The sequence below is a fragment of the Brienomyrus brachyistius genome, chromosome 2, assembly GCF_023856365.1.
Source record: "Brienomyrus brachyistius isolate T26 chromosome 2, BBRACH_0.4, whole genome shotgun sequence".
NCBI classification, from domain to species: Eukaryota; Metazoa; Chordata; class Actinopteri; order Osteoglossiformes; family Mormyridae; genus Brienomyrus; species Brienomyrus brachyistius.
Window position 1 is genome coordinate 8,775,533 of NC_064534.1, and position 123,248 is coordinate 8,898,780.

At 43.2% G+C, this 123,248-nt stretch overlaps 2 protein-coding genes across 3 annotated transcripts; one reads left to right on the plus strand and one right to left on the minus strand.

Annotated features, from left to right (window-relative positions):
* Positions 1-38,020: 38,020 nt before the first annotated feature.
* Positions 38,021-67,811, plus strand: LOC125718530 (uncharacterized). Its single transcript, XM_048992443.1, has 3 exons — positions 38,021-38,038; positions 64,396-66,009; positions 66,382-67,811. Exons 1-3 carry the CDS (start codon positions 38,021-38,023, stop codon positions 66,973-66,975), a joined length of 2,226 nt encoding a protein of 741 aa, XP_048848400.1. The 3' UTR covers positions 66,976-67,811.
* A 7,252-nt stretch (positions 67,812-75,063) lies between these two features.
* Positions 75,064-108,302, minus strand: LOC125726650 (matrix metalloproteinase-17-like). 2 transcript variants are annotated; one of them, XM_049002994.1, is made up of 10 exons: positions 107,779-108,302; positions 89,220-89,352; positions 88,562-88,697; positions 84,877-85,163; positions 81,620-81,796; positions 79,929-80,028; positions 79,392-79,476; positions 78,630-78,789; positions 77,900-78,157; positions 75,064-76,681 (listed from the first exon to the last, which is right to left on the minus strand). In XM_049002994.1, the coding sequence occupies exons 1-10, from the start codon at positions 107,860-107,862 to the stop codon at positions 76,359-76,361; spliced, it is 1,743 nt and encodes a 580-aa protein (XP_048858951.1). In that variant the 5' UTR covers positions 107,863-108,302; the 3' UTR covers positions 75,064-76,358. The 2 variants fall into 2 exon arrangements, with proteins under 2 accessions (XP_048858951.1, XP_048858959.1); XM_049003002.1 differs by having other exon boundaries at positions 75,065-76,681; positions 78,630-78,782; positions 79,394-79,476.
* Positions 108,303-123,248: the final 14,946 nt, after the last annotated feature.

Genomic DNA, 123,248 nt, shown 5'->3' on the forward strand with positions numbered 1-123,248 from the left:
AAGTCAATTCACAGCCTTCCTGTACAGCAAATGAAACTTGGAAAAGAGAGCAGAAATCATAAAGCAGAGTAAATACAAACTATCACCTCCTCTTCTGATCAGTAGGATGGAGGCTAAAGAAAAAGACAAATAGAGAGAGTGAGTCTGCAGATTTGCTATGGTACTTTAAATTATTTCTTCATTTTTATGCCTTTTACTTATTATGCATTTTATGAATTAATCTTATAATCCCTCATTAGGCTGTAGCAGATCAGCCTTTAAAACAAACTGTATGTAAACATTTTACACATTGCGTTAATCTGCTTAATGAACAAACGGCCAGTCCAATTTGTGCTCTTGGTTTAACCATGCAATTAAGAAATTAAAAGAGAAGCAGACAGTGCAAACAGAATCACAGAGAGGCCAGCTAGCATAATTAAGAGATGTATCTGGGGTCAAAGGGCTGGGTTGATAAGCTATTAAGATGTTCACATGTGATGTCAGCAGTCATGTGCATGTAACCCATCAACTACATGGTCTCATGGCTTCTTCAGTAAATCACTGGCTCTATAAAATGATTGAGCTGAAATGAGAGAAAATATGCGTAGATTAAAGTTCAAGATTAATGCTAAAAAAAATCCTCATTTATGCACCTGGGTATTCTGTTATTCCCATTTCAGGGCTTTGGCTAAGACTAAGAATTTCCCACACAACCTTCAATGCATATCTCATGTCTCTGCTTTGTGCTGTAGTCTGAGCATTAGTGCCTGTGTTTGATTCACATGTGAGTGATTCATTTCCCATGTATTCAAGCTACAACTCTGGTTCATCCTTCTGCACTCGGTGCCCGACCGACGCTTGCAATACTTTCGTATTTGGTCTTTTTGATATTAAACTCCACATCTGGATTCTTGTCTTTTGTCATCCTTCCTGTGTTATGGCTTTGCATGGCTGTTATTCAAATCCCATCCCCAGGCTGGCGGGAGTTTTGCTCGCAACGCCATCAGTAACTGCACTTGATTTTTTCATCTACGTCTTAATTAGAGATACACTAGCAGCACTCATCATGTTTATGATTGACAGAACCCGCCGCTTGTCAATATCTTAAAAGCTGTTGCCAGGGAAACCTGGCATGATGCTGAGTTGAATGCACATTAAATGCATGTCTCCCCGTTAGAGACAAAGGTACCAAAACATATGATGCATAACACTTTATATCAACTGCTTTCAGTATAATCTTAATTCAAGGACAGTAGATTCACAGAGAAATAACCAATCAAATTCTCGTGCTTTCGGGGGCTTGGAGTGGGGAAGCAGGAGCTGAAGAATCGGGGAACGAGGGATTTATTAGGGAGAACACAATCGGAAACATAGAACAATGCGCAGAATTGATGTTAATGACAGGACTGGGGAACCTTATTCAATGCAGACTTACAATAAATACACCAGACTAATTAGACATAACTAGAAACGGCTGGTAACACAGGGATTCCACACGTGGTTAATGTGGGGGGGCGTGGCTAATGCGGGGGCATGGCACAGAGGAGGAGCGGACGATTGGGGCAGGACACAAATCATGCAAGTAACATTGTGCTGATTTTACGAACCTGAACAGTAGCTTTGGATTAGAGTAAATATGCACACAATTCATCAGCTCATAATTCTATAATTATTGTCATAACATTAATGTTACATTGACAACATACAAAAAATTTTATAAGTAAAATTTAATAATCTCTGTGCCCTATGATGGGTTTGCACCCTGTCCTGGGTTATTCCCTGCTTTGCACTCGCAGCTTCTGAGAGGACAAGACTCCTGCATAGGACAAGAAGTTATTGAAAATGGATGGATGAATGGATGGAATCATTGGACAAAATTAAAACCATACTTTAAAATTAAGTTTAAACTATTTTATATATGTTTATTTCCCAGTTTTATCTTGGGAATGACAGATACAAGTCCTGCACAGTGGCAGGATGGATTCTAAGTCATTCACTATGTGTTGCTGGTGAAGGAACACATTTCCCAACTCACTCCTCCATGCCAAAATGCTCAGTAATATTCTGACCTGGTGACTATGTAAGCCATAGGAGATGTTCAGTTTCACTTTCATGTTCATCAAATCACTCTGTCACCTGTCTTGCTGTGCATATTGGTGCAATATCATTCTGATAAACGGCGCCACCTTAAGGGTACCAGTGTTTGAACATGGTACTCCAGAATGGTTTGGTAGTATTTAGCAGTGACACACCCATATGAAATAAGTAGTGGGCCTAGGGAATACCATGATATTGCAGCCCAAACCGTCACTGATCCACCCCCAAGCTGCAATCTGTGTTACAGCACAGCATGGCGGAGGTGGAAAAGAGGTGATAATCCATGGAGCTTCTCTGGGAAAACAGGGTTTATTAATAACATTGAATGAAACACCGACGAAAAAGCACAAAATAAAGGGACCATGAGGAGTCAAAAATAAACAGGAAAAATCACGAATAAACTAAAGATACCAAGTAAACAAAACTATGGAACAGAGTACAACAGGGAGCAGGACTAGAAACAGGCAGAGCGACAAAAACACAGTAACAGAAACACAACAAATACCTGACAACAGAAGAAAGGCAGGAACTGATACACACTCAGATAATGAAGGCTAACAAAGATCAGGGCCATCACAAAAATCAACCAATCAACAAAGGAGCAAGACAACAAGCAACAGGTTGAAAAAATCACAACTAACAAACACAGGAACCAATAATCATTAGCAACATTGAGGGCTAACACTAGGGAAGTTTAAGAACAAGCAGAAGCAAAACAAAACAGGACATACACAGAGTAAACCAAAACAGGAACACAAAGATAAACTCTAACAAACATAGAAAACCATACCAAACACTAAAGAAAAATAAAATCACACATACTGTAAAACCTAACCAAAGGGTGAGATGGGACTATGGCCAGCCTCAAACTCATGATCAAAGCTGAGAGCTTCAGAGACACTCAATGAAGCCATTGATCTATGCAAGGAGCAGGGAAAGATAATAGGAGCTAGGGTTACAAGACGAGGGGGGGGGGGGGAGTAGAGTGACCAGCAACAGCAACTAACAACTTGTCTGCTGGCCAAAAAGGAACAAGACACATAGGGCAGGGATATAGGCACACTGACCTTGACATTCTGGGTACGCTACAGTCTGGGTGGTAAACCTCTTTGGGGCTTCTCCACACCGTACCTCTCCCAGATGTAGGAAAGACAGTGAAGGTAGACTCATAAGAGAAGAACACATGTTTCACATTTTCCATAGCCCAGTTTGCGGTGTTGGCACCATTGAAACCAATGTTTGGCATTGGCACGAGTGACCCAACATTTAGCTACAGGAGGCCAAGCATGAATATTGACCCTGTGGAGATCCCGATGTTTAGTGGAAACAGGACTGTTGAGGTATGCATTTAATTCTTAACTGATTGGCTAGTACCCAGACATTCCATTCAGACAGCTTCCTCTCACATCCACAGTTACTCCAGTATGGATGTGGTGGCATGCCAACATTACCCTGGATACCGTGGCCTTCGATACTCTGCGAAGACTTGCTGGTCGAGGTCTCATATGAGCCAGCGAGATGTGCACTAACAATTTGTCCTCTGTTGAACTCTAATATGTCTCCCATAATGTTGTCTGGATTGAAGTAGTCTGCGAAGATTCACCACCAGGCCGCGCATATATAGGCATGAAACCTCAAACACGGTTTTGGCCTGTGTTTCAGTTTCATTTTCGAAGCTCTGTATGTACAGTAACATGTATTTATAGTGTAAGTCTGTAACCCACCTCTAAAGGCTAATTTATATTTCTGTGTATAATCTATGCCGGCAGTGTAGGCATTAGTACAGTGTAGCTATGACATGCTATACATTGTAGCCTGACGCATCTCATGAAAAATATAACTACAGGCGTCAGGCCACGGAGTAGTGTAAACCTCAGTGAGGCTTAACAGCTACTGACAGCAAAGATACTACACAGTAAATCAGCTGTAAAACTATAAATTACTTAATACCAAGGTATCTGAATTTAAAGGTTAGATCACTTGTATTTTTCCCCATGAGTCTAAAAAGCATTATATCTATTACAATATGTTTTGTCATCAACAAAACACATTTTGCTATTCTTGTAGAAGTGACTTTATCATTGCATCTCTGGGAGATTTTATAAGAATGACAATGAAATAGTACATCGACCAAGCAGAGGAGCTTTGAGTTCATTCTTATGCTATGCAGTGCTGGGTTTTCAAGGTTATTCTCCTGAACAGAAGGTATAGGAGGAATATCAGGAGTATTTATTTCTGTTTGTCATGAATGAAACCTTAATAAGAGAAATAGTAATTATTTACTATCACTGATACTAGCAAACCAATCCTTAATCAACATTCCATGCTGTGGTTTCAAGAGTATTAGCATATAATTTTCATGTCCACTAATTGCATGTTTGAAACACTGCATATGAATCCTGCCAGAACTATAAAAACCAATATTTCAGTCTTAAATTTCTATCCCCTTATGGCTCAGTACTAATTGTCAACACCGCCCAGAAATTCCCTAAATTTTGTGAACGGATCACAGTGCATAAGTACAGTTCAGTTTTCAAAACTTCGTCTTCCTAAATACTGTATATATTACGAAAAAAAACATGATTAAGTAAAAAGAAAAAAGAACACAAAAAAATAACAAATAGTCTCCGTGAAAGACTGTTGCTCTCCACCAATCATTTTTCATTTCTGAGAAAATAACAATACTGGAATAAGCCAAAATCAGATTTCATGAAGGTGACTTCCATTGGTGAATACCTTTACATTGCTGAAATAACTATATGAATATAGAACAAATGTCATGAACAAATTTACATTTACATTAAATAAATCAACAGATTATTCTATAATTTTCCTGATTATAACTCTGAAACCGTGGAAAGCTGTAATTGTGGGAAGCTACAGGAGAACATCTGAGACAACATTGACTTTACTTCAGTATGTGTAGCTGCAAATGAATTTTGGTTACCTTAGCAATACACATGTATTATTGAAATAACATGACACAAGTACGCATTCACCTTTAAAAACGATACGTGCGACAATCGATTGTGGTACCAATCTAAATGCGTACTTATTTAATGTGCATTTGCGCTGATATGAAAATGAATTATAATGCATTTTATAATGCATCTTTATATGCTAACTACTTCATTTGCGGTATACCGGTTAAAATGCAAGGTATTTTCTTGTCATAGCAGCACAAATGCACATAAAATACAAATGCACATTTGTGCTTTTACTAACAATCGATTGTCGCACGTATCGCTTTTAAAGGTGAATGCGTACTTGCGTATCGGTTATGTCCATCCCTGTTTATGAAGCTCTCATCTATAATGCACTATAGATACATGTTTCAGAAGCTACAAATCCAGCCCAAAATTGTGCTTCTGCCAATCAGTTGAGTACTCTATGTCTGTGACTCTTTATGTTCATCTGGTTGGTAGAAACAAGATCTTGGTCTGGATTTGTAGCTTCTGAACATAGTCAGAATCAGTTCCTGCCTGGTAAGCAGGTGTCGCTGGTCACCCCTTTCCTATTGTTTGAGTCCTTCGTGATTATGACCCTCACCTGTGTCTTGGGGTTCGTAGCACTAGTTTTGTTATTCTAACTGACCCACACCTGTCCCTTGTCTTACCCTCATTATCTGTGTTTACATGTGCCTGCCCTTGCCCCTGTTCCTCAGTTGGTCATTATGTGTTTTGAGTTGTTGTTGGTCTACTATAGTTGTTCCTGTGTTGCTCCCTGCCTTTTTGTCTCACCTACTTTGTTTTTGACCCCTTGTGGTCCTTTCTTTGAGTTCATTAAAGTACTCTCCTTGTGAGCCACAACATGGGTCATTCATCCTTCATTATGCCTGTCCGTAACTCATTCTGATGATCCCAAGGCTCACGACTTGTGCTGGAATTTACATGTCTCGCACCTTCAGCTGACCCAGCAACACATGGATCAGAAGGCCCCGGGCTCGGTTTTGGTCTAAGACCTGGAGTTCTGCAGACCCAGAACTGGTGGGAATTCTCAGAACTTTGGTATAGTTCCTGCTGTGAGTTTAAATGTGGCACAGATTCAGAAGTTGCCTTTTCCCAGGTCTGCAAACTCCCAAAGAAAGAATGGAAATGTCCGGTTTCCAGCCCAGTAGAGAAGCCAGCGGGTGCGTTCAACTTCATGCAGCCGCTTACAGCGCTGACTTAAAGCAATGCATTCTGGTCCTGACGCAATGCATCACGGTTAAAATTTTTTTGTCCAACATCAGCTGACGCTGCAAAACGTCACCACACATCACCATGTCACATGGTACGAAAACCTCGCGAGAGCAAGACAACTTAATACAGATCGTGCAGCACCTCTCAGCCGGCTGCACAAACCAGAGCTTCTAGTCTCTACATGATAATAAACACTTTGAATCCTTGGAATAAATGTATTTGATGTTTTTCCTGGCAGCTATCTTTTTACACAGGGCCACTATACACAATAGTTTTTTTTTTTTCCACTGCTAACAGTTTGGATCAGGAGTTGGTTATTGTAAAAGAAGTAATGTGCATGCAGGTAATATTTGTATAGGTTATCTACACCTTTCTGGCAGTGCTGCTATTGCAGTCAGGTCTCACACTACGAGAAGCAGAAGTTGTCTGACTTGGCCCCAGTCAGTTTATACTCCACCCCTGCAGCCGCCGGTAGATCTCGCTCCACGTCACGTCAGCTGCAGACAGACCTATGCCCAAGTCAAACGCACCCAGGGACTACAGTCTCCAGCCCAGCAGAGGAGCTCTCGGCCCAATAGGAACCCTCACAATTCAAGTCAACTCAACATATGTCCTTCCTCCATGGACTGTTCCTACTGAGAAACCTGGTCAATCCTTAGTTTCCATTCATAAATCCACCTCAAGGTGGCAGGGGACTGTCCCTGTTCTCCCCCACATCAGATCCCTTGGAGGAGGATGGTATATGGAGATGTCTCTTGCATCTTCAGGATCTGGTGAGTTTTCTACAGCTGGCTTGGGGGGGGGGGCACATTTATGGAGTCCTGCCCAGGGGAGGCCAGCTGCAGCAGCCTCCCTCTCCTCCGTTGGGTGCCACACTGGTTACCTGGGCCAGGAAAAAGCAGTTCACAGCCACTTCACTGACGTCTCCAGCTCCCAGCCTAGAGGGGGCAGCCAGAGCCAATCTTAACCTCCATGCCTGTACCACCAGAGCCCATCCAGCAGGGCTACCAGACCTTGGCCCTGCTTACTGTGTCCTGAAGGGGTTGGCGGGGGTATGGATGCTGTTGGTGCACCCCCAGACCCACTGCCAGTAACTGTCCCAGCACCCAAAGGCCCTTTTCAGGCTTCCCATGGACCTGTGGTTCCTACCCTGGACATTCCTGCCTTATTCTCACCAGTTTCTGTCATGCTGCCACATAGCCCAACCTATCATCCTTCCAGGCTTGTGGTGGTGCACTTTCCCAGGCCTTCTGCGTTTCACCCCCAGTGTCCCATCAATAGTCTTGCTCTATGCTTCCCAAGTTCATTCCCCCTCTGTTTGCTCCTTTGCCTCCTGGTCCTGTTCCCTTTAGGCCCACTCCCGAGAAGTCACCCCCCCCACCCCAACTAGGTAGATAATGTGAGCTAGAGAAGTTTGCTAACTGTGTTGAAAATGTGACATAGAAAAGGCTGTGTTGTGTGGCTAGCTAGCAAATATTTTAGGACAGTGTAATTTGGACCTAAGCAAAACTACAGACTAATTTAGTCCGTTATCTACTTGGCTAGCACAGGTTCACCGTACGTCTGTACACATTTATTATATAGCTACCTAAGCAGACATGTGTGTGATACATTTTGACAGTTTTAGACTAGTACAGCATATGTCTGTGCGACAACACAGGAACAAATCTGACGCCTTCTTATACTTGCAGTTCCATATTTACTTGGCCGGGAGTTGTAAACAGCTAAAGATAGCTAACCTTGTTTGTTTCCAATGAGATGTAAGTCGTGAATGTCACAACGTGACATCTTGTTGATGTGTAGAGTTATCTGTAGAAAACAGGAATGATGAAGGATGGGGAGGGGATTAAGAGAGACGATCTGACAGAGGAAGCACACTCATCGGCCAGATTACCCAGACAGCAATTTTGCTGCAAGTTTAACAACATGTTATTCAAAGTGAATTCAGGTACATTTTTAGAAAAAATTGGGTAAACCCGTCTCTACTAAATCTACTGGGACCATGCCACTGTTCACCAAGGCCATTCTTCACCTGGTCTCTCATCACCTCTGCTCATGAAGAAAGGTCTGTTTTCCTCCAACAGATTGACAGCTACTCCTTCAGTGTTTAGCTGATTGTCTGTCAAAGGCATGGGGATAATGAGAATCAGCTAAATGCTAGGTCTGGTCAAGACCACCCTCAGTTCTGACTAATCTGCAGGAACCAGGGGTAAAATACCTGGAGATGTCTTGTGTCACTTCTGCTCAACATTTGTGACCTCTCCTCCAATGCCTTGCAGTAGACCACAAGGAACAATTACTTGACCATTGTTTTAAGGAACCCTTTAGGAAAAGATTTAAGGGTGTTTTGTTCAACCGACTTTATTCTAAGGAAACCTTAAGTCGGACTTAGGGAGCTTTGTGCAACCAGCCCCAATCCTACAGGGCCCATTTGACAAAGGTTCCATCATAAGCTCTGGAGTCGATGGCATCGTCGGAGATGCCGCATATCTTTATTCTGTATTTCAGTTCATAACTCACTGAAATCTTATTGTAGAAAAATCCATAATCTGTCTTCTTTTTAAAACGTCAGTTATCGGAAGTATTAAAGTTTATAAAATAAAAATGATAAAAATTAGGTTAAATCGGCAACAAAGTAAACCATGTCAGCTTACTTTGTTTTATGTACCTGCATCGGGGGCGTGTAGCGCCACCCCCACCTGAAGATTGCTATTCGCATTCTAAATAGCCGCATTTCCGCATATGGAATGGATGTGGCCAGGTGTGAATGGCTCATGCATACACATGAAAGTTGCTACATATTCAATGAAGCAGAAATAGTGACATGAGTTCGGTTTTTCTTATTTATTTATCCAACTGAATGTTGCAATTGCATCATTTAGTCATCTTCATGCAGCCAAGTCTTTGGTGATCAGATATCTGGGATAAAAACAAACTGCCTTACTATGGACTTTTATAATGTTTCTGCAAGTGCATTTTGCAATGTCTATACTTTGATGTCAAATTACAAACTTCACATAAATCTGACATATTTACAAAGTACACTAAGATTAAGCTGAGTTTAAGGCCAAAACAAATATATAAGAAATAATTTAATTGCCATCAATTAAGTTTTTGAAATGTGTGACCATGCCCCAGTCAGTGAAAGTGTGTTCCCTACTCCCAGACCCCAAAGGGTTAATGGGGGGACAGTCAGATCACTTGTGATCATGTTTTCTGTCAGGGTCAGCACCTGTTTGTCCCAGTCTTTTGTGTCTTCTCCCCATTTGGCCAGCAGGTGTCACTGGCCATCCTGTCCTCCCTGTAGTCAAAGTCTTTAGTGTGTTTCCCCTGCTCCCCAGACTGCCCAGACTCAATGAACTGAGTGTGTAGCTACTTGTTAACCTCTCTCTCGTGTGTTCAAATCCTGTCTCCTCTTTTTTTGTATTTTGTTCCCTAGTGTTTCATTTATCAGTTTTTCTAGTTCCTGTGATTTTGTGGTTTGTTTTCAGTTTTGGTTTTTTGCTTTGCCTTAGTTCTGTTTTACCTGCCTTCATTATTTTCCCTGTGTAGCTAGTTTCCCTTTGAAGATGATGTTGTTCTGCTAGTTACTTTGTACCTCTTTTAGTTTTGACCCCTTGTGGTCCATTTGTTTTGTAGTTTCTTAGTGTTTTAAGTTTTGTTAATAAACCCCCTTTTCCCACGAGCCGCCAGTGAATCGCACCCCTCCTTCCTGCCTGCACGATACCCCTTCTCCATGCCAGAACCTTCCAAGATCATGACAGCTTCAGCAGAATAAGGCAATGACATGTTTATTTGGCTTGGGATTTTACACTTTTATAAATTGAGAAAAGCATTTATGATGCTCATCTGTATTGAAAAAGACTGTTGACTGAGGTTTTAGATGCAGTGTAAAGCACATGCAATGTAAGGGGCAGTTAACATCCGATCAGTATAAAATTGTGCATGTGGAAGAGAAAAATATATTGGTAATACCCAGTCATCCCCTTGATCCTTAGTGTTTTAGTTGGGAGACGCGGGGTATATTCCATCCATACATTTTCCAAACGGCTTATCCTACTGGGCCGCGTGGGGTCCGGAGCCCATCCTGGAAGCAATGGGCACGAGGCAGGGAACAACCCAGGATGGGGGGCCAGCCCATCACAGGGCACACTCACACACCATTCACTCACACATGCACACCTATGGGCAATTTAGCAAGTCCAATTAGCCTCAGCATGTTTTTGGACTGTGGGGGGAAACCAGAGTACCTGAAGGAAACCCCACGACGACAGGGGGAGAACATGCAAACTCCGCACACATGTAACCCAGGCGGAGAGTCGAACCCGGGTCCCAGAGGTGTGAGGCAGCAGTGCTAACCACTGCACCACCATGCCGCCCCTGAGCGGTATATTAAGCAGTCAAATCCTGCGAGGACCTCAAAGGCTTGTTTCTTACCAGTGGAGAAATCTCACAGGAAAGCGGGACAGGCACAAGAGATATCAAAGTGTATTTGTTAGGGAGATGCTAAGGGCAAAGAAAGCCAGTCAGGGATATGCAAGCTACAGCACAATGTACAAGGTCGCTTCAACAATCACTCAGTCTGGTTTTATTTACTTCTTTATTTATTTTATACATTTTCACAAGGATACATTCACAAAGCACTTTGGAGTTGACTTTTCAAAGGGATACATTGCTTAGCTCTTGCAGATTTCTTGTTTGAATTTTGGAAATACCTTTCTTCTGCAGTTATTTTAAAAGGAACAATGAAAGGTTTCTGCAAGAGGACACCACAGTAAAACCCTGAATTTAATCCATAACAGCTAACTCTTTTTTTTGCCGTCAGTGAATTTGAAATGGTTTTCTCTTTATACGTTGCTTCTCAGTTTCTCAGTTCCACACATTTCATGCATGTGTGGAAAGATGCTAACAGGCAGTAAACATCAAAATGCATCTTCCCTCCATCAACTGACTCGCCAGCCTTCTGACAGCTGGCTGTCATAACACTTTCTGCTTCATGATACCTTAGCTTCAGTAAATTATTATGTAATAACTGTTTAATTACAGCAAAACATCCATGTTTTGCTATAACTTTGTTTTATGCATTTGCTTGCCAGACAGCTGTGGATACGCAGCTCGTTTGCAAGATCAGTACAAGCACCTGTATGGAGATTTTAGTCTATAAGAATCTATGAACACATTCATAACACATTATAATGCACTCATAAAGCATTATAAACATGGTTAGAAATAGTTCTAAAAAGGCATAGCACGTTATGGCCAAATTTATTATGCATTATGAATGCTTTATTAAACTCTCATCTATAATGCACTATAGATACCTTTATAACGCAGTACAATGCATCCTTAATTATAATTAAAGGTATCGTTAATTCATTATTGATGACAGCTTTTAGGTAAACTGTTACAAACTGTTTTATGCGTTGGCTTGTCAGACAGTTGTGGATAAGCAGCTCATTTACAGTCTTTGTGCAAGCAGCCATATGGAGATTTAATATTAAACTAAGCCTGCTGCATATTAATAAATGTCTTGCTACCATTTGTTGGAGTGCATATTGGCAAAGATCTTGGAAAGCAAATATACCAATGCATCATACTATATGTATTATAGAAGCAGAACAGAATGTATGTCTTGAGCTTGTTCAATGGTGAGTACTGCTCCTTGTGACTACTTAGCCAGATGCTGCTTTTCATCGTTGTGTGATGACCTACCTAGTCTCAGATTCAAAAGGGTCCAAGTGGTTCGAAACTTCCATCTCCCCCACTGAGCCCTCAGGCAGGGAGTAGCAAATAGCTAGCCGACCACGGTCACACATCCGATTGTTTGATCCCGTTGTACCTTTGATCAGCGTTGCATTTAGAGTCCTCACTGGGTAGTCTTCCTCGAATCCACTGTAACAGGGCACCTGGGCATGTCCATGAATAAAGGACCCCCGATTCAAGCATCTCCTCGCCAGAAGTGACTTCTCTCTCACAGTATGAACATCAGTGCTCTTAATTGTGTTTTTTTGTAACAGACTGAGCAAACAATAGCATAGAATCTAACATGTGATGGCTGGATACAGAGCTGTATTATATGAGATATATAGGAAGTGTGAAACAAAACACAAAATGCAAACTTAGTATACATAAAGAAAAAAAGATGTTTCACATCACCTTCTACCAATGAGAAGTCCATTCAAAGTATCATTTGTCGCTATAGCTGAAATGTATTGTGGGTCGAATCGCCATTTTGGTTGTATACGACACAAGAGCGAGCATTTGCGTGCGGCATTATGTTTGGTAAGATGGGACACTCGTGCTGTGTGAAAGGCTGTCATAATAAGTCACATGGTATAGCAATAGCAGAAAGGTGGACCACAACATAAGATTTTTTCTGGTTCCTACTTGGAAAAGAGGATATGGACAGCAGGTAGAGGAGGTACTGTAACGAAGAGGCGGCGGATGGCCTGGGTCGCAGCGGTGAGACGGACGGAGATCAATTTCAACACGATATCTCATACCATTCAGGAGTTTGTCACGGTTTCTTCTTTTTGCGTTTGCAGTGGCGAAGTGTATTTTCTGTCCTGCTTCTGCTCCCATCTTACTGATACTGCTTGGTATCATCCAGTATGCAGGTTGTCCTTTTACTGTTACTGCCTCTCTGCCTCCAGCTTAAACAGCATAGCTGCAACATGTGTGCCTGTCTCTGCTAACCCAGCCATACAAGTACAGTGAGCAGAGGATACAGCTCCCGAGGGCTCGATGATGGCCCATGGCTTGAGAGGCCTGTCAGTCAGGCGCTGGGAGTGCAAGACCTGTAGACAACACGTAGACAGACAACAACGGTTTACCACAGTGTTAAATTATCCCATTTATTATGCTTCATTTTTAAGACTGTCTACATGATTACAGTTAACTTAATCTTATAGTTACTAATAACTTAACTTGATTGCAATTTAGCTACCTTTGCAGTGACGACTGTTGTTGTCGCAGTCCTGCATTCGAAATGTGAACAGACCCTGCACCCAGCCATTGATGACATGTCCTTGGGCTTTAAGAGATTTATAGTTTTTGAACTGTTCATATGTTTAAACGCTGATACCATAAATAAGGTAGTTTCTTGTATCCGGAGATGTAACAAGGCAGCAATGTCACGTTGGAATTCCATTGTTGTGCTGTGAGGCTATACGGATCTATATTATTGACTGTTGACAATTTAGTCAAATACCGATCCCTGGCATCCTTCGTAAGTTTCTCGCTGTACGGTATCTTCTCATGCTTCTTTTTCTTCTCCACTCTTCCTAGTGTTTACATCCACGATACACTCAAAATGGTGAATGGGGGCGTGTCAGACAGTGCAGACACCTGACTGACAAAGACCGATTGCCATCTTCAGCAATGTAATGCATGGGGCATACAATGCAATTTTAATGCCATTGGTCAAAAATACATGAATTATTTATACGATTTAAACATAACATATTGGGGCAAGGACATAATACAGAAAAATACAGTTAAAATGCAGTTTAAAAAGCAATCATGCAACATATTTAGGTGACACGAGTCAATAAGTAGGATAACAAAGGCAAATGCTTCTTCTTGAATGATGAAGGCCACTCAGCCCCAAACATTATAGAACAATTTTCATGATCTAATTTACATTAAAAAACCAACAAAATTTTTGGTAAGTTTATGACCCTAAAAAAATGGTTACAGGAGAACATGCTGGGAAACATACTTTTTATTACTAGTTATTCTTTCATCCATTTTTTGAAAAACTGTAGTATGACTAGCTGCAAATAAATTTGGTTATCCTGGCTATGTACATGCGTTAGTCAAATGACAGGACATGCTTTGAAAATGTATATTGTATTTCATGTAAAGTCTGCAAAGGTTTTGATTTTTTCATTAATGCCTAAATAAAGTCACAATGTTAAATATTTCAGCTTTAAATTTCAGTAAAAGGGCAAACAGGCTGATAAGTTCTTTCTGAAATGAATTGAATTATGCTGCTGAACACCATAAACTATAACCTTTAATATTTTGTTCCCCTGTTACTTCTGCTGCCTCTTATTCCGCTCAGCCTCCTTGATTGACCCGTCTGCGATATGGCTGCTTGTTTTCATACTTCAACTAGAATAATTCAATAATGTGACGTAAAAAAATGGCTCAAAAATCGATTTCCATCATAGACCTTTAGTCTACAAAACAAGCTAAGCATCAGTTTTATCCCCAGCATGCACACTGCTTATACACATACATGTATGATTCGTGGCATTTAGTTCGTAGCTGAACTACTGGACAAAATGAGCCCCAACCTGTTCGGTTTTTGCTGAATGGCAAGGGTCTCCAAACAGCCACCTTGTAACACAGTGACTACCTACCAGTAACACAGTGACTACCTACTCTCCTTTTTGGTAGACCTCTCGGCCAGCCGATAACAAGCTCCTTGAAAAAGGAGGAATTGTACAGCCCGGAAAAAGATGAGTCCAATGATGTTTCACAAGCCTCCACCTTATTTTAAAGTTATGCTGCATGGAGACTTCATGGCGACTTCATGGCGACCTCATGGCGACCTCATGGCGACTTCATGGCGACCTCATGGCGACCTCATGGCGACCTCATGGCGACTTCATGGCGACCTCATAGCGACCTCATGGCGACCTCATGGCAACTTCATGGCGACCTCATGGCAACTTCATGGCGACCTCATGGCGACCTCATAGCGACCTCATGGCGACCTCATGGCGACTTCATGTCGACCTCATGGCGACCTCATGGCGACCTCATGGCGACTTCATGGCGACCTCATGGCGACCTCATGGCGACCTCATGGCGACTTCATGGCGACCTCATGGCGACCTCATGGCGACCTCATGGCGACTTCATGGCGACCTCATGGCGATCTCATGGCGACCTCATGGCGACTTCATGGCGACCTCATGGCGACCTCATAGCGACCTCATGGCGACTTCATGTCGACCTCATGGCCACTTCATGGCGACCTCATGGCAACTTCATGGCGACTTCATGGCGACTTCATGGCTCTGATCACTCTGGGAGCAGAGATAGTGGCCAGCAGCTTGGATACCAAACCATGAATGGAATTAGGCAGAAAGATTAGGCAGATAAATTGGAGGCGCCATAGGAAAAGGTGACCAAACGGAGCCATCTCTATACCGACCCAGACAAGATCTATATCAATTCTTCCTAAGGGTCAGAACTTTAAAAATAATGTGTTTGACTGGGGACAGAAGTCTCCAAAATGCTTGTAATGCCAAGGGACACCCACATGAGCATATCTGTGTATTTACAATTCTAGTTTCTTTTTCCATGTAAGTGGAAATGTTCCTGTTATGTTGCTACACCTGAAGACTACCAAGACTCTGATAAAACACCATAAAAATAATGGCCTTTGGGTCTTCTTTAAAATAGGACATGGAGTTCCTAAGTTATACATTTTAAGGGAAGATAAATAGTTATTCTTAGTTATGCTGCTGTATGGCTGCTTACACGCACTTGCTTTGTTGCAAATAAGGTTGAACACTGTGGGCTTAGGCTTCGGTATGAACCTTTCCTGATGAATTAATTGTGTATGTGGGAGGGCAGCAGCAGTAAACTGCCCCCTTCAATCTCCAGCTTTTTATTACAGCCTGAATGATAACGCATAACCTGGACTGACCGTAGATCAGGTGTAGATATAACCAGGACAGACACTGTTTTTGTACATCTTAGATTTTTATACGTAAAAAAAACCCACACAAACTTGTTCTTATGCAAAAATGCAAAATAAAAGCACTATTGGTATATTTACTACACTGAACCACATATTAACCATGTTAAAAAGAAAGTAAGATGTGTAATATGCGAATGACTAAAAGAAGCATTCCATTTCCTGGGGGCTGGGGGGTGGGTAGATAAATTTACACAATTGTTTGGAGTTCAGGTCCCTCTTCCGTTAGATAATGTTATGGGTACAGAGGCCTGTTACTCAGGTAGTATTGTATCTGAGTCTAGGAAGCATTTAATAAGTAACTTCTGAGCCATATCTAAGCCCTGGAAAATAAGGTTGGTTTTAGTGAAACAATAGGTTGGATGTGAAAGACTGTTTATGCGAATTACATTTTCCTCTTCTTCCGGATGAAAAATGATTCACCGCCGTATGGGCCAGTGGGCCGCTATGCTTGGGTTTATCCTGAGCTGAAAAATCGAAGGGGCTAATCGTTCAACCTTGTATGATTCTGGAAGTTCTTTAGGCTTTGTTGGCCTCGATAGGAGGTCTGTCTGTAAAAATGACAAACTAAAGACCTTTGAGCAAACAAGGAATGCACAAAACACCAGACAGGTCTTGTTCTCTTTTTAATTTTGCCCTTTGTGTGTTAACATGCCTCTGTATACTTACTCTTCATTATCTTTTGAATATTTGAACTCACACACGCAATACTATAGCCCAGTTGGTGTTCCGACTAAACTAGACAAGGTGCTCTGTTGAAGTGACATGAAGCATCGTTTTGGAAATAAGCACTTATTATAAATCTTGAGCTTAGCCAATACCAGACCATCCAGGGTATCCTCTTGTTTCAGCCCCAGACCACCTGTGACCAGGATAAGTAGTTGGATGAATGGATGCATAGATGGATTGGGTGAGAGGCCTCAATATGCAGCACTCCCTCATATATGATGCTCATTCACCTTCAGAAATGTTAACAAGTACAACAAAAAAACAGAAAGTCTCAACTTTTGTGCTAAATAAAACTCTTGTAAATTACCCCCCACATTGGTATTTAGTGACTGTGAAGCTTTTTTTAACATCAGATTTTTTGTTTCTTGCTGAAGTGATTCCGGTACTGTGCTCTTTGAGCATTGTTCAGTGATGCTCTCCACAGCATACAATCCCTTAACCTTTCGGTCAAGTCCGCTTTCTTTCCTCATGTTAGTGTGAAACACAGCGTCCGTCTGCAGAGAGCTCTGTTGTAGATGGGCTCTCCGTATGCTGTGTGTCTTTCTGCTAGCTTTCCTTTTAGCTGTGTCACATCCTCATGATCGTGTGCTTCGGTGTTTGCATATGCTGGGCTGATTTAGGCTTGAAGCAGCAGGAGGGACAGGGCCTGCTGGGTGGCTGCAGCCATTGCTGGGAAAGATTTGATGCATAGCTGGATAGCATGGAGCCTCCAGGGGAATCACTCTTCCCTCGTACCACCTAGGTGGGGGTTTGAATTAGTCTAAATGGTGTACTTACTGTATGTATGCCCTGTGATAGACTGACACCCCGTTCAGGATGTACCTCTGCCTTCCGTTCTCTGCTGCCAGGGAAACGCTCCAGCTTCCCTGACCAAGATAAGCAACTGGAATGTGGATGGATGGTACATAGTTGGCAAGTTTCTACATTCTGTATTTATTTTTGTGTTTCACAAAGACTGACTGGCAGAAATGCAGAAATTTCTCTATGTATTTTTCTCCACTCTGGTGCTTTAAATCTACTCATTCGGTTAGGTTCATCAGTCCAATGCCTGTCCCCTCTGCAGTGCACAGGCCTCTCCACATGCCTTCTGAAATGTGAGTGAAAAGGCAGAGAATAAAGGAAGAAATTCCAAGACGAATCTCGATTAATAGGAAACAAAGATATCAAGTTCTTTTCAGATATATTTTAATGACTGTAAAGCAGAATGAGAAAATCACTTCAAACTATAATGCATAATAAGTACATGGCAATCAGTTATTGTAATAGGTTTTTTCAATTAGTCAAATTAAGTTAAATTGAATTCATTTTGACAGCTTGGCTTATTATTCCTGATATAAATCATTGAGACTAAAGCTAGTCACAACATAACTCAGGTTAGTAACCTTCAAAGTCAAAAAGGACGGTAAAAGCATTTGCTCATTTGACAATAAATCATTTAACTGTGTAAAAGTACGTTGCACATTTAGTTTCCATCCAGGGGGACATATGAAGAACCAGTTACAGCATATACTTCCATCCATCATCCATCCATCCATCCATCCATCCTCTATACCCGCTTATCCTATTCAGGGTTGAAGCCTATCCTGGAAGCTACTGGCACAAGGCAAGGAACAAGCCAGGATGACATGGGGAGAACATGCAAGCTCCACACACGGAGGCAGGGTGGACGCTCAAACCCTAGCTAAAAACAGTCACTGAGCTACCTCCCAACAGATCCTAAACAAAACTTTTGGCATTAATATACAATATGCTGCCTGTATATTTAATAAAGTCCTATTAGATAAACATTAAATTTGGTTAGGGTCAGTGCAGTAAAGAAACATCCCCCCCCCCCCCCCCCACACACACACACACACGCAAAACATAATTCTCATTCTCATTACAAGACTTTCCTGCTGCGCTAATTTATATTTGTGTATCCCTTCGATTCAGCTCCGGTTTCAGATAGATTGTTCTCTGTGACAAGGCAAATATATTCATTACTTCACAGTGAGCTCCCTTGCTGTGATGTAAACTGTGCCTTTTATATGTGACAGTGCCAGTGCTGATTACAGGATTACGGCTAGAAAAACCTCACAGGAGACATGGCTCAAGTCATGACTACGCTTCTTTGATAACTTTCTCCCGTTTGCCAACATTTTCCATACAGTAGATAGTTGTTTTAATTATATTGATTGTGCTGTGATTTCAGAAGCATTCTACTACAGCTACAGTAAATATCTAGAACATTTTAAATGATCCATCACTCACCTGTACGGTAGGCATCCTGCAATCTCCATAGCAGACAAATAGTAGACATTTACATTTGTCAATTTGTTAACCTTTATCCAAAGTTACTTAGTATAGAAGCAAGGGATACAATTTCTGTGCCCTCTCATGGACAAATAAGATGGTAATGTATGGCAGATTGGTTACAGTGGGTATAATTCAAAACTAAAGTGAAATCCTATTAAATTTCATATAGACTATAAGCATATCACAGATAAACGGATTCATTACCTGTAAGCTCCATTTTCAGTTCTCATGCATTCTTATAAAAAACACAGTTTTACATTTATTTAGCAAATGCTTCAGTCATTAGTGACATACAGCTGAGAATCAGTAGCCAGTCCCTGTACAGTAGCAGTGGTTGGGGGCCTCACTTAAGGGCCCAATGGTGAAGAAACTCATGTAAACATGGGAGAGCCACACCCCACCCCCCAGGACGCATGAGCATTCTGTGACTAGAGGTATCGGGCTATGCTGGTATTTCTCTTCCCTTGTAACTCTGATGTGGGATGAATGGCCTAAGGGCAGGAGGTAAGGCAGTCTGTTTTTACTGACGTGACACTTCTGACTTGGGCTTAGGGTTTGTCTTATTGGATTAAATGTCTGATTTTCTTCAGCTGGGCTCCCAGGGTGTCAGGTGACACATGCTTGACAGATGGTACTTGTGTTTCACTAGGCGACTCGGTGGCCCCTCTCTGCCTGTCATTCCGACATTCTCATGAACAATGGCTGACTTTCTCTTGACCTCCAATGACCTTAACTTGTTTCTTCGCATTTAGGGGCATGAATTTACTGATAGACCAATACATCCACTGAGTGGATTTGATTTCTGTTGGAAATACAGTTCAAGACATTTTCGGTTATGTGAGGCACGGTAAAATACAGAAGCAACACTCTTTTCTCCCCTACTTTCTGTTGATACACACACACTAGTGTAATAGAATACCACTAAATATTTCAATACCAGGTGATTAGGCTGAACAAGGATTTGAACCCTTGCGACTGTCAGTTCAAAGCTCTGGTGCAGTCCATCTGTTGTACTTAACTTCTGCAATTTGCATAAATTTAATATACATCTCAGGTATCAGTCAAGAAAATTGCTGACTTAATTTGTCAGCTCTGCAAGTGAATGTAGATCTGATTTCACTGTAGCGACAGTTCATGACCAGTATTAGACTGGTATGAGTTAATAGTAGTCTAGTTAAATATGATTAATTTTTTTTTATAGTTCTGGTAACAAAACACGTTATTCACACAAAACAAATTAGTCACACCTCAAAGGATACTGTACAGAAAAGCTTATAGTGTGCAATTTGCTGGTTTTCATTCCAGCTCACAGTCCTGGCTTAAAGTTTTTAAAGTGTAAGCTTCTCTCAGTCATGGATACAGCAAAGCTACCTGATTTCAAAGTAATGAATTTGTACTTCTCCGTCTCAAAGCTTCGCAACAAACCCTTCCGTTGAGCACCTGTACTCCATTAGCTCATGTGAGCTCAGCGACCATCAGCAGCTCAACACACTCACAGCATTCGCCCCAACAGTGGTACTGTACCGACCAACTAAGACACCACGCGTCAAAGCTGGTCCCCTCCTTCTGTTTTAATGCCTGATGAAATGGTCTGCACCTGAACGCGGTTAAGCTAATTAGTGCATACACAGGTGCAGCTTGCTTCAAGGTAGCAGAGAGCCATAAAGTCCCCAACAGGTGTTGCTTTATGGGGAAATTTCAACAGGTAAACAGTAAAAGAGTTCTTTTGGAAAATGGTCTGCCTCTTTCAGCCTGGTAACTGCATTCCTAATACATGCATTACAGCTATTTATCATTCCTGATTGTTTTGCAGTCTATTTTAAATATTGGGGCACTCAGACCTAACATTACGTGGCATAAATGGAATCCAGAAAAGACTGCTGTCATGCCCCGCTCGTCCGATCCTCCCGTGTGCCACGCCCCCCTCATCTACCTCGTGTGCAATCCCCGTGCTACCAGCTGCTTCTTGTTGTGTCTAATTAGCGTGGTAGTTTGTTTCCCCTTGTCCGGTCATTGATGTCCATCCTTTTTATGGTGTGTTGCATTCCTTGTTGTTTTATACAGTAAATAAAATCTCTTGTTCATCCAATTTCCCTGGCTCGTGTGCCGCTTCCCTGCTCCGTGCCCAAGCAAGTGCAGGACAACTGTCTTCAAGCTCTGCCTCACATAGAATATTAACCAATAATATTCTGCCTTGAATGACCATGAGCCAATGGCTTGAGTAAAACTGCTTTGCCTCTTGGAATCTCACACATTAACTTACTAATACAATCATCTACCCCCAATTTTCCAACTTGACTTACGTATTTTATTTCTTTTTACTTGCTGATACTTTTTAATTGATCCCTGTGGGAAAATTCTCTTTATTCCTCCCCCAACTTGCTATCTGTAGGTAAGAGTAAGCTGGCTGTGAAGGGCAGTCACCCATAGTAGCATCCAGACAGCTGGGGGTTCAGGGCCTTGCTTAAGGCACTGCAGATGTTCCAAGGCCTGGGCTTGAACCAGAAGCCTTCTGATTACAGACACAGAGGCTTAGCCCACCTGAGCCACATGCAGTCCCCCAATTTGCCTTCACATAAGCACCTTTTCTCTTTTATATGTGTATTATTATTTTTATTATGTTCGTTAGACTTCCTTTTATAATTATAAGTGAAGTCCTTGTCAAGAATAAAATGGTGATAGAAAAAAAAATGAGTAGACAAAAGCCAGAGGAAATTGTTTGTATATCTCAGCTTTTATAATGGAGTCAATGAAGTGCTGTGCTTTGTTGAATGAAAGATGCTAAGATCATCCTGAATGATGCTAGGAGACGATGAGTAGAATGATGACAGCAAAAGAGCAACATCCCACTTACTGTAAATGTATAATTTAAGGCAATACCTTTCCATGGTAAGCTAGAATTTAGACCACGTAGGCAGGAGCAGAATATTCTGCAAAGAGTCAGAAATGAGTTCGCATTGACAGGTTTGCAGCTTTAAAATGGTACCTGGCATCTGAAATTTCATTGCTAGGAAACAGTGTAATGGAGTGGTATCATTGCAAACATTTATCTTCAAAATGCTTTGTTTCTATGAACAACTTGTCCTCATTAGGATGGTGGTCAGCTGGCGTCTGGGTACAGGGACCCCTGTTCTTGCTGGGACCTTTCTTCAGACCGTAGGAGGAGAGCTCAAAGACCACCCAAAGGAAAACCCACACAGACCCCTCTGGTGGAACAGACATTTGGAGCATTCGGACTCGGAGGCGTGACGTGACTGTGTTAGCCGTTGCACCTGCTCATTTGTCCTGTTATGACAGCTTAAGGGGCAGCATGTAGCTCAGTGGACTAAGCCTCTGTTCCTGTGATCAGAAGGTCTCTGGTTCGAGCTTGGCATCACTATGTCTGTGGGTCTTTGAGCAAGGCCCTTAATCTCACTGGATGCCACAGCAGGTGGCTGCCCTTTGCAGCCACTTTGCTCTTACCTACAGAGAGCATGTTGGGGGAGGTGTGAAGGGAATTCAATAAAATATCAATAATAATAAAAGATCAATAAAATATCCATTGTTGTTGCTATTATTGTCTTAGCCATGATGCGTTGTGCTCTTGTTTTTCAACATGTTTAATCTGTCTAACATCTGCATGTGATGCTTTCTTTGAAACTGCATAGTTCCTTCTAGTATGTCCATTCATCCATCTTCCAGAACTGCTTATTTAGTAAAGGGACATGCATGGAGTGTATTATTTTGTAAATGTGGGTGCTTGTGTGTATACCCTGCAATGAACTGGCATCCTGTGCAGAATGTTCCTCCGCCTTGTGTCAAAAGTTCCTGGAACCAGTACTGGATAAGTGGTTATAAGGTTACTAACCTATATAATATTCTATAGTGAAAATACATGACTAAATACCTGGATATTTTCAAAAGAAACATCATAGAATTACATAAAACGTCTTTTTTGGTGATGGTTGTAGTGGCAACATACCAAGCATTTCAGTCCAAACCTCATTTTCACTGGCCACAGACTCTAGTTCTTTCTGGGGGATTCTGACTGTATGAATGTCACTACCGAAAATGTTACACCTACCGAAAACGTAACTTTCGCTACTGCGCATGCGCACGCTTACAACTTATGCGAGTAAGGGATGAACTATACGTAATAAAGAAGTGCCTGAAATGCCGGAAATTGTGGTTTCGTGGACGCATGCGTGATGAATGTGACATATGAAAGTCCTAAAGACGCTATCGGTAGCTGACCGGACGGTCACGGCAAACTGGGTACCTGCTGGAGTAATGCAGGGCGTGTAATTCCGTGAACGTTTGTTACACTGTTTATCTGTTGCTGTGCGTGATTGACTTAATGGGTAAGTAACTAATTTGATAAATCCTGGTTAAATTGGGGTAACTTGTGGGATTTAAGGTACCACAGTTTAAGTGGACTTCTTATTCCTTCACTTACATTTTGCCCAGACTACTTTAAATCCGACAAGTTACCCCGATAAGCCAGTAACCCCGCTTCGTAGTAGAGGCCACAGAATGGAAACTTAGTTTACCAGCTATCAATCTGCTTTCCTGTATTAAAGTGTTCATAGGTCCGCTGTGCTCTCAGTGTTCTCTAACCGGAACCACCTTCCACCATTTCTTCACCTACTCAACCAGCATATCCCTGAGAAGCTCCCATAGCTCTCGTCCTCTGAGACGTGCCCAAGCCAGCTGGGAGATGCAATCCCTCTGCATTCCCTGCGTCTTCTCTGGGGCCTCCATCCTTTGCAACTTGCATTTCCATGACAATCCACTGTTGTATAAAAGGCAAAGGTATTTTCTACTGGGAAAAACCTCCAACTTCACAACCATCAGCCTGGAACTTGAGTGATGTCTTTCTCCATGGGGAACCTTCGGAGTAGGGAAGATCGAGAGGTCTGCTTCCAGAGCCCACTCTGTGCATATCATTAGGCCTACTTTAGTCAATGCCTTCAACTCCATTACCACCAAAGAAGTAACATTCCACATTCCGAATGTTATGCACCTTCCCAAAGCTAGTGCCCAATGCCTCCTTCTTGCTCATGCCTTTTTCTCAAATGCCAGTATACCTGAGCCCCCCTTTTCATCTTGCAGGTGCTTAGATCACAAGATGGCTCTGTGTAGCCTCCGATTGGTTTGTTGGATCACAGTCTTTCTGGATTCACCCCACATACCTATTTGCCGAGGAAAGATCAAGCTTCAATCAGCATAACTTGGTGCAGTTTTATATGCCGACTCCTCCATCACACCAAGGTCAAAGTCCTCAAAGAGGATCCCCAGCACCCTGACACAGGGGAATCCAAGCATCGCTTTCCAACAAAAAAAAAAATATATATATGATTCTGTTGCAAAGCACAATTTTTGCTTCAATCTTCCAGCCATTACTACATCTTTGTAAGCAATCTCCCAACCACTAATGTTAATTTACTCTTTGGACCTTAGATTACATGTTATTCATTATTGTATTCATTTTAAAAAGAATATACTTTTTTCTTTTAAAAACCATCAGATTTATGCAAAATTCCTTGTGTTCAGAAATTAGCCCGAATACAACTGATGGTAAAATGTTATAATTAGAGGAAGTGGCTAAAACTTACCCTTTGGATCTATAAATCAGACAATTAATAACTGTAAGTACTGTTATAAATACCTGCAAAAGGTTAGAGAACTGGGTTGGAATTGTCGACCTGTGTGAGAAAGGGGTGTGGCCATTTTGGGAGGGGAGAGTCTCGTTGTGGCAGTTACATCTACATTGACTTCTTCGGCAAGCATATTTGTCAAGGGAGGCAAAATAATACACAGCAGTAGATCCTCTGTTTGGGATTTGTACTCCCAAGGCACTGTGACACACTAGATTTAACAGAAAAAAACCCTTTCCGCAGGCATGCTTTTGGAGAATAAATGTTTTGTGACTGAATAACACAATGTATGTGAGTTTTGTGTTTGTAATCTTCTTTTGGTTGTCATGGTTACATGAAGGAGTAATGTGAAAAGTTGACAGTGTTTGGAACCTCAGCTTGTAAACCTCACAGCTTAGCATCAAAGTTTCTGGATAGTAGATGGAAATATTGTGACCATACCTGCCCAGGCACAGACTTTGAGCTGCCACCCCCTGTCCCACCCTGGGGCACATCAAAGAATGTGATAACGTATCATTGCAATAACAGAAATGTTATCATAAGAACTTCAGTGTAGAAGAGTACATCAGTAGGATTCTCACCTCCCTTTTTGGTAATATTGCCAGATACGTTCTACAAGCCTGAAGGCTTATATTCATCTTACAAAATCTATAGCAGGCTGGGTGCTGGATGTCCTGGCTGTCCCAGTCAAGCAAGCAGCTTTATACATTTTTTGGAAAGTTACTATATTGTGCCGTAATCTAAAATAGCTTGCACCTGTAGCTATGATAAAAATCAAACATCCTATGATGATATTAAAACTAAATACATTTGAAGGCTTCAGCACTGGCAATTATGTGCAATAGTAACCTCTGCAAGAAACATGTATTTTATTAGGCAAAAAGAGGTTTAAAGGAATTCACTCTGAATGTGGAAATCGATTCACCTTGAATCCAGTAAATATACATTTCAATGCATTTCTGAATTTAAAGGTAATATTTCGGTGTTCAACAGAGTATGGCGAATACCTGAGTGCAAGGCTTTCTGTGTTTATTCAAAACAGCATGATTCTCAAAAGTTTTGTGTTTTGTGGGGTTTTCAAAGGCCCGGCTGTAAGGGAGGTAGGAGCTCGTGCGATAATGACATAAGCAGTTCATCACATAGATGCTCTAAGCCAAGCAGAAGCCGAGAGAGCGACGAGGTATGAAAGGCATGCTGGGAAAACGATCCGCCCACACCGAGCCACTGCCTCTGGCGAAATTCCCAATAATGTCCCCACATACCAACTGGCCAATCTACCGTCTTTCGATCTGCGATTTTTCAACGCTTTCATTTTTTTCCTTATAGCGAAGTGACACACTTTGCTCTTTTCACAGAGCACATAATCTATTACATCGAACACAGGCTATAACTACACCTTTATGGGTTCCCATGTCCTAGCTGTGGTTGTTACACCTGCTGAGTGTCATAGCACTGGTGCATATGCTTCCTCTATTGCATTCATAGCTCATTTTCAAGGAGAGTGCTTTCCTGCATGACTGCTGACCTCGGTATACTGCATGAGGTGCGATAAATTCTCCCTGGGATGAGAGTCAAGCATTTATTGCAGTTTATGAGAACAGATGACAGCACAGAGCAGTGCTAATGCTGGGTGATAATGTAACCCAGTGCTAACAACAGCTATAACCCTTGAGTCACTCAAGTGGAGTATTGATTTAGACTCGTACTCTGTCAATACCTGCCCCCTTTCAATATTTTCCTAGTGTTTCTTTCAAAACGGACTCTGAAGTTTCAGATTTAAGGCCTTTATAACGGATACCGGGATACTGCATTATAAATATACTGTAACTGCATTATAAATATTACTACAAGTCAGGTACGCAGAACCTGACTGATGAGACGGACTAAGAAATCCAAGTATTACCGACCGTAAGGTATGAAAAGCAGCGAATGAAAGGAAAGTAACAGGTCAGCAAATACAGAGAAAATTGGATTTTCTGGAAGATCGGAGGCTATTCAGTGGTGACAGGCAGGGGTGTCCCAGCTGACAGACGCAGGTGGAGAGTGAAGAAAACAACAGAAGGATAGTAAGCAAATGGGAACAAAGGAAGTAGAGGGTTGGAGTAATTTAGAAATCCAGCCAATCAAACAAACCAGACATACTAAACAAGTGACTGACATATAATCACATGATTGAGACCCGATCCTGAGAACCAGACAAGACAGATCAGCAACTCTCAATGGGTGGCTGTTCGTTTAGCCACTAAATCTGGTCAGCTGGTCGTGCTCCAGCTGCTGCTGATCTGAGTTCCCTTCTGGATCACCCAAACCTAGAAGTGAGTTCCCCTTGGTTTAAAGACTGTAGTGCAACTGTCACTAGACCAGGGGTCTCCAACTCCGGTCCTGGAGAGCCACTATCCAGTAGGTTTTCTGTCCCACTTGGCTTCTGATGAACCACACCTGTTACTGGTATTTACCTGAGAGCAGGTGTGGCTCATCAGAAGCCAGGTAGGATAGAAAACCTACTGGACGGTAGCTCTCCAGGACCGGAGTTGGAGACCCCTGCACTACACTTTAGTGCCATTGAAGCTTATCCTAGGCTTCCACCTTCATCAATGAAAAACACAACTAGTTTAAATAAAAAACAAACTTGGAATACACCCTAACCCCAAGCTTCGCTCTGTGTGTATGTCTAAACGAAGAGCCAGATGGAGTATGCAAAAACTGTACAAATGGCAAATAAAGCATGATTTCATTTAGTTTCCTATTCATTTCATTTCACAATGACTGGTGCAGTTGCTCACTGTACCTCTGTAGCTTCACACCTCCCGTGTTACCAATTCACTTCCTGTACCCCTGGCTCTTTCCCTTTGTACTGTTGCATGTGTTTCCTGCAGATACTCGGGTTTCCTTCCATGAATTGGTTTTTCTAGGATGCTAGTAGTGTACAGTATGAGTGTCTGTGCCTTTAGTATGGACTGCCCATCCAGGGTCTCCCCTGCCATATTCCCAGAACTTCCTGAGATACTTCAACCAGTGGGGGACGAGCTTGGGACTCACTGCTGGATGTCGCATATATCGAATTGCTGTGGCAATGGCCATCTTTACTTTAAATTTCCTTTTACGATTGCATGTGCTGTTTACCTGTCTGCTGCATTTCCATGCACAGAATAACCAGACAAATCTAGTAATTCCTTTGAATTTGTTTACATTCGCTTGAATTAATCGATTAAGAAAAGTATTTTAGTGAGTTGTGTTACCCTTTCCACAAGCCTGTGACTGTAGGTCCAATTGAAGAAAACGTTGCAGCAGAACTTTTCTTGAGGGGGGTGCAGGTACCTTAATTTAGTTACTACTCAAGTACAGATCATGAGCAAATATAGTACCTGCTTGAAATATTTGAAACGTTGTGATTGATTAATGATGAACGAACATGGGCTCAGTGCGTAACTAACACTTAGTTTCTGGTTAATTAATACATTATGTAAGAGTGTAGTGCTACATTATCTGTGCCCCCTCAAGTGGTGTTACCAACATTTCTTTACATACTGGCTTTAGAATCTGCAATCAAGCACCCTGATAAACTTATGACATATTTAAGTCTGTGGAAGATAGACAGTTCAAATACAATTTTGCAGTATTCTTTAAACAACACCCCCCCCCCCCCCCCCAAAGAGGAGCCCAACAAGGCAACCAGAAGTGAACGATCCACAGTTCTCAGCAAATGTGTTCATGAATAAAACATTTTATTTTCCATAATAAAATCAAAAATCAATATTTTAAGAAGAAAATCATTTAGTTCTTTGTTGTTTGGAAGAATCGTCATATACATAATGTAAACACAATTAATGAATTAACAGTTTTATGGAAAAGTGTTTTTTTTCTATTTTCCTAGGCCAGTAAAACTGATGTAAAACCAGGGGACCAGTGGGGGAATAATGCTACGTTGGACACTGCTTCAGTGTTTCCATGTACAAGCCATGATCGTTTTAAAGAAGGATGACTATATCCTCGATCCTCTACGTCTGTTACCAGTCAGTCTGTAATTACTGCTGGATGATGCATCTGCTCTTTATAATACCACGTTAATGACTGTTTTTGTACAGTTCTTGTCATTGGAGGTCAGCTGCTCGTGTCAGAAGAGAGAAGGCCATTAAATTTATCACCAAGCACCCAACAAAGTTATTTCTGACCCCTTAATAAATATCACAGAACAGCAGATTGGCAGCACCTTCTGCTCCTTGGATAGAGTGTAATTAGACACCCTTCGGTTGACAGACCAAAAGTCACAGCTTAATTTTAATCACTTCATATCTTTAAGTAGGATAAGAAAAACATAACTGAAGTGCCCATGATTAACTTGTGATAAGTGTAACTGTGCCAGTTGCCATAATCGGGATCAAAACTGTCCACTTCTTGTGCCAGAAAAACTGTTAATCATCATGAGGCCTCTTATCCTGATAGGGTCAGAAAGGTAATAGTTGGCTGATTGTTCTCGTGCTCGTGATGGTGAACCGATCTGGATGACTTTAGTGAGTGATGTCCGTGTGATGTCCGTGTGTGCATTTTGAATTTTAACGCCTCAAAGCCATTATCATCTCTGAAGTGTAGGGATGTTGTTTTGCCACAACATCATCAATGATTATGAATAATGTAGCCAGTGTGCTACTTATGCAATATTTAGGATAAATTTTGTTTTATGTGTTTATGACTACTATATTAAGAATGTAATTCTACCGAAAAAAAAAAATGTAAAATATAAGTCATGGAAGTATGTAACTCAAAGTGTATTACTGGGATATAATATAACCAAATTGGAATGAATGTTTACAAGTTCACAAATTCTAGAGGAAATTTGTGTTTAAGAAGTTTACTATTTCAAGGAGTAATATGTGGAGTACAAACTAGTCAAGGTACAGACTTGTGAATGTAGATCCACTTATATCCAATCCATTTGCATACTCCAAACCACAAGTGTTTTTATTTATTATCTCATAATTGGACGAAGCACTTCGCTATGCTGAAGTGTAAACAAATGTAATGATTTCTGGAACACCACATCAAATGCTCAGTTTGGAGTAGAACTTACTGTCACGATCGCCGTGGAAAGCGGGCGATCGAGCGGGCAGGAAGCAGGCAAACAGCCGATAGTCGGGGAAAACGGGGATTTATTAAATGAAACGGAACGGGTAGGGCAGGACGGAACACGGGCATTGACAAACATCAATGACGGACAAGGGACACGGGCAAGACTTGGACTTAAGTACACAGGACTGAGCGAAAATAATCGGACACAGCTGGGCAAGATCGGGGAAGCACACGTGGATAATCAGGGGGCGTGGCACACACGAGGATCGTACGAGCCGGGCGTGGCACTTACATGGAATAGAACTTTTTCAGGCATAAGAAGAAGTCATTGAACCAAATTCCAAGCTCAGGCTGAATTATGTACAAAAAGAAAAGAAGCACTTCGCTAAAAGACCGGACAGCTGCTGCCTTAAAAGGCATGTTCCGTCAGACTTACCCATTCGAGTCTCAGCTCTGGAACAGAAGCTTCCCTGTCATCATGGATGGGTCTTGGTGTAGAATCAAGATTTTTGCAGAGCAAGGAGTGTCAGAATTATGACCCAAAGATCTTTGGCTCAAGACCCTTAACAGGGTCTTATTTTTGGAATGACATTTCACTTAAATTGCTTAAGCACATATAGCATATTCAGCTACAGAAACACGATACACTGTAGTAAGTTGTCTTTGTGTGATGTCCATGCGCAGGGCGAGCGAGCTGGAATCGGGGAATCAGAGTCAGGCAGACAGAAGTCCCAAAACGGGGTTTAATGTAAACAAAGCACATAAACACTAAGATCACTTCACAACACTTCAGTACACTTCAGTGACCAGACTTGGGTAAACTGACGTGAACGCTGACTAAATACACATGACTCAGGGACAGAAATGCAGAACAGCTGAGAACAATCAGGAATTCACATGAGGTAAGGAGGGGGGGGGGGGGCGTGGCACGAGGCAACGAGGGGGGCGTGGCACACAGGAGGACAGGACGAGCAGGTCATGACACTTTGGACATTGTTTATTAAGGACGTCTGCTAATTTGCCACTGTTGAAAACACATTAAGAATTTTACTCAGCATATGGCGATGACACTGACATTTTAACCTCCCACACCTGGAGATCCATGGGGTCCTTGGGGAAATGTAGCACAAAAAAGCCAGTGACAGCAGAGGTGGGAACAATCGTGGCTCAACCTTTGTTACACATCCGATTAGAGGTACTGATTAACAAGGAGCATGTCACAAAGTTAGGGTGCTCAGGGAGAACTGCAGCTCCCATGCATAATGCATGAGACAGGACTGTGAATCCCCAACGTGTCTCTTTGCATTAACAGGATGAGGGCATACAATTAACCACATTCAGCTACAGCTAATGTCCGCGGCATGTTATTTAACTTTCCATGGCTTTGTCCATTATGACCAGCATGGTGACAAATTTCCATCCCCTCTGTGCCTGAGTGGTGGTGTTAATTTTCTGGGAGGTTTAAGGAGGAATATTTACACCAGATGTCAAAAGGGATAAGGATAGCAATGTGATTCTCTGATATCATTAAAACGGACCGAAAGCAAGCTTCTAACAGGCTATTCTGGAGTAAAACATACTTTTCCAAATCTTTTGGAATAAGCACAAATGAAAAATGACTAAACGGAAATGAAAAGCAATCATCTGGAATGTTCCCATGAGGAAAGATACAATATATAAGCTATGCTGAGCTGGAAATTAAGCTCGCCCACTTGCCGGAGGTGGATAATTTAGATGAAGGGCGAATACAAAAAACTGAACACTGGCCCGCTGGCTAGTAAAAAAAAAGAATGCATGTCAGGCTGCATTTTTACTGAACTAGCCCATCTGGCAGGTAGCAGAAACTCCACCCCTACCTATGCATTACTCATTCATGGTGTACAGCTTCCGGCTATCCAGCTGAGCTCCCTTTGCCTCTAATAGCTTTGAGCAGATGGTAAGACTTTGTATAAGACCCTTCACTGTCACCAGCAGAACCAGAGAAGCAGACCAGTCAGTTACGGGAATGTGCTTCTAGCACCAAACGTAACCTGCCAGCGCACGTGGAACACCCCTGCCCACCACTTCAATTATATCAGCCTTTATTTCAGATTTATTGCTATATTACACACTGTTTTATATATGTGCGTGTATATACACACACACACATTGTGGGTTTAAATAAAATTAAATTAAATTAAATCCCATTTTCCTAAATGTCCCTGTCTTTTACAGTGAACAGTGTTATACAGTAGTTCTCTAAATCGGTTTCTTTTCAAATAATATATATTTACAGTATGTTAGGAGACCAAAAGGGCAAAATTTAATGTGCACCCAATTAAGATAATGCTCTTAAACATGACAAGTGCTCTGAGACATTTTAGGTGGTTCTTTTGCAATAAAAGAAAAGAGAAAATAATGGTTATTTTTTGAAAATCGGTTTCATACATTTGGTGTCATGCCCGGCTCGTCCGCTCCTCCTGTGTGCCACGCCCCCTAATTACCCACGTGTGATTTCCTGATCCTGCCCAGTCGTGTCTTGTTTCCTGCTGCCTTGTTCCGTGTATTTAAGTCCTGGTCTCCCCAGTTTGCTTTGTCTGTCATTGATGTTGTCAATGTCTGTTTCCCGACCTGCTCCCGTTTCCCCGATTAAACCCCCGGTTTCCCGTATCCCGCTTGTCAGCCTGCTCCTTCCGCACGATCGCCGCTCGGCTCGCGATCGCTGCCCTCGACCCGTGACAGAATGACAGACCAAAGAAAAGCAGCTTCCGTGACTGTGGAAGACTACCGCGGTTACGTCGATCAGCTGCTATTTTGGATCGCCCAGCCCGGCATCCGGGAAGATCTCCCGGCCTGGGATCTCATCAGCCGGAGCTGGGACATCCTGGACCGGCTGTCCCTGGAAAAGGACGCGCACCTCGCGGAGGAGGTGCGCGATAACTTCCAGCGGGTGGCCGAGTTCCGTAAAGAGCGGTGGGTTGCGCTACGAGAACCGGGGACCATCCTCCCGCGGTCCGCTTTCTCAGACAGTGCGCAGCCTATCCCCCCGACGGTGACGCGGAGAAGGAGGAAGAAGCGGACGGTCGCCCGGACGATCGTCCTAGGGGCGTGCGCTCTCGTCCCCGCCTCCTTCCCAGCTGGTGAGCTGGAGGACGACACGGAGGCCCTCAGCGCTGCTAAGCCGCCTCCGCGACTAGAGGCCATAGCCGAGCCTGAGGAGCTCCCTTTGCTCTTGCCGCCGCTGCCTGCGGATCCCTATCCCGTGCGGCCGCCGCTGCCTGCGGATCCCTATCCCGTGCGGCCGCCGCTGCCTGCGGATCCCTATCCCGTGCGGCCGCCGCTGCCTGCGGATCCCTATCCCGTGCGGCCGCCGCTGCCTGCGGACCCCGCTCCCGTGCGGCCGCCGCTGCCTGCGGACCCCGCTCCCGTGCGGCCGCCGCTGCCTGCGGACCCCGCTCCCGTGCGGCCGCCGCTGCCGGCGGACCCCGCTCCCGTGCGGCCGCCGCTGCCGGCGGACCCCGCTCCCGTGCGGCCGCCGCTGCCGGCGGACCCCGCTCCCGTGCGGCCGCCGCTGCCGGCGGACCCCGCTCCCGTGCAGCCGCCGCTGCCGCCTTCGCCGCTGCCGCCGCCTGCGCAGCCGCCGCCTGCGCAGCCGCCTTCGCTGCCTGCTGCAGCTCCCGGGCAGGCGCCCCCACTGCAGCAACCTGCAGCTCCCGGGCAGGCGCCCCCACTGCAGCAACCTGCAGCTCCCGGGCCGGCGCCCCCACTGCAGCCACCTCCTGTTCCTGACCGCGCTCCAGTTCCTGCAGAGGCGCCCCCTCTGCAGCCGCTTGCTGCAGCTCCCGGGCAGGCGCCCCCTCTGCAGCCGCTTGCTGCAGCTCCCGGGCAGGCGCCCCCTCTGCAGCCAGCTCCTGTTCCTGACCGCGCTCCAGTTCCTGCAGAGGCACCCCCTCTGCAGCCGCCTGCTGCAGCTCCCGGGCAGGCGCCCCCACTGCAGCCGCCTGCTGCAGCTCCCGGGCAGGCGCCCCCACTGCAGCCAGCTCCTGTTCCTGACCGCGCTCCTGTTCCTGACCGCGCTCCTGTTCCTGACCGCGCTCCTGTTCCTGACCGCGTTCCAGTTCCTGACCGCGCTCCAGTTCCGGCAGAGGCACCCCCTCTGCAGCCGCCTGCTGCAGCTCCCGGGCAGGCGCCCCCACTGCAGCCACCTGCAGCTCCCGGGCCGGCGCCCCCACTGCAGCCACCTGCAGCTCCTCACCGCGCTCCTGTCCCTTCTCCCCCTGTGACAGTTTCTCCCTCGCCCCGGCGAACTCGACCCCGACCTGGGGTCATGTCTGTGTCCCGTAAAGGGAGGGGACACAGACGCAGGGCTGGGGTCCCGCCCGCCCTGCCCCCTGGCTCGCCCTGCCTCGCCTGCGCTGGGGCTCGGTTGCCGCCTGCGGGTCCTGGCCCTCCGGGTCGGCTGTCGCCTGCGGGTCCCTCTCCGGTGCCTCGTCGCCCTGCCTCGCTCCCCTCTCCGGGTTCTGGTCGGTCGCCTGGGGGTTCCCCGACGGCGGCTCCTCGGTCGCCTGCGGGGCCCCTACCTCCGGCCCTCCCCCGGACATCGCCGCCTGCTGCGGCTCCCCCCTCCTCCGTGCCTTCGCCCTGGCCCCTTCCAGCTCCCTCGTCCCCTTCCCTGGTGCTCCCTCCTGCTCCCTCCCTGGCCCCTCCGCGGGTCCCTCGCCCTGTCTCCTCAGCCCCTTCTCGGTCCCCTTCGGCTCCGGCCTCCCGGCCGCCTGCGGCCCCTCCGGCTGCCGCCCGTCGCCCGCTGGGGCTCCCACGGGCTCCCCTTTGTTCCCCCGCCTTCTCTCCCTTCTCTCCTGCCCTGGTCCCTCCTCTGTTTGCTCCTCCTCCTGTCTTTCCTCCTTTTTCCATTCCTCGTTCCTTTGTTCCTCCCGTCTCTGCTCCTCGTGTTCCTCCTTCTCCCTCTGGCTTCCCTCTGTTCACTCCCGGTCCTTTTGTCCCGCCTGTTCCCTCTGTGTCTCCCTTTCTGGTCTGTCTCTCCGCTTTCCCGGCCCTTTGTCAGCTCCTGTCCTATGTTCTGTCTCTTGCCTTGTTTTGTTCTTCGGTTCTGTTCCCCGTCGTGCGTTAATTCTGTTCTTGTTTTCAGGTCCTGTCCTGCCTCGTCCCGTCCGTCGCCCCCTTCCTTGGCGCGCCTGGTGTAGCGCGCCTTTGGGGGGGGGTTCTGTCATGCCCGGCTCGTCCGCTCCTCCTGTGTGCCACGCCCCCTAATTACCCACGTGTGATTTCCTGATCCTGCCCAGTCGTGTCTTGTTTCCTGCTGCCTTGTTCCGTGTATTTAAGTCCTGGTCTCCCCAGTTTGCTTTGTCTGTCATTGATGTTGTCAATGTCTGTTTCCCGACCTGCTCCCGTTTCCCCGATTAAACCCCCGTTTTCCCGTATCCCGCTTGTCAGCCTGCTCCTTCCGCACGATCGCCGCTCGGCTCGCGATCGCTGCCCTCGACCCGTGACATTTGGGGTCATGAAATATTGAGACACTGCAGTATGAAGAACCACGATGGAGGATATTTTTGCACCCATAAGTGATTCATCTGGTTATTTTATTAGACTTCATATGCCAATGTAATGTATAATGACATGTATATACTATATAATGCAAAAAACAATAAACATTAATAATAATGTCACTACATTTAACAGCATGTGGTTACATTATTGTTTTTTAGAAGGGAAATATTCTTCAAAGTGGAAACACTGCCATTTGCAGTTCATTTTCAGATGTGTGTTCAGTGTGCTGCAGCTCAGCCTTCTGCGGCTCGGCCTGTTGCGGCTCGGCCTGCTGCGGCTCGGCCTGCTGCGGCTCGGCCTCCTGCGGCTCGGCCTCCTGCGGCTCGGCCTCCTGCGGCTCGGCCTGCTGCGGCTCGGCCTGCTGCGGCTCGGCCTGCTGCGGCTCGGTCTGCTGCGGCTCGGCCTGCTGCATCTCGGCCTGCTGCAGCTCGGCCTGTTGCAGCTCAGCCTGCTGCAGCTCAGGCTGTTTCCTGTGTTATTACTCAGAGTCCTCCGCATGAAAAACGTGTGCTGAAGTACGCGGGCAGAGCAGGGCATAAGGGAGCCCCCTGGGGCCTTTACATGGAATAATCAAAACGGGCCTTTCCTTTGAGGGTGATTTTGGATGCCGGAAGCAGACAGACAGACAGGCCCCAGCAGGCTCCTAGCGCCCTGGACATGCACCGCTGGTAAGAAAGGTAAGGGATGAATCACGCACACTCATTGGGGCCTGCAGAATGAGCCGCTTTGATTTCCAGTGGTGTCATTATTCACTGATGAAAGGCAACACACCACATTTCATTCACTCAACAAAATTGGATTTCCGTGTTCCATGTGCCGTCTGAGATTAATTGGGCCGATCAGACCAAAAACATACAGGGGAGCCTCAGGACGTTAAGGGATTTTTCATCCACAGAACTGACATAACCGACTGTCGTCCTCTCCCCCTCACTCCCTGTCTTTCTCATTTCTTTTGTGCGTCTTTCTATTGTATTTGCAAACTTTCTGAACACTGCTGAAAGTGGCGCAGGGAGCAGTTAATCGCATTCTGGCTAATTAAATTTATGGATGATCTGTAATGTGCAACTATGTGTCTTGCAATGTCATATGATGCAGTGGTGTATTTTCAGGTCAAGCGAATCTTAGAATCAAAAACCTGAAAGGAAGGATACAGTTCATATATATGTATGTGTGTGTGTGTGTGTGTGTGTGTGTGTGTGTGTGTGTGTGTGTATGTGTGTGTGTGTGTCCGTGTGTGCATTTCGTTTATATTACATTATGGGGACCGTTATTCAGGTTCCCACAAAGATCTGTGAATGCAGTAAAAACAGTAAAAATGCCAAAAGTCTCGTATTTTGTTTAGTCGCTTATGATTAGCGTTAGGGCTGGGGGTGGGGGGGGGGATTAGAGTTTTCCATATAGAAATGAATGGAGAGTCTCCAGAAAGATATAATTACAAACATGTGTGTGTGTGGATTTGCATAGATCACATTTGGGGACCAAAATGTCCCCTAAGTGCAGTAAAACCTGAAACTTCCTTACTTTTGGGGACACTTCTTCAGGTCCCCATTTGGATGAACTCAGTTTTATAAAAATCTGTGAATGCAATCAAAAAAGTAAAAGTGCCAAAAGTCTTGTATTTTGGTTGGTTATTTATGGTTAAGGTTAGGGCTGGGTTGGGGTTAAGGTTCTCGCAGTTGGGATTATGGTTATGCCTATAGACATGAATGGAACATCCCCAGATATGAATTGTGTGTGTATATATAGTTGTTCTTACACTTATAAAACATTTGATTTATAGACCATTATAACCAAATGTTGACCCCCCCCCCCCCACCCCAACATCTTTCTGTTCTTGCTTCAGAGATTTAGTTTTGTTTCATTTCTTTCCTCACCACTGGTTTCTTTTATTTCATAAGCACACTGGATTTTACTTATTTTTTTATACAAGCTATTGTACAATATTATATCAGCTTTTATAAACTTTACTGACCTGCTCTATCCCCAATTTAGTTTATTTTCCCTTAAAATAATCATTCTGGCGGTGGCAGGCTGGATCAGTGGGTAGCACTGTTGCCACGCACCTCCAGGATTGACGGTTTGAATTCCTGTCCTATTAGTGTGGAGCTGCCATGTTCTCGCTGTGACACCTTGATTTCCTCCCTCCATATAAAGACACGCAGTTAGGCTAATTGGTCTCTAAATTACCAAGAGTGTATGATTGTGTGTGTGAGTGCCAGTGTGTATTACCCCTAAAGTGGACAGGCATTCTGTGTAGGGTGTACACCCGCCTATGTACGCTATACTGCCTGGGATAGGCTCCAGACACCTTGATAAATAGTTAGAAGACGGATGGATGAGAATCATTACCTCTTTAGGTTATATGAAACACTTGACCCTACAAGATGTACAAGTGGGTCCAATTTGACCAAACGAATGAGACGTTGCATTTATGATGTGCCAAGTGACTTGATGAGGTGGAGCTTCTACAAGAAGTTATGAGAATTTCATTTCTGATCTGAGGAAAGTATGACAGTGACTGAGACAAACTGTAAAACCCACAACCTAAGTGGCTTTAAGAAGGCTGATCCCTTTGACATTCCTACCAAATGTTCCTGCTAAGATAACTATGTTCCTTCATTCCAAAATAAATACGGAACTGTGTACCTGCTACAAGACTTTACAGTCTCAGTCTAGTGTTAAAATACGGTGACTGATCTCCAGTTGCTATCTTACCAAAGGCAGGCCGCAGGATATGCCTACTGCTCTTATTTTGCAAGCACCTCTGCAACTGCCACATGCCCATAGAAACAACGGTAAGTCTGCCAGCAGTAAGATCCAAGCAGGCAGAAGCGGGAAAGTCTATGCCCTCAAGTGCCTTGTAGTGTGGTTGTTTTTCTGCTTCGGCTCGGGCGTGAACCACAAGCCGCAGTATGTCTGAAACATAGAGGGCTGTGGATCTGAAATAGTCCTAATCCATACCAGCAATACACTGGTCAAAACAAACAGAGAAATGAATTCAAGTCACGGTCTTAACTTAAAGTGTATTAAGCCGACAAGAAGTGTGTAGGTACTACGTGCTTATGACTCGCGAGAGATCATTTTCAAAGGCTGCGTCTCTTGAGTGAACAATCTGAGGCTACCTTGAATCGCATGAAGAGAAAATCTGACATTTCAATGTGTAAAAACTACTAGCCAACTTTGCCAAACGTTTCTGTCCTGAATATTCAGGGAAGTGCTACTTAAAGTCACTTTGGTTCATTTTTATTTTCCACCAAAGGCTGGTTGTTTAAACATGCTGAGATTGTTGGAATTTTTCCTTTGCCAGAGATATTTGTCATTGCAACCCCTGGCAGATGGTAAAAATTAGCAATGCATGGCATTACTGCATTTTGGCTACAAAGCTGCACTTGACCTTAACCAGACTGGCAGAAAAACAGAAATATTCTCTTGTCGTTCTGAATATTTAACAGTGTGAGTTCTGATAAGTGATAAAAAGTTGCAGGATTCCAGTAAAAAAAATTAAATTAATAAAATAAACTATACGCCACAAGAACCTAATTTTTGCTTCTGTTTTGCATTTCTATGTCAGTTTCCATTGGATGATTTAAAGAATAAATTGCTGGGGATTTATGGTAAATGAAACAATGTTTCAAATTACTTATGACAGACTTGATTGTTTTGGTAGCATTTCACTTGATGGCTCACACATGAATTCTATTACTTATGTATTAATTACCCACAAACTAAATCTTAGTTACATACTGATCTCATGTTAATTCATCATTGATGAATTGTGATGCATGTTTTATCTCATGCAGTTGCTATATTTGTTGCTATATGTGTTAATTCTGTAAACCTTTGTGAACTACTGAAGGAACTACTGAAGGAACTACTGAAGGAACAAGTAATGAATAACACAAGTGAAATACTGATCTCATCTTTGTTCATCATTTATGAGTCATGACACCTTCATCTCAAGTACCGGTCAGATTTGTTCATGATTTGTACTTCAGTGGTAACTGATTTATTACTAATTAATTCTGCCCCATCAAGTAAAGCGTTACTGTTATTTTTAATGACCCAAAACTAAAGATCTGATTGTCTGCCAGAAACTGCCAGCCGATATACTCATGCATGACAGTTTGGTTTACTGAAGGTTTTAATTACAGGTCAATCCATTTTCATAGCTTGCAGATATTATTATTGTGAATTTGAAGAAAGAACACCGTATGGGGGCGGCATGGTGGTGCAGTGGTTAGCGCTGTTGCCTCACACCTCTGGAACCTGGGTTCGAGTCTCCGCCTGGGTCACATGTGTGTGGAGTTTGCATGTTCTCCCCATGTCGTCGTGGGGTTTCCTCTGGGTACTCCGGTTTCCCCCCACAGTCCAAAAACATGCTGAAGCTAATTGGAGTTACTAAATTGCTCGTAGTAGTGCGAGTGACTGGTGTGTGAGTGTGCCCTGCGATGGGCTGGTCCCCCATCCTGGGTTGTTCCCTGCCTCATGCCCATTGCTTCCAGGATAGGCTCCGGACCCCTAGCAACCCAATAGGATAAGCGGTTTGGAAAATGGATGGATGGGTGGATGGAATACCATATGGTTAGTTGATGGCCCTTCATAAAAAGCTTTTTTAATGTGTACTGGCTACAATTCAGCAGAATCACACAATGGTTTAAAACCATCCGGGTCAGAAGTACAATAGAAATGAACTGAGAATTAGCAAGTGTTGTTCAGTCAGGTTAACTCATGAACTGGCTCAGTTCTTATTTTCACCCAAAGCAACATATCTGCCCTCTACTTTTCCTGCACAGTAAATTCGGGAATCAATTAAAATGTAAAACGCTGTCAGGGTCCTGATGTAATTACAGCTTTATTGTCCTAATAAACTGCCGTCATTTTCAAACCTCCCTGTGCTTTATTGATAACTTTGTCTGCTTGGATTGCTATTAGTATTCAACATAAACCCTCACAAAACTGGCTAAAGAAAAGTACGAGCATAGGTACGCCAAGCAAACTTTACAATTTAAACAGAAAATCCAAAGCTATAATTAATTCTTGTTGTTCGCTTATTAAAACTTTGGGTTTCATAATACATTCAGTACATCTCTGAAGAATTTCAGTCCTGGAGGTATAAGGCATTACTTTGATACCACACAAAAGAGCGAGTTATGCTCTATGGTTTATCTGTTGTCTCCCCACCAATGAAATTTCAACCAGCGTGAATTATTTGAATTAATGGTCCCTGGAAATTGTTACAAATGCAAGTGCCCTTTGCAAGAGCAGATAAGTCATCCAGTTTCTCTCCAGTGCTTGTTAATATACATGCAGTCCTTCCCATTCATTTTATACTGTGTATAAGCAGGGCAGCTCAGTGTGTAGTGCTGGTTGCCTCACGTCTCCAGGGTTAAGGTTTGAATATTCTCTCTACTCTGTCTGAATTGACAGATTGTGGCAATTTGCATGTTCTTCCCTCTGTCATGTGGGTCCCCTCTTGCAATACAAAAGCAAGTGGTTTGGCTAATTGGTGTCTCTAAGTTGCCTGCATGTGCACCGCAATGAAGCGCCATGCTGTGTGCTGTCTGGAATAGGTTCTAGTCCCACTCAGCCTGGATGGGCAGGCGGAAGATGAATAGATGATGCCAGTTAGATCACAGCTGGATACAGTAACACGATGGCAGCCAGCTGTACATTTTTCTTACATGATGCAGTTGCACTGGATTTGCAGTGTTTAATGGAGAGATGCAGCATCATTCACGGCTAACTTTTTAATTTAATTTGCATCAATATACCTTTGTATTTATGGAAAAGTCAGTGTGAATAAGTGAGAATGTTTGCTTCATGGATACATATGTATATAAACAACTCCATCCATCCATCCATCCATCCATTTTCCAAAATGCTTATCCTACTGGATCGCGGGGGGTCCGGAGCCTATCCCGGAAGCAATGGGCACGAGGCAGGGAACAACCCAGGATGGGGGGCCAGCCCATCGCAGGGCACACTCACACACCATTCACTCACACACCATTCACTCACACATGCACACCTATGGGCAATTCAGTGATTCCAATTAGCCTCAGCATGTTTCTGGACTGTGGGGGGAAACCGGAGTACCCGGAGGAAACCCCACGACGACATGGGGAGAACATGCAAACTCCACACACATGTGACCGAGGCGGAGACTCGAACCCGGGTCCCAGAGGTGTGAGGCAACAGTGCTAACCACTGCACCACCATGCCACCCCTATATAAACAACTCCTGGCTATGTAATTAATGAACTAATTAATGAACAGTAGGAGAGGTGACGGTAAGCGTAATGAGCTTTTTATGTGTGAGAAGATTAAGGGCCGAATCATTTAGAAATGCTTCTAGATCTTCTTAAAGTAACATGTGTCATAAAAGGATCCGCGCCATGTGTGGTACAGTACTTTCTGTTTTTATGTACATTATATGTGTAGCCATCATACTTCATTATAATACGTAAAAGTACAATAACGTATAAAAGTAAACAAAATGAAAAAAATAATAATACTTTCATCTTAATTTATCCCTTACAATGACCAACATAGCACAGTATAAAAAATACGGAATATGTTAATGAGAGCGTGCGACAATCCAGCAGAAAGTCAAAGCAAGCTACGATATAAACTGCAAATTAAATAATTAAATAAAACTGCAAAAATGCAGCCATGGCTAATTAATTCAAGTATTTCTGTATTCATATTTTCGGATTATTAAGTGATTTTCTTGTGAAATACGATAAGTGTTCTATGTTATGGTCCGGGATATGGCGGCTGGTTGGTGTTGGGCTCTTGTCTCCCCTCTACTTTCGTGATCCTGGTAGCAGGGAGGAACTGGTGCTTGGAACAATCAATAAAGGGCAACGTGGACGGAGCTTTCCGTAGATCACTGACTCTGCGACACTTTCAGAGGCCACTGCCTGTCCCATGCTGTCGTCCTTCTACACTCTGCTTTTCTTTTTGTACTTTCAGTTTCAACTGCAACTGAATTGATGTTGGATCATGTTATAATGCAGCTGCTCACCGACACGGACTTTATAGCACAGACTGCAGCACGATATAACACCCTGCAAATCCCTAAGGTTTTCCAATGATGATCATGCAAACACGCATTTAACGAGCCAGTAAGGTGGTTGAAGCAGTTGACAGTTTCACCCACCTCACTCATATAACATGTTTGCCCCTGACCTAGACTTTATGTATTACTTTATATTTGGAAAAAGGAAACCAAAATAAAAATGAACTCTAATGCATTGTGAGAGCACACACACTAAACTTACAAATGCAAATACTTGTACGCATTTCAATAAATGCCTGCTTTCATGCTGCCAAGTCAATTGTACTTTTGAAATACAAATGAAGCCCTTTCTATGTACACATCCATGGAAATAACTCACCTGCACAAAGTATAAAAAACTTGCAGCACATTTCTGAGTAAAACATAGCTTGTAACAGTGCATTATGTAATAACGTCGCTTTATGTTATGAAAATGTTACATTTTGTGTAGTTTCTACGTAACGTGCTGCTGTTACACAACGTGACTGTTTGTTTCAATGCCATTTACTTGCTTTAGAAGATTTTCTCCCAACAAGTATCTATAAACAGTCGTTCTAATTTGTACATGAAATTAACTACAACGCAGCTCCTCAGTTGAACTTCTCTGTGAGTCTCGTTTAATAGTGCAACACAACACATTCTTTTGTGATTGATAATCCAGCACATAGTATGATGTCCTCCTTCCCAGCAGGGGGCAGTACCAGGAAAACTAACCAGCAGTGCTGAACAGGGATGCAGGTAATGTAAACAAAACAATCTATAAAATGCATTTCTATGACAATTTTTTTCATGTCCTGTATTGTCCTTTGGGTCAAATATCCACTGGCCCATCCCATAAAGCAACTAAGAGATTGGCCGTTTTGGCAATGACAAAATGCTGTTTTATTTTTTAATTTATGCTTTATTTAGTAAGTCTCATATATAATATTTAAAGTCTCTGGCCTTTGAAAGAGATTTGGTATGTTACGCTTGTCATGCTGCCAACAGCTTCAGCAGGACAAGCAGTATGAAGATGAAATGCTGATGAAGAAATTCATTCCAGCATCCTTGTTAGCATATACTTGGAAGAATGTTTTGTTATGAGTCCATTTCAGCAGTGTTTATCAATGAAGCACTTGCAGAGGGAACAGGTAAAACTCATACCATCTACGTTCAATTTCCATGTACCTGGTTAACAAATGTGATATATGGGGCTCTATGCTTTAGAAATTGCCCCACATGAAACTACCAGACGCCTCCCCTACATAAACAAACTGACAAACCAATACTCTGCATATCCTTTGACCATGTGCTCCACTCTACTCTGATCTTACACTCTTCCAGATTGGTTTGGATGCATAACAAGACCTCTCAAAATTTTATGGGGCTATATTTTGCCTGGATGAAAGCACTGAGGGATGAATTTTGTTGACGGTGGTCAATATCGATTACAGGAATGTTGTGGAACTGGATTGCTGAGGATAATGGAAGCAAAAACCGTCGCAATACAATTTTAGTCTGGCTAGACACAACTCAAAAATGGAAATAGCACATCTTGACTACTGTCATTCTTTTTGGCCCAGAAAAAAAATAGATATCTTTTTTTTTTTTAACTTAATCAGAGAGATAGTATATCGAGGACAATTCTACAACGGACTGGTGATGGGTATCGGCTGTTCTCCTCAAGATTCAGTTCAAGATTTCAAGATGAATAAAGTTAACCTCGCACAGCATAGTAAAAATCATATTAGGTAAAGTTCAACAATTTTGAAAACAGTAAGGTGGTGCAACATTGAAGCTGTCGCAGGAAAATTCTTTAAGTCACTTCACACACACACACACACACACACACACTCAAGGGTTTTGAACTATATCTTTGTGGGGACTTCCTGAAAGGGGAGATTTGAGTTAAAGGAGAGGTTCTGTCTTCATGATGTCCAAGAAATGAGATTCTGTTTGTGTGTGATTGACCTTCCACAAGATGGACAAATGTAACTCTTTTGACATCCACCCAATGCCAAAAAGGGACAGTGAGTGGTTCAGCGGACTAAGTCTCTGCCCATGTGCTCAGAAGTTTGCCGATTGGAGCCCCAGCTTTGCCAGAATGGTCAAAGGTCCATGGGCCCTTAAGCCCAAGCTACAGGGCTGCACAGTATCTGACTCTGCGCTGTGACCCCCCTGCCCCCAACTCAGGAAAAGAGAAGCATTCTAATGTGCCTTAGGATTGCCACTCATCCCTTATAATACGGAATCATCCTGCATCAGAAAATAAACTGCTGTGTCCTGTACTATAAGGGAGAGGTGCAACCAAATGTACCTGTACGTGTGCAAATGGCGAAGACAGCAAGGTTTGTCCTTTGAATTGTTGACCCATTGGAGCAACTTGGAGCAACATCCAACTGTCCAAGCTCCTGACCACTTTCCGAACCTCTTTTATCCTTTATCAATATTTAGTCATGACCGTCTTCATGGGGTCCCAGCAATGATATGGCTGTAGTCCATTAAGGATTGATTGGAATGTGTGGGTGACCGGGTGGCATGTTCAGTGTGAGTCACCAGGTAGCCAGTGTCACAGTGTGCTACAGTACCTGTCTCAGCAGCCAATCATTATTGTACGAGGGAGGTATTGTGGTGAAGAGGCTGGCACGGGTATCAACAGGCTTTACGGCAGTGTTTCCCCACCCGATCATGGGGACCCTAAGGCAGTCCTTACTGGGAGCTGGGAAGGATGAAAAATGTGGACTGTCTGGCAGGGAGCAGGGAGGTGGCAAAAATGTGGACTGTCTGGCGGGGAGCTGGATGGGAGCAAAAATGTGGACTCTCTGGCAGGGAGCTGGGAGGGAGCAAAAATGTGGACTGTCTGGCGGGGAGCTGGATGGGAGCAAAAATGTGGACTGTCTGGCAGGGAGCTGGGAGGGAGCAAAAACACGGGCTGTCTGAGGGTCCTCGAGGACAGGGTTGGAAAACGTTACTTAAGTGATGCACTTTCTCCCTCTCATTCAGCACAGGAACGACTGCAGACAGTGGTACACCTACATTTGTATTCATTATTTATACTTACTCATTATTTCCATTTACATTGTCAATCTTTATTTATTACTTAATTTAGGAGTCCTCAGTGGTGTGGTGGCGTCTCTCCTCCTCCTTCATTTCAGGATTCTGTAACTCCTGAGAGGGGCTCCAGGAGGAGAGACCCACTTTCTCTCTCACGCGGTCGGTCATCACCAATGTTTTTCTCTTCACCAGGATTTTTCCCCCTTTTTTTTGTTCTGTAACCATGTGTGACATCATTCTGGATAACCAAGCTGTGGTAATGAATCCATTCCCTATGACAAATGTATTCCTTTTTTAAATAAACCGTGGTGTAAAACAAGAGACTTACATTTATAAATTTATGACAATGAATCACACTTTGAAAAGAGAGCTAAGCTATTTTGGTATGTATTTTTGCATTCTTCTTTTTTAGGTGGCAAAACGTTTCTTCAGAACCATTTCAGCATTTTACACCTATTCCACCTGTACAATTTCATTGGTTTTGCAGCCTTACTACAGATTGATTTCACTAGTATGCTGTTGAACGTGAAACTAGTAAGACAGTAGATGATTTAAAGTCAAAAATGTGACATCACATTAGTTATGGTAGGGAGTGAAAAACTATATCATTAAGGTGTGAAAATAGTGTACCAAAAAAACAATACAAACTATACCAAATTTTATATGCAAATCATTGATTAATATCCATCCATCCATCCATTTTCCAAACCGCTTATCCTACTGGGTCATGGGGGGTCCGGAGCCTATCCTGGAAGCAATGGGCATGAGGCAGGGAACAACCCAGGATGGGGGGCCAGCCCATCTCAGGGCACACTCACACATGCACCATTCACTCACACATGCACACCTACGGGCAATTTAGTAACTCCAATTAGCCTCAGCATGTTTTTGGACTGTGGGGGGGAAACTGGAGTACCTGGAGGAAACCCCACAACGACATGGGGAGAACATGCAAACTCCACACACATGTGACCCAGGCAGAGACTCAAACCCGGGTCCTTGAGGTGTGAGGCAACTGTGCTAACCACTGCACCACCATGCCGCCCCTGTTGATTAATACGAGAGCGTTAATAACAGACTATGTCTTTTTTTGACTATCACAGCTCAAGGACCCAGTAGGAGATAACTGGTTTTCTACCCTGCAGTAGTTGTTTAAATCGGGCCCCTCCTGATGTCTCCCTTCACGAAGGCCTGAGCACCATGATGAGAATCTGGTGGCTTTTGAGTGCTGTGATTATCTCTCGCCTATGGCTGGGAGAGCATATTTGCTCAGTTGTGACAGCTTAAGAGTTTCTGAATTTCGCATCTACTTGAAGGCCTTGATGGTGGTACAAGTCCATCAGATAAACAAACAATTGTCCAAAGAGGTTTCTCCTGCGCATCACTCACCCACCCAAATAGGGTCTGTCCATCTCTTCATGTAATATATGCTGGAAAAGTACTGGCCTAGTGTCTGAGTTAACATTTTAATACTTGTGTCAATTATATAGTAAAGAAACATCAGGAATAGTGAATGTCCCTGTTTGGAAATTAAACCTCGAACAGGGTTAGATTAGATTAGATTAGATTAGATTAGATTAGATTAGATTAGATTAGATTAGATTAGAATTGGTTTTATTGGTTATTGGTTTTATTGGTTTTAGAATTAGCTTGGTTTTAGCAGCTTACTGTAGATTGAAAATGTTTTCATATCGTAGTTATGGATTTTGGCACCCGAAGTTTTGAATTTACAGGGCTCTTGAACATAGAGATGGCTTTTGAAAAATCGAAGGCATGTATTTATGCTGGTTTCGGTTTTTCTAAACTGATTTATACCCAAGGTGTAAAATATTGTTGTAAAATTGCGCCTGACGCCAGAGAATTTGGCTGCTGGTGCGGTAAGATTGTTCTCCGTTTGGATGGTGGCTTTGACGATGGTCCCAGAAAGTCCCAGAGCTTTAGAAATGGCTTGTAAATCCCCTTACAACCTATTTTCTGGAAACTTCACTTTGAAGGTAAAGTCTCGTGTCTTGGGATGCTCCAAACCAGGCCTGATTTCTGATGCTGTTTCTTTGTCTTGGGGGAGTATGAAACATCTCACACCTGAAAACTGAATTCTTCCTTTTATCTAAACAATGAGAGGATATCCATGTGGGCAGTGGTGGCTTGATGGTTAGGGAAGCACACTTGTAATCGAAAGATTGGTTCCAATCCCCGACCAGCAAGGCACCACAGAGGCACCCTGAGCAAGGTACTGCCCCCGGATGCTGAATTAGCTGCCCCCTGCTATGTCACATATGGGTTAAATGCAGAGGACACATTTCATTGTTGTGCACTGTGGTGTGTGAACAATGACCACTGATCCCCAAATTCTAAATAACAGAGCCATTTCATATAAATACCTGTTATGTAGCATGTTGGAAAATGTGTCAATAGCATGCCCTTATTTTAAAAAATCCTCTATTACTTCACAGTGAAACCTATTGGCAGCTGTACTTTAGTTGCTCTGTCACCTTCTGCCAAAACACTTAGCTTTATAGCAAAGAATCGGCAATCTTACATAGACAGAGGGCAGAATCCGTGTTTCTGCGAAGGAGCATAGATGCCTCCATGTTTTAGGAAATGGTTGCAGGTTCACATGTAAAAAGGGATTTTGTTGCTCCGCTCTTTAGAAAGTCAATGCGTTGGACTTTGCATGCGAACTGGAGCAGCAATGTAGCAGCTAAACGATGAATGTGTTTTAAAAGCTAAAAATGCTAGGTGGTAAAAATATCTGCTGATTTGGTAAATCGAGACGACAAATCAATTTCAAAGGGAAGATCCAGAAAGGTTTCAGTTGCTTTAAAAGTCATTCTTCCTTGATACTTCATAGCAGCAGACGCTAGAATCAAAACCAAAGAAGGAGACGCATGGAGGCATGACGATACGCATCAGCATACAGTCCTTAATGCTGGTTTTTAAATCAGACTTTGAGAAGATCACTCAGATGGAACTGCAGTGCTCCTTGGGTACAATGGTGGATTCTTTTATTTATTTATTTTTCCTTTTCTCATACACTGATGCGTGAATGTGTGACACCTGTTTCTTGATGCATTGTTGTTTAACTATTTTTAACAAGATATTAAAACCTTGTACATGCAAATGACTTAGATGCTGAGAAATGCTAAGAAAATCAGGATTGAAAATCTGAAAATGTGTGCGTGCGTGTGTGTATGTGTGTGCGTATATGTACAGCGCATCTCTTGTTCTCCTGTTTAATGGGCCGCAATGAGCTATTTTAGGAGGCTAGTGAAAAAATTCTCTCAGTTTACCTGCAGAACAGTGGAAAAGTACAGTAGCTTTTTTTTTTACTATCTACAGATATAAGTAAACATGGCATGCATAGGTAGAGGGCCACCACATGTTTATTAAGTTGGGGGGGGGGGGGGGCAGGATGTTCATGATCCTGATAGCCTTGGAGGACAAGCTGCCACAGAGCCTGTTGTAACTGATCTGGATGCTGAGGAACATTCTGGAACTTATTAAAAATCAGTGATGGCCTGAACGTTCTGCCACATGCCTCAGGTGACCTTGATGTCATCAATGTGATCATCTGCAGCTTCCTCATTGGCCCTTGTGTTTCTGCGCAGTGCCATGTCATCATGGCTTGTCAGCTGTGCACAAACCACTGTATTCATCAGTGGCTTCTGGCTCTTGTGGTGACGATAATGAATGGCTGTGTCATCTATTCACTCACTAATGCATCCAGTCACAGATGCCGCAAACTCCTGCAGGCTTGTGAGATGGAGATAGGGTGCAGCCTCTTTGAACATATTCTAGTGTAATATTTTTTAACATCTCATCATTTAAATTAAGACTAACCCTGTTTAGCGTGCAGTTTCACCAAAAAAAAACCATGAAAAAATAATTGATCCGTATGATAAAATGAGTGTCTGATAGAAGGCTTTCAATTCTTGTTAGGTATATATCTCGTTCTCACGCTCTACAAACGCAGCGAATTGGCCTCAGTAATGCCTGGATTCCTGTCCCTCCCATTTCCAACGATCTTTACATTGAGTACTATGGATTAATCATGACTGAAAGAGCGAATGCATGATTGCTCACTTCACAAGCATCCTGTGTAAGTGATTGTGTGTGGACTGCAGTATTATTAGGCCTTAATTGTGTTACAAAGATATTGCATGGATTCCAAGTTCGAGGGCTGGAATCATCGGCACCAAGACTGTGAACTTTTCTCGCCTGTTGGGTAAGCTGCAAAATGGAGAAGGAAGCATAATACCGGCCAAGAGCATTAACACTCTAAATCTGGCTAATTTCCTGGATAGACAGCAGCACAAGAAACAAAGCATAATTAGTGCTTAGGGCAATAACGAGAGACAGGTAGTTTTCTGGCTTACTGGTTAAGCGGTACTATGGGAAGCTCAAAATACCCAGGCCAGAGAATGCCAACAGAGGGTGACTAGCCTTTATAGCCCCCTAGGTGTAGGGGGAGAGCAGGGGAAGGGGTCTAACACAAGATAGCAGGGATTGCCCGAGGCTCTGAGTGGTTTCACATTAACACAAAGTTTATCTGTCTGCTTGACACTCAGCTCTGTGTCCCCAGAACCATAAAATCTGCAGGTGGTCTTTTATAGTTGTGTTTAAAAACAGGAAAATATGTCTGCAATAAATCTACTGCATGCAAAGCATTAAACTATTTTTCAGTCATGATTTGGAACTGAAGGGCGGCGTGGTGGTGTAGTGATTAGCACTGTTGTCTCACACCTCTGGGACCAGGGTTCGTGTCTCCTCCTGGGTTACATGTGTTTGGAGTTTGCATGGTATCCCCATGCCGTCGTGGGATTTCCTCCTGGTACTCCAGTTTCCCTTCACAATCTACAGACATGCTGAGGCTAATTGGAGTTGCTAAATTGCCCGTAGGTGTGCATGTGAGAGTGAATGGTGCATGTGTGGGTGTGCCCTGAGATGGGCTGGCCCCCCATCCTGGGTTGTTCCCTGCCTCGTGCCCATTGCTTCTGGGATAGGCTCTGGTCTCCCTGTGGCCCAGAAAGGTAAGTGGCTTGGAAAATGGATGGATGGAATTGGAAATAAATGAATATGGAGTCTCATTAGATATGAAATCTTTAACCATCAACGTATCTTCCAATATAGTGTCTATAGATACAAATTTATTGTAAATCCTGATGCACACCTCTCATTGTCGTTAATTAATTTATAATAATCCCAACTGTTAATCTTCTCTGCTGCAGTGCTGCAAATACTAGTGAATGTGCACCTGCAACTTTGCCATGGACTTCCACAGAGCCACCACTCCATACCATCTTCCATACTCTTCCCAAAACAGACCAGACCCCTTCACTGGCGTTCCCGACAGCTCCATCTCCTGTGCCTTCTTACCCGCCTAAGGTGACCACTTAATCCATGTCAAGGGGGACACTAGGAGCTAAGACAGGATTTGTAAACTACCATTTCAATTAAAAAGACCCGGATTTCACTTAAGAACCGAGTTATTTTTGTGTGCTGATTGGTCAGTCTTATACAATCATGCATGTATCACTAATGTTAAAATGAAACAGCCCGACGAGTCTTTAAAACAAGCAGATTTACCAGTCCAAGCACAAGAAGAATGGAACTGTTTAGCCAAGCACAAGAGTCTTTCGGTTTTGCAGTAGTTTGTAAAACCTGAAGTAGCTCTTAGTGTCCTCCCCGACATGGATTAGGTGGACACCCGATACCCTCCATGAGTGGGTAAATGGTGACATGTAGTCAAGGGAGAAGAAAAATTACATGTTCAGCACCATAGCAAATTTTCTTCCTTGTCCTGATGCAGCACTGACCGGATCTCGGATCTTAATGCATAAATGTGAATGCATGGGTGTAACCCTGAAAGCAACGGTAAAGAACAGGTCTGCGCCTCACTTTTACATGTTTACGTACGGTTTCTTTATCAAAAAATTAGTAGTCAAATTTCAATTTCATTTTTTGTATTTATTTTTTTTAACTTCTAAGGACAAATAGCTTCAATCTTCTTTTCTGGAATATGACCCATCTACTTGTGACTCAAGCATAAAATATATATAATATAAAATATATTTCTAATATAAAAATGTTTCTGTTACCATCATAGCCACAGTAGGGTGACGCTTTCTTCCCTCTAAGCTGGAAGTAAATTACCTCACAGTACATTTTACGTAAAATAAAACATGCTATTTATGCGGAAAAAAAATCCCACGTACAATGGTGAATTCTTTTGACTTGCCTTGAATTGATGTCACTATTGCTTTGGCATAATTATTACCAACATGAAATTAAATTAACAGATTGTAACATTAGATTTTTTTTTGCCTGATGGTGGTCTTTAATGTCAAATGATCAAGTAACTCCTATGCAGCGCCATAGCCACCAGTTTCAAACATGCCATGCCCCCAACCCCAATGTAAGTGAATCACTCCCTCTGCAATGTCGTGCTTTTTTGCAAACTTATCTTTCATTCTTTGTTCAGACGGCTGTATGGTGCTGTCCCGAAATAGCTTCTGTCTGTGTGATAGTCTGATTCATCCCAGTCTGAACTCTCCCCCCCCCCCCATTCCAACACATGTTCTAATAAAGTACGAAAGGGAGAAATAAAAATGCAGACTCCTTCTGATGACTGAACAGAAAAGCCGTCTCTATTTCCACCCTTGCAATGACAGTAATGATGATAATAACCAAACAAGCAGTCACATATATCACACAAGCTCAAGAAAACTCTGTTTCTGGTCTCTCCCTTCACACCATGTTATTAAAAATATCATTTTGCCTCAAAGGACATTTCTGAAGGAAAAAAAAAATCTGACTACTTGTGTCAGCATTTCCTAATTATCTCATGGTGTTTGCTCAATTCAGTGTGGTAAGAGTGCGTAGGAATTATCCTGTGTGGATACATTATGCACGTTTAATTGAGTCTGGCCTCTTTGTTATCGTAATAACTACCACAAAGTCATCTATTTCCAGGATGATTCAGTTTTGCTTAAGCATCACGCTAGTGACTTTAACACCAGTACTACAGTATATGCTAGTAGAGATATCAGTCACAAGTCTGTAGGCTGCTGCTGGTATAGAAAATCACCACCCCCTTGCAACAGGGGCCTACAGCACAAAAACAAGATATATATATATATATATATATATATATATATATATAGAAAAATTATATCCAGCAATATCCAATAGAAAGAAAAAGAAAAATGAGAAGAAAAATAAACATTCCTTTATGTTAGTACTTTGCCTGAATTACAGCCTGGATCCTGTTTGGATATATGGCCACCAGACCAGCCCATCTTGACCATCTGTCTTGCACACTGCTGGATGTCATTGATGGACAGCGCTCTTCAAGACAATCCGAAGATTTTCGATCCTTTACAGGTCAGGATGTTGATTCTTTTGTTCAGCTGCAGTTCCTTTGGCTGGATACTTTTTCGGTAAAACCATATTCCCACCTTCAACCTCCTGACTGACAGCAACAAATAGTTTTTTTCTTAAGAACTTATTGACATTTTTTTTTTTTTACGCTAAACTGTTCCCCTCAATCCTAACAAGAGCTCCGGTCCATTCTGAAGAGAAACAGCCCTACAACAGAATTCTGCAACCACTGCTCCACTGCTCTTTGCCATAGGAATATGTTGATGGTAAGATGTGTTGGCTTTTCTACAAAGATACCTTTTTGCATTGTGACCAATAAGGTTGATTTTGGCCTCATCAGACCAGTGCACCTTTTGCTTCTTTACCTCACAAGATCTGTAAAATGTGGCTTAATAAAACAAGATAGACTTGATGACTATTTTTCCTGCCATCCTGCATTACATGCCGGATTTGCAGAGAATTTGAGATGTTACAGAACTTGTATACACCTGACTTAGCATCAGCTTCCCCTTCACAGAATCGTCAGGTTTGGAGGAATTACCTGTGCTAGACAAATTCTAGGGCTGTACATTATCTCTTCCACTTCCAGGTCTCTTCACCGACCTGTGAGGAATCCATTGAAGCCCTCGAAACCTTCTTACACTCTTCTCATCACCTTTCTATAGCTTTGTCAGAGTGCTCTTTTGAATGTATCTTTCTACCCATCTGATTTCATCCAGAAATAATCAAAACTGGTTCAATTAATCACAGGAGGCAACAGTTATGTGGTTTGTCAATATAGGCATTTAATTAATTTTAAGCAATTGTCATTTTTTTTGTTGTTTGTTTGTTTTTATTATTTTCACCCGACTATTATAGGCCACTGTATGCAAATGAAAATGGCAAAATGACATCATGTTACTTTTATGTTTTTAATTTTATTTTTTCACTATCAGGGTGTACTTCAATAAGTGGTATCAATACTGAAATGGGAAGGTGACAGTCTTTTTTGACTTTACGACTACCACATCATGTTTGGTTAATTAATAGCTGACTGAGTCATATAACAAATTAAATTAATTAATTAACTGAGCTGGTGGTGAAATGTAATGAATACGTGTAATTACTGAGGTGCCTCTGACAAGAGGTCTATGAACGGATACGGTTTCTTCCAGTCATTCAGCAAGAAATTAGCAACTTTTTGGACAGCAGAAGATTTTTTTTCTCTTAATTTGCATATGTTCTGATGTGAAATTGTAATTTTCTGAGCAAATATATACTTATAATCCCAATAAAAGGCTTTACATTTTTTCTTTGCCTAAGACTTTTGCGCAGTATGGTGTGGTTCAGCTTTAGAAAAACAGAGATCAGCTTTCATATATAAATGTTCTCATCAGTATGGTAGAAAATACATTCATATATAATATGGAGAACAGACCTTATACCTATGTTATGTCAGTAGAACCCATATACATTTTTTCTTATTTAAATCACTTAATTAGAATTATAAGTCATAACAAGGAAAAAATCATGCAGGAAAACATCCGTCTGTGGTACTGTAATTGGTATATTTTCCAACGCTTACAACTCTTTAGTCGGAGAATATATGAATAGGGAAAGAGACACCCAATTAAAGTTGTAATAAGTGTGTGATTGAAGTTATTTTCTAAATATGTTTAGATGACATTCAGTTCCATTACTATAAGGCACTCAGCAAATATTTGATGTACTCTTTTGATTTCCATCAGCAACAGATAATTAAAGTCTGAAATCAGTTCAGGCCCCGTGCGTCTGCTCATTTTCAGGGCAAGCAAATGCTAGATTAAAATGTTTTGCCTATATTGCACTTCTGAAAACAACACGGACACGGCTCTGTCGGAATTACACAGCACTGAATCACGCTGCATAAGATCTGATACCAAAAACCATTTGATTAATGTGAAAGACTATCATTCATCTTGGCTCAGCCTTCCTAATGGTCATGGCAGATGTAAGAGGCTGACGGAATATGCACTGGAAAAATGATTGGATCTGAGGCAGGAAAACCTTCCTAGTTCTGCTGAAGGTAAAGCAGGTGTTTTGCTTTTCACTTTTGTAAGAAACAAAACAATATGAATTCTAAGGTGCATTATGCACGTGGTCTTGATACAGGAAATGGTTGCTTCAAAAGAATCTATTTTGCCTTCAAAATTGTGTATTGGTCTTGCTCTGAACAATTTTCTGCAAGGCTTTCTGGTTGATAGATCTCTGTTCCTTAGAGTGGCATTATTTTACTCAATTTTTAACGCGGGGGTCGGTATCACAAAGATGGATTCCTTGCTTAGCCAGAACACCCAGTTTAGATTGACTTTTTCTTCGTTCACTTACAATACCGTTAGCCCAGCCTACTTTAAATTCGACAAACTATCTGGCTAAACAAGAAATCCAGCTTCTTCATATAGGCCCCAATATGTGTCTGCTGGATGTCTGCTTTGCTTTTTACTCTTCGACTCTTCCTTGCTCTGTGTGAATCGTCTGTGGCTCATGTGACACAACACAACTATGCTTCTCCTTATTTTTGGGGCAATTGGCAAATGAAGCTCACAGTTTCATAGGAAAGTTACATTTTTCTGCGGGAAGCAAAACCATAGTTGACATTTCAGCAGGGAACAATATAGACATCGTGTCAGGAATCATTGGTACATGTTGCTGATCTGGGTTGCGGGGGCATGGGGGGGGGGGGGGAGGGCATGGTACATTTCATGCTTTAACTGGGCCTTGTACTGATCAGTCCGTAAGCAGCTGCCTGGTTTACCTGTATCTACACCTGGCCTCGCCCTCAAGGGACATCGGTCTTCACCTTTGTTTCTTTGAGTTATTTTTATAGTTATTGCCATTCTTAATGTGAGAGTGGCAATTACGGCAGAACCAATACATTGTCAAGACTTTCCATTAAAGACAATTGCTGTGACTCTGTGATACTTCTAAAAGTATTTAATATCATGTTCTACAAAGTATTTCTTAAACTTTAAAAAAAAAAAGTTTTTCTTATACTGCTCTGGCATTTTTTTGTGCAGCTGGATTCTTTAAAAGTGGAATTTTCGCCATAAATGCAGGCATGGAACCACAATTAGAGGGGTAAATACAGGAAATGGGTTCAGTCATGCAGGATTAGAGTCGAAAGGCTCTATGGCAAACTTCTGCTTTCTGAACCCAGGAAGCCTATATCTTGAAAAGACTACTGCTCACCAAATGGAGCACAGGGAGCAAGTGAATTACAGCAGCATAAGAACATTAGACAATGTTAGATCCTTAGACACTGAGGAATTTATATTTTAATAGCCCTTTCGAAAAATGTGTCTTCAGCAATTCAGGTTTTACGTATGGGGCTCTAAAATGTCGGCAAGTGGTTGAAGGCCTGGACTTATAACCTAAGGTTCCCAGCTGTAGAGGCTCCTGATCTTACACTGCTGAGAAAGTACAGTAAAAGCATCCAACTATCAAATAAGTGGGAGATAAAAGTCACTTTAGATAAAAGCACGTGCTGGACAATAACATCTCCAGTAGGGTCTACATTTCTCCTGTGGAAACCTCCGCAGATGAAGAGAAGATGGCTCCTGGCTTCTCTGGAAGCTTCCGGAACATTGCTGGCCACTTTCATTGGCTATTTCAGACCCATTGAAGCGTCTCTTGGCCACATGTACCATTTAGATTTATATTTTCAATGTAACATTTATATTTAACATATATATTTAACATTTATATGTAACATTTACATTTAACATTTGTATTTACGTATCTACATATATTTACATTTAACATTTGCATTTATATTTATATTTAACATTTACATTTAATACTTACATATTGTCCGGTAATACTTGTAATACTTACAAACATGTAATTTATATTTGCAAATAGAAAGTAATTTTTCAAATATTATACAAAAAGTTGCGATGATATTTAATACTGTTCATTTCTAGCTAAATGAAATAAAATCCCCTAAAGGTAAAGTGTCTGGAAAAAAAGTGCATAGTGACCGTCCAAACGGTCCATACTGCACAGCATACTGTGTGCAGGAAAATATTCCCGATTCATTGTTTCGATTTATGCCAAAATTTTGGGGACATAAATGAGACAATTAACAGTGTTTTTGGCCAATACCTGTCACACCACTCCAAATGCCTTTCCAGCAAAAGGGGAAATCTGCAAGAGTGCCTAGTATACTACAACTGTTTGCAGTTATCGCCCCCATAAAAAATAGCTTATGTTCACCCTACGTTCACCCTATGTTCACCAGCCGTTCTGCGTTTCCTGCCTTCAGTCCTGTGTATTTAATCCGCGTTCAAGTCTGTTTCCCCAGTCCGGTCATTGATGTAGTTTTCCATGTCTAAATGTTCTTCGTTAATAAACCCTGTGGTTTTGGATCTCTGTCTGCCTGATCCTCCCTGTTCCATCACCTGCCTGCTCACTCGACCTGCACACGGTCGTCACAATAATGTCTTGTATTGTTTGTTTTATTTTACATAATATGCATAAAAGTTACTAGCATATTCCATACATCTCTGGTCATTATGCATTTATGCACCAGAAAATTTTAATGTACCAATTTAGTGTTAAGGGTCTTTCTTATACTTGAAACAATATTTGACCAAGAGATCCAGTCATTTATTTCAATGATTCACACTAAACTCTGTGCAGTTTTACCAACATTGTAGGGTTAAATTAACAATACCTTTTCTCACCGGGGATTATTATTATTATTATTATTTTCAAAGAAAAAAATTTGAAAGACCACAGCAAAATGTTCACTTCCTGTCATTTCTCAATTTACTGGTATGCGCCTGTCTAAAAAACTCCAGTCTGGCTCTTCCCTGCTTCTCATTGACGAAGGGCTTCTTCCTTGCCTTATAGGACTTCAGCCCCTCTTCTAGGAGCCGGTTATGAATTGTCCTAGAAGTGCACTTCACACCACTTAAAGTTTCCCATTCTTTCTGAAGGTTACTTGATGGCAACCTCCAGTTCATAAGAAACCAGAATTAAACCGGAATTTAATTTTACTGTTGTATTTTTTTTTAAAATATGGACTGGTCTCATTTTTTAAGAGCTCTATCTATCTATCTATCTATCTATCTATCTATCTATCTATCTATCTATCTATCTATCTATCTATCTATCTATCTATCTATCTATCTATCTATCTATCTATCTAAATTAACAAAAAAAAATCAATGCTATCTTAACTTTGCACACCCAGTTCTACCCTTTGAATGTTCTAATTCAATTACATTCCATTATACTTAATAAATAAAACATGCAAATAGCAAATTAATTTGTGTCATTTCATTCTTTGTAGTGGGAGTTTCGTTGGTTGTACACGATTAGTGATGAAAATAAAGCTACAGTCAGCAGTAAGTGATTGAGTTTGTCTGGCTCCCGAGTCTCTGCTCTCTTTTTTGATGTGTTTTTTCCTACACAGCTACGAAAAGCAGGCCATGCTGAAGCAGCAACCTGTCGCACTGCCTTTATGTTGATTAAGGAAAACTGTCTGTTCTTTTAAAACTTTATATTGCCCAGGATAACAGATGTGAACACAAAGTCCATTTGCGCTGCGTGTTTTCTTTCTATTATTCTTCTGCTGTTTTATGCAAATACATTTCCTTTCTGTCCCCAAATTTGACATATTTTATTGTTTTGTCAGCCCCTTCGATGTGAAGAAAATCAATTGTGGCCACAGCTTTCTTCCCAGGCCTGATATTCTTTGATATTGTTCTCTAGAAATCAAACAGACCTCATTGTATATCGGAAAAGGAACAAGTCAGACACTTTTGTGAAGGTCTGAAGGATTACCAACTTTTCCAGAGCTGGATGGCAGATGCAACATCTCAGCTAATTCTGCAGTCTGAGCATAGAGTTGACTCCTTCTGCAACTTTTGGACTCAGTTTGACGATACAATATTTTGTGGCTGCTCGGTGGGTTCCTGTATTTCAGAGCTCCTCTTGAGGATTGAGGATGAAGACATCTACAATCAAATGTCAAATTTACTGATTTTAGAACTGGACAATGTATCACTTTAGGAGACAGTTAACTTCAAAAACGTATATGGTACCACTCATATTGTGAGTTTAAGGGTAAATCGGGTGAATAGATCCATTCTCAACTACTCCATCTTCCAATTTTAACTTTGTTTTCGCGTATTGTATTTTTTTTTTGGAAACTGGCTCCATTCACTGCTTAACCCAGACTCAATTGCTTATATTTCAGTTTATTTTGCTGGGTTTCCAGTCCCAAATTTTTCATTGGTTTTGGAAAAACACGACTGTTTCTGTGAGTATGTTTTTCGTGTAACTCTGAATAGTGAAATTACTCCAATAACACGTAAATCCTTCCTTAGTTCCCCTGGATCACATGGTCCTGGATGTTGCACCCTACCTTTACGCTGCACATTCCCTATTTAAATTCATAAGGAAATGTCATCCATCCATTTATCCATCATCCTATTCATTTTTTATATTCATTTTATGTATCTATGCATATGTGACATTGTTAGCTATTTTTTCCTTCATTTAATATTGATATCTATGGTGGATTATGTATTTTTTATATGCTTATCTAGTGTGCTGCTGTTTTCTGATTTTTTTCCCCAGCATTTGGAGACGTAAACAAACTAAGAATTTCATTTTGCAGTCACTGCATACATAACAATAAATTGCTCGAATCTTGTAACTTAGCCATAATGGTAAAATTAACCTTTCCATTCCTGTTTCTGATGCGTCGTGTAATCCGGCACATGACTTTCCTCTCAATTATCCTACCAGCTTTACAGTTCACCAATCTGTGGGGTCATTTAGGACCAAACTCCTTCTTTCCATTCTAGTCGATTTCTGATTGCGTGATGTCATTGCCTCTCTCCCATGCTGAAGGTGACATGGCTGTTTTGTACAGCTTGTACCCAAATAACCTTTTCTTCCTACCCATCGCTATGTCCTGTGGATGTATTCTCTACCCAGCCTGAGGTCTTGCAGATATTTACTAATTTAGGGTAAAGATCACCGTAACAGGCCTTTTCTAACATCAGTATATAATTATGCTTGATCCCTCATATCTATTCACATTCCTGCATTAAGTATCACTCAGGGATCTGCTTTTTGCATGTTGCTATACATGCTGTGTGCAACAACAATACAGTAAATGTCTTCTATTCTATTCTATTCTATTCTATTCTATTTTATTCATCCATTTTCTCAACTTCCTCCTAACTTCTTATGCATCTGACCACAACGATCTAGCGTAGATTTTAATTTTACAATGGGTTGCATGTTGCTGACCGTGTCTGCATATTCTCGAAATAAAAACACGCGTCGTTATTCACAGTTTGTTACAGCCGCGGGCGATTCCCCATTGCATTACCATGTCATCTTTCAATTCCCTCTGGACGAGATGCCCGGCACGATGGGCCTGATGAATATTTACCAGAGGCACTACGGCACCCCGCAAAGCCAGATGTATTCATCCACAAGACGCATCAGAATATTGATGGTTTTTCACCTAGAGGAAGGCAGCACTGGTCGGCCTGACCTACCGTAAATGCATGTTAACTCAAGGAGGAACTAGTGCAAATGTGCTTACCTACAGCTGATATGGATTAATGGCAAATCTGCCAAGTAATGTTGTCAACAGAAAACTGCGTGGTAATGGCAAAGGAATGTTCCCGTACAGGAAAATTTACATCTAAGGTAATGTCAACTCATCTCTCTTAGGTGTTTTGAGCTTTGATATTCGATACAGAAATTAGCATTTAAATAAGAGTTCAGTGTTAACAGTTTAATCCGGTTTCATCCACCATTAGCTTCAGTTTAGAAATCAACCTGCAAAATTCGAAAACCTGCAGAATCGGAGGGTAAGTCATAAGCCAGAGACAGAGAGGAGCACAGTCTTTTAATTACAAAACAGCTTGATCAGTGGTGGGTTGAGTGTTTATGATTTCCTGTCAGGACTTTTTGGTGTCCTCTGAGCACGAGCTAACTAAAATTCTTCAGTCAGGTGTAATGATGTGTCGTAATAAGATCTATAATTCACTTTTGATTACCTGGTAAGTGCATGGTCCAAAATCATTCAATGAAAATAAAAAAAATACATTTGTATTAATAATGAAGATAATGAAAGGAACTACCGGACAAGCTGATATCGAATTCTTTAAATAACTTTTCATCTCTCCTTTGGTCAGAGAATGCCTCAGGTTTCCTTTTCTTTTTCTTTGAAGAAGAAGATTGGGATCAACAATGGAACTTTCTGAGCCAACATGGGGTTCGTCTCCCATTCGTTTTGGGAAACTCACCCATGGTCTCTTGCAAGCCAGAGTCATCGGGATGATTCCCTGCCGCCTTAATTATCCGTATCCATTTGTCTTAGTGAATCCTCGGTCTCTACTATTAATTCCAGGATTTTAGGCAGCAGAACAACTGGATAGGGATGGTACTCCATGGCAATGTATAATATTATTACTTTTTATGGGTAACACTGTTGCTTCACACCCAGAGGGTTGTGCATTCAAATCCCATCACCTTTCCATGTATATGGAGATTGAATGTTCTTCCCATGTCATGTGGGTTTCCTCTCACAGTTCAAATGCATGCAGTTAGGTTAACTGCTGCATCTAAATTACCAGTAGGCGATTTGTTAATAGGGGGTATGGCCCAATGGGGGCACGCATCTGACTACACCCAACTAATCAACACACGCACACACACACACCATAACCATCACTGTGAAATATGTAATTAAATCAGGGAAAAATACAATTTTACAAAAAAACTATTTTATTTGGACCCATAATCCCATCCATATTCTGAAATTCTTTCAAATTTCCCAGATTCTAAGCAATTGTGCCTCGTCAACCTGAATCCTGCAGAAACAGGTGGTTGTAAAATTGCTGCAGGTGGAGGAGAGCAGAGGAAAAATAAACAACAGGTCCAAGGATTTATCTAGCATTAAGCAGAAGGGTGATCAGAGCACACACAGCACTCTCTCTGCTGGGGTGGACGGGGAGCAGGTTAACAAGGGAGCATTTTTAAAATTTTGCTAACACTGGGGAAAACATCCATATAATCGGCTCACGTACTGTAGCATGTGAGTGTGTGAGTTAGCTGCGTGTGGTGAACGGGCATCTCATCCAGAAAGTTCTCCAGCTTCGTGGGCTATTCTGCCTGGGATTCGCTCCAGGTCCCCTCCAGAAACACAGTAGTGCTTAAACGATTAGATATGGAAGGATGGATATTATTATTACATTTAATTTCATCATTATTATTAAAGACCAAGTGTGACAGAAATATGGTGGTGACCTAGGGGGTAGCTGCATCGAGAATTCAAAAGCTTTTCTTTCTTTGAAAGAGGTTTTTCATCCTTTATTTCTTACACTTCTTCTCTGCTATAGATTGCATTATGCATAGTGCATTATGAACGTACCTGATTAACTGGATGGGACTTCTAATTATGTGCACTGTAGGGGTGACTATAAATAATGATACTGTGCTACTGTAGTAAATGACAGATAAAACAGTGAACACGCTGAATGGCTCCATCATGCAGCGATAGAAGTGTAAAACAGCTGCATAATTCATTACTTAGACCTGATCTAGAGGACTGTGTTCTTGATTTATCATCATAAAAGGGAATTTTTACAGGTTTAAAGAGACCAGAAGAGAGTAAAAATTGTCTCAGCTCTACGTGGGATGAACTAAGAAAATGCAATGTTTTCACTTGAAAATATTTTTTCCTGAAATATCCAGGTAAATAAACGCAACTCTGTGAGTTAGTGTTTACCTCCAAAGTCGGGGGTACAGCTCCTGTTCCCAACTCGGAGTGCATGGACTTTTATATGCTTCTCCTGTGTCTGCATGAACTTCTTTCAGGTGCTCTGGTTTCTTCCCAAACTCCAAAGGCATGCATTTACATCACTTGGCACCTGTAAGTGTCCCATAATGTGTGTGCAAACCCTACGATGGGCTGGCATCCTGTCTACAGTGTCCTCTGACTTTTGTTTCCTAGGATAGCTACCATCCATTTTAGGAGATTGATAGATTCAGGCATAAAATATGGCCAAAGTAAATCTCCGGAGATCATTTACAGGATGAATAGATTAGATATTAGACACTATTAAGCAACTGAACAGGAGGTCTAGGCCAAACGGTCCTTTCTTTTTTATGTTCGGGTTGCAAATCATGGCCAGACACTTTGATTAAGCCATACAGGTGCATCTCCTTCATCGGCATCTAGATGAAGGCCCCCAGAACATGATTTTGCTCTCACAAATTTAAATAGGGACGAGTCAGTCACAATTCATGAATAGTAATTGAGCACATTTCATCAGTCCGTTTCAGATTTTCTGATGAATGCAAATGAACATGTTGTGTATCAGCACTCCTGTATGTAAATGTATAGCGCCTGTTGCTGAGGGGCCTGTTTTACTGACATCTCCTGCTAATGATTGTTCATTTCCCATGGGACACTGTGGTAGCAGTTTTAGTTGCATCACCATCATAATTTGAAAACCATCTGCATGATTTTTTTTTTCCTTTAGAACAGTAAGACTTCATTTCACGAAAGAGATTTTTTCATCCAGGTTGCTGAAGGAGCCTCTTCATTTTTCCATATCACTCAGCCACTCTCCCATGCGGCCTCTGCGAGACGGATGTGAGCCCATGAGCTGCTTCAGACCTCATCAGATGTGCATAAATTGTAGAATGACTATGGATGACTTTCTATGGAGAATCCCAGAATCCTTCTTAACTTTGCTTGGTTGTTGCCATGGCTACACATCAATGCCAGAAAATGCTTGGTGGCAACTTATTGGTTTCCAGTTTTTTCATCCAAGACTTGTCGATCTCATTACTTCATCTTGCGTCCACCGCTGATCTGACGATCACATTATCTTCATGTGCCTTATTGCCTGGTCTGTTTTAATTTGCGTCACACCCAGTTGCACACGGGATGATGGGATCAGGCTCTTAAGGATAGGTGATACATCACGCCAAGCCGACCAATCTCCACCTCCCTCTGAGTGCGTGTGCACTCTGTCACGGGGCGGTTCGGGTGGACAGGCGATTGTGCGGGCGGTGGTTCAGAAAACCAGGCAAACGAGCAGGATCGGGGTAATCGGGGTTTATTCGGGACAAGGAGACACGGGAGGCGAGGGACCACCAACACCATGTGCACAGATCACGTAATGACGGACAACGATCACAGGCAAGACTCAGACTTAAATACACAGGACTGATCACAGTAATCGGACATAGGTGGAAACAATCAGGGAAACACACGTTGGCAAGCAGGGGGGCGTGGCACACATGAGGAGCCGACGAGCAGGGCATGACAGAACCCCCCCCCAAAGGCGCGCTTCACCGGGCGCGCCAGGGAGGAGGCGACAGACGGAACACGGGAACCCGGACCTGGAACCAAACGGAACAATCACCGAAGCACAGGAAACAAAACTGAGACGCAGAACACGGCAAGGGACAAGACGTAAGACAGGACTTGACAAAGGGCAGGGAACGCAGAGAGACAGACTAGAAAGGGCGGAACAGAGGGAACAGGCGGAACAAAAGGAGCGGGAGTGACGTGAGGGAACGACGGGAAACCAGGAACCGAGCGGGGCAGAACAAAGGGACCAGGAACAGAGGACGGCGGGACAAAGGCAGGCGGGATAGGGGCAGGAAAGGGAGAGAAGGAGGGGGAACCAAGGGGAGCCCGTGGGAGCCCCAGCGGGCGACGGGAGGCAGCCGGAGGGGCCGCAGGCGGCCGGGAGGCCGGAGCCGGAGGGGACCTCGGAGGGGCCGAGGAGACAGGGCGAGGGACCCGCGGAGGGGCCAGGGAGGAAGCAGGAGGGAGCACCGGGGAAGGGGACGAGGGAGCAGGAGGGGCCCACGGCGAAGGCCCGGAGGAGGGGGGAGCCGCAGCAGGCGGCGACGTCCGGCGGAGGGCCGGAGGTAGGGGCCCCGCAGGCAACCGAGGAGCCGCCGTCGGGGAGCCCGCAGGCGACCGACCAGGCACCGGAGGGGGGAGCGAGGCAGGGTGACGAGGCATCGGAGGGGGACCCGCAGGCGACAGCTGACCCGGAGGGCCAGGACCTGCAGGCGCCCACCGAGCCAGAGCGCAGGCGAGGGAGGGCGAGCCAGGGGGCAGGGCGGGAGGGACCCCAGTCCGCCGTCTGTGTCCCCTCCCTCTGCGGGACACAGACATACCGACCCCCGGTCGGGGTCGATGTCGCCGGGGTGAGGGTGAAGGAGTCACAGGAGCGGGGCCAGGGACAGGAGCGGGGCCAGGGACAGGAGCGGGGCCAGGGACAGGAGCGGGGCCAGGGACAGGAGCGGGGCCAGGGACAGGAACCGGGTCAGCAGGCGGAGGGGGCGCCTCGGGAGCTGCTGCAGCGCGGTCAGGGGGCGCCTCGGGAGCTGCTGCAGCGCGGTCAGGGGGCGCCTCGGGAGCTGCTGCAGCGCGGTCAGGGGGCGCCTCGGGAGCTGCTGCAGCGCGGTCAGGGGGCGCCTCGGGAGCTGCTGCAGCGCGGTCAGGGGGCGCCTCGGGAGCTGCTGCAGCGCGGTCAGGGGGCGCCTCGGGAGCTGCTGCAGCGCGGTCAGGGGGCGCCTCGGGAGCTGCTGCAGCGCGGTCAGGGGGCGCCTCGGGAGCTGCTGCAGCGCGGTCAGGGGGCGCCTGCCCGGGAGCTGCAGCAGGCGGCTGCAGAGGGGGCGCCTGCCCGGGAGCTGCAGCAGGCGGCTGCAGAGGGGGCGCCTGCCCGGGAGCTGCAGCAGGCGGCTGCAGAGGGGGCGCCTGCCCGGGAGCTGCAGCAGGCGGCTGCAGAGGGGGCGCCTGCCCGGGAGCTGCAGCAGGCGGCTGCAGAGGGGGCGCCTCTGCAGGAACAGGAGCACGGTCAGGAACAGGAGCTGGCTGCAGTGGGGGCGCCTGCCCGGGAGCTGCAGCAGGCGGCTGCAGTGGGGGCGCCTGCCCGGGAGCTGCAGCAGGCGGCTGCAGAGGGGGCGCCTCTGCAGGAACAGGAGCTGGCTGCAGTGGGGGCGCCTGCCCGGGAGCTGCAGCAGGTGGCTGCAGTGGGGGCGCCTGCCCGGGAGCTGCAGCAGGCGGCTGCAGAGGGGGCGCCTCTGCAGGAACAGGAGCACGGTCAGGAACAGGAGCTGGCTGCAGTGGGGGCGCCTGCCCGGGAGCTGCAGCAGGCGGCTGCAGTGGGGGCGCCTGCCCGGGAGCTGCAGCAGGCGGCTGCAGAGGGGGCGCCTCTGCAGGAACAGGAGCTGGCTGCAGTGGGGGCGCCTGCCCGGGAGCTGCAGCAGGTGGCTGCAGTGGGGGCGCCTGCCCGGGAGCTGCAGCAGGCGGCTGCAGAGGGGGCGCCTCTGCAGGAACAGGAGCACGGTCAGGAACTGGAGGTGGCTGCAGTGGGGGCGCCGGCCCGGGAGCTGCAGCGCGGTCAGGAACTGGAACACGGTCAGGAACGGGAGCTGGCTGCAGTGGGGGCGCCTGCCCGGGAGCTGCAGCAGGCGGCTGCAGTGGGGGCGCCTGCCCGGGAGCTGCAGCGCGGTCAGGAACTGGAGGTGGCTGCAGTGGGGGCGCCGGCCCAGGAGCTGCAGCAGGCGGCTGCAGAGGGGGCGCCTGCCCTGGAGCTGCAGGTGGCTGCAGTGGGGGCACCTGCCCTGGAGCTGCAGCAGGTGGCTGCAGTGGGGGCGCCTGCCCGGGAGCTGCAGCAGGCGGCTGCAGAGGGGGTGCCTCTGCAGGAACAGGAGCCCGGTCAGGAACAGGAACACGGGCAGGAACAGGAGCTGGCTGCAGTGGGGGCGCCTGCCCGGGAGCTGCAGCAGGCGGCTGCAGTGGGGGCGCCTGCCCGGGAGCTGCAGCGCGGTCAGGAACTGGAACACGGTCAGGAACAGGAGCTGGCTGCAGTGGGGGCGCCTGCCCGGGAGCTGCAGCAGGCGGCTGCAGAGGGGGCGCCTGCCCTGGAGCTGCAGGTGGCTGCAGTGGGGGCACCTGCCCTGGAGCTGCAGCAGGTGGCTGCAGTGGGGGCGCCTGCCCGGGAGCTGCAGCAGGCAGCGAAGGCGGCGGCTGCGCAGGCGGCGGCTGCGCAGGCGGCGGCGGCGAAGGCGGCAATGGCGGCTGCACGGGAGCGGGGTCCGCCGGCAATGGCGGCTGCACGGGAGCGGGGTCCGCCGGCAATGGCGGCTGCACGGGAGCGGGGCCCGCAGGTGGCAGGAGCGGCTGCTCCGGCTCGGGGACTGACGCCTTCTGGAGCAGGATCAGCTGCCTAAGGTCCCCTGCTAACCCCTCGAGTTTTTCTGGACCTGAGGCGGCTGTAAACGCGTCGAAACCTCTCGTTAAACGCGTGATAAGTTCCTCCATCTTCCGGTCTCCCGGGGGTGTCGGCCTCTCCAACACCCTTATAAAGAGACCCTGGAGGGTGAAAAACTGGTCCACCAGGGTAGCCTTTCTCCCTGGGAGAGGCGCGGTGAACGCCTCCGGGGAGGCTGCCGCTGGTAGCGAGGTAGGTAAGTCCGGCGCGGGTGAGGTTAGCGTGGCCCGAGTAGGGAAGCGGGGCACACGCGGGATGGCGTCTCTCCCGGTCCGGATCCCTCCCCAGTTGTCCAATCTTTCCAGCCGGTAGTTGCACCGCTCGAGGGGCGGTAGGAGGACGGAGTCTTTCGGCTCCAAATCTGCGAGAAGGAGGACCTGTTCCTCCTCGTCCTCAGGCGGGAGCCATAGCCTGGATAGCGTGCAGGCTCCCAGAGTGATGTCCGTCTCCTCTGGGATCCGTTTCGTCCGCTTGCTCTTCTTTTTGAGGTCCGTCATTCTGTCACGGGGCGGTTCGGGTGGACAGGCGATTGTGCGGGCGGTGGTTCAGAAAACCAGGCAAACGAGCAGGATCGGGGTAATCGGGGTTTATTCGGGACAAGGAGACACGGGAGGCGAGGGACCACCAACACCATGTGCACAGATCACGTAATGACGGACAACGATCACAGGCAAGACTCAGACTTAAATACACAGGACTGATCACAGTAATCGGACATAGGTGGAAACAATCAGGGAAACACACGTTGGCAAGCAGGGGGGCGTGGCACACATGAGGAGCCGACGAGCAGGGCATGACACACTCTCAATGAGATCATGGAATTAAAGGGCCAGCACTGATAGTGGGAAGAAAGGGAAAATTAAATAAATGTGCTGTCTGAACGACTGAAAAAAACACCCTTATTTGAAGGTAGAACAAGGGATGAGCTCAAGGGAATAGTCAGAAAATGGCTGGATATAATTCCCTGTCACTTGTCATTTATAGGTAGAACATCTTAATGTCACAAACTGCTGTGATTTAAAAATCGATTCATTTGGGAAATGTCAAGAGTAATATTCATGCTTGTATTAAGATACCATTTGCTGACTTGGGAACACATGTCAAGAAGTGGTCTGCAGCACATGACTAAAGAAGTGAAAGGGTGTCGGTATTTAGTAGCATGATTAGTATAACAGGAGTGCAAATGGGATCGTGGATTGTTTCCTACTTTTGATGGTTTTTGACATTACAAAACACAGCATGTAGCACATAGGGAGTTGCATTAAACAGTACACCATGTATCAACAGGTGTATGTAGAAAACAGCTAAACGTATCAAAAACGTACAATAATAGGCCTTTAATTATACATGTGACTATAAAAACATTATAGGATATATCATGAGCAAAATACTACAGGATACACCAAAAATATACAAGATAGATGATATTCCTGTTGAAAGGCAAATTGTCTTTGGAATTCTTACAACATTTGCACGTCTAGGTGCACTTGGCCATTAACCAAAAATGATGTGCAAATGCTGTTAAACCAATAATCTGGCACAAACACAATCACACAATTTCTTATACAATATAACTCAGCTTACTTCCTCTGTTTCAAAGACAGGAGAAGAATGATACAAATTGGCATAAAACAAAAATGCAAGAAACAAGCAACAAAGGCTATACCAAACACAAAACAACATAATACGCACAGAAATAAATCCAATCTAAATTCAAAGTCAAAATTTAGTCGGGAAAAAATCATCACAATCAAGTTCAATAGAAATCTATCACCCTCACTCCTTCCAGCTGGCCTTGATATGTAGCCAATCCTTTCCTCGCTGGAAGTGGGACTCCCACTGAGAAAATCAGAGGTTTCTTCAAAAGCCACTAGCTGGTTCAATTATGGCCCTACAACCTGGGGTTCCAACTGTGATGACACAAAGGAAGAAGGACTCGGGACAGGCATTGTGGCAAAAGAACAAGGGTTTTATTGAGGATCAGTGAACATAAACTGGAAATAAACAAGATTTCAAGGGATGAAAATGGGAACAAGAAAGGGCACAGACAACACAAAGGAACAAAGGACTGGGAAGACTGCATATATGGAACAAACGAGGAAGAGAACATGAGGCAGCCGGGAGTGATTAACATGAGAAGTAAGACAAACGAGTAACAGGTGTGGCTTGTTAGGGTCATGCCAGGGAGGAGACAGGAGGGTCAGGTGGACAAGATGGACAGGACGTGACAGTAAAATAATGAATCAACCTTTTGTTTCTCTTTGTTCCACCTTTATTACATTCACAGACATAAGAAGAATTATAAGAAGATTCCTTCTAAAGAATTATCAACGAAGAACAAAGATTTGCTATAAAATATGGCAAATTAAAATAAAAGGTCAAAACAAATTACAAATTTTCCATAACCATTTGCCCTTTGCAGGGAATAACCAGGATGAGGATAAAATGTTCATGTAAATTAGAAAAGTTATATCAGTTAAGAAGGTTTTCTTTCTACATGTAAGAATGCATTCATTTTTTTGTGGATGTCTAATTTTTCAGGGACTGTTGAGACATACCAAAGGAGCTGCTTCGCTGAGCTGAGCCAGACAGTCAGTTTAATTAAACCAATTTGCACTGACATAGAACATCATGAGGTGTAACACGCTTCTTCTCAAACGTTATAATTGAGTTGCAGTTTATATGTTACATGTTTGCTCAGTTTAAGTGGGAGATACTATAGGATTCTGAATGATTATTTGGCATCAGCTCCTATGCTTCGTACCTGATGTGCTTTTTACAATCCACTTCACACAAAGGGCTAAACAGGTGTAGGAGACTTGATTTCCGCGTGGCAGTGAATCTCTCAGCAGACGGCTTTTCATAAGGAGAGACAGTTGGAGAGTCCTATTGGAGACTAATACATGATCAGATAGCTGTCTTTCCTTTCTCAGTGGCCCTATACAATAGCTCATTGGGGTGATGTGTAACCGCTTTGTGTTTAGACCTGAGCACCCCGTTGGTGAATCCTGGTAATTTGTCTGTGCCCAAGCTATCAGATCAAGGAAGCAGGTACCCTTGCGGCAGCAAAACTAAACTTCCCTTTCTCACCTTTCATGCATGTTCCGGTCGATCCCAGATCTGTTTAACCTCCACAATCAGCCGTGTAATAAGGTTACCTGATGCCATGGTTACTGGACCACACAAGGTCAGCATCCATTACCCTCACTGTCTCGCCAGAACCAGTCAATGAACCACTAAGAATGCTCCATGTGTGCTGTGTAATGCAGGGAGATAATCACACGTTAAAATACCTCCTGTTTTTTTTGTGTTGTAATTAAATTAATTTGTCACTCACATTTTCAGCCTCTGAATGCAACACAGTCACTATGAGAATGTAACCATTGCGTTTAGGCTGATATCAAATGAGGATTTACCAAGTATTACATTAAAATAATACATTTTGAATTCCAGGGAAATGTAGCAGGGAAGAAAAACACCAGGCACTCTCATTTTCTTAAATATAATTTACCCTGGTACTGACTATTTCAGAGTGTTGGCTTAAATACTTCTGTAGTGCAATAATGCTGAGGAAAACCCTTCATTATGTGCAATTTTATTTTTGGCTGTAGTGCGTATCCACTAATAATACATTTTTGAAAAGGAGATGGGTCTTTTTCTCAGAAAATTGGGTGTTTAGGGCTCTGTAGGTGATCACTCAGGAAGTGAAAGTGGGCTCCATCTAACGATGATTGATTCTCTGCCATTATTAGGACTGTGAATGTTATGTATATTTTCCAGGACATATACTTAGGTGGATGGATGGATGGATGGATGGATGGATGGATGGATGGATGGATGGATGGATGGGTGGATGGATGGATGGGTGGCATACAGCTACACAGACACATCACAGCAGCTTTAGACCTACATTGGCTGTTATGATTGTCTCTTACACATTTTTAATGTCATGTCAATGTCCTCTAATCATATTAACGTTTCGTGTTTGTTGATGGCGTGACAAATATTCTCACTCCTCATCTATTACCCAGAGCACACATATCAGTACTGGAACTTAGAGCATGTTTGATTTTTCCTACCTTGTGCTGTGTGGTTTTTATCACGTCCTTGCACTGTGTTCAGCTATGCTGCAGTCAAGACTCTGTGTTGACAATGACCAGAGCAAGTGTAGAACCTTACCGCCTGGCCTTCCCACTTATAAGCATCACGACAGCCTTTGTTCTCTTTCCCCTTCTTTGAAACACTCCTCAGCCAGGGACTCCAAATAGGTCTCAGAATCATCTCACCATTTCCTCTGTCACCTTCCCAAGGCTTCTGTTAGAGGTCTGTAATATATCTGTTGCAGAGAAGCAAAAAGACTTCAACAGGTCCCTGTATAATTTGACATTTTGAGCAGAGAAAATCCACTCAGTATTTGCAATAAAACTGAATCTTAACAGTTGCCATCTGTTTGAGAACTTGTGGTATCATCTTGATACCTGTGAGGCCAGGAGGATAGTACAACCTCTTAAATATGCTGTGAAGTTTGTGTTCAGATAAGCTGTAACTTCCTGAGGGATGACTGCATACAACAGAGCTAGCAATGGGGATATTAGGAACAGCTGGATGTGGAAGGAAATCCCTTGTTGCTTGATCTTGGATTACAAGTTTGCATTTAAGGCCTGTTCTACTCTTCCTCCAAAATAGGGGAAAGGCTCAAAATTGTGAACAAAGAATACAGATGACTTGAAATTGCTTCCTGATCTTCCTGAGCTTTGTCATCTAGTACCTGGAATTCTGGCATCACTGGCCATGTAGTCAAAAGAATCAGAAAATGACTCTGAAGCAGGTTTTGTATTTGGCTAAACCTCGCAGACGCCATATTGCACTTCAAGGTATAACAAGAGCTGGACAGGATGACAATAGCTATTTTACACCTGGAAACATGCAAAATTATTAGACTTACTTTCCCATTAAATGCACAGGCAGAATGAGGGGGGAAACCTGCAGGAATTTGATGTGTGAACCTCTTGGATAGTATGGGGGGGTCTCTCTCTTTTAACAGCCTATTCAGTTTGAAATATGGGGATTATTGAAGAAAGCTGGGAAGTGAACATATCTCTCTCCTTTTTCTTTGTATTCTGCCACTTCTCTATCATCTCTTTCATTTATTTACAAATTCGTTTCAACATCTCATCTGGGAGCAGAATTACAAACGACAGCCTTCCTGAACGGAGTCATCTCAAAAACATTTAATCCCAAGTCTAACGCAAAATGTATCTATCTCTCCATTCATCTCTTCATTTATTTATCGGTTCAATTACCGCATTCATCAGGATAACTGCAGATAATACTGCATTACTGGCATTGTTACTGTAACGAAATGAAGTTCATTGGATCTCCTGAGAAGACGGGGAACAAGACCAGTGTAGCTGGTAGAGCTTAACTCAACGAGATGTGCAGGATCACCTGATGCCACAAAGTCTCCCCACCCCACAAATGAACTCAAGACTCTGAATACTTGACATGTTAAAGTTGCACATATGAATCCTCACATTACCTGTTTAGATTTTCTTTTCAGAGTAATTAAATTGTATTCAGTAATACCCGACAATTTTTAAGTTGCAGATTCAATCTTACTGATGTAATTGTAGTACGATTGCTTAGTTTTTTATTATGATTATCAGATTTGTTTCATGTTTAGTATGTTTATTTTGTTTGTGGGAAGATTTGTTGACTGTGCTTTCATTGTTTTGCAATTAATCAATGAATAAAAACTTCATTTCCCATAAGTCAGATGGGGAGGTGGGGGAGTTCCAGAAAGGGGGAAAGGAAATATAGGAAGAAGGGAAAGGGAGAAGACTGGCAGTTTGCTTTGAAAAAGAAATCCTGGAAATGATTTGTTTTGTATGTTTAAGGCCAGTGTAGAATAATACAAATTGTGCAGTTTACATTAATGCATGTCTCACACAAGTAAGGTTGATGTGGTGGATTGTATATTGTGGACCTTCTTAGATGAATGGACAGTGTGGGCCGTTTTCATCTACTGCTTCTCCTGCTGTAGAATAAATTGAGTTGATGTCCGTTGCCAAAGGCACCTGTAATGTAACTATGCACTCACTAGGGAATTTGCATCAATTTGCCTAAATATTTTTTCTTTTTCTTAATAAATCTCAACAGGGCAAATGAAAGCCATTTTCAGCGAATGTTTTCATTTGCCTTGTTTACTCATATTTTGAACTTTTTCTTTTTTGGTTAGCTTATATGGGCAGATTTAGCCTTGTATTTTAGCAAAAAGAGCCTGTGTCAATTATTGTGTATGAGCTTTTGGTCTTGTTTACTTTTTTCACATCCCAGATTATATGCACATTGTGGTTATTTTAGAGTGGTACTCCACATTATAAGAGAATGATTTGAAATGAACAGATTGTTCATATTTTCTTTAAATATAACCACAGCCTTTTCTGGGTTTCAAAATGTGGGTTTGCAGAATAAGATCTATTTGATTTCCTGGGAGGGGCCGTTGACCACCAGTAATGGTTTGAGTTATCCCAGGTAGAGGCACCGCCTTTTCAGTAAGTCAATATTGGCATTGTAACCTGGTGGACTACACCAGGTTTTACCTGCTTGATCTCAGAGGTGGAGATTTCAGGTCGAGAGAGTACAAATCCAGACTAGGATTTTGTTTCAACCAACCAGTTCAGTACTCTGTGACTGTGACTCTTTATGCTTGACTGGTTGGTAAAAACAAAATACTGGTATGGATTTGTACTCTCATTACTTGAAATTTCCACCTCTGCTTGATCTCAGACTATTCATAGCTTTATTATCGTAAGGGTTACATAAGTGGTTTGAGAAAATAAGTCTGTCGCTCCATCCATCCACCCATTCATCTGTTTGCCTTCTAATGACATATCTTGGTCAAGGTCACATGAGGGCCTCGAGTCTATCCCAGGCAATGGAGCTAGTAAGGGCAATGCCACATGCAGAAGAAAAGTTACAAAGATCCTCCAGGTAGTTCACTTCACTCCATACACTTGCAAAGGTGAGGTGTGAGGTGGTCAAGTGAGCCATCTAGGGCTGCAGAAAAATCACCCTGGTACCTGAAGGAAAGCTCGCTACAGTCTGGGAAAAATGAACCAAAGCTTCAGTCACCTGTTAAGTGAAGAGGAATACAACTGTGGATGTCAGCCAAGGGAGTAGATTTCAGTGTGGATGGTAGAGATGTGCCTACCGACACCGTGGGACTACAATGTGTGTTTAGGGTGGTTGGGGCTGATTTGGTCCCTACCGATGTCACTGTAAAATCAAACCTTTGCCATTGACATCTGCTCCCAGTTGCTGATCTCCGTGAGGTGCCAATTGATTGGAGGTGAAGAGGCTGGGTTGGGGGAACCATCTCATATGTAGATGGTAGGTTTGGAGGGAGCTCAGAATCTTTGTGGAAATGAGTTGACTCACCCATAGTTATGATATCACTGGAGCTACAGTGTGCTTGAAGTGGCAATGGTGGATTCTCACAGAAAACTTGAAAAAGTATATGGACTCCGATGTAAAGTTGGAATCAACTGTTGCTGCTGAATGAACTGAATTTCCATAGAAGCGCGTCGTGCTGTTTAAAGCAAAATTAGAGGCTTTGTATTTTGGGCAGGGATGGTCAACCTGTTCATACAAGGACATACATGTTCATAGTCAGAGTCATCTGTGTTTGAGAAGCAAAACGTAGACTGTTAAATACCATGTCTGTGATTTAAAAAAGGCATTTTTATCATGTCTGTCAAAATTAACCATAGTATTTAGCCCTGGTTATGGATAGGGTGCCGTTTCATCACTCTCACTAAGAACTGCGTAAAAATTGTGTTTGGATTGTAGGAGGAGACCCAGAGGAGACCCAGAAGAGACCCAGGTAATCACAGAGAAAACACACAGCAATCGAACTTGCGGTTCTGACGGTGAGCAGACTCATAAGACCATAAGACCAACAGCCTTCCAGCTAACCCTTCCTTGTCATATCCCAGTGGTACTTTTGGTGTGAAAAATGTTGTACACAGAATGAAAAAAGAGTAAGGGATAAAGAAGGTTTTTTTGTTTTTTTTTAAGGAAAGTACATACATTTTTACATTCATAAGTGCTTGATATAAACAGCATTAAATGAGTGGCATCATGTGTCTGTGATTCTCTGTGTCATTATGTCATTACTGTATAAAACCCTGTAGTTTCACAGAACCTTAATCAATGGGCACCTTCTTAATGTCTTAGAATTATATTTCTACAAATGTTAGAAAAATTGGCTCATAATATAATTTTTAAACCCATATAGATATAGCTATATAGATGTAGAAATTTGTACTTCTTTTTTTCTCAGAGATGCTTTGAGTGGATTTAATACATTTTCATTAACCTTTCACATTACGATCCTTTGTGTGCTGGGATATATTACAAGCACTATCTTTAGTTAGAAAGCAACAGTTATTACCCAAACGGCACAATGTAACATCGCGACTGGAAACCCAAAAGGAACCCCCAAAAAATGTCATATTTCCTATTACCAGTCAGGTAACAGCTGGGTTGCATTTCTGAAAAAAAAAATGTTTGATTTAAGCAAATCAAGTAGCAGAGCAGGAAGTGTAAATGATGAGCTGGATGACGGAGGGGCGTCATCATGGTGCAGATGCTGTGTGGGGCCGGCACCAGACGAGAATAATCAATCCACGTAAGTGATGTCATGGGTGGAGGGCACAAGACTGGTACGCTGATTATGAAATCAGAGATTTCCAAGTGACTGTTGTCTCATGAACCCTTTGATGTGGAAAAAAAATAAGAAGAGAATTTCCTCTTTTGTATTGCAAGACGCATGAATGATGCCACGTTGCAAGGTCTCCGTTCCACAGCTAAGTCTACTTTAAGGTCTCATATCCTTCGTCTGATTGGGACACTTGGCTTAAAGCCTTTTCTCATGACATTCATTTCTAACCAGAACCCCTTTCTCTTACTTTATTTCCAACTTGCATATGAAGATGAAGAGGATGAAAAGGACGTTTTTTTGCCCACATAAAATTATCTGTCAATTGAAAATTCTGATTGGAAAGACATCAACTAGCAAATATACTGACTGTCCACAACAGTGTCTAACGCACTCCAAAACTTAAATTAAAGGTAAAAAAATAAATATTCAGCATTTTATTAATATATGAAATAACCTCAGTTTTAGTTTGTGGATATAATGTCATTTTTTTTCTGAAATAATTCAAGAGGACAAAAAAAAAGGTGATCAAAAGATCCTTCAGAAGTGTACTTCTTCTTGAGATTTCCTGTCCTGGTAAGTGTGAGAGTTCACGGGTGTGTGAATCTAAACGCCAGGCTTCATAGGTCTATACACAGGGCTACTGGAAGAGTCCAAAAGCAGACCAGTAGTCCAAGTAAGGAGAAGGATGGGCGGAGCCAGAGGGGAGTGGCCGAGTCGGAGGTGCAGGAGCACACCTGGTAGTTGCTTCCCGCGTGACTGGCGCGGTGCTGCCCACGCAAACGCGTGTCTGTGCCGTTGGCATCCGGGGCTGGAGAGTCCGACAGCATGTCTGCACAGAGCAGCCAGTCTTTGCCGATGGGCTGTGGGTAGCCGGCCTCCACCTCCATGTCGCTGCCCCGCACGCGCCAAAACTCTGCCCCCTTGAAGAAGTAGGAGGCTCCTGGGGAGGAAGTTACAACAGGAAAAAACCATCAGATGTTTATAAACCAGCACATACACATTATCTTTCAACTGATGTGAGTTACATTTCCTCTCCTGCTATTATGACATTCTTCACAAAGTGAAATAAAAGCTGTTTCAAAGCGACTGAGGTTAGGCTGAGGGTAGAACGAACTCATCTGGAAACCACTACAGTTTCCGAATTATCTTTGAAATGCACTCCTGTATTCCACATCCATATATGCTTACACACACACACACACACACATTTTTATATATTGTTTTGTCTACGGTATAAAAATGGGAACATTGTGACAGCTTATCAAAGCCTGTATTTGCCCCTCTCTCCCTCCTCCTAAGTGTGATGAAAATGCTAAGCCACTCTTTATGAAGCAAAATGCACAGGCCTTTCATGGACCACTGGTTCTCCAGAACCTGGGTAGCTCTGGAGTTACGACACTGCCTTCCACGGTGACTGTGGCTTTTGAAGGCTTAACGGCTTGTGGCTGGACCCTGGCACTATGAGGTCCTGGGGCTGCTTTCAGACCAGCTGGATGAAACTGTCCAACCGGGGGTGCGGTGAGGGGGAGGGTGAGTGAACAGGAACTTCTCCTATTGCAGCACAACCGTGCACTTTCTCATCGGGTTAACATCCGACAGCTGCTGAAAACTGCTGAGCGTGACCATTAGCTCACAGCAAGGGCTGGACATCTTTATTAAATGACTTGTGTTCAAAGGATTAGATGTCCCTGCCAAAATACAAAAGAGCTGAGAATCAGGCCGATTCCTGAGTAAGCAAACAGTGAACCCAAGCCCATGGGCCCATGCCTGTGTACATCTGTCTGCTTGTCTTATTTCAGAATGATCACAACAAACCCTCCCACATTTGCTTTGAGGAAGGCCTCCATCTGAATGTACAAAGGGAAAGCAGCATGGAAATGTAATTAGATTTGATCCCATGTTGTTCTTTTTGCCTGAAACTAAACGTTTTTTTGCAGCAAAATCCCCCAATTTGGTCGATTTGTTTGATTTTTGCTGTATTGACCTAGACAAGAAGCAACCAAAATAAAGAAGCCAGACTGATAAACTCAGACATTGACATGCTTCTTTGGGCTTAGTCTAATCCTGAGAATTTTTATTTAAATCATAGCCATGAGCTGTGTAACGCAATGGAAGCCCGTCCTGCTCCATTTTCGTCCGTCTCATTGAAGTCCCTCACCATCGGACCAGCGTGTGGCGTCGTCCAGCTGTGCTGGGATCCCCTTCCACAGCATGCTGTCCTTGGGGTAGCCCAGGTCCATCCGATGCAGGTAGTCGTCATAGCGCCAATATTGGTCACCCTTGAAGAAGTAGGTCTTGTCATTGTGCGGCCAGACGAAGGCGGCATCCACACCCTCCGTGGGCAGGCCGAAGTCACTGATTGGTCGGGGATAGCCCTCCTCCACGTTGTTGTCCTTGAACACCCAGTAGTTTAACCCTGAGAGTGTGCGTAAAGGGTCAGTAGACAGACACAGGAACACTTAACAAAAAGACACGACAACAAAGACCATTAAGTTGAACTTTTCTGAATACTCCTATAGCTAACAAATAAGAGGTACTTAATACTACTTTCATTTGTTGCTCACAACAGTTAAGGGCATCGGAGGGTATGAATAGATTCAGGGGGACGACTGCTATAATACATCAAATTATAAGTTAGACTCTTGGGAAACAATGAATGGCCAATTCTACTGTGCGGAACCCTCCCCCTCCCCCCCCCCACAACGAATGTTATGGTTATGCCAGTGGGGGTGGGGGGAGGAGGGTGAGGTGACAGTTTTGGGTATAGAATTTCTAGCTATGCCTCTGCTAACAGACAACCATTACTGCCTGAATAATTAGCGAAACTGGTTTATATTCAACCTGTCGCATTGTCCGAAAGTACTAGATCCATTGAATCCTTCCAGTACCTTTAAAGAAGACGATCTTGTGGTCCCTGGGCCTCTCGTACACAGCGTCTACGCTGTCCAGGGTCGTAGGCAGGCCCCTCCAGAACCGGTGGATCTGGGCTGGACGCAGGGACACCAGATGTTTCTCCCTCGTCAAGCGCCAGAAGTACTTCCCTAGGAGACCGGTGGAAAGCAGACAGTGCACCGTTCACTACCAGTCACTACAGTGCACCATTCACTACCAGTCACTACAGTGCACCGTTCACTACCAGTCACTACAGTGCACTGTTCACTACCAAGTGTTTATTTTTTTTCTTTCGTTAATACTGCCTCAAGAAGTAAACAAGAGAAGGACATAAAATCTCCTGGGTAAACACAGTGAAATCCTGGTTCACTGGGAGCTGTATGCTCAGCCACAGGTCAGGTGGAAGCTGCAGTGTTGTTCAGAGGTGGGAGGGATGTTTGGAAGGAGAATCATTGCTAAAAACAAACCAGCAGGACCAATAACTGCTGTATCCATGGGGAATAGGCCTGTTTGTCTGTGGGTGGGTAATGTGGGGCGGGGTGGCTTTTAATAAATCAAGAGTTACTCAAAAGCCAATATGTAGCCAGAATGCTTTCTGACATTTTTTTCCTCTCGGTATCAAGTTACCAGCTTGTTAATTAAAGCAAAGAGGCAGCTTTATGGATAGCAAACCCTGAGGCAGCTCTGTGAAAGCGTGCAGATGAGAAGCAGGAAGTAGCCGCCAATGCCAGTGCTGCTCTGCCTTTTGCCACAGATTTACCTTTAAAGAAGAAGGCCTCTCCCCGAATCTGGGCTACCGCGTCAAAGTGAGCGCTACATCTGTCCGGGATGTCACTATCAGGCCTGCAGAAGGGCAGAGTTGGGTGGAAAAGGTGTGAGTTTAATGCTGCTTGCTTGATAAGCAAGGAGCTGCAAGTGTATTTATGTTTGCGTGTCTGTATCTGTGTTAGGTGCAAAGGTGCATTACACGGTTCTGGCTGGTGGAAGTGTGTGCATGTATGTGATCAGTGTACAGTAATAACGGCCAAGTGAAACTTTTTCTGTAGTTTTTGACCCCACTAGATGGTTCTTCTGGGGCATGAATTGAGACCTTTTTCAGTAACGAGCATACGGGTGTTAGAAAATACAACAATTGGTTCATGAATCTTCTTAGCCATCACTAGTGTACAGAGATAAATTTATAGCAACAGTAAGGCAATGGTTGAGTCACTCCTTGACCTTGAATGACGACCTGTTCAGAAATCAGGCTCTCTCTCCAGTGCCCCAGAGGGTCTGGTGGCAAGACACTAACTCACAAGATAGTGGACCTGTTTTCAGGGAGATCCAGCAGCACTGGCTGGTCGGAACCGTGGGAGGTGTCTGGCTGAGCCGTGTGAGACACTGAATCTCTCACGCCTGGGGAAAGACAGAATTGAGAATGAGAAGGTGCCGTGACTCATGGGTACAGACAAAGCAAACGTTGGAGACACTGTTCACGAATGCTCTCCGTGAGTGCACACCAGGCAGGACATAAAAAATGTGTTGGACAACAGGCGCAATCCCTTCAGGTTCACAGCGTCACTAAATCTCCGAGGAATCATGCCAGACTTAATTAGAGTTGTATATCGGCCCGATTCTTCCTCCTTGAGATGATGCACAGTACGTATAGAAGACATATATGTGAGCCCCCAGAGCAAGAGTGGATGGCTTAACAACTGCTGTTTGTTCTTACAGGAGGGGGGGGGGTCCCAATTTCATCAGTCACTGCAAAATCTTTTTGCACCTCTGAAAAACATAATTGTAACTAATTGTCAAAGAATCCCATAAAGACAACTCTTTCTATTAAATTGGCATCAATGGCAGGTCACCAATAGCTCTCCAGTTGTTCCCTGTAATGGATGAGTATTTTTCGGAATATTTCATACATCGACGCATATTATGGACGGTCTCTGGTTATTGCGAGAAGGCACAGCGAACGACAAACCGATTCTGTTAAACCGCACGAGCATGCCAGCGTGCAGCAAACAAGATCCTGAAGACTGGCTGTCAATAAAAGCCACGTTTCTGAGATGTACCAATGAGAGGCATTTAGGATAGAGTCTGTAATACTGTTGTCAAAAGCAATCAAAGGCAGACACCAAAACAATCAGAAACAGACACACAAGCAATCAACTGAAGAACAGGCGCATATGTTAGTACAATGGAATTTATTCAGCAAGAGCCAGATCAGACAATCAAGGATGTCAATGACGGCCCGTTCACCAGCAAGCTGTGCTGTATGACAGCATGCCACTTCTCTCATCCCACTGCCACCACCTCCGCGGCCTCCTGCCTGAACGGGGATGGCATCACAGGCCGTGCCACACATCTACTGGCAGATATGTAAGCTTTAATCACACTTGATGGAAGCTCAAAACCTGCACCCACAACTCCTACATTACATCTACATAAGTACGCGTAGCACATTGATTCAAGGCAGCGCAAACTCCCTCCTTAAGGTTCCTGTACATTTTTGGTATTCTGATTACTTTCATGCAATTGATTTTACAATAAAAATCATTAAGCAAGAATACATATACTGTAGGAAGCACTAGGTTTTCATTTATTCCATCTTGCGCTCCCGTGAAACACATAGACACAGAGTGAATGTTGGAGTCATAGGAGAGTGTCAGACATTATTCCAGCACCCCTAGAATAAGGTTTTGGTGTTACGATGATAAGAATCCTCTACCAGACACTTCATCCAAACTCAAAACACACCACCCTCAACAGATATATGGATATTGATGAATCTGAGAGCTTCTTACACTTGCTGCCACTAAGGATCATTCAGGTTCAGAAATCTTTCTTGTTAATTTTTTTTTTTAATAATTTCATTTTTCTGCATTAGTCTTTCATCTGCTACTATTCATTTACTGATAATGTAACGTAGACTTGGTGTTAGACAAAATATCAAACATCCGGAAATTTCTACAATGCCAAAACTACAGATAGTAAGTCCACTCACCGTAGAGTTGCCAGACGCGGACTTTATCCTCGTAGGGGAGGCTGTACTTGAGCGGGTCGCCCACAGGACCCTGGTAGTATGGCCGCATGATGGACTCCATGGCAGAGGTGTGCACCAGGCCGATGGCATGTCCAAACTCATGCACGGCCACCGCGAACAGGTCCATCCCGTGTGAGTCTGGGAGAGGAAGAGTAGACTTAGTGAAATATTTTTGTTTTGTTTCATGGACAAATATAAAAATAATCTGGTTAACTTGTGGGATATTAGTTTATAAACTGATGAGTACAGAATGGTACCACCCCTCCATGCCCTTAACACACATTTTGTGATGAGCTTTGTAAACTTTTGGGCACTGAAAAAAAAATGCATTTTACAACCGTGTAAAGACCATCTGACTCTAAGCTATGGGGCAGCTTAACATCAATGCAACAACTTGATAATAAATTATGCAAGGCTGTGTTCCAGTGAACTCAATACCTAGTGCCTGTTTACAAAAGGATCATGGCCAGGAGGATGCCCTCCCCTATTATGCAGGGAAATCTTGTTGTCTTCATTGCTAAGATGAACTGTTTGTTCCTTCTGCTCCTTTGCATGCACCTTTCTTCCTTCATCGTGACACTTTTGGAGCCAAAGAGAATATCACTATAAAGGCAGGAAGCAAGGAGATCTGCTGGTTACAGGCACCAGATAAAAAATGCCTGGAACACATTTGGTTATTGATTGTTACTGTGCAGCTAGATGTTTGCAATTCAGCACTTATCCAATCAAACCTGACTTTTTGCATTTACATCCTGTTTGGTTAATTTTACTCAGACTTTTTCCAGGGAACTGATTCGTATTGAAGGCTTCCTCTTGTTCATATGTCAAGATGACGTACCTACAGACATAACTCTGACTGTGAATCATTTTGAGTGCACCGCTTGTGACCGGTTTCATTATGTCGGAGGACTCAGATGCACTGTGAGATGCTGGCTGCTCTTTGTCAGTGCCGGCTTCCTGCGATTTTCTGTCCAGTGTGCCACAGTCCAGTAATCACTTTGACAGGAACAGTATAGACATTGTGGCATGATGATGACTGGTGTTCATGTTCAGTGTGCCTTACAATATAGCGTTACGTCACGTTAGAGAAATTCATCCCTATTCTCTTCATGGACAACTATGGGAATTCATCGGACTCTCTTTGATTAAAAAATACATCTCATGTCACTCTTCCTGGCAAACCACTTTGAAGAGGAAAATGTCTTTTTTATGTTGGGTGTATTAGATGCCAATAGGTGCTCAAAACACTGTATCCTTATAAGGAAGAAATGGCATATTTTTCCAACCCACTGGCTGAAGCACACGCACACACACACACACACACACACACACACACACAACACTCTCAGCTCATCACACGCCTTGCAATTAACGGGCATTCAACAAAACAAGCTGAAACTCCCTTATTGTTTCAGATCCAGTCAAGAACAATAGAAATCTGCATGTGGATATAAAAAAGTGAGGTGTGGGGGCCTCTCTAGTAAAAACACGGGAAAACGGAGTGAGATGTGACAGGAAACGTGTCCCTGTAAATCACAGCGGCCCGTCATCCCCAAAGCCCTGTTTGACAAAGTAGCCCTGAAGCAGCTGACGCGCAGCCGGCAAATTATTATCCTGCACACAGGGGACGACTCGGCGTAGAAAATTGACCAGACCGGAGCCCTTTCTCCTGAGCTCGTTCTGTCTGGGTTCCAGAGCTCACACTGTCGGGCCAATCGATAAATACTAAAAAAAAAATAAAAAAATGTCTATAGGCTCCGTGGAATTCCGTTTTTTCTGTTTTCGGAGGAGGAAACAGGGAAACAGCAGCCAGTCAACGAGTTGTTTTTATCAGTAAGTTTGTGAAGCAATTGAAGTGCATCTTCACAATCAATGCCATGAGTATATTTTCCTTGGGGGGGGTGGTGGTCAAAACTGAAGGAAAAAAAAATCATTGTAGTGAAAAAAAAATGTTCTTTAGTTTATCAGTGTCCAATGCAACATTTTCCCATAACTTTTCCATAAAACTGCTATCTTGTATATATCTCGTATATAAAGATTCATATAAACTAAACAATTTTCTTCTTGGAATTTTGTATTTTAATTTAAATCTGCCTCTTTGGATAGGTTGTTGTATCTGTATCTGGACTGTCTATCTTCCGCAGACGTAGGTTTACTATGGTGCTTTACTGCGGATTCTACAGCCAGTATGTAAAGAAAGGTAACAGATAATGTAGCAGTACACTCTTTCATGATGTATTAATTAACCAGAAATTGAGAGTTAGTTACGCACGGATCCCATGTTCGTTCATCATTAATCAATGGTAATGGTTCATGTATTTCATGTACATTTGTTCATGGTTTGTACTTGAGTAGTAAATGATGTACTAAGGTACCTGAAATGTTTTCTTCAATTGGACCTACAGTCACATGCTTGGAAAAAAGGAAACATGACACTGACTAAAATACTTTCTCAAAACGTGCCATTTAAAGTCAGGTTCCTGAAGGAATCAATTCATTCAAATGAATGTAAATAAAGTCTAATGAATTAATACATTTGTCTGGTTATTTTGTGCATGTAAACGCATGTTAACAGCGCTTTCAAGTGGCAAAGGAGATTTGAAATAAACAGCTACCATCAAAAGAGCAATGCAATACATTCGACACTCAGCAGTAATGTCGAGTACCAAGCATGTCTGTGGCAGCTCTGATTGCTCTCATTTTCTGTAGTTTGAACGTGAGGATTGGAAATTGGATAACATGTTATTATGGATAATAACAAAAGCAGCCAAGCACCATAAATCACTATACGGGGAGTATGATCTTGTAAGTACTTCCATATTTTTGTATTTGTAATGCAACGGACACTAAACTTTAAACACTCATAAATTAGCTAGCTAGCTAGCGTAGCTTCCCTTATGGCAGATAGTTAATGTAGCATAGCTTGGCCGCATCATGAGGCTTGACTGGCTGATTGACATGATATTACAGTCACGTTTTGTGCCTACTGTCATTTCAAGCAAAGTCACACGAACACGTATTAGCTAGTTGAGTGACTTACCTACGAGATGCTACATCCTGTCTGCAATTTGGCCCAAATGGGCCAATGACAGGCCAATCACCTCGCCCAACATCTGTTATACTCATCTCGGACCATCATTTATGTCCAACCCTGGTCTACATTAAAAGTCGTCTACATTAAAAGTAGATCAAAACTCTGTCAATGTTGAAGTCCTCACCTGGAGACCTGAAAGTCCAGGCCTCATCATTGTCAAAGTGAACATCTCCAGCGGTGACACGCTCCCCTGGGTAGAAGGCGTGCGCCACAGTGCCTCCGGGCCCATCGAAGGGGTACCCATCGTTGTGGTCGGCCTTCGTGAAGTCGATCTGTATGTCTGCCTGGCTGCCCGCCACCTCGTGGAAGTCGAGAGGCGCAATGTCGCTCCACACCTTCAGGGCGTAGTACATCAGGGCTCGCACCGTGTCCCTCCCCAGCAGGTGAGACTCCTTGGGGAAAGTGCGGATCCTGCATGGGGAGTCAAGAAAGAGAGAAGCCCAGGTACAAAGAGACAAGATAAGCAACACAGCCTTGTTTTCTAAAACGTTAGTAGTATTCTGGTACCAAAGAAACTCTAAGCCACGTAGTCTACAGTTATCCAAGGTGCAAGTGGCCTAAATGTTTTAAATAAACATAGAATTCAGTCTTGTACTCCTGTGTCTGCAAGCGCAAATGAAGTTATGAGGTAGCAGACTGCCACTTACAAGCATTTTCCCCTTCGGGAGCCAAGGGCTGCTTCCGACTGTTACAGAAACATAAGGAAAATTCAATTTCCGGGGCCTTTCTACCACTGTCCACTAAACTTGACTTTAGAGTCAAAAGCTTTTTATAAATTCAATATACAACCTTAGAGTAGGGTAACAGTATGCATTAGGAATTAATCTATAATGTTCTCTCCAAATCATATGGGAATATTTTGCTATATATTGAAGTGTATGTAATTATACCAAGTACGGTGCTACACTTAAGGGTAAATTCCAATCCAATTCTATGTTCCTAATAATAATATACAGCATATGAGCTTCTGCCCTGAGGAGTTGAGTCATTTGTGATCACCCTCTCTAGTGATATCTACTGTTTTAGTGGAACTTTTTAAAGGTTCGCTTTACACTTTACACAGCCTACAGGTGGAAGAGTAACATGAACTGGCCAGTTATTGGCACACAATTCATAGGAGGTGTGTGCAGATCATCAGTCCAAGTTGCAATGAGAACTTCGTGTGCCGGGGGACCTGGCCATTAAACTGAATTATAATTGAGGGAAAAGTCAATTATCTAGAACTGAACATCTACGTTTTCCTAAAATAGTTAAGATTAACTCCCTCCCTCTAGTGTTAACCTCTCAGTTAAACAATATTTCCTGGCATCTAGTAGGCGACATAGAGCCGAGTGGCATCTGTCAAGTTTATCGTTATTGAGTTGTATTAGAACCCTATTATTTTGACATTGTGGGGACCATTTTTCAGGTCCCCACACAGTTCTGTGAATGCAATCAGAAAACTAAAAATGCGCAAAGTCTCATATTTTGTTTGGTTACTTATGATTAATGTTAGGGCTGGGTGGGGGTTAAGCTTGTCATAGTTGGCGTTAGAACTGTCTATTCCATCACATTTCTTGTCTCCTTTCTAGTTTAAATGTATTCTGCATTTCGAACAATTTTTCAAAATTATTAACTGTATCATTGCTGACGGCTGATTCCTAACGTTTGACTGCCACTGGAGAAACAAATTAGAAGCACTCACTGTAACCCCAGGGTATCTTTATGATGGCTAGCTTTAAATGACAGTGAAAAGACAGTGAGCTACTTTGTGTCAGTGTTCTGCCAATTTGCGATGATCCACTTTTCCGGGGACAGCAGAGGATTTTTAGTATATAGCCAATTCCGTCATGAATATCTGCATATACTGCGGATCGCAATACTAAGGAAGACACAATAAACTGAGATCTTCTGCTCCAGAGACAAACATAGTTATACCTGGTTATCACTTGCTGAGAAAAACCGGGCAAGTACCGAAATACAAATATTTCAAACGCAGGCTGCTGTCATTTTCCCAATTGTTCTGGATTGAAATTCGATAAATGGGGTGAATTGCACTCCAGTGGAATTGATTAAAAGAGCAAAGCAGAGGCAGTCCGTGTCCAGTGGGAATATTTGATAATGTTATATACTAGGCATATGATACGTCTGTTCTCATCTGAAACCAACATATACAAAATTGTCACTTCAAAGCGTTTCCATGCATCACTGTGCAATCTTGATTACGGCTAATTATGTAACTCTTGATTCTGATATTAATTTAAATATTACTGCAGTTGACATTATTCTGTTTTAAGTAGCCTCTTTGTGGGAAGGTCCATAAACCTGAACAATGGAGGGTTTAAACCCAAGTGAAGTTTTTGTTCTTGACTGACAAAAAATCATGGATGAAACAAGACTTGCACTCAGGGGCAAAAAAATAGGCCAAACCCTAATTACACAAAATTAAGCTTTGGCCCATTTTCTCTCTGCCCAGGGGTATACAGTACTGTGCAAAAGTCATAGGCAGTCAAAGAAAATGATGTTTAAATTGTCTTCATGTTGCTGTGAAACTAAGATATTATGCTGTCAAAGTATGTTAGTCCTTTCAAAACGTCTCCTGAAGTCAGCATACAGTATAGTGTTCGCAGCGACCATCCAACACACCTGTGGCTGTTTTGACTCAATCACTATGACGGTATTATATGGCAAATCAATATCCCATAGAATTATTTAACAAAATTAACTTTATTAATTTTTAAGGAATACGTGGAATGGTGCCTCTGAGCAGAGGCTTGGGAACCGAAGTGGTGTTCATCTACCATGCAATTCAATTCAGGACAGATTCAATTCTTGTTAGTTTATTGTTACTGATAATTTGCATATATTCTAAAGTTAAATAGTTGGTTTTTTTTTTAGCAAATGCACATTTACTACCCAGATAAATAGGTTTAACCATTTTCTTTGACTGCGTAGGACTTTTTCACAGAATTGTAACTATTACAGATATTTTGACAGGAAACGAGATTCTGTGCTCTGGGGCCCAACAAGACAAGTTCTGGTAGCCGTAAAGGAGGGGCTCAGACTGCTCTGAGAAGATCCTGTTTGCTCTGCGCCAGCTGAATCTGCTATGTGCTGTGCAAGATCCTCTCAGATCTCTGCTTGTTGATATTGTGCCGGGACACACTGCAGTGAGGACCTTCACCGAGGGCCCGTGTGCTTGCATCTGTCTGATTGTGTACATGTTACTGAAACTAAATGATTCATTATCTGCCTTTTGCACCAGTTCAAGTACAGGTACACTGGGATACTTATGCATATATGCCTCTTCCTCCCAATGTGTCACAGTATCTATTAGAGGACCAGCAGAAGTGGGGATGGGAGTCAAACACACAACTAGCATCACACTGACAATATGAGAAATATATCTCAGGATTAAATTTTCCTGGGTGGTCAAAAATTGTCTGCCTTCCAGAAGCAGGCTGCTATTAGACTCTCAGACTTTCATTTATAAATACAAAAGACAAAAGAGAAGGAACTTCTTCTTTTTCCAAAACAGAATCTGATTAGTTGATATAAAATCGATGATGCTAAAATCTATTCCAGGCTTCATTCTGGACACCCAGATGCACAGCAACAGTTTGATGATTTTCAACTATTTTCCTTTCCACTGCTTTGTCTACCCGTCGACACCTTAACAGGAATTTAAGGTGGGAAATCCAGATGTAAATCCAGATGTACTTGTCAGTTTATTTGAAAGTTTATGACAAACAAACGTCTTTCGGCTATGGCATGTGGTGAAGAAGGGATATGAAGTGGGATCTCCCATAATGCACTGCACTCCAGGATACCTCCAGGACAGGTGCCTCTTGCTCCACTTGGTCTGGGAAGGTAGCGTGCGTCTCCTCCGCCTCAGAGGTGACTCTGACTGCGAAAGGTCAGGTAGAGAGCAGCGCGGGGTCTTCATCAGGACCAGGGTCTCTTCATCTGAAGATGAGATGTTCATTGATATAGAGTCATAAAGAAAGACAAGCAAAAATACAGTCCAACATTCACATAAACATGTATAACTGGATATGCAAAATATATAGAAAACCCCCTAAACACACCAAGTAAAAAATATGAAACAAACACAGACAAACACTCAGATGTGTACACTGACCTGCACTCATATCTTTGTGGATACAGTCCATTCATTTCTATGGGCAAAACCCTGATCCGCACAATGACAAGCTTAGCCCCTACCCAGTCTTAACCTTAAGCAATTATAATCAAACAAGTTTTTTGGCTCTTTTTAGTTTTTTGATTGCAATCACAGATTTTTATAAAATTGAATTTCCCCATGTAGGGACATTTGATCACCACAATGTAATCTATATCTGACCCACAAAAACGCATATAGATATACATACAGATTTCAGTATTTTTTCATAGTCTGTATTGAATATGTGGACATACACACAGAAACATGCCACACACACACAAACACACACACGCACACATACTGACCCAACACCCCCGTTTCCTCCAGACCGCCAAACTTCTGCATGGCTTTAATAGCTTTGGTCAGAGCCTCCTTGGTCTGCAGCTGTCCTGTTACAGGGTCTGGGGGTGGGAGGTACCCAAACTTGCTCAGCCAATCCTGTGAGAGCAGATTACCGTGTCAAAAAAAGAACGTCCTGACCGGCTCCTCCTACACCCTTTGTTTTTTCGGGCCCCGTTTTTATGTTTAAACCTGAAGACAAACTTTGTCCTGCAATAGAGTGGATGTGGACTGTACTCCATGCTACCACTGTCAGTCCGGGGACTACAGACATTTCCTTGTACAGTATATTCAGTCTACCAGCTGTGTGATCATATTCCATTAGGCAAATGTATAACCACAAAACCTGTAGGAGATAGTTAAAGGAATTTACTCTTTGAGTTCTTTCACATCTCTCACCGGATGATATTACAGTTCTCACGTTTCTCATCCATCAACACCCACACACGAAGCAGAGCTTGATGGAGCTCATTTGCCTGCACACCAGTTTAGAGGCTGAACCAAGAGTCAAGTCAGGGCCATGCAGCAGCACCTGGTGGAGCCAGATGCTGGGGACAGTTTGGTCAGTTGTTTTCAGCTGAGTCGATGCTTTTTGGATCATCTAATGGACGCCATCAGAAAGACATAACCGGTGTCCTGTCATGCAGCCAAACCGGACGGCAGGAAAAACTGTTAACTAGATTGCATTATCTCTGAGGCCTCCAAGTCAGACAGTCAGAAGTGGCCGGCCTTCCATCTGGAAGACCTGTGCAATCACATTTCTTCTATACACACTCTCAAAAGAGAAAAGAATAGAAAAGAAAAACATTAAGGAATGTTAAAGGCATTAGTGGTTCAGCTAAAAATCACCAAGACATGGATGGTATAAAGGATCTCTCAATCAAACAGGAGCGGCACACAGTTAGCTCATCATTTGGATGTACTCCATTTATCCTCAAACTGTCAGTCCTCCCTCCTTAATTACTGGCAGTTGAGAAAGTCGCCTCTCTTGGAATTTGCTTAAGTGTGAGCGCAGCCAATCGATACTGCGAAGGATCCCGCGGGAATCGGCTGCCTAATGGGGAATTCGTGAAATTTGCTTTGGGCACCAATATTTCCAGATTTAAAGTGCGCCTCTCGAAAATCACTGCCTGAGCTCAAGCCCATCCAGTTCATTAACCGACTGGATGGAAGGTTATGATGTCAAACATATCCAGGAGAGGTCAAATGGATGGCTTATGCGGCGAAACCTGCACAGACAAGAGGTTAATTCAAAAAGTGGGAAAATTTGCATTTTTATACACTTCTGGGCCACAGAATTCCAGAGAGATTATAGAATGAAAGGAATCTCATTTTCAGCACTAATTGTCAATCAGGTGGGTGGCAAGAAGGCATCTTTTGGTGTTTATTGTGTTTGTTTTTGGGAGGAACTCTGGTTCCTCGAAGCATTTTCCCTTCGCCGTTGACACTGAGAACTGAAGCTGGGCTGGTCTTAAGCCCTTTAAAACAGCAGCAATAATCTTCCACGGAGATCAGAGTCTCGGTCTCATTCCCTCGGATCCCAGCAAGCCAGCAGGAAAAGCAGGTGCGATCCGTTACACACTAAGATCACGCCTGTGATGCTTTCTGGCAGCCTTGCACTGGCAACAGCAGGCGGCAGCGCAGAAAGCAATGTGTCGCACAGGATGCAGCTGTGCAGTTAACATTCGCACTTTATCCTGGGAAAACAGAGAGTCAGAGATGACATAAGATGCGAGGAAAAGTCGACACATCCTACGGAACAAAGTGTGACTTCCAGGGACGAAAAAAAAAATATGGCATGAATCGCATCTGTCTTCTGTAGCCTCCATTACACTCTGCTAATATTCTACGGGTCACAGGGAGCAGAAAAAGACACACAGAATGAATCTTTTTCAAGATATTGTTCCTTTTCAGGTAATTGCAGCAGTGGGGGAACTTAGATCCTGATAAGCAGCTGAGAAACAGTGAAATTTGCCAGGAAATCATCCGAGGGCTTAAGCTGTGTTGTTTAATGGGAGGGAGGTCATAGGCTGATCCTGGGTCTTAATGAGAAACGTCTAAGTGAAATGCTTTGAAGAGTTCCACAGCAGGATACCGTGAGTGGGGTTACATGAAAATAGGAAGAGTGACAGAGGATTACAAGGCTGTTCGCGGCGCAGTGAAATTCAAGGGGATCCAGCCCTACAATGAAATGACATAGTGAGTCTCTCTTCTGCCCACCCTGCAATGGAGAGGGGCGGTGGGTGGGCTGAGTGTAAGGGTGGGATGGGGTTTATCGGGCCAGACTGGTCATGACTGCATGCTCCAGGTTCTCCTGTACTCAATAAGTAGTTTGAAGATAGGTAGGTGTATAGATGAGATTTAAATGTCCTTGATGTGTGGGACCATACGTGAAATAAAAATCACATGATTTGATATAACAGTACAGGCAAAATGGGTCACACTGCAAATGACAATTGATTGATTAAAGTGCCGGTATAAGTAATATGGTTTCCTTGAAGGAAAGCTAAATCGCTGCTAAGAACAGAAATCAGATAGACTCGTATCTGTGTCTTTGATCCAGCCGTTTCAACTCTGGAAAGGATGCTTGTTTTTTTAATGCAGGAAATCGCACTGCACATGATGAACGAATTCATAACAACAAACAAATATCACTTGAATCATTTCCGGTTCTATCCAATTCCGCAGACGCACTAGCACCTCCGCCAGCCGTTACTCTGGCATTTGTGGGCCGGCATAATCAGTGGTGAATCTAATCAGCTTCCCCACAATGGCCGACGCCCGGCAGATGCCGCCAAACCCAGCTTTCCGCTAACGCTGTGATCTGATTAGCCGGTGTAGAAATTGGTTGTGGAAATTAGTTCTGAACGGGTACTAAGCCAATGTCCTTTGCACACCCAGGCCTAACGACTGAAATCTGATTAACGGGGAGCTTCTATTTGTTGCATGATGAAAATGGATTATTGAAAGCGGCAAAAAGTAAAAGGGAAAGTAACAATTTGGTCTTTCTTTATTGGGAACCCATGAAGCAATATGCAGCTGTACGATAAATTCAGGAAATCATAATGGTGCTTTTGGGTGAGATGGCGGCTCTATGGGCTGCACTGTAGCCCCTTAAGGCTGAATGTTTCCATGTCGACCTCCCACTCTGTGTGATTGTGGAGCTTAGACGTTATCGTAGTGTTTGCACAATACCCCCCCCCCCCCCCCCCCCCAGATATTTGGCTTGCCTCCTCCAATCCCAAATGATGCAGCTACTGTATGTGTGATTGTAGTTCAGGCATCTTTGTATTACCTAGGACAGGCTTTAATACCCCAACCAGCATACATGGCTGGAAATTGGTTGGAAAATGTATGTATACTTTGCGAAACATACTGAAGATAGGGATATTTCAGGGGACTTACAATACCTATCTGTATCATCTTATTGAGTATAAAGCAATTTCACTGTGTATTACAGAAAGGAAGTGTCCGAAAGCAAAAGGCCTGGCCCTCATCAGTTTATGCTATGCTGATTTAAGAGAGCAAAGCAGTAATTTTTTTTATGTTACTCCGGTTGTCTACTCATCTCGTTTTAAAGGTACCAGTTCAATCACCCATTCCATTCTACAGTGAGCAGTGACACCTTAAGAGTGACTTGTGGGTCCACTCCCCATCGGATGGGCCAGGATTTCCCACAAATTTACAAGATTCTACGCCTCTGGGTCAGTCAAGCTCAGTTACCAGCCAAAAAGGGGGCTTTGAAACACGGGGAAGCCCCTCTACACACCTGGATTTCACCGTACTCAGTATAAAGCCAGTCTTCTATGTGTCCAGGTGAGTCCAGCTCTCGTCTCAAAAGTGCCAGGGAGACTGCCTTTGTTTCAGCCCATGCCCGGAGTAGTGAGGTACTTGGGCTGCCTCTCCAAAACATCCCACTCGACCCATTCCTGCCTCCGATCCCGAAGAGAGTCTTGTCTTAAACTTCACCCAAAAACCTCCACAACCTCTCTGTGTTTTACAGGACGCCTTAGAAATTCACAGACAGGCTGTTCATCGGGACTAATGTCACAGTGGGAAGTCGCTCGGGTCTCACAAGACACAGGCACACGTCAGAAAGCTACATCATCGCATTGTCAAGCAGATCATACAGACTTACATCACTGCATCGCTATTCAGATTACACAGATTTAAATCATGACATCATCCCTCTGCCAGACCGCAAAACTACGGCTGCAAGTTCGCCGCGGTCTCAGCAGAGATCCGCTGGCGTTAACTGACAGCAACGCGTCTGAAACCCCTCTTGTATTCTCGGCTTCTCACATACAGTAGCAGGAAGTGTTTTCACGCCGAATGGGGGTGACAGGGGCAGGTTAGCACCGTGCAGCAAACTAGCTGCTGCCTTCTCACGTGATCCCACCGTTTCAACACAGTCTTGAGTCGGCTTTAATGCGACAGAAACACTGTCAGGACATTAGACCTGTGCTGCCTGGTTCGTCCAATGCGAGCATTAAAGGCATCCTCAGCAATATGATAGGTTAATGATAGGGTGGTCGCAGTGGCTCAGTGGAGAAAGATGTTTGTTTGGCTGTTAGATGAGATTTCCAGCAGCAAATGGAAAAAAAAACAGCACACGGTGTCATCTCCTCATCAGAAGTGAGTAGCGGCTCAGTTTAAAAGTGACTGAAGAATGAATCCACAGACTCCCAGAGCCTCACATTAATTCACTCCCTCCATCCTCCCTGCAAACTGTACAGAATGGAAAAGGAGTAGAAAGTAAAAAAAAAAAGAACTTCCACAGTGGGAATGAAATATGGATAAAGGAACTAGGGTCTCCAAATTGCCCTTGTGAATGTCTGTCAGCATCCCATCCTGGAAGCCCCCTCAGAAAAGGACATTGTGCCGGATTTTGGGTCTACTAAAAAAATTACATCATTTCAAGATAGAGGTACACATTAATTCAAAGCTTTCATAATTAATGCTATTTCCTGAAGGTAATTATCTGAAGTGGCATTCAATTGAGTTTTATTAATGAGTCTTTAATTAGAATAATAAAGTTTGTGTTTTTCAGGAATTATCCAGTACATGGTTGTAGAAATAACAGGACAATGGATAACAAAGATGCAAGCAATTTCATGAACTATCCGAGAAGGTGTCGCACGCTTCACAATGAATGTGAAATACCCCAAAACTATGACAGTATCACGCAGAGAGTTAACAAACTAATTACCGGTCCAACAAAGAGGTTCAAAGACAAAAACATCTCTATATGTAAATTTCTCCTACTCTTTTCTCTACGGATAATGACCATTCTCAGCAATAACTTAAATCTCTTCATCATTATATTGTAAAGCCCACTAGACAGAAATAGCCGGTGAGGTCCCCACAAGAAATTAAATCAACCAAGAAAAAAGAAAATCAAAAATTAACTGAAAACTGTGATGTCTCATCTTGAATGGCCCCTCTTGTTTTGTGTCCGGTCGCTGGTGTTGCTATGCTTGGGATTATTTTGTTATTTTGAAATCTTCTGTAGTCCAAGAACTATGACTTACAGGCAGCAATGCGGTGACCTTTGTGTGACTCGCATCCTCTTGTCCTGAAATAACCTCAAGCTGACGAATACAAATGAACAGAGAATCCCCCCCCCCCCCCCTTGCACCCCCACAGCTGCGACACCCCGGCTGAACCCAATGAATGAGCGAGGGGATTGTACTGAGAGCTCTGGAGAAGGGGGTGTGAGGGTAGGGTGTGGCTAATGTGTTTCATTTAACAGTTGATGAAAACACAAAGACCGTCCATCACACATGTGAAACACGGCACCCGTAATCTTTGAGCCCAAGGGTCTGCTTCTCAAAGAGATCCTATTTACCTTGCTGACACTTGCCTAACAGCAGGATCTGTCAAACATACCACAATATTTTATTTATACGCCAACATCATAATTAAGCGGTTTAGAGAACTTTGGCCAGCTTTTAAACCTATTGAATGATGCTTTGACAAAGTCCCATTACTGTCCTACATCAGGTCGTGACGCCGATCAACAATCAAGACAAAGCTTCTGCAGGAACTTCTGTGCTACAGTTTCATGCTGTAATTAATGGTTGACAACATGCATAATAAAATAATGTACCCACAATGCTGAAAAAATGGCACGGGAGAACGATTTCCTGCGTGGAAGCTAAACTAAAAACGCCCCGTCTCCTTGAATCACTTTACCGATTATTCTGTTGAGTGAAAACACAGGCGTCAGGGCAGCTGTCACCACATTAATGGCTGCTGTGAAAAACCAGCAGTAAAACTGTTGTGAAAAAGATCAGCGAAGCCTTGCCAAAGCAAGGAGATGCAGGACACTTAGGAGATCCATAATGCAGCAGGATTACTCCCTGGGATCAGTAAAGGTTATCTTATATTATCTTAGCTCATCTTGTCTTATCTTTGGTTGTCTTATCTTATCCTAAACAGGATTTGCATCTGTAGCCAAAACCTCTGCTGGTTCAATCCACGTCCGGCTCCTTTACACACCTGAGAAAATCACATGAACTGAGCTGCTTCATGAAATACAGAAAAAAAAAATCATTCGAAAAGCTGAGCAGTGAAACCGTAACTGTCAGATAAATTAATCACCTCGTGAAAGCACTGTCAGAAACTACACAGCATAGCCGCAGAAATACAGAACCACAGTTCCTATGTAGCTCCCAGTTGTCTGCCTTGAATATCTATCATGTCAAAGCATTCTCCACCTTCACACCTAACATCAGCTCAGAAGGACAACTGTTCATCACGGATAGGGTGCCTCGCAGCCTCCATGTCTTGCATCCTGCCAAATCCAAAACACAGATGAGGAAGCCAAGAGACTTCGGCCTCGTCATTGCTGCATGTATATTCTCTTTCATAATATGAATTCATATGCCTGCTTTTTGGCCCAACGAAAGGTAATAACTTCAGCTTAAAACAGTGCTCAGTCACATGATCCCAGTCCTTCCTGCACGGTCCATTTCTCAGGATTGTTGATAAGGTCTCATAGCAGAAGCCCTATTTGCATTTAGGGGATGTATTCTGGTGAAACGACAGTTTTTTTTTCCTCAGGTCTGACTGCCAGGATGCTTAATGATGATGCCTGGGTTAAGACATAATTACATCATACATAGAGAACCTCCGGAAGAGCACAGAAATCATGTATACTTCAAGGATTCTCTGAGATTATTTAGAAGTTCTCACTGATGAAATACTTATTTCATGAATATTTCTCCAAGACTCTTAACACCTTACAGGTCGTTTTTTTTTTTTGCTACAGGCAAATCACTTCTTCATAGAGGCAGAGGTAGGTGAAATTTTGATGAACTAATATGACCAGAGGTAGGGAAAATGTAACAGGATGTACTGTAAAGGAGGAACGTTCAGGCTAAAGACCTCTGAAATGGAATAAATGTAAAAATATCACTGAGATCAGCTAAAACATCAACGCAATGAACTTAAACTTGGCAGTGCTCCACACTGACCAATAAAAATATTTCTTAAGCAACCAGACTTCATCTTACCCCATAACCCTTCTGACTGCCCTTACTAATAACTAACATGTTAAGCAATCTTTGCTTGGGTTAGTTGTGTTTTATTAACTGAGGTATCTTTGGACTTACGTCTTACTGAACTATTTGAAAGGCAGTTCACAGACTACTGCAAAATGCCCTTAGTCTCCCACAGCTAGCAAAAGGTATATAACTTAGAAAGTAAATAAAAGCACTTAATCTGCGATAAGCAGGATTCCACTCAGGCTGAAGTCACACCTCTTCACTCCATACCAAGTGTTTCCTGTCGTCTTTTAATACAAAATCTCACAACAAAATGTTTTGGAGGTCAATGAGAAAAATGCCATTCTGAATGTCGCAGGGAAGAAAATGTATCTGAAAGCACAGTTTGCTCTTCCAAACATGAATGACCTTGCTGTTTTTCAACAGCTACGGCGCTTCTCCACTGCCACCAAGAACTGAGCCGTACCCAAGCCGCACCGTGTCAACATGGGCAGCTGAAAGCGTGACCAAACGTAGCTAATTGCGTCACCACCATCTGATTGGTCAATGTGCACGGATTTGCACGGATGTGCACGGTGTTTTGCATTTAGGGGATGTATTCTGGTGAAATGACAGTTTTTTTTTTCCTCAGGTCTGACTGCCAATATGCTTAATGATGATGCCTGGGTTAATACATAAATTACATCATTCTTATCTGAAGAAAGAAAGGACATATTCTTAAATTCTGCTAGTTGATGTTGACGTAAAACAGCAATTCTCACAGATGTGCTAGGAAATTAGCACATATTAAATTACGATGTTCACTGTGTGAATAATAAATAAACACGTCTTCGGTTTTACTTCGCTGTCGTTCTCCAAAACCTGGCAACAAACCCAAACCAGAACCTAGCAGTAACTGCACTGTAACTAGTCTCTCTTCACAGTACGACTCGGTTCCTGGATACCAGTGAAAAAGCACCATAAGAAGAAATAAACCAAGAGAATCAGTAATGATAATTACTAGAGGAGCGGAATCAAAGTGGCACTGAAATGTATGAGACAGACAGTCATTTCTCTCTGAAATCAGAGAGTAGAATTTTTCCTACAGTGTCGTATTTCATCCTGGTTGTTGTTGATATTGTGTGTTTTTTTTCCACACAGTTGGACAGGAAGCTGGGAGGTCAGGTGATGCTCCCTCTCACACCAGCTATTATAAAATGGGAGCCTCCATCAGGAAGTAGCAGTGTAATCATGCCTCACGTCGGTTTAACCACTCTACTCTTGTGGGTCCCCCTGGTACAGGAGCGTGACCTCAGTGACACACAATCGGTGATTAGCCCAAGATATTTTGCCTCTCGGTGGGGAGGGCATGGCCTCATGGGGCCGTGCAGGCCGGGCGGATGGGGATTACAGCTGACATGCTCTTATTCGCACTGGGAGAGAAAATGATTCCTGCCTGCTTTTGCTTCCCTTCATGAAATGCGCCCCATATCGATCGCTTGACAGCTAGTTTGGCCCAGATAGGAAAGAGGATGTAGCCTCTCAGCGGGAGACATATAAGTTCCACTCACTTTTACAGTTTTTAGATGTTGTGAGGTTATCAATGTTCCTCGGTAACATGCACAGGTGATGCTGCCGACAAAAAGACAGGCACTGAAATGCAGTGAGTCAACTCACTGTAATATTTATTTTTTTCCCACATTTATTTACTGCTAATCCTCAGGTGGTCAAGGCAGTTACAGGTAGATAAAGCTGACATAGGCTAAACCCTCACAGCTCCAACCTTTGAGCCCTTACATCAGTAAATGCCCTTGATACTTTCTTGAACCATTTAATTCCCTATCATAAACATGCCCAATTATTTTACACCAAATGTATTACGGCAGAGATCTGAGCAATGTTATTACCAGCTGCCACGGAAACCAATAAAAAATTTCCCGGTTGAGAAATCACACCCTGTAGACCTGCACAGCAGATGACCATCGCATACGTGTATTAAAAAAGATTACTGCATCACTGCGCCTCCCTGTTCCCGATTTCCACATTCGTTTCCTTTTTCTCCCCATTTAACTCTATTTAGTGTCTTTTTTATTGTCAGATTTTTTCATGCCACGGCAATTATTTTGTTTCTGTTGGACTGAGGTGTTTAATTATTTAATAGTCCTCTGTCTTTTTCTGTACAGGCCGAAATCTGTGTTGAATTCTACACTGCGCAGGGTAACTTGCCCACCAAGGGATCCATGCTTCTGATCATTACTGCAAAACTTCCAGAACAGATGCACAAGGACAAACTTTCCCCATGAACTGCACTTCTTCCTGTTCACTGGAGCCCATGCCTTATTAACCATGAGTCCTCGGCCTCAGAAGAAATGTTTCTCTGAAAATGTTCGGATTGAGTTTAGGTCGTTGTGTAGCAGAGATGTTTTACCCCATGTGAGTATGTACAGCAGGGTTCTTTACTGAAGCATTTCAAAATTACATCTTTTACCAGGGAGTACAGCAGTGCTTTTGGGAACAGAACATCGAACCACTAAATCAGAAACTCAGGTCTTTAAGCAAATTGCTTCATGCTGACTGACAATCAGCCTTAATTAATGTTTTTTTTTTTTAACTCATGGGGTTATCTGACTCAACTTTCAGTAGTACATAGATAATAATAATTTCAGTTACAACTTTGAGAGTTTGAGGTATTTTAACTTTGAGGTATTTCAGTCTGTAATACACTACCCTATACCACTTCAGCAATAGCTGCGGTGTCTTAATTAGCAATTTCGACCAACATGCCTGCAGAATATTTACAGAAATGGTTTTGACACTTGGGATCTCTCTTCTAAAGACATAGATACTGGCTGTTGTTTAACTTCTGAAATCACCGATGAAACAAGCTTCTTGCCACTTCAGCTAAAATAATACCAACATCCAGAGGGTGGAGTTTGCCATGTGGAGGGAAGTTGTTCCGTGGAAAGTGCGTCAAAGACACGGATTCTCTGCAGAGAAATTTCATCAAAATCGTATAATGGGCCAGTAGGGAACATAGCCATTGTACACCTACAGTACTGTGAATCCAAAAGGACCCTCTGTGGGTCTGAAGACTTTCGCCTTATCCATCAATTCGCCTATGTTACCAGGTGTCTATCCTGGGTAACACTTGGTGTAAAATATATTCAAACATCATTGGTTACTGTAGAACATGCAGGTCTTTGGGCTGTAGGGGGGAAGCTCATGGGAAGAAGCGGAAAACATTGTAACTCCACACCGAACGTCTGTATGGGTCAATAACAGAGGTGGAATGTTCAGGTTCAGAAAGTACAAATCAAGACCAATATTAAATTGCAGTGAACCAGTTGAGTACTCTGTCAATGTGACTCTTTAAAATAACTGGACAATCGTGGTCTTGATTTCTACTTTCTGATGCTGAACCTTCCACCTCTGGTCAAAAACAAGCCGAAATGACCCTCTGAACTACACCACAATACTATGCCGTACTGTTTGTTCCTGTTATCGCTGTATTTAAACATAATGTCATCATTATTTATTTGCTTAGCAGACAATTACGCCCAAGGCAGTTGCTGCATATTGCTAACAATCTGGTACATCTGTGGAGGATTCGTAGCAAAGCAATTCATGTTAGGTATCTTTAAGGACACAGCGGGAGCTTGTAACATTTTAGCCTGCAGCTGTTAAGTTTCACTGGTAAATACAAAACATGCATAGTGAATAAGAGAGCGCAGTGACAATGGTAAAGATGCAGTGCGCATACAACTCTCATTGTTATTCCTTAACAAACATTATCTTAAGCAAAAAACATGGCTTAAAGGTTTACAGTTGAAAGGGCTGGATATTCAGCGGATCACTTCAGCTTGAGTAACTCCCTTAATAATGTGACATTTGTGATTTAAAATGTCAGCCTTTTGGCATTAAGTCCATATACTGAATCCGAATTGATGGAGACGAAGAACAGGGCCGTTGATGTGCAGCTTCCATCAGAGGCAGAACTGCAAGCCAGGTGTGGTGGGCAGGGAGTTACAGGAGATGAGAGTGCAGGCAAGCAGCCCTTGAGGGGTGAAGCTTATTTAGGGAACAAGGACAATTTGCAGAAGGGCAGGTGGAGACCATGGAGTTAGCACGTCATCCCTTTCTGTTGGCATGGATGGAGTCAGGCAGGAGGCAGCAATCCCTTTAGGGCGGATATCCTCCATCTTGCCTATTCACAACTGACTTACTTTCCCTTCTCTCTGATACTCCCCCCTGGCTCTGACTTTAAGCTACACTAGGGAAGACAGTCCCACTTCCTGATTGGGGCAATTAGCAGCCACCAGCTGCATCCTGTTAGCGCTCATTACTGCTGGCCTGTGCGATGCTGACTGTCTCAGTCACACCTGGGTTAGTATCATCAATGTACATACTGGGATGTACATAATGGGAGCAACATACAGGATTAAGGCATCCCAGTTGACCGCAACCCATAACCATGTTGGGCCTCTCTGTTTGGGTTCCTCTACTCTGATGATTACTCTATTTTTACCGCTTTTATACAAGTGGACTAAGAGGCCACAGAAAGGCAACTGACTAAGGGCTTCTTACTCTGTGTTCCCTTCATAATTGGGATTGATAGCAATTTACCACAGTATGCTACAGTAAAGGCTATGGGCAATACCACCTGCCAAGCTCCTTTGTTAACACAAACAAGTTCTGAAAGGGAAATGATGGCTATTTTGCATGACAAGCTTCAGAGACTAGCAGTCAGGTACTGCACTGATGGCTAAATACCTCTGGCTGTCACCTCCTGTGACCCTGTTTCTGCGACAAATAAATCTGCTTTCTAAACTATGGATGAATTACATCCAGCTCAACGGCAAATTTGTGTAACAAGGAGTGATCTCAGATGTCATGCAAATAGACATGGTAGAAGAACGACAGACTAGATAGGCACTGAATTGTCATTATTAGAGAGAAATTAACTGCACGACACCTCACAGCATTTCAATTTTTCCTGCTGTCAAATCGACTCACATGTCAAGAACATCTCTGTGCAAGTTATGGAAATGAACACATCTGGAACTACAGCGTATATCAAGCGGTCTATTTTAAAACCATCTGAAGAGAGTCAAGGTTGATTCTGCTCTGCATATCAAAAGCCTCTTTATATTTATAAATGGGGCCTTTTGTGGTGCCCCTTATCTGAGGAAGGCATTTTATAAATCCATGCCTTGTTAAGACCTGAAAAATGCTAATTAGGCAAACAACCAGAATATCAGCTTGAAAATTACCTGGAAGGACTGTTATTGAAGGGGATTTCGGGGGCGATTCTTTGCAGAATTGACAAGCGTTTTAAACGGGTGATGCGTTCTCCTTTCAAAAGCAGAAAACAGAGAATGACACTTTACACATCTGTGTAATGATTCTGCTCCCTGGGGTGGTTCAAGAGGCGCAGGTTGTTGAGCATTTCCCTCTTGTTTATTTTGGTAAGGGCAGGCGGGGAGTGATGAAGAAGTGAGAATCACTGGTACGTAACTGCCTGCTGAACTCCGATTTTCGATGTTCAAAGGAGCCCAACTCCAAACCTACACTGCAGTCTTCCTACAGCTATTAATATCGCCTTACACAATTTATGTTCCCCATCTTTTGTCCACTTGTATAGTTAGATAAAAGTGAACCTTGCAAATTGGGAATTTTTGTAGTTATGTCACAGAAAAGACAATGGTGGCCTTCACCACACAGTTTGCAATTGGAGGGGGTGTGTGTTTGGGGGGGGGGGGGTTGTTAGGCTGATTCCTAGGGCCTCGGAGTGAGTATAACAGCAGGGGTCTGGCTGACATGAGAACTGGAAATCTCCTGTCTGAGTATCTGACTGGACCTCTTCCAGAGCTGCTCAGTTGATCAATTAGGGGCTCGGTACAGCATGAAGGGCATGATAATTGTGGAGAAACGAACCATGCGAGATGGCTGCTGCCTTTGCCAGGCCGTGGTGCACGTTACACGTTTTTAGCAAACGCGTTTATCCAAAGCAACACACAGCTGAGAAAGGGAGGTCAGACAGTGCCTGGTGCAATTGGGGTCAATGGTGAAACAAACTACTGATTATGGGATCTGAACCAGTGACCTTCCAATCACAGGCATAGCGCCCTAACCCACTGAGTCACACACCACCTACGGTATAGGATGCTTCAAGGGCAACGTGGACCGGAGATCCCACTGTTCTATCGTCTCTGGCTATAATGTCCTCAAAAGGAACTTTTGGAATCGTGATTTGCTCCAGAAAGTCAGCTTTCAATAATTTTGCCATATATCCTGCAATGACAGCTCTATTTCAGCCATTTCATTTTCATGTTTGTCATGCCAGTGATACAGTTATAGTCCTCGCCCCATCGCCCCATGTCATCCCTCCTATGCCAGTTAGGTCAGGTATACATTCACATTACTGTCGCTCTGCGTGAATTTCATCCCCTCTCTTACACTTTGGAATAATCACCTGTCCTTCTTCAAAGTGCTTATCCAGGATAAAGGCCCAGGAGAATAATCAGTGATGAGATTAAATAACGAGGATAAATAATGTGTGTGGCAACTCGCTGTTTGCCAGTTAGTGCTGCCCTCGCTTCAGACTGTTGATCTGAGCACATGGATAATGTGCGTAAGCATTCAAGAGGTCTTTTACTGTAGCGGGCAATTTGATTGGAGACCAATTACAGCCATTTCTCTCCAGAGACAACAATGAACAGGAAGTGCCTAATCACTTAACTCTGGGACATCTGTGGCCTGTGGGCTATGATGACGATCCTTTACCAGGCAAAATATGTAACGTATAAAGGTGCATTGGGCACAAATGCCTTAAATTCCTTTTCACACACCAACACATCCAACCTCCTTAATTGAGCTGAAATGCTCGCCGTCTACCTTCTTAATCTAATCTACTTTCAATAGCCACTCATCTAAATGACGTAACAGTTCAGCAGAGACCAATCATGAACAGGACACCACCCAATACAGGAAGCACTTGATTCACCAGCATGACACATTTGGAGTATAAGGGGAATTACGGTACAAACTGGACAACGTGGAAGTTCCATGCAGACTGAGCTTGGGGCAAATTAACATCCCGTATCCCTTAAATATGAAAAAACAACTCTGCCATCATTTTTTTAAGACATTCATTCTAAGCAGGGGCATCAGAAACATTTTGATGGTGGGGGGGGGGGGGGGCACACTGGCATAAAACTAATATTTTATGTTAAATGTGGGGGGGGTCCAAACAAATAATTATGAAATGCGAGGGGGACACGTCCCCCCTGAGATTTAATGGCAGCAACTCCCATGATTCTAAGTAATTATTTGATTACGTAAAGATAATAATCAACAAATGTCGCCATTTTTTGTCTGTCTTCAGCAAGAAATATTTCTGAAATAATTGTACTTTTAGTTGTGTGGCAGTACTGAAGATCCTTGTGGGAACCCCCCCCCCCCCCCCATAATACTTCAGCTTCAAGATGCCACAGTGAATTAATAAGCAGAATAAATCTCTCTCTTGTGATATACCAGAGAATTCACACATTGACACACAAAATAAATGCTATGACTAATGCATGTGTTTGCCGGGTTCTGAATACTGTGCCTTTTGTCCTTAATAATTGAAGCCTTGTTTCGTTTGATCAATATAACACTGCCTGCCTCCGTCACTGTACATACCCACTATGACAGCCTATTACGCAAAAACCAGAAACTCAGTTCTGGATAATTCCGAGTGGCCTCTGACTAATTTAGATTTGTGATTGTAGTATTTTAGGCCATTTTTAAGGAGCTGGCATTTAAATAATTACGTTTTTGTGCTAAACCCCACAATCCTCATTTAATTTAATTACTTAAATATGATACAAGTTCTATTTAGCCAGAGAGAAAATGAAAAGTGCTGTTATTTGTCATTATCAGAGAAAAGCTGTGTTTTCATTCTTCAGTAACATTTAAATAAGATATTCACGTTCCCCAATTCTTCTTGAATTTCAGTGGGTGATTCTGCTGTTCCACGTCATTTTTCCATCGTGAATCGTAATAGCACGTAATTAATTTAATGCTGCTTCAGAAATATCTCTGAAATGGCTCGTGTATTATTGGAGCATTAGGTGTGAGCAGACGTGCGCTCACAAGTGTTCGGTGAAAGCAGCAGGCGAGGACAGAGTAAGCAAAGAGGAGATGCAAAGGCTGCCGTTGCTGTCGCTCCTTTTATTCATGATATTATCATTCTCCCTCCTCTCAGCTGTACCCATGCCTGGCCCTAAGAACTCATCCATGGGCAAGATACAGCAGGTGACAGGGGGCCAAGGGCCCTGCACTGCAAGACTCCAGAGTCTAATTCAGCCCAGCGGAGGTGGGGGGCAGGGAGCGCGGTCACGGCATCAACACCACCGCCAGAACAGTGCACCCTGTGATCTGAGCACACAACAGGGGTGGCTCACCCAGGGCCGGCGCTTCCCTGCCTCGAAAACACGACAATGCAGGTCTTTGCTTGCAGAGCACAAGCCAGCAGATGCTACCAGCTTCCTGCCACTTTAGGTCTGCGCTCCGCCAAGGGAAGTGGTCTGGAAAATCCAGGACACTGCAAAGGAAAGGTATATGGGTGTGGGGTCACGACTCCGTGCCTGTGATCGGAAGATCGCTGGTTCGGGTGCCCGTGGTCGATAGAGTAATTTCACCCTTGGGGTCTTGAGCAAGGACCTTAACCGCTAATTGCTCCACAGACTGGCTAACTCTGCTTTCTCATTCACTATGAATGAAAGCATCAGCTAAATAAATGAGAAAAGGACAAGCATCCCCAGCCTAATAAAAGTCCAATAAATCAGCAGCAACATTTCACTTGTCCATTAGCAGAAACTCTAAGCAGAAAACTTCACGTTAAATGACCCCTGAAATATAGAACAAATTAATTAGTTTACGCCACAGGTTTGGGGCTGTTAGCCTGGGGCTGTGGGTGCCTGAGGGCACAGAGGTCCCACCTTTAAACTTCTAAATCTTGCTTTAATGCTGAGAATTGTGTAATTCTACATAACTCAGACCATCTTCCCAGCCACACTCCAGTTTCATGCAAGCAGAATTTTGACCATAAAAACAGGCAGAGTTACAGCTCCTCCTGTCCCCTACTCTTCTTATGGTGCACCTAGTAAGTCGCAAAAGGTTAGGCTGAAAAATGATATGATTCACAGCTTTCCCCTGAAATCTGTTAGTCACAAAAACAGATCGCTTGCACTGAGATATTTATAGATATCTACATCCTTTTCCTTTCATCTGACAGGCATCCTTTGCCCCTCTCCCCCCTTTACAGTCCTTGGGGATGAAAATGTGTGTGAAGTATTTTTTGTGCATTTAAGGCTTTCATCATGATAACTGATCCGAACTGCGTGATGGGTAGCGGCCCCCAGACGACTCTGAGTGTTTACGATCCCTCAATCTACTGCTCAGAAATTACAGCAGCATCTCGCACGGCAATTTTCTTTGTTAGACCCACAGCTTCAAGACTTTCACAGTCCATTAATAACACTGCAAACGCCACCGAACCATACGCCCTAATGATGCTTCCTTAAAAAAATCTTTTATAGATGATGATCACTTTTAATAGCCCCCTGAGCAGCTCTGCGATTTGACTAAGAGTAAATATGACCATTATGGGTGGGGTTCAGCAAGGCTGTGGCCGGGGGGTGGGGGGGTAGGATGGTCTTATCAATCATATTATTGATATCGTCCCCATCATAAGCTGTTTATTAATTTTTTTAAGCAATTAGTTATGTGAAATGTTAGTTTGCCTAATTTTTTTCAGGTGAATATTTTGCTTCAAATTTTATTTTTAGCTCTTACAAAAATCAAAGTGCAGACCTCGGTGACCTCATAGCTGCCTACGGCCCTGGTGTGCAGATTTTACATGGTTAGTCATTTATGCTGCCGGCTGTATCTGTGTTTTATTTGGTGTGTCTGGGTGGGCTACATGTTATGTAGTTTAGTAAAGTGGCTTACTGGTTCTTAACATAAAGTTAGATTGGCGCTGAGTGTTAGTTTTCAGTTTCCTTTATAAAATATAGCATTATTATCATTAATAATAATAATAATAATAATAATAATAATAATAATAATAATAATAATAAATGACGACGATTGCAATGATAATACTAATAATAACTTTTATGACAATAATAATAATAATCATCATCATCATGATTACCCTGTGACACTTCCACTCTACTACCTAATTTGTTAATGAAGTTCATCTGAGGCTGCCTCCCACTCAGACCTCCCTCCCGATTCTCCCCTACATTACTGTAATTTGTTTCGCTTCCCCACCCCCCAGGAGGAGCTGTGTTAATCAGCTAAATTACGACAACCAGCGCCTAAGCAGTTTACCCACAACGGCCATAAGACCGTGACGCGAAAGTTGTGATTTCAATGTGGCATAATCTAAATAGTTTTTTTTGTTTGTTTTTCAGGTACAAGTAACAATGTATTCAAATGACTTAACATAAATCTCCTGCTGTTAATGAGTCGAATAAATGAGCTATGGAATGAGCTACTCATATAAAAAAAACACATTTTATTTCAGTTTATGTTCGTGACACGTGCTTATATAAAAACAACTTGCATCTGTTATCAAAAGAATTAATAACATACACATAGGTGAAATTCAATTAAATGTTACTATAGATTCTCTTCGTCAATGGTAAAAGTCGGAAAAAACTTGAAATGTTTAATAGTAGCTACCCTACGTATAATGAAAAATTAATTGATACTTGAATAGCGTAAGCCTGCCATTAATGTAATTTCAAATTATTTATCGTGCAGGCAACGTTTTTATTTTCCCCCTATTTCTTCTTTCTGAAACGCGCAGGAGTCTAAAAAGTAACGTTTCCTATAAGTTACCTTAACAGCTTTTTAATCGATCGCACGTCTAAAAAAGGTTAAACGTTTAATTACATGCCACGTTAATCGATCGTTTCTGTTTCCCTTTTTGATTTTTTTTAGAAATAAAAATACCGGCGGCTACCGGCTTTTATGTGTCACTCACCATGCCCATGCTCATCTGCTCGGCCGTCAGCGAGGGTGCCGCAGAAGTCTCGGATAAAAACCAAATGACTGAAAACAAAAACATTTCTCAAGAGATAATCCGATAATTATAGAAGCCCCACTTTTGGAAAATTAATCACGATTTTTTTTCCTGTCCGCTGTCCGCGCTTCCTGCGTTCATACAGCACTCCGGACCGCCACAGTCACGGGCAGTGAGTCCCGAATCCCCGCAATAGGATGCATGTACCCGCTGTCACATCTCCATCATAGCCCGGCCAAAATCACTACCTGCAGAGCGCTTGTGTCCCATGAAAATGAAACGGAGAATGAACTACACTGGGGATAAATGCTTTCACGTGACGCGCATGTCTATGGTTGCATTAAAAATGAAGCTTTTCCCGCTAAGGAGTTAAGACCTGCGCAAATAAGTTGGCAGAAGAGCGATCCGAGCCCCTGGCGCAGCTTCGGAGCAATGAATCGCGATGTGCAGCCGCCCCGTGGTCATCCTTCCGTGGACCGCGAACTGGCTGTGGCGCCAGAGCTCCAGCTGCATAAATATCAAGGAGGACGGGAGGGGGGGGGCTCTTTGACGCTGGAAAGGGGGCGTTTGGAGACAAGGGCAGTAGTCAGAGCCACTTAGGCACCCTGTTGATTAACGATGCGAGCTGCGTTTACGACGTTGCATTCATGTTGCGGAGATGACTAACCCGCAGCGTGGGTCATATGAAGATGACTGGCATGACCGACACGGCAGCCCGTTTGCCCATCATTTTTTTGGGATATTTGCTTTATAACTAATGATAAGTACTGAAAGTCATCAGGTGTGATATAAGAAACACAGACACACACAAGAATTACAATTACAGCAAACACAATTGCCCTACATTAAATGACATTATGAGAAGATATTTTTCTTGACCTGCATATCAAAACTAATCGGAAGGGATTCAGGATAAAGGGGTGATGGATATCGACTAAGTCATTCAAAACTTAAACAGATATAATGAAGAACAGTAACCATAGCAGAGCTAACGATGCCAGACCTACTATTAATATTTAAGAATGATGTTGGTATAGACTGTCACGAAGAACTTTTTTTAAAGGACAAAAAAGTATTTAAAAACCAGTATTGTCTTATTTATGAATGATTAAGCGAATGTAAATGAATATGTAAGAAGGAAAAAATGTGTTCTTTAACAGATCTGGAGATTGTTGGATTATTCTATGGAAACTGGCTAAATATGTATTATATAAAGTTCCATAAAACATGAAAAATATGCAGTAGTCTTAATACAGTAATCATGTTCAAATAAAGTCTGTGAGGTCCAGGTAGGGCAAGACCATCAGAGAACATTAACTAGCCATCTCCTGAGGGCCGTGGCAGTGGAGGTGCACAGGAAGGCAGGCTGAGGCGCACAGGACTGGAAAACCCAGACAGGATCCAGGAAACTTGAAGTGGGACAGAAACACAGAAAGTAAAACACTCAGAAAACCCAAGAAATGCCAGTTGTGGGATTCCAGCCGCTGAGGACCACGAACAGAGGAACAGGACCCTGGCTAAGCAGACCATGGACCCTGAGACGCGACACCGAGAGCCACACCCACAAGGCCAGCCATCAAAAACACCAGAGAAACACTAGCCAAGTACAGGAAGCCTCACAAATTTAATTCCACTCTGAGCGCAACACTCTAAGAACAATGAGAATGACTGCACAGAGGTGTCAAACACGTAGTATGTTCTACATAGAGTTTTAGAATTGGAATTGAGTGATCAGTTGTCATTGTTGAGACACCACAGCACACAACAACAAAATGTGTCCTCTGCATTTAACCCCTATGTGACACAGCAGGGGGCAGTTAATTCAGCACCCAGAGAGCAGCACCTTGCTTAGGGCATCTCAGTGGTGGCTTGTCAGTTGGGGATTTGAACCAGCAATTTTTCAATTACAACTGCACTTCCCTAACCATTAATCCACCACTGCCCACAGGTTTCGCCGTTAAGTTACAGCACACCTTTTTTCTGCATATGTAAAAATGACTGAATGTCAATTTTGGTTAACGAGATTTTATTTTCTTTTGTATTTAACACGTCATTGCCTTGATCAGTCCATTTAATGGGAGGTTACCTGTTTAACGACGGGTGACACCATGAGGGGAATTGTAGAAGTTGCGTTGCTTGATTTGAATTAAATTAATTTATAAATTAAAAAACGACGTAGAACACAAAGCTTCTGAGATCTGCTTTATAACATCTGCCCCCCTGCTATAAGTCAGAGAGTACAAACTCAGTGCAAGTAGGGGTCAGTCGGCTTGACAAATGAGAGCAGTGAATGGTCAGCGTGCTGAGGCCAAGATCTTTGTGTTTCACATAAAGTTCATCTCAAGAAATGAAGGAAAAGTTGATCCTTACAGGAAAATCAGTGGGGAGCCCTGGAATTGTGCACAAATGCACTAGTAAGACATAATAACCTGGTTGCAGAGAATAATTATACCCTCCAGTAGCTGCTCCGAATTTGTGCATTTGTGAGTATATTTTTCCCAAAGAGCAGTAGCCTGCATTATTATAAAATAAAGATTTAATTACACCTCCAGCTCATTGGCTTGGCGATTCATTGACCAAAATGGTTCCTGGGCAGCTATGGTTTTCATTTTCATTAAATTTGATTGTTATTATTTTATTCACTCACTGGATTATGAATGTGCTTGCAGGACTGCTAGCCTAACCAGCGCATGCTATGTAATAACAGACAAACGGAGTTGTACACTAAAGAATCTCTCCATGAACTATATAATAATTACTATAGATAATTACTATATGAATTATATAATATAGAATTTTATACAGTTAATAAAGGCACTAGATTTTATATAGCCTCTGTTTTCTGTTATGCAAATATCAACTTTTTTTTCTCATGTGTTACTATACCATATTGTTTGCTACAAATTTAACGAATGATGCAATAAAATATTTAGTGCATATGCTTGAATCATTTGTGGTTCAGTCATTAGAAATAGAAAGCTGCATAAATGTATGTGAACGATTCCATTTCAGTCGACGGGAAATAACCTGATATTTAAATACTCCATCCGAACTATGTGCAGCCTTGTCATCTCGAACCATGGAGAAGCTAAGAATTAGCCAGGAAGGAGATAATTCCTTGCGATTCCCCACATTGTACCACAGAACCCTGTTTCTTCAGACAGACTTACTTCCATTTTCAGAGCGAAAGGTACTTTTACAAACTGAAGGCTGTTCACAAGCCACCATCCCATTAAAATTACAACCATTTGTATTTCATTGCACTATTCTGAACTTTAAATATCAGTTACATGAGTTTGTTTTGAAAGGGCAGAAAAGACTTGAATCGCCGCGGTTTATTTCAATGCAGGTGTTGCAAATTTTGCTATTATAATGCATTTGTTTTCATGGGGGAAGCTGTTGCCCACGTTAGCAGGTTATCTGTGCAGTTCTATTGCAACATGCTTTCCGAACCCTTAAGGCAGCGTAAGGTCATGAGGATCTGGGAGGGCGGCGAAGCCGAGTTTTCGTTTATCTGCAGTCAATTGCCAGTGATAAAGAAAAACCACCTCCCCATCTCCCACCACAGCCCAGACTTCACTGCACTTTCCCCAGACTCAACAGCCAACCTGTGTCCTTGTGACATGCCTGCTTTGATGAAGCCGAGGTTATCCTTTCAACCCTCTGCTTTGTAAAACCCGTTCCATCCTCCTACCCCCATGTCATACAGATATGCTTGCCATCCCAACTGAAGCAACTCATTATCATTTAAATTTTCCTCTGTGCTTGCCTTAGTGATAAAAAATACATTTTTGGATTGCGGACATATTTGCGAGTTGTGTTGCTGATGCTGGATTTTAAGGTGGCTCCTGCAGACAAATTGTTTCTTTTCCTTAAACAACTTTTGTTTTAGAAACTTCAGCATTACTCAGCATCCAGCAGCCATCGCGTCTAACCAATTACTTTGCGCCAATTTTGCAGTCATCGTCTGTTTTAACCTCCCCCGATATCTGCATTTATGGCAGTGCCTAGCCTAGAAGCAATTTACCTTTTAATGCAGCTAATTTACCTGCCAGTTATATAGCACGACAGAAGATAGCACTACACAAACACCCCCACAAAATGCTTTCTGGTCTGCTTAATGTTAGCATGCCGGGGGGGGGGGGGGGGGGGGGGGCAGAGTTTTTGCTTTCTCGAATATCAAACTACAAAGATTTTTTTTTCTTGCCTCCACCCTGATCTGACTTTTGTTAGCTCACTTACACGATTCTGACTGTGGCATGTCGGTACCTGTTTTCTGATACCTGGCTAAGCCCGCTAGCTAGATCATAGACCACCAACCTTTTCGAAACTCAGAGCTACTTCACGGGTATGGAGCCATATGAAGGGTTACCAGTTTGAGTAAATGTCAATGTGATTAAAGAAGAATAACAACAGGATGAAAGTAAATTGTAGACGCTGCTCACTGGTGAGTTGTGCTATTTTTAGAGCAGGTCCGCAGGAGACTCATGTGGTCCTTGGGGGCATCCTGGTGCCCGTGGGCACCATGTTGGTGATTCCTGTGGTAGAGCATGTTGGGAAGGACACTGAGCACTCAAAGCCTGAGTTGAATTATTTACTTGGATGAGCCCAACCTGCAAGCGAATGATTTGAATTAAGTGGCCAACACTGAAAAATAACAACCATCATCGTTTAAAATGCACACTCCACGTAAGCAGGGGATTTGCTGCATGTTGAGCATTCATTCTGCTGGGTGGGTAAACATTTTTGGATGTTCTCAGCCAGGTTCGTATCAGGTTAAGGGGGCCCTGGTGTGAAACAGTCAGGTTTGTGTCATCAGGAGGTCTAAATTATAATTTAAATCTGCAGCCTTTCTCATAGCAAGGTAGAAGTAAACACAATCTAGTCCTAACAGCCAGTAACAGGAATGATGGGGCGGGCAGGCGACACAGCAAGCTGCAATTCGGGTGACCTTCTCCTGACCACCTCCCTGCACGGCAGCTTAGCTGATCCTAACCTGGTCGATTACATATCAGAGTGTCATTTAACGGCTGTCAGCTAACACCTGGGTCCCAGACAACTCCACCTGTCAGCACAAACACGGGCACGAAATAAATATGTGTTACAGGTATTCCAAGCTGGTGGCCGCACGCTTGTTTGCCAAAAGACTAAATAGCAAAATAACTGTACAGGTAGCTTGACCTCCAATCGATTCTTGTGGGCAATTAAATTAAAGGACCTTGGATGAAAAAAAATACAAAAATGCACAACTTTGGAAGTAGCATGGATAAAGGAATCTGCAAAACCGAACATATAACGTAGTTAAATGCTGAATTTATGTGCTGTATCATCTCAACCAAGGGTTGGGGGGCGTGGGCGCGGGTAAGGTCTCCACCCATTTTACGGGGTTCAGGAGGTTGTATTGTAATGTAACGTACTCCTCTGTTCTCAACAGAATCCTGACTCTGCTCTGAGCATAATTTCATATTTGATTTTGCATTATCTAAAGACAACAGCCAACGGAAAGGACTACTTTATTAAAATTGCCATCATCTGACCGCATAGCCCATATCTGCTTTTTCTCGGGGGGCCTCTGAGGGCTACGGGGGAGAGTTGGATGAAGCCCCCCCCCCCCCCCCACCCCCCCCACCACATACATCTGGACTCGTCTTCCTTCCCCCGGCATCTCTTTAAATGAAGGAACTCATCAGAACGCAGCAGAATGCATGCTGCTCGCCTTGCCCAACATTTGTTTTCCTTAGCATCCCGCCGAGTGGATGCAGCCCCCCCCCTTAGTATCTGCATATATTTAGTTCAGTCTGTTTCCAGCGTTGCATTGGTAATGGCCCATAGGAAAAAGCAGACCTCCTCCCCATTTGCAGTCAGGCTTTCCCGGCAGGATACTGGCTTTTCGGCAGCGGGGGGGGTAAGATCATGATGTGGGAGAGCGCCCTGCAACAAAAACAGAAGTTTCACTAATGTGGATCTCTGATGTGATTTGCGGTCGTTTCGGCTTCCAGCGAGGTCATGCAGGTATCACTAAGATTCTCATTTTTTGGATCAAGACCTAACACAAGACAAACGCAAACAGAATGGAATATTAGAATAATGATACTTCATTCATCGCCATGGACAACTACTGCTTTCACCTCTTCCTTCATGCTCTCCATGGGACATGCAGACACGTATATGGGTGAGAGCACTTCAGGAATCAGGTTAATGCCGCTGACTGAGTGGGAGGTTCTGGGACAAGGTTTACTGGAGAAGGACAGCAGGACCTGGTTCAAAGAGTGAAAAAAGCAAACAACCAGATTAAAAAACCAAAGCGCCGAAGATTTACTGGAGACCGAGCAGGAGGCAGCTTGAAGGTTCATGCTCTGTGAACAGCCATGCTGAGCCCCAAGCAAAACCCACTGCTCAGTGCAAATAGTGCCTGAAGGTTTAGCTAAGTGCTTCCGGACCACCCCCACCCCAAGTGACACAGGTGCGACTGTAGGGATATGCATTTCATCCATTACCTCATAGTTGGCTCTGGAGCCCCACTTTTTTTTGTCTAAGAATTGTTCTTTGTTTAGCAATTTCTCCCATATGTTTGAATACATTAAAGAACCCTTTTCAGTAAATTATATAGTGGGAAATCGGGGGCGGGGCTATAGCCATGCTACTCAGATGGCATAAGCAACTGCATTGTCTGGCACATGGGGAAGCTTGACTATGGTCATGTTGCTTTCGTCATGCACGTGTCGCAGTTAGGCGGCTGCACCTAGCAGCACACCCCATTTGTTGCCTGACTCTGCCGATTTCCCTAATTGTCGACCTCCTTTTTACAGATTTTACAGGATTTATTAAAACTTACTTTTCTTTTGTTACTCTACATTGCTGTTACTTTGTAACTTTCCTAGGCTTTGAGTGCTCAGTCTTTTTTGTTTTTAATTAAAACTGTTAATTCCCTAATTCATTGTACTTGTCGCCCCTGCTTACGCTCATTTGGTTACTGTATCTATATTCTCTCCAGAAGTCTGCAGAAGTCGATATGGTTTCAACACATCGTTCAATGTTTAGCCACCAGAAATCACACTGCGTGGTTTCACTAGGGGGCAGTAACAAGCTAATTTCACATTTAAAGCGGCAAGTTCTATAACACTTTTCAAATATAATAAATTCTAAATATCATATATTTTATAGCTGAATTGTTCATCTTCCTTCCAAATATCTCGCAGTTCCATTATATTCCATTCCATATATGTTGAATATTCAACCAAAATCAATTTTTGAAATTATCGTTTGTAAAAATTGTAATGCAGAAGCTACTTGTGACGGCAGCATTCTGCTATAAATGAAGAATAAGTTTTTAAAAATGTAATGCATATTTTAATGCCATTGAATGTGAAATCTATTTAGTACCTAAAACGGCATTTATACAATACAATACAATGCTCACACAGGTCCCAGTTTTCCAATATCCACTCTCAGCTCCATGAACTCCTTGACTTATAGACCTCAGCTGTATCTATGCCGGCAGCACCTATGGAGGCGATGCAACTGTTTTGTTAAATTATTAATCCAAGACCAGAATACACTGAATATCTCTGACTTCTTTCCACTTAAATTTTCTATTTTATTACTCATCCCTCAGGTACGTTTATTGTGTGTCTGCAGCAGCGTTTCCATTCTAGATGTCAGAGCAGTGGGACTGATAGCAGAAACTGAACAGCAACAGCAGAGCATTTCCTCAACATTTTTCATTATATTTCACAATAAGCGCACACACAAACAGTCCACATATTCACATCCTTGTGGGGACTCTCCATTCATTTCTATGGGCAAAGCCCAAATCCCAACAGCGATGACAATAACCCCTCCCCAGCCTTAACCTTAACCATGAGAAACCACACAAAATAGTTTCTTTATTGCAGTCACTGAGTTTCCCCTAGTGGGGATGGAAAAAATGCTCCCCCCCCACACACACACATACGCACGTTCACACACACATACGCACGTTCACACACACATACAGATACATGCACATTTGTAGCCAAAGTCCCCAACATATTTGCTTTCTATTAAGATTCCACTGGTCCCCTTCCAACTTCCGAGGTCAGCCAGTGCGATGCTTGATACAACACATCCAGAATTCTGTCGATGTCTTGGATCAGAAAACTTCTGAGTCAGTATGCTCTTGTATTTCAGTTATTTTACTTATTTTGACAGTTTCGTGATGTATTGTTACATTTCCAAAATGTTTAATACTTCCTTTAAGAATATACAGTTCCTCTTTTGTTTCTATAATATTAGGACACTTGTTTTCTCAGTTGATCATTAAAATGAAGATTTATTGGTATTTCTATTAAAAACATTGTGCTTAAAATGATTACTTTTTAACTGCTTTATTGCATGAGCCTAACTGCATAAATAAGACAATTAGGTGCAATAGTTTTGTGGGCTCAAAGCCTTTGATAAATTGTTACTGCTTACAAACATTATGCATGTAGTCGTAGGGTTGAGCTAAAAAGCTGATAGTCAGCATGCTTCCAAAAAGATGTCTGCATGCATCCATCCATCCAAGCACTTATCCAGAAGAGGGTCACAGATATACTTAATCCATCTAATCCATACATAGCAATATATTTAGACCTATGCATTATAAATATCAGTTGGTAGGCATTTCAAGATATTTGGGACAATTCAGTGCTTCTAACTTTGTGGGAACAGCTTGGGGAAGGTCCTTTTCTGTGCCAGCATGCAAAGGTCTATAAAGACATGCTTAGGTGAGTTTGGTGTGGAAGAACTTGACTGGCCTCCACAGAACCCTGACTTCGACCTCATTGAATATGTTTGTGATGAACTAGAACAGAGACTGTGAGCCAGGTCTTCATGTCCAACATTGGTGCTTGACCTCAGGAATGCTCTTCTGGATGAATGGGCAAATATTCCCACAGACACACTCCAAAATCATGTGGAAAGTCTTTCCAGAAGAGTGGCAGCTGTTATAGCTACAAGGACGGGCACCAACTACATATCGGTGCCTATGGATTTAGAATGGGGTGTCATATAAGTTTCTGTGGGTGTAATGGCCAGGTGTCCTAATTCTTTTGTTCGTATAGTATTCCTAATGGTCCTGCGCGATGCAGGTTCAATGGGAAGCGTTGCTTCCTCACACAACATGGCTGGAAATTGAAGCCTGCCTGGTCTGAGTGTGTGGACGTTGTACATTTTCCTCATGCCTTGTTGGTTTCCGCTACAGTGCAAAGATAAGTAGTCAGAATAATTTGTGTCTGTAAATTGGCCATAGGCTGTGCATGATGGACTGCCATACAGTTCAGGGTGCACCCTTGCATTGTGTCCTAAGCTGTCTTGCATCGGCTCCTAACAGAACCCTGTGCAGGATAAGCTGCTAGTCACACAAGGCCAAAAGGATATGAGGTTTTTTGGCAGGGAAAGACAACAGGCTCAGGAACTTAACTCTGCAGCTTAATTGCTCTGTTAAAAGTTTCAGCTAGGCAAGAGGATATGCTAAAAATAAATCCCTGTATGAAGCATGACTCGAATAATAACTGAAAAGTACACTTACTATGCCTTTGTTGTGGTTAATGCAGCCGCTCTGTCTTAAAGCATGTTCCAACCAGCAGGAAATCAACCACATCTAATGCAGCGAATGTTTACAGGGTGACATATCAAGGGCAGTGTGTAGTTTGCAGGTACCCCATGCTGATATTTTATAAATATATATATATATATATATATATATATATATATATATATATAAAATCACTGTTGCCTCACACCTCTGGGACCCGGGTTCAAGTCTCCGCCTGGGTCATGTGTGTGGAGTTTGCATGTTCTCCCCATGTCGTCGTGGGGTTTCCTCCGGGTACTCCGGTTTCCCCCCACAGTCCAAAGACATGCTGAGGCTATTTGGAGTTACTACATTGTCTGTAGAAGTGCATGTGTGCGTGAATGGTGTGTGAGTGTGCCCTGCGATGGGCTGGCCCCCCATCCTGGGTTGTTCCCTGCCTCGTGCCCATTATCTCCGGGATAGGCTCCGGACCCCTGCGACCCAGTAGGGTAAGCGTTTTGGAACATGGATGTATGGATGGATGGATGGATATATATATATATATATATATATATATATATATATATATATATATATATATATATATATATATATATATACACTTGGCATTTTTAAGAGGTTTCAGTTGGAGCGAGTTGGAAAATAAACTGGACAGATCTATTGTGCAAAAGAAAGGCACGGGATGACATTAGTGTTCTCAGGAAATACACTGACACTATGCCAGAGAGATGTGCTGCTGTAATTGCCGCAAAAGGTGGACACACCAAATATTAAAGTTAAAAGTGGATGAAAACAGTAGGACTCACTTCATCTGCATATTTCATGAACATTATGAATTTTGGAGGCAAAAAAGGTCAATATTTGCAGATCCGTCTGGTGTTATAATAATTTTGGCCACTGCTGCATATAAAGAATAAAGATCCACTCTCTTACTGTCCACTCCTAGTGACCATAGAGATTAGGTTCCTCCTGAACATTCCATCTTTGGTAAAAATGGTTACAATTATAACGATACCTCATATTTGTTTATTATTTTATATACTGCATTTTATGTCAACTGCATGTCACCTTTCTTTGATATGTGTTTAGAACGTTTAAAAAATATACTGTGGACCAAGAACTTAATGTGAACATTTTCAGAAAGGAGACCTACACTCATTAGATTCTGTTGGTATTAATCATGCCTGTATCAATCAGAGAAAATTACGCCTGTACTAAAAAGAACTGCTTAACAGAGTTCTTTTATTTATCAATCCATCCTTTTTGAGGAGCTATCTTTCCTAGGAACTTCGAAGTAACAGTAAACAGCAGAAAATGGCAAGCTGGGTGGGAAAGACTACTGAATTTGCTGCGAGGAGATATTTCAGTTGCGAAATAGCTTTCTGAGGTTAATGCCGGCCATTGTGTTTTTGCAGCGTTGTAAGAATTCTGTATTTATTTATTTTTAGCCATGAGCCCCATTGTTATTACTTTGACTTCTGATTAAAGGGTTCCCAATGATAGTCCCTGAGAAGCATTCTTGATGTGTCCTTCAATAGGGTATTTAATCTGAGCATGCTCTGTGGAACTTTCAGCTAAAAATAACCCACGATATCTGTTCATCAAACCAATTTCCGATTGTTTAATCCTTGATTTTGTTTTTAATCCCAGGACTGCTTTGTGGCTTTATCCCATCATCCATAGACACGCAAGTCAGTGGAGACACAAACATGGGGTTTTACCTTTATGGAGACACAAACATGGGGTTTTACCTTTATGGAGATACAAACATGGGGTTTTACCTTTATGGAGATACAAACATGGGGTTTTACCTTTATGGAGATACAAACATGGGGTTTTACCTTTATGGAGACACAAACATGGGGTTTTACCTTTATGGAGACACAAACATGGGGTTTTACCTTTATGGAGACACAAACATGGGGTTTTACCTTTATGGAGACACAAACATGGGGTTTTACCTTTATGGAGACACAAACATGGGGTTTTACCTTTATGGAGACACAAACATGGGGTTTTACCTTTATGGAGACACAAACATGGGGTTTTACCTTTATGGAGACACAAACATGGGGTTTTACCTTTATTGAGCCACGAACCAACACCTAGACAACAGAAAACACTGAAAAACCCAGAATCCATTATACTCCAGGTCTCCAGTTCTTCTTCGTCAGATTGGCCAATTCAACAGCGATTTATGATAGATAACAGTGTTTATATGTGTATGTGCGTGCGTTTTAAAAAGTGCTTAGACATCTCCTCACACCGTTTTCTCCAAGCTCAGTTCAAGGATTCCTCCGCTTGGTTTCACACCAATTGCCTGAAAATAAATGAATGTATAAATAATACAAGGAGTGATTTCACCGGCAAATAGACGAATCCGGCTTATTTGTCTTCAGACCTTGCCTCTGACTTGGGACAGGACTTTTAGATTATAGGTCTGGAAGTACTCACAACTTTGCATTTAAATAATTGTGTTCTGCTTTAAATTACCTCATACACGGTTATGTTTCTTGCTGTCATTGTTATTGTTATAGCTGAAGTTTTAAACAGATTTTGCAAGGCTTTAAAACCATTTAATTCAATCTCCATGCAATTGTATGGGTCTAATTAAAATGTTCCTTCAATTTTGGTAAATAGTCCAGACTGAGTTGTTCTGTGGTCAGCAGTATGGTCTCATACCTTCAGGATTGACTCCACCCCTTGGCTCTTTATGTGTGGAATTCATGTTTTCCACACTTACGCACAGGTTTCCTCAAGGTCTTCTGGTCCCGTCCTACATCTGATCGGGGTGTCCACAAAATTGTTCATTACTTCTGCTTCCCAAAATCCTTCATTCGATAAGAAGTTGTGGAAAATGGATGTATAAGCAAACAGCCCATAATCTTATAGAAGAGCTACTCTTGGAATCCCACCGTCAGCCCCTGTCCAGGTAGGGTCTCCTACTGGGGGATAAATGACCATGTTTCAGCTGAAAATCTGTCGTTTTTTTCAATTCTTTTCCTCATTATGTGTTTTATGTGACTGTTTTCATTCAAGAAATATGCACAAGCTTTTCTGAAACATATACACAAATTTATCTAAACTGTAAATGGACACACGTAATTCAAGAATATAACATTTTACAGATGATAACAGACCAGGGTGTCTTAAGTCCTGTCCAGTCTTTGAGAAAGTACAGTATTCTTTGTCCTTATATTGCTATGCCCTTAACCTTGTTTAACCACAAAAAAATGCTGCTGTTGTACTCTGATTTTATGCAGAATGCATTTTAAAATTGACAAATGGCATATTTTCAGTGAATCACCATCTATACAAACTTACTGTACATAGAAAAATCTCAACCTTGGCCCAAGATAGGAGGCTGATGTTTTGTTCAAGTAGCTGAAAGTCAAGATTCATTGCTCCATTTTGAGAGAGAGAGAGAGAGAGAGAGAGAGAGAGAGAACAGAGGGACAGGCCCAGGTTTTTGACTTGTGGAAATAATATTTAAATATCTATATTTTCTTTTAGTGTTATATTTTTATCTTTATTTATATTTTTATATTTCAATGGTCAAAACAGTATATCTCTCCATCAATCCAACCACCCCAGTAAATGACTGAAACACATCTACTGGCTTTTCTCCAGCCAGTGACAAATCCCAAAACCTTTTCAGATCATCACTCCTCTCCCAGTTAGAGTCAACTGCTGAATTCCGTAAAAAAAAGAAAAGAAAAAAGCCTCAGTTCAGTTCCTGGTGTCTGTGCAATTTTGGCCACTAGCCAAAGTCAAAGACCAAGGCTGAAGGTGAGGATGTAAACTGACAGCAACATGGACGAATCCAGATCTTGCTTCATCAACACCAAATGGGATAGTGCTTCAGGGCTGCCACTATCACTGACCTCACCATCTTATCAACCTCATGCTTCTACTGTACTTCACATCACCCTTGAACAACAATGGCATTTTCTCAGTGCTGAGGTGAGGGAGACGACACCACTGTCTGAAGGTCAGCACAGAGTGAACGTTACATTTTTATAGTGCATTTCAAGAAACACAAAACACTTTACAGAAGTGATGGGGAGCCACTTCAACCACCACCACTATGTAGCCCCCACCTGGATGATGGAATGGCAGTCATTCTGCACCAGTACGCTCACCACACAGTAGCTAAGGTGGTGAAGGGGCAGGAGAAAATTCACCAGCTAGACATAGGGGATGATCAGGGGGCCAGATTAGATTGGGCCGCAGTGGGTAATCTGGGTAACTCCCCTGCTGTTTTGAAAGATGCCCAGGGGTCTTTTATGATCTGGTTTTATATCTCATCAAAAGGACAGCATCACTGTACTGGAGCATTGGGACCCACCCAGACAACAGAATAGGCTAACTTGTTGGCCATAGTGTCCCCATCACTGCACTGGGGCTTTGAGCTGCACACAGAGAACAGGATTGGCTGGTGGTCACACCAACGCCTCTTCCAGAATCCCTTGTGAGTCTCCCATCCAAGCACTGGCCAGGCCTAAACCTGCTTAGCTTCAAATAGGTTACCTGATGAACTACAGGCAGTTTGGCTGGCAAGACTGGGGACAGGGTCTAGGACCTATTAATGTTCCACTACAGCCTACATTTACATTTACGTGTACAGCTTGTACCTGGAAATACTGACTTGTTTTTTCTTTGGACTCTTTGTCCTACCACCGATAAAGCATCTGAATCTGAATCTGAATCCGAATCACCTGTCACTCTACTGAAAATTATGCACTATTTATGGATAGTTATGATTACTGTTTATTTGTTTATTTTAATGTTTACTGTTGTGCCTCATTACACTTGTGCTCACTATTTCACAGTCTTGGCGCTTGGCAACCAAGCATTACATTGCACATTGTACTGTATACATTACAAATAAAATTTTGATTGATTGATTGACTGACTGATTGATATCGATATCCCCTCTAAAGGCAGTCATCATCCCCTCACTTGTAGAGATCAGTACGCCCTTTTCCCAGCAGGGAATCATACACTCGGATTCAGAGGTGTTGATTCTCATCACAACTACTTCACATCCCACAGTGAATCACTTGAATGAGTGCCAAAGGTCACGGTTGAACGTGATTCAAATGATAACAATGGCAAACATCAGCTATGTTACCCTTGCTGTTCTAAACCAGACAGCCTGAGCCGCAGCTCTATACATTGGCCTTGAAAAGAATAAACAGCACCAGGGACAATTCCTTGATGAAATCCGGCACCTGCGGTGAATGAATTAGACTTAAGTATCGTTCACACGGTCAGCAGCAAACTGCTGAGCACAGGCGAACAATTCGCTTTCCAGCGAACCGCCCGTTGCTGGCGAAAGGCGCTGGACAGGTGGACACTGCGTCGTGAAAGAGCGATTGCTCTAAAAATAAGTGCAATTTTAAAGTACATTTCGGCTTGAAACAAAATGAGTTACATTGTTGGTATGCACTAAAAAAGGCTCCTGCTCTCTTGCTGTTGGGTTGAAAATGGCAATGTTTAAAATAGCTCACGACGGGTTCGCAAAACTTTACTTTCAATACGTGGCACTAAATGTTAATTTAATTTGGTGAGGCAACTTTGTAAGTAAGGTGAGAGTCAGTGCATTTTTCCCTGAATTAAGTCTCGATATGTAATAATTCGGGGTAATGGGACACTGCAATTATTTCTTTCTCTTCCATGTTGTTAGGCGGTTTTGTTTCCAAGTCGCTGAACCTACGTCACAAACCTAAGATTGATTATTATTATATCTAAAGTTATATTTCATTGGATGCTGCTTTGGTAGAGGTCAGTGAATTAGGTCAAAGTTCAACTTTGAGCGGCGTGACGAAGCGGCAAAAACCGGACGGCACTTGGCACCCGCAGCGGAAGCGGA

Coding starts and splice junctions, on each gene's coding strand:
- LOC125718530 (XM_048992443.1), top strand. Junction 66,010..66,381: donor CTGCCCGGGAGCTGCAGCAG/GTGGCTGCAGTG, acceptor GAGCTGCAGCAG/GTGGCTGCAGTGGGGGCGCC.
- LOC125726650 (XM_049002994.1), bottom strand. CDS start 107,862: ATGTTTTTGTTTTCAGTCATTTGGTTTTTATCCGAGACTTCTGCGGCA. Junction 79,477..79,928: donor GAAAACAGGTCCACTATCTT/GTGAGTTAGTGT, acceptor GCCCTTCTGCAG/GCCTGATAGTGACATCCCGG. Junction 78,158..78,629: donor CAAGATCGTCTTCTTTAAAG/GTACTGGAAGGA, acceptor GCACACTCTCAG/GGTTAAACTACTGGGTGTTC.